The sequence below is a fragment of the Coregonus lavaretus genome, assembly GCF_964263955.1.
Source record: "Coregonus lavaretus genome assembly, chromosome: 17".
Lineage (NCBI taxonomy): Eukaryota > Metazoa > Chordata > Actinopteri > Salmoniformes > Salmonidae > Coregonus > Coregonus lavaretus.
Window position 1 is genome coordinate 49,352,790 of NC_140004.1, and position 144,179 is coordinate 49,496,968.

The following is a 144,179-nucleotide window of genomic DNA, read 5'->3' on the forward strand; positions in this document are numbered from 1 at the left end:
ACACAAAGAGACAGGGCTACGTTCAAGAACACAAAGAAACAGGGCTACGTTCAAGAACACAAAGAAACAGGGCTATGTTCAAGAACACAAAGAGACAGGGCTACGTTCAAGAACACAAAGAAACAGGGCTACGTTCAAGAACACAAAGAGACAGGGCTACGTTCAAGAACACAAAGAGACAGGGCTACGTTCAAGAACACAAAGAAACAGGGCTACGTTCAAGAACACAAAGAAACAGGGCTACGTTCAAGAACACAAAGAAACAGGGCTACGTTCAAGAACACAAAGAAACAGGGCTACGTTCAAGAACACAAAGAGACAGGGCTACGTTCAAGAACACAAAGAAACAGGGCTACGTTCAAGAACACAAAGAAACAGGGCTACGTTCAAGAACACAAAGAGACAGGGCTACGTTCAAGAACACAAAGAGACAGGGCTACGTTCAAGAACACAAAGAAACAGGGCTACGTTCAAGAACACAAAGAGACAGGGCTACGTTCAAGAACACAAAGAAACAGGGCTACGTTCAAGAACACAAAGAAACAGGGCTACGTTCAAGAACACAAAGAAACAGGGCTACGTTCAAGAACACAAAGAAACAGGGCTACGTTCAAGAACACAAAGAAACAGGGCTACGTTCAAGAACACAAAGAAACAGGGCTACGTTCAAGAACACAAAGAGACAGGGCTACGTTCAAGAACACAAAGAAACAGGGCTACGTTCAAGAACACAAAGAAACAGGGCTACGTTCAAGAACACAAAGAGACAGGGCTACGTTCAAGAACACAAAGAGACAGGGCTACGTTCAAGAACACAAAGAAACAGGGCTACGTTCAAGAACACAAAGAGACAGGGCTACGTTCAAGAACACAAAGAGACAGGGCTACGTTCAAGAACACAAAGAAACAGGGCTACGTTCAAGAACACAAAGAGACAGGGCTACGTTCAAGAACACAAAGAAACAGGGCTACGTTCAAGAACACAAAGAAACAGGGCTACGTTCAAGAACACAAAGAAACAGGGCTACGTTCAAGAACACAAAGAAACAGGGCTACGTTCAAGAACACAAAGAAACAGGGCTACGTTCAAGAACACAAAGAAACAGGGCTACGTTCAAGAACACAAAGAAACAGGGCTACGTTCAAGAACACAAAGAAACAGGGCTACGTTCAACAACACAAAGAAACAGGGCTACGTTCAACAACACAAAGAAACAGGGCTACGTTCAAGAACACAAAGAAACAGGGCTACGTTCAAGAACACAAAGAAACAGGGCTACGTTCAAGAACACAAAGAAACAGGGCTACGTTCAAGAACACAAAGAGACAGGGCTACGTTCAAGAACACAAAGAAACAGGGCTACGTTCAAGAACACAAAGAAACAGGGCTACGTTCAAGAACACAAAGAGACAGGGCTACGTTCAAGAACACAAAGAGACAGGGCTACGTTCAAGAACACAAAGAAACAGGGCTCGTTCAAGAACACAAAGAGACAGGGCTACGTTCAAGAACACAAAGAGACAGGGCTACGTTCAAGAACACAAAGAAACAGGGCTACGTTCAAGAACACAAAGAAACAGGGCTACGTTCAAGAACACAAAGAAACAGGGCTACGTTCAAGAACACAAAGAAACAGGGCTACGTTCAAGAACACAAAGAGACAGGGCTACGTTCAAGAACACAAAGAAACAGGGCTACGTTCAAGAACACAAAGAAACAGGGCTACGTTCAAGAACACAAAGAGACAGGGCTACGTTCAAGAACACAAAGAGACAGGGCTACGTTCAAGAACACAAAGAAACAGGGCTACGTTCAAGAACACAAAGAGACAGGGCTACGTTCAAGAACACAAAGAAACAGGGCTACGTTCAAGAACACAAAGAAACAGGGCTACGTTCAAGAACACAAAGAAACAGGGCTACGTTCAAGAACACAAAGAAACAGGGCTACGTTCAAGAACACAAAGAAACAGGGCTACGTTCAAGAACACAAAGAAACAGGGCTACGTTCAAGAACACAAAGAGACAGGGCTACGTTCAAGAACACAAAGAAACAGGGCTACGTTCAAGAACACAAAGAAACAGGGCTACGTTCAAGAACACAAAGAGACAGGGCTACGTTCAAGAACACAAAGAGACAGGGCTACGTTCAAGAACACAAAGAAACAGGGCTACGTTCAAGAACACAAAGAGACAGGGCTACGTTCAAGAACACAAAGAAACAGGGCTACGTTCAAGAACACAAAGAAACAGGGCTACGTTCAAGAACACAAAGAAACAGGGCTACGTTCAAGAACACAAAGAAACAGGGCTACGTTCAAGAACACAAAGAAACAGGGCTACGTTCAAGAACACAAAGAAACAGGGCTACGTTCAAGAACACAAAGAGACAGGGCTACGTTCAAGAAAACAAAGAAACAGGGCTACGTTCAAGAACACAAAGAAACAGGGCTACGTTCAAGAACACAAAGAGACAGGGCTACGTTCAAGAACACAAAGAAACAGGGCTACGTTCAAGAACACAAAGAAACAGGGCTACGTTCAAGAACACAAAGAGACAGGGCTACGTTCAAGAACACAAAGAGACAGGGCTACGTTCAAGAACACAAAGAAACAGGGCTACGTTCAAGAACACAAAGAGACAGGGCTACGTTCAAGAACACAAAGAGACAGGGCTACGTTCAAGAACACAAAGAAACAGGGCTACGTTCAAGAACACAAAGAAACAGGGCTACGTTCAAGAACACAAAGAAACAGGGCTACGTTCAAGAACACAAAGAAACAGGGCTACGTTCAAGAACACAAAGAGACAGGGCTACGTTCAAGAACACAAAGAAACAGGGCTACGTTCAAGAACACAAAGAAACAGGGCTACGTTCAAGAACACAAAGAGACAGGGCTACGTTCAAGAACACAAAGAGACAGGGCTACGTTCAAGAACACAAAGAAACAGGGCTACGTTCAAGAACACAAAGAGACAGGGCTACGTTCAAGAACACAAAGAAACAGGGCTACGTTCAAGAACACAAAGAAACAGGGCTACGTTCAAGAACACAAAGAAACAGGGCTACGTTCAAGAACACAAAGAAACAGGGCTACGTTCAAGAACACAAAGAAACAGGGCTACGTTCAAGAACACAAAGAAACAGGGCTACGTTCAAGAACACAAAGAGACAGGGCTACGTTCAAGAACACAAAGAAACAGGGCTACGTTCAAGAACACAAAGAAACAGGGCTACGTTCAAGAACACAAAGAGACAGGGCTACGTTCAAGAACACAAAGAGACAGGGCTACGTTCAAGAACACAAAGAAACAGGGCTACGTTCAAGAACACAAAGAGACAGGGCTACGTTCAAGAACACAAAGAGACAGGGCTACGTTCAAGAACACAAAGAAACAGGGCTACGTTCAAGAACACAAAGAGACAGGGCTACGTTCAAGAACACAAAGAAACAGGGCTACGTTCAAGAACACAAAGAAACAGGGCTACGTTCAAGAACACAAAGAAACAGGGCTACGTTCAAGAACACAAAGAAACAGGGCTACGTTCAAGAACACAAAGAAACAGGGCTACGTTCAAGAACACAAAGAAACAGGGCTACGTTCAAGAACACAAAGAGACAGGGCTACGTTCAAGAACACAAAGAAACAGGGCTACGTTCAAGAACACAAAGAAACAGGGCTACGTTCAAGAACACAAAGAGACAGGGCTACGTTCAAGAACACAAAGAGACAGGGCTACGTTCAAGAACACAAAGAAACAGGGCTACGTTCAAGAACACAAAGAGACAGGGCTACGTTCAAGAACACAAAGAAACAGGGCTACGTTCAAGAACACAAAGAAACAGGGCTACGTTCAAGAACACAAAGAAACAGGGCTACGTTCAAGAACACAAAGAAACAGGGCTACGTTCAAGAACACAAAGAAACAGGGCTACATTCAAGAACACAAAGAAACAGGGCTACGTTCAAGAACACAAAGAGACAGGGCTACGTTCAAGAACACAAAGAAACAGGGCTACGTTCAAGAACACAAAGAAACAGGGCTACGTTCAAGAACACAAAGAGACAGGGCTACGTTCAAGAACACAAAGAGACAGGGCTACGTTCAAGAACACAAAGAAACAGGGCTACGTTCAAGAACACAAAGAAACAGGGCTACGTTCAAGAACACAAAGAAACAGGGCTACGTTCAAGAACACAAAGAAACAGGGCTACGTTCAAGAACATAAAGAAACAGGGCTACGTTCAAGAACACAAAGAAACAGGGCTACGTTCAAGAACACAAAGAGACAGGGCTACGTTCAAGAACACAAAGAAACAGGGCTACGTTCAAGAACACAAAGAAACAGGGATACGTTCAAGAACACAAAGAAACAGGGCTACGTTCAAGAACACAAAGAAACAGGGATACATTCAAGAACACAAAGAAATAGGGCTACGTTCAAGAACACAAAGAAACAGGGCTACGTTCAAGAACACAAAGAAACAGGGCTACGTTCAAGAACACAAAGAAACAGGGCTACGTTCAAGAACACAAAGAAACAGGGCTACGTTCAAGAACACAAAGAAACAGGGCTACGTTCAAGAACACAAAGAAACAGGGCTACGTTCAACAACACAAAGAAACAGGGCTACGTTCAAGAACACAAAGAAACAGGGATACGTTCAAGAACACAAAGAAACAGGGCTACGTTCAAGAACACAAAGAAACAGGGATACATTCAAGAACACAAAGAAACAGGGCTACGTTCAAGAACACAAAGAAACAGGGCTACGTTCAAGAACACAAAGAAACAGGGCTACGTTCAAGAACACAAAGAAACAGGGATACGTTCAAGAACACAAAGAAACAGGGCTACGTTCAAGAACACAAAGAAACAGGGCTACGTTCAAGAACACAAAGAAACAGGGCTACATTCAAGAACACAAGGATGACTAAGAAAAATAAATACAGAACCTCTCACCATTACAATAACAGGGGAGGTTAGCATTTTGCGGGGGTATGATATTTGTGCGTCTAACTTTCTCACTCATCATTATTCACAATTCATTCAGGACTATCCGTAATCATGGTAGCATCCACATTAATGTAGAAGTGTTTAGAAACATATTATATTCTTATTTACAATAAAAGTGACTCCAAAATGACACATTACATGATTTATCATTCATTACTCATTTATTATTATTATTATATTATTATTTCTATTGGGCACAAAATAATCTGAAACACAACCAAAGCAAACAGCAAATGCATCCAACAAGTTTATAGAGTCACAAGCTGGATGTAATCATTGTGTTATATGAATATGTGTCAGGCTGACGTGTATGCGGTAACGAAGTCAACCGAGCTACTGGCAGACGTACTTTACTACACAGTATAGAAGGTACAAAACCAAAATACCTCCAAACAGGGAGGAAACAATACTGGTTTAACGACCTCACGAAAAACAATCACACACAAACGACTATGAGAGACAGGGGTATTTAAAGGGAATACAATGTAACATAATAGGAAACAGGTGTAAACAATAAAGACCAAACAAGACAAACACCGAAACATAGATCGGCAGCAGCTAGTACTCCAGGGACGACGAACGCCGAAGCCTGCCCGAGTAAGGAGGAGGAGCAGCCTCGGCTGAATCTGTGACAATATGGGACCAAATCAGTGGAGGCTGCTGAGGGGAGGACGGCTCACAATAATGGCTGGAATGGAGTCAGTGGAGTGGTATGAACCATATGGAAACCACTTCGTTGATGTGTTTGATGCCATTCCATTGACTCCATTCCAGCCATTATTATGAGCTGACCTCCCCTCAGCAGCCTTCACTGAAATACTAAACTTTTGACTACTTTAATACACATAAGTGAATTTATCCCAATACTTTTGGTCCCCTAAAATGGGGGGACTTTGTACAAAAAGCGGTCCTCTGTAGCTCAATTGGTAGAGCACGGCGCTTGTAACGCCAGGGTAGTGGGTTCGATCCCTGGGACCACCCATACGTAAAAATGTATGCACACATGACTGTAAGTCGCTTTGGATAAAAGCGTCTGCTAAATGGCATATTATATTATTGTTATTATAAAAGTGCTGTAATTTTCTAAACAGTTCACATGATATGGATGAAAATCCCCTCAAATTAAAGCTGACAGTCTGCACTCTAACCTCATAGTCATTTCAAATCCAAAGTGCTCTAGTACAGAGCCAAAACAACACAACATGTCCCAATACTGTTGGGGCTCACTGTAGTTAGTTAAATAGCAGACTATCTGCATTCCTTCTCTATTTACTCTCTCTCTCTGTTGGGAAGGGCCCGTCAGGAAGCATTGCACTGTTACTCTACACCTGTTGATTACTCTCTCTCTGTTGGGAAGGGCCCGTCAGGAAGCATTTCACTGTTACTCTACACCTGTTGATTACTCTCTCTCTGTTGGGAAGGGCCCGTCAGGAAGCATTTCACTGTTACTCTACACCTGTTGATTACTCTCTCTCTGTTGGGAAGGGCCCGTCAGGAAGCATTTCACTGTTACTCTACACCTGTTGTTTACCAAGCATGTGACAAATAACATTTGATTTGATTTGAAGCCCCTTAATGCGCTGTCTGTTCAGCCATGCATCCCAAAGCCTAGGACCAAGAGGCATGGAGAGGCAGCCTTTAGTTACTGTGGAGTAGCCTGCCAGAGAACCTGAGGGGGGCTGAAACCTATTTGAAATAGATCTTAAAACACCTTTTTAGCTTTTCTTTTCCTCTGGAGGCTCTTTAGTCTTTCAGTTTTTATGGTTATTCTTTTGTTTTTTATCCTCTGATGTTTGTTGTCTAGTAAATATTTCAGTTTTTATTTGTTTTTTCCTGTGAAGCGCATTGTGTTGCATTCCATGTCTGAAATGTGCTGTAGAAATAAAGCTTGATTTGATTTGGTGTTGAACTGTGGACTTGTGATTACAGGAAGCTCCTCCACACAGGTCAGCTCTGAATATCTTTATCACCAGAATACAGGATATGTGGATAGAAATTGATACATTTTACATCAATGTCATCCAGTCATACCATACGGTCGGTCTATGGCCATCCAGTCATACCATACGGTCGGTCTATGGCCATCCAGTCATACCATAGGGTCGGTCTATGGCCATCCAGTCATACCATAGGGTCGGTCTATGGCCATCCAGTCATACCATAGGGTCGGTCTATGGCCATCCAGTCATACCATAGGGTCGGTCTATGGCCATCCAGTCATACCATACGGTCGGTCTATGGCCATCCAGTGAATAGGGTAGTACCAGTGGATGACCACATGATGGCGCTCTCTACTTACAGATCTAGGGCCTGATTCATTCGGCCACATGCGATAATACACTACTGTGATTGTCATTCAATTATTTTTTTATCAACTTAAATTATATACACCACAAAGTTTATGTTTTTAGAAAATTATATCAAGACGAATAATGTGTCAAAAAATGTGTAGCAATGCGTCCTTAAAAAGCTTGTGGGGCGGCAGGTAGCTTAGTGGTTAAGAGTGTTGTGCCAGTAACCGAAAGGTCGCTGGTTCTAATCCCCGAGCCGACTAGGTGAAAAATCTGTCGATGTGCCCTTGAGCAAGGCACTTAACCCTAATTGCTCCTGTAAGTCGCTCTGGATAAGAGCATCTGCTAAATGTTGTGGAATGTAAGGTGAAGCCACACTAAATCAATAATAAGATGCATGTCAAGTTAGTGAACAATATTTTAGATGTAAATTGCAGAATAATTGACTTCCTGTCTGTGGCCAGGGGCCACCCCAACCCTCTATAGCACGGGTATGACAAAACATTTATTTGTACTGTTCTAATTACGTTGGAAACCAGTTTATAATAGCAATAAGGCACCTTGGGGCTTTGTGGTATATGGCCAATATACCACGGCTAAGGGCTGTGTCCAGGTACTCCGCGTTGCGTCGTACTTAAGAACAGCCCTTAGCCGTGGTATATTGCCCATATACCACACCCCCTCAGGCCTTATTGCTTAAATATATGCAACGATTTTTCCACCAACATTTTTCTGTGCCAATGCACCACACAACCAATAAGCAAAGCATATCTGTATACCGATTACCGACTTCGAGTGCTTATCATGGTTTTCGTTTTCAACACCATAATCAAGAAGAGTATGCAGTGGCCATTTTAGCATGTACATCTTGGTGGGGCAACTGGGAACTCGGAGGTCGAATCATGACTTCAGTGATCTTCAGGTCGGAGCTCTAGAAAGAGGCCAGAGTTCCCGACTTGGATTTCCGAGTTGGATGACCGTTTATTTTCCAGGTCGGAGCTAGTTTTTTTCAGAGTTCCCAGTTGTCTTGAACTCACTGAAGTCTGATATTTCCCAGTTCCGAGTTTCCAGCTGTTTTGAACGTGGCAGAAGTCATGCTGGATTGACAGCATCGCCAATGTTGAACGTTTATCTTTTTAAGCTTGGAAAGGAGACCCTTAAACCCAGACTTGGACCACACACCCACTCCACTGAACAGCAGGCTAGTTATTGTTTTGCAACGCTTGCAGTTAGCCACTGATTCCTTCCAAACCACTCATTGTTGAATTTGCGATTTCCAACTTGTTGTGTAATGTTTATGTCCAATGGCCGATGAGCACCGGTACGTTTTATCTATAATTTCTCTTCATATGACAAGGATTGAAAAGGATTTGCCAGTAGATTGTCGACTTGATCCCTGATGATGACTGCTCGTCTAGCTTGCTAGCTAAGATTTTGAAAGTATGATGTTGACATGATCAGTCCAATCAAAGCTACTGTAGATATAACGTGATTTGACGTCATTTTATCTGTGACCAATGACCTTGAGCCTTCTTGGATGGGCACTTCTAATGTAACTCTATGGCAGCACCCAAGGGGCTTGAATTTTCAAGCTCTCCCCGTAGATTTAGCGGTGATGTGGTGTCCCCATGAGTGACAGAACACTGAGCCAATCACGGCGCAACTAGAGAACATTACCAACCCCTACGCTCCGTATTTTCACACACAATACACAATGAGATGGTGTTATAAAGGGAATACAATAAAACATAATAGGAAACAGGTGTAAACAATAAAGACCAAACAAGACAAACACCGAAACATAGATCGGTAGCAGCTAGTACTCCGGTGACGACGAACGCCGAAGCCTGCCCGAGCAAGGAGGAGGAGCAGCCTCGGCTGAATCCGTGACAAACACGAGCAATGGACATTAGACCGGTGGAAATTTGTCCTTTGGTCTTGAGTCCAAATTGAAGATTTTTGGGTTCCAACCGCCGTGTCTTTGTGAGACGCGGTGTGGGTGAATGGATGATCGCCGCATGTGTAGTTCCCACCGTAAAGCATGGAGGAGGAGGTGTTATTGTGTGGGGGTGCTTTGCTGGTGACACTGTCTGTGATTTATTTAGAATTCAAGGCACACTTAACCAGCATGGCTACCACAGCATTCTGCAGCGATACACCATCCCATCTGGTTTGGGCTTAGTGGGACTATCATTTGTTTTTCAACAGGACATTGACCCAACACACCTCCAGGCTGTGTAAGGGCTATTTTACCAAGAAGGAGAGTGATGGAGTGCTGCATCAGATGCCCTGGCCTCCACAATCCCCCGACCTCAACCCAATTGAGATGGTTTGGGATGAGTCGGACGGCAGAGTGAAGGAAAAGCAGCCATCAAGTACTCAGCATATGTGGGAACTCCTTCAAGACTGTTGGAAAAGCATTCCAGGTTGCAAAGGGTGTCTATTTGACGAATCTCAAATATATTTAGATTTGTTTAACACCTTTTTGGTTACAACATGATTCCATATGTGTTATTTCATTTACATTTTAGTCATTTAGCAGACGCTCTTATCCAGAGCAATTTACAGTTAGTGAATACATTATATATTTTTTTTTTATACTGGCCCCCCATGGGAATCAAACCCACAACCCTGGCGTTGCAAACACCATGCTCTATCAACTGAGCTACATCCCTGCCGGCCATTCCCTCCCCTACCCTGGGCCAATTGTGCGCCGCCCATGAGTCTCCCGGTCGCAGCCGGCTGCGACAGAGCCTGGATTCGAACCAGGATCTCTAGTGGCACAGTTAGCACTGCGATGCAGTGCCTTAGACCACTGCGCCACTCAGGAGTATTTCATTGTTCTGATGTCTTCACTATTATTCTACAATGTAGAAAATAGTTTAAAAAAAGAAAAAACCTTGAAAGAGTAGGTGTGTCCAAACCTTTGACTGGTACTGTATATATATATATATTTATTAAGGTAAACAGGTGGGGCTCTCCCTAACTGACGGGTCGCCACTGAGAGTACGTCAATCTCAACTAAATACAGCCCTCCCTCCTCTGCATCCGAATGTCATTAAACCTTTTGGTGTTTTGTAACAGATTCTTTCCAATAATCGAATGGCCATTAGTTTGGATGATGGAGTATTAGAGTGGATGAACATGCAGGTGGCCTACAGGAGACATAAGTAGCCTTAACAGATTAAACATTGTGGCTGGTTGTGTTTATGCCACACATAAAAGGTAGTACATTTTAAAAGTTAAAAGCTTTCCTGAATACCTGCTGGGAGCTTAGGGCAGAGTGATGAATGCAACAGACATCAGTATTAGAAGTAAAGCTGCAGGCAGACTGGTCTGCTAGTGTGCCTTTCTATAGACCCACTGGTCTTTCTATAGACCCACAACTGATCCAAATGGAATGAAACATTGAAATAACAGCGTTTTGCGTCACTATTCGAGTAACATTTTCACTGCAGTTTACAGACAAGAGTAGAATTCTACTCACTTGAAAACAATAATGCAATTATTCATTAGACTGTGGTGGTACTTGTAGACTTGTCTAGGTAGGATAATTAGGCAACACTTCATTTTACGGTGTCCTTATTACAGTGTAATTACACACTGTAACAAGTATTGTAATTCATTGTAATAATGTATAGGTACACTGTAATAACAACATATAACTGCAGTCTATAATTACAGACCAATTGTGTAAAGTACTTAACTAAAAATACATTAAAGTACTACTTATGTAGTTTTTTGGGATATCTGTACTTTACTATTTATATTTTTGACAACATTTACTTTTACTTCACTACATTCCTAAAGAAAATAATGTACTTTTTACTCCATACATTTCCCCTGACACCCAAAAGTACTTGTTACATTTTGAATGCTTAACAGGACAGGAAAATGGTCCAATTCACAGACTTATCAAGAGAACATCCTTGGTCATCCCTACTGCCTCACTAAACACACACGCTTCATTTGTAAATGATGTCTGAGTGATGGAGTGTGCCCCTGGCTATCTGTAAATGATGCCTGGGTGTTGGAGTGTTCCCCTGGCTATCTGTAAATGATGTCTGAGTGATGGAGTATGACCCTGGCTATCTGTAAATGATGTCTGAGTGATGGAGTGTGCCCCTGGCTATCTGTAAATGATGTCTGAGTATTGGAGTGTGACCCTGGCTATCTGTAAATGATGTCTGAGTGATGGAGTGTTCCCCTGGCTATCTGTAAATGATGTCTGAGTATTGGAGTGTGACCCTGGCTATCTGTAAATGATGTCTGAGTGATGGAGTGTTCCCCTGGCTATCTGTAAATGATGTCTGAGTGTTGGAGTGTGCCCCTGGCTATCTGTAAATGATGTCTGAGTGATGGAGTGTGCCCCTGGCTATCTGTAAATGATGTCTGAGTGTTGGAGTGTTCCCCTGGCTATCTGTAAATGATGTCTGAGTGATGGAGTGTGCCCCTGGCTATCTGTAAATGATGTCTGAGTGTTGGAGTGTTCCCCTGGCTATCTGTAAATGATGTCTGAGTGTTGGAGTGTTCCCCTGGCTATCTGTAAATGATGTCTGAGTGATGGAGTGTGCCCCTGGCTATCTGTAAATTATGCCTGAGTGATGGAGTGTTCCCCTGGCTATCTGTAAATGATGCCTGAGTGTTAGAGTGTGCCCCTGGCTATCTGTAAATGATGTCTGAGTGTTGGAGTGTGCCCCTGGCTATCTGTAAATGATGTCTGAATGTTGGAGTGTTCCCCTGGCTATCTGTAAATGATGTCTGAGTATTGGAGTGTGACCCTGGCTATCTGTAAATGATACCTGAGTGTTGGAGTGGGTACCCTGGCTATCTGTAAATGATGTCTGAGTGTTGGAGTGTTCCCCTGGCTATCTGTAAATGATGTCTGAGTGATGGAGTGTCCCCCTGGGTATCTGTAAATGATGTCTGAGTGTTGGAGTGTTCCCCTGGCTATCTGTAAATGATGCCTGAGTGTTGGAGTGTTCCCCTGGCTATCTAATTTGAAATGATTTATACTTTTACTTTTGATACTTAAGTATATTTTAGCAATTGCATTTAATTGTGATGCTTAAGTATATTTTAAACCAAATACTTTTAGACTTTTACTGAAGTAGTATTTTACTGGGTGACTTTCACTTTTACTTGAGTTATTTTCTAGGTATCTTTACTTTTACTCAAGTATGACAATTGGGTACTTTTTCCACCACTGGTAACAACGAATGCTTGTTACCATGCTTGTTACAAATGTTAAAGTTTCTGATAGCATCCCAACTCACCATATTGGTCAGTGCTATCTGGGATCCTAGGGACATCTTTACCCTAACCCTAACCTTAACCCCTACCCTTACCCTAACCTTAACCATAACCCTTACCTAACCCTAACCCTTAACCCTTACCTTAACCACATAGAGTCGATGTCCGTGCCACCAAGGAAATCTAATTAGCATAATAAAAAGATCTCCCAGAAAATCTGCCAGTTTAAGCTGTTTTTTTTGCATTGGCTGCATCTCAAGCCACCGCATCCTATGATGTTGCACTTCTGTATTTGCGGTGAAAGGTGACAGAGCTAGAGAGGTGTTTGTCAGACCATGAGACATCCCATGGTCGTCCAGTACATCTCACAAAATCGTCTGTAGCGTCCGAACAAACTACAAACTAATATGACCCCTTTATGGAAAGACGAGACACTCACGAACACGATGGTCTCTGTTTTGCTCTATGATCCAAACATCTTGGGACTTGTGTGAAGTCGGTACAGCAGATCCTCCAACTTCTCTCAAATAAGGGACAGACAATTCAGAAAAAACCTCCTTGAGATTTTTTTGGGGGGGAATATCTCTTGTTCTATGTAGTACATTTGTTCTTCAATTATTTGTATGGGCTAATAGCAGCATCCCCAAACATTAAAAAAAAAAAGTTTTTTGATACTTCAAGGGGTCTTAAAATTACTAAATAAAATAGCTAAACTAGGTATGACCTTCTTTAAAAAATGCCATAGTAGAACCCCTCCCCCATCTTAGACAGGGCTGTTAACCATTTTAAATTTCAACTTCAATTGGTTGGCCCAGGGATCCTGGATAGCACGTACCACACCATATTTTAGCCACAAACTATGTGATAAGCAATCTTTCCATGCAATCTGTTGAGTTTTTTGGGATTAGGTAGCACGCTAGGTAGCTGGCTAGTTTTATAATCTTGACTAGCTAGCTGGCTACCTAAAGCTGGCAATTATGCTTTGGTCGCTACTCGCTAGCTAACTAGCTAGCTAACGTTAGCTGGGCTTGATGGTCTTATCTTTCCTGAACCTTGTTCTCAGGGTATCGGTACCCCAAGGATATTACGTGAGACACACCCAGCATGTTAACGTTAGCAAGCTAGCTACTTGTGTCAACACACTGAGTAACGTTAGTTCCTTTTCAGTGTAGCTAAACACTAGCTAACTTAACAGTGTTAGCAAGCAGTATTACTGCTAGTGGGATAACACAACAACTAGCTGGGTAGCTAGGTAGGCTACAGAAATCAGGATGAAGATAACTAGGGGTAATAGTGTCTATGCTAAATTGTCATATATTCTTCTTCTCTACCACAGATTCCTACAAGGTCTCAGACTCCAGAATAGGAAAATGCTTTACAAGAAAGAAACCGATAAAAACAGAGACAGTTGTCGATCTCCATTTTGTAATGTTAAAAAGGGAAGAAAAATGCAGTCCTGTTTTTCTAAATGAGCTATCTAGTGTTTCTCAACTCCAGTCCTCCGGTACTGAAGCCCCGGACAAACAAACCTGATTCAGCTAGTCAACTAATCATCAAGCCCTCTATGAGTTGAATTAGGTTTCTTTGTCCAGGGCTACAACAAACATGTGTACTGTTGGGGATACTGGAGGGATACTCCAGGACTGGAGTCGAGAAACGATGATCTAAGCTACTCACCTGTAGGCTACAGATTTACGTTATTGAGTATCTTTATTTAATTAATCAATTTATTAACAATACAAATCCTTATTATTTTATAAGAAATCAAAGGTATTTTTTACATGTTGTAATAAAGTTGACTAAAGTAGAAGCTCATATTTCGTTAGTAGGTATTTTCAATTGGTAATGAGTAATAAGTAATTACATAGAAATACACTTAAGTTTAACTAGCTAAATCCTGTGTAACACCCTGGATGACTGACAGGGGGTGCTGTATCGACACAGCCATCTTGGTATATACAGTTGAAGTCGGAAGTTTACATACACTTAGGTTGGAGTCATTAAAACTTGTTTTTCAACCACTCCACAAATTTCTTGTTAACCAACTGTAGTTTTGGCAAGTCGGTTAGGACATCTACTTTGTGCATGACACAAGTAATTTTTCCAACAATTGTTTACAGACAGATTATTTCACTTAAAATTCACTGTATCACAATTCCAGTGGATCAGAAGTTTACATACACAAAATTGACTGTGCCTTTAAACAGCTTGGAAAATTCCAGAAAATGATGTCATGGCTTTAGAAGCTTCTGATAGGCTAATTGACATCATTTGAGTCAATTGGAGGTGTACCTGTGGATGTATTTCAAGGCCTATCTTCAAACTCAGTGCCTCTTTGCTTGACATCTTGGGAAAATCAAAATCAAAAGAAATCAGCCAAGACCTCAGAAAAAAATGGTAGACCTCTACAAGTCTGGTTGATCCTTGGGAGCAATTTCCAAACGCCTGAAGGTACCACGTTCATCTGTACAAACAATAGTACGCAAGTATAAACACCATGGGACCACGCAGCCATCATACCGCTCAGGAAGGAGACTTGTTCTGTCTCCTAGAGATGAACGTGCAGCAAAGGACCTTGTGAAGATGCTGGAGGAAACAGGTACAAAAGTATCTATAGCCACATTAAAACGAGTCCTATATCGACATAACCTGAAAGGCTGCTCAGCAAGGAAGAAGCCACTGCTCCAAAACCACCATAAAAAAGCCAGACTACGGTTTGCAACTGCACATGGGGACAAAGGTCGTACTATTTGGAGAAATGTCCTCTGGTCTGATGAAACAAAAATATAACTGTTTGGCCATAATGACCATCGTTATGTTTGGAGGAAAAAGGGGGTAGCTTGCAAGCCGAAGAACACCATCACAACCGTGAAGCACAGGGGGTGGCAGCATCATGCTGTGGGGGTGCTTTGCTGCAGGAGGGACTGGTGCACTTCACAAAATAGATGGCATCATGAGGAAGGAAAATTATGTGGATATATTGAAGCAACATCTCAAGACATCAGTCAGGAAGTTAAGGCCTGGTCGCAAATGGGTCTTCCAAATGGACAATGGCCCCAAGCATACTTCCAAAGTTGTGGCAAATTGGCTTAAGGTCAACAAAGTCAAGGTATTGGAGTGGCCATCTCAAAGCCCTGACCTCAATCCTATAGAAAATGTGTGGGCAGAACTGAAAAGGTGTGTGCGAGCAAGGAGGCCTACAAACCTGACTCAGTTACACCAGCTCTGTCAGGAGGAATGGGCCAAAATTCACCCAACTTATTGTGGGAAGCTTGTGGAAGGCTACCCAAAACATTTAACCCAAGTTAAACAATTTAAAGGCAATGCTACCAAATACTAATTGAGTGAATGTAAACTTCTGACCCACTGGGAATGTGATGAAAGAAATAAAAGCTGAAATAAATCATTCTCTCTACTATTATTCTGACATTTCACATTCTTAAAATAAAGTGGTGATCCTAACTGACCTAAGACAGGGAATTTTTACTAGGATTAAATGTCAGGAATTGTGAAAAACTGAGTTTAAATGTATTTGGCTAAGGTGTATGTAAACTTCTGACTTCAACTGTAACAAATGTTTTTTTGACACATTGATTCTATTACAGACACCTTAATGCATTTTAAACTATATTATTTTAAACTATTGTTTAAACTATATAATGTGACTTAAAAATTGAAAAAATATATAAAAACATTTTCCTTATTTTTGTTTTTGAGAGTATTAATGTTACTGTCCCCACTACAACAGAAAATACCTAAATACATGTAATTTTGTCCTTGAAACATGTTATTGAAATACTGTAGAATTCCTATGGAGGGCTGCTCCTACTGGGGAGTGGCAATATGGCCGACCGGTGGCTTCAAAGCCTCTCATTGGCCAATACATAGCATCAGCAATCCAGGGTTTATATACATCAATTTCTTGCCAACCAATAGAATGTTATATATACAGTGCATTCGGAAAGTGTTCAGACCCCTTGACTTTTTCCAATTTCTTTACGTTACAGCCTTATTCTAAAATGGATTACATAGTTTTTTCCCCTCATCAATCTACACACAATACCAAATAATGAAAAAGAAAAAACGTTTTTTTAAAAAAAATGTTTGCACATTTATTCAAAATAAAACACTGAAATATCAAATTTACATAAGTATTCAGACCCTTTACTCAGTACTTTGTTGAAGCACCTTTGACAGCGATTACAGCCTCGAGTCTTCTTGGGTATGATGCTACAATCTTGGCACACCTGTATTTGGGGAGTTTTGTCGTGTATTGGGATTATGTTGTTGTTAAATGTTTTTAAGTGGAACTGAAAGAATGTTGATTTTAGTATCAAGAGGGAATGTTTTAGTGTAACGCCACATACAACAGACAGGAAGAGTGTTGTAGACAGGGGAGACTGGTGATTGGCCAGAAGAGGGAGCCACCCATCTTTTTGCATTGTTTATAAATAGGGGCTAGACACAGAAAGGGCAGAGCAGCCATTAGAATTGGAGGACACTGCTCTCCAGACCTCGCGAGTCTGTAAACTTATGCTGTAAGCTTGTGATAATGAATAAAGACTTCTAATCAAGGTACAGCTTAAGCGGACTTCTTTGTTTGACAGCAATAGCCACCGGCAGCCGACGCGACACGACAGTTTCTCCCATTCTTCTCTGCAGATCCTCTCAAGCTCTGTCAGGTTGGATGGGGAGCGTCGCTGCACAGCTATTTTCAGGTCTCTCCAGAGATGTTAGATTGGGTTCAAGTCCGGGCTCTGGCTGGGCCACTCAAGGACATTCAGAGACTTGTCCCCAAACCACTTCTGCGTTGTCATGGCTGTGTGCTTAGGGTCGTTGTCCTGTTGGAAGTTGAACCTTCGCCCCAGTCTGAGGTCCTGAGCGCTCTGGAGCAGATTTTCATCAAGGATCGCTCTGTACTTTGCTCCGTTCATCTTTCCCTCGATCCTGACTTATCTTCCAGTCCCTGCCGCTGAAAAACATCCCCACAGCGTGATGCTGCCAACACCATGCTTCGCCGTAGGGATGGTACCAGGTTTCCTACAGACGTGACGCTTGGCATTCAGGCCAAAGAGTTCAATCGTGTTTTCATCAGACCAGAGAATCTTGGTTCTCATGGTCTGAGAGTCTTTAGGTGCCTTTTGGCAAACTCCAAGCGGGCTGTCATGTGCCTTTTACTGAGGAGTGGCTTCCGTCTGACCACTCTACCATAAAGGCCTGATTGGTGGAGTGATGCAGAGATGATTGTCCTTCTGGGAGCTTCTCCCATCTCCACAGAGGAACTCTGGAGCTCTGTCAGAGTGACCATCGGGTTCTTGGTCACCTCCCTGACCAAGGCCCATCTCCCCCGATTGCTCAGTATGGTCTGGCGGCCAGCTCTAGGAAGAGTCTTGGTGGTTTCAAACTTCTTCCATTTCAGAATGATGGAGGCCACTGTGTTCTTGGGGACCTTCCATGCTGCAGAAATGTTTTGGTACCCTTCCCCAGATCTGTACCTCGACACAATCCTATCTCGGAGCTCTACGGACAATTCCTTTGACCACATGGTTTGGTTTTTGCTCTGACATGCACTGTCAACTGTGTGACTTTATATAGACACGTGGGTGCCTTTCCAAATCATGTCTAATCAATTGAATTTACCACAGGTGGACTCCAATCAAGTTGGAGAAACATCTCAAGGATGATCAATGGAAACAGGATGCACCTGAGCTCAATTTCGAGTCTCATGGCAAAGGGTCTGAATACTTATTTAAAGAAGGTATTACTGTTTTTTCTTTATTTTTAATACATTTGCAAAAATTTCTACAAACCTGTTTTTGCTTTTTCATTATGGGGTATTGTGTGTAGATTGCTGAGGATTTGTTTTTATTGAATCCATTTTAGAATAAGGCTGTAACGTAACAAAATGTGGAAAAAGTCAAGGGGTCTGAATACTTTCTGAAGGCACTGTATACTTTATCACTTTAATCCGGACACTAATAAGAAATCCCGCTATGCCCTCCGACGAACCATCAAACAGGCAAAGAGTCAATACAGGACTAAGATTGAATCCTCCTACACCGGCTCTGACGCTCGTCGGATGTGGCAGGGCTTGTGGATGTAGCTGCCCGGTGATGTGAGCCTACCAGACGGGCTAAATGCCTTTTATGCTCGCTTCGAGGCAAGTAACACTGAAGCATGCATGAGAGCACCAGCTGTTCCGGACGACTGTATGATCACACTCTCCGTAGCAAGACCATTAAACAGGTCAACATTCACAAGGCCGCGAGGCCAGACAGAGTACCGGGACGTGTACTCAGAGTATGCGCGGATCAACTGGCAAGTGCCTTCATTGACATTTTCAACCTCTCCCTGACCAAGTCTGTAATACTTACATGTTTCAAGCAGAAAACCACAGACAACCATAGTCTCTGTGCCCAAGAAAGCGAAGGTAACCTGCCTAAATGACTACCGCCCCGTAGCACTCACGTCGGTAGCCATGAAGTGCTTTGAAAGGCTGGTCATGGCTCACATCAACACCATCATATCCAGAGCGACTTACAGTTAGTGAGTGCATACATAATTTTTTTATTTTTCATACTGGCCCGCCGTGGGAAATGAACGCACAACCCTGGCGTTGCAAACGACATGCTCTACCAACTGAGCTACATCCCTGCCGGCCATTCCCTCCCCTACCCTGGGCCAATTGTGCGCTGCCCCATGGGTCTCCCGGTCGCGGCCGGCTACGACAGAGCCTGGATTCGAACCAGGATCTCTAGTGGCACAGCTAGCACTGCGATGTAGTGCCTTAGACCAGACCAACAGATCCACAGATGAGGCAAACTCAATCACACTCCACACTGCCCTTTCCCACCTGGACAAAATAAACACCTACGTGAGAATGCTATTCATTGACTACAGCTCAATGAAAGCTAATCACTAAGCTAAGGACCCTGGGACTAAACACCTCCCTCTGCAACTAGATCCTGGCCTTCCTGACGGGCCGCCCCCAGGTGGTAAGGGTAGGTAACAACACATCTGCCACGCTGATCCTCAACACGGGGGCCCCTCAGGGGTGCGTGCTCAGTCCCCTCCTGTACTCCCTGTTTACCCACGACTGCGTGGCCAAGCACGACTCCAACACCATCATTAAGTTTGCTGACGACACAACAGTGGTAGGCCTGATCTCCGACAACGACGAAACAGCCTATAGGGATGAGGTCAGAGACCTGGCAGTGTGGTGCCCGGACAACAACCTCTCCCTCAACGTGAGCAAGACAAAGGAACACGCCCCCATTCTCATCGACGGGGCTGTAGTGGAACAGGTTGAGAGCTTCAAGTTTCTTGGTGTCCATATCACCAACAAACTATCAAGGTCCAAACACACCAAGACAGTCGTGAAGAGGGCACGACAAAGCCTATTCCCCCTCGGAGACTGAAAAGATTTGGCATGGGTCCTCAGATCCTCAAAAAGTTATACTGCTGCACCATCGAGAGCATCCTGACCAGTTGCATCACCGCCTGGTATGGCAACTGCTCTGCATCTGACTGTAAGGCGCTACAGAGAGTGGTGCGTACGGCCCAGTACATCACTGTGGCCAAGCTTCCTGCCATCCAGGACATCTATACTAGGAGTTGTCAGAGGAAGGTCTCCCAGTCACCCTAGTAATAAACTGTTCTCTCTGCTACCGCACGGCAAGCGGTACCAGAGCGCCAAGTCTAGATCCAAAAGGCTCCTTAACAACTTCTACCCCCAAGCCATAAGACTACTGAACAATTAATAAAATGGCAACCTGGACTATTTGCATTGACACTGCTGCTACTCACTGTTTATTATCTATGCATAGTCACTTTACCCCTACATATTACGTCGACTAACCTGTACCCCCCCCCACATATTGAGTCGGTACCGGTAACCCTGTATATAGCCTTGTTATTGTTATTTTATTGTGTTACTTTTTTTCACTTTTTTTTCTCACTTTAGTTTATTCAGTAAATATTTTCTTAACTCTATTTTCTTAAAACTGCATTGTTGGTTAAGGGCTTGTAAGTAAGCATTTCATGGTTGTATTCGGTGCATGTGACAAATACAATTAGATTTGTTTATTATTCATGCATAGTCACTTTACCCCTAATTACCTCACTAACCTATGCCCCTGCACATTGACTCGGTACCGGTACCCCCTGTAAACAGCACTGTCTCCCCCCCTCTACTCCTCCAAACCCCTCCACCAGAGATCTGTATATAATTACGAGATGCCTTCGCCCTAACAATGGAGTCGTTGTCCTAAAGGCGAAAAAGCTTAGGTGCAAAATAAACCCATAGAAACGCATTGGGATTATCTTGGACATATTTTGGCGAGAGTGAAAGCACTCGCTTTGCTTTTTCCTCTCTGCCTCCATCCGGATCCCATGAGGCTTAGCGTTGTCCCGGGCTGCCTCTGCGCATGTGCAGCACGCTGCAGAAGGGCAACTACACAGGAGAGAGATAAGACCGGACCAGACTGCACGGAAAGTGTGCTCACAGACGAAATGTGGTTTTAATTCAACTAAAAGTTATTATTCTTTTCTAGTTGTTATCATGAAATGTGGTGATAAGAAGAGTGTGGTAACACAGTAGATTTGGGATTTAAAATCAAGAAAAGACCTGAAACAAGTAGCCTAGTTTAAAAAAAGGAGTACGTCTGCTTGCGAAACACTTGTGGCTTTTTGGCTTGCACTTGGGAAGCGGTGAGTTATTTAAATAATCAGATATACGTTACTGTAGCTTTTAATAGTATTGTTCGTTTTAGATGTATTTTGGAGCCTAATTAGCCCATTGTTGTTGCCCACTGGGCACAGAAGTGAATTTAATGTCTATTCCACTTTGGTTCAACGTACTTTCATTGAAATGACGTGGAAACAACGTTGATTCAACCAGTTGGTGGGTTGTTGGGTTCTTGCAGCAAAACGTGTTTGCAACTGATTATGTTAGAAATGAAAATGCTCACACGAATAGTAGTTAATTAGATGTGGTTTGCCTGTTCTGCACATCGCTGTTATTTTCACAGTATTGTTAAAGCTACTTTATAAGTCTTTCATCTGTATATATATACTATTTTTTTTTTTTGGGACATGGATACGTAACGTAACACACTTTCTGTGGTGAAGTGGACTTTCATTCCAACGTGGCCCTTTGGTATTATAGACTGCACCAGCCATACATCTGGCATTTATTGAACATTTGTTGAAAATGAACACATTTTGTTGCATCTGATGCAAGTGAAACAATGTGTCAATAAGTCAAACTGGTTGATTGTTTGTATGGAGGCTATGACATGACGTTATATCAGACAGGACAGTATGTGCCATGATCCATTCATGCTGAGCTCCCTTCTCTTATATTGAGGCGGTGTTGAATTTGCTAGCAACAACATGAGTATTCATCAGTCGATTCTTGTAAAAATATAAATTCTGAAAACGCTTACCTGTACCTATGTTTGGCCTGTACCACTGCGGTCCTTCCGCGGGGTGCTGAAATTCATACTTTTAATAAAAACTTTTATCGAATACAACCACTGAAGGACCGCAGTTGTCAGGACAAACATGTGCAGGCAGCTAAGCGTTTTCAGAATGGACATTTCTACAAGAGTCGACTGATGGTGACTCAATGTTGTTGCTAGTAAATCCTGAGCGAGTTAAACAAGGTTCCCTTCAGGAGTTTAACTTTCCAAAAGGGATCTGGTCCAAAGTGCAACTACAGTGGGACTTAACCTGTTGCTTTCTGTCACCCACCCACGGTTCACACTCTACATAACAGTGTAGTTATTCATGTGTCATTATTCCTAACAGTACAGTGTAATAACTAGGCCTAGTACTGTTACTTACAGGGTTTAGGATTAGGCCTACAGTACCGTGTAATACCAATGTTACAGTGAACTCGCAGAAATAATGACCCAGTACCAAGAACACTGGAATGTAAAGTGTTTAATACCCACCCCTGTTAGACAGTCTCTCTTCCAACTCCCGTAGCTTTATGGAACAGCTGCCAATCATACTCAACAAGTTGGACCTTAGTGGGTGGTTATAATGCTACATTTAACATGTTGGACCTTAACCTGGGTGGTTATAATGCTACATTTAACATGTTGGACCTTAAACTGGGTGGTTATAATGTTACATTTAACATGTTGGACTTTAAACTGGGTGGTTATAATGCTACATTTAACATGTTGGACTTTAAACTGGGTGGTTATAATGCTACATTTAACATGTTGGACTTTAAACTGGGTGGTTATAATGCTACATTTAACATGTTGGACTTTAAACTGGGTGGTTATAATGCTACATTTAACATGTTGGACTTTAAACTGGGTGGTTATAATGCTACATTTAACATGTTGGACTTTAAACTGGGTGGTTATAATGCTACATTTAACATGTTGGACTTTGTTTTAGAAACATTACATAGCATGCTCATCAGTGTAATGCTACATTTAACATGTTGGACTTTAAACAGGGTGGTTATAATGCTACATTTAACATGTTGGACTTTAAACTGGGTGGTTATAATGCTACATTTAACATGTTGGACTTTGTTTTAGAAACATTACATAGCATGCTCATCAGTGTAATGCTACATTTAACATGTTGGACTTTAAACAGGGTGGTTATAATGCTACATTTAACATGTTGGACTTTAAACTGGGTGGTTATAATGCTACATTTAACATGTTGGACTTTAAACTGGGTGGTTATAATGCTACATTTAACATGTTGGACTTTAAACTGGGTGGTTATAATGCTACATTTAACATGTTGGACTTTAAACTGGGTGGTTATAATGCTACATTTAACATGTTGGACTTTAAACTGGGTGGTTATAATGCTACATTTAACATGTTGGACTTTAAACTGGGTGGTTATCAGGGCATATCATTTACTTTTTCGTATACCAGCCACTGAGATTTTTTACCAGCCAAAATATTTTTTGGGCACTAAAATGACACCAACAAAACACAAAAACACTGATGAGCATGCTGTGTAATGTTTCTAAAACATTTTTTTTATTACTATTAAGAAGTAATGTGGTATATTGTTTAATTTCATTTTTTGTGACTTGAGTCTTTTAACCCAAATATCACGGAGACAAAAAATTTCACCTGCCTCTTTAAGGGCGGGAGGTTACCGTGGTAACGACACTGGAGTCATGTTTGTGCCTGTGAGATTGAGTCCGATTAGTACAAGCGTTGTTTTCTCTTAACTGGCAGTTGAAACTCAAACATAGAAAAACAAACTAGCCTGTGAACAAAACAATGTAAATAGCCAAGAACGTTTAAAGTAAATTAGATCAACTTTTATGCCTGTGCACAGCCCTTTAAAAATGAATCTTTCACTCAGCTCTTCACATGAGCACAGCCCCCAGCCTGACAGCGTTGCAGCCAGGGTTGCCAGGTCTAGGTAAATTTAAAAAAATAAGATGTAAGCTAAGAAGCTAAATTCGGTTTTCCATTAAAATGATAATTATTGTGAGTTTAAGAATATGTCACAAGAGAAAAGATAAATCGCCCTTATTAAACTCTCCAGATCATTTTCCATCAATGGATGTCGATTTAACTTGTTTTGACTGCTATGAGTAAGCAATAAGGCCCGAGGAGGTGTGGGAGATGGCCAATATACCACGGCTAAGGGCTGTTCTTAAGACATAGCCCTGAGGGGCCTTATTGCTGTTATAAACTGGTTACCAAGTAATTATATCAGTAAAAAGTATGTTTTTGTCATTCCCATGGTACACGTCTGATATACCATGGCTGTCAGCCAATCAGCATTCAGGGTTCAAACCACCCAGTTTATAATTGTAAATAAATCCTGTTTGTGTTTGTGCATAGCTATACAGTGGGGAGAACAAGTATTTTATACACTGCCGATTTTGCAGGTTTTCCTACTTAAAGCATGTAGAGGTCTGTCATTTTTATCATAGGTACACTTCTGTGAGAGACGGAATCTAAAACAAAAATCCAGAAAATCACATTGTATGATTTTTAAGTAATTAATTAGCATTTTATTGCATGACATAAGTATTTGATCACCTACCAACCAGTAAGAATTCTGGCTCTCACAGACCTGTTAGTTTTTCTTTAAGAAATCCTCCTGTTTTCCACTCATTACCTGTATTAACTGCACCTGTTTGAACTCGTTACCTGTATAAAAGACACCTGTCCACACACTCAATCAAACAGACTCCAACCTCTCCACAATGGCCAAGACCAGAGAGCTGTGTAAGGACATCAGGGATAAAATTGTAGACCTGCACAAGGCTGGGATGGGTACAGGACAATAGGCAAGCAGCTTGGTGAGAAGGCAACAACTGTTGGCGCAATTATTAGAAAATGGAAGAAGTTCAAGATGACGGTCAATCACCCTCGGTCTGGAGCTCCATGCAAGATCTCACCTCGTGGGGCATCAATGATCATGAGGAAGGTGAGGGATCAGCCCAGAACTACACGGCAGGACCTGGTCAATGACCTGAAGAGAGCTGGGACCACAGTCTCAAAGAAAACCATTAGTAACACACTACGCCGTCATGGATTAAAATCCTGCAGCGCACGCAAGGTCCCCCTGCTCAAGCCAGCGCATGTCCAGGCCCGTCTGAAGTTTGCAAATGACCATGTGGATGATTCAGAGGAGGAATGGGAGAAGGTCATGTGGTCTGATGAGACAAAAATAGAGCTTTTTGGTCTAAACTCCACTCGCTTTGTTTGGAGGAAGAAGAAGGATGAGTACAACCACAAGAACACCATCGCAACCGTGAAGCATGGAGGTGGAAACATCATTCTTTGGGGATGCTTTTCTGCAATGGGGACAGGACGACTGCACCGTATTGAGGGGAGGATGGATTGGACCATGTATCGCGAGATCTTGGCCAACAACCTCCTTCCCTCAGTAAGAACATTGAAGATGGGTCGTGGCTGGGTCTTCCAACATGACAACGACCCGAAACACACTGCCAGGGCAACTAAGGAGTGGCTCCGTAAGAAGCATCTCAAGGTCCTGGAGTGGCCTAGCCAGTCTCCAGACCTGAACCCAATAGAAAATCTTTGGAGGGAGCTGAAAGTCCATATTGCCCAGCGACAGCCCCGAAACCTGAAGGATCTGGAGAAGGTCTGTATGGAGGAGTGGGCCAAAATCCCTGCTGCAGTGTGTGCAAACCTGGTCAAGACCTTCAGGAAACGTATGATCTCTGTAATTGCAAACAAAGGTTTCTGTACCAAATATTAAGTTCTGCTTTTCTGATGTATCAAATACTTATGTCATGCAATAAAATGCAAATTAATTACTTAAAAATCATACAATGTGATTTTCTGGATTTTTGTTTTAGATTCCGTCTCTCACAGTTGAAGTGTACCTATGATAAAAATTACAGACCTCTACATGCTTTGTAAGTAGGAAAACCTGCAAAATCGGCAGTGTATCAAATACTTGTTCTCCCCACTGTAGATAAATCTGACAGAGTTTGAGTGATGAAAGTTGGACAGAGGATCTCAATCTCTGTGCAAGAAAAACTTGGACGAACTTCAAAAAACGAATGTTGGGCTATTTTCTGGCAATTGTGCCTTTATTATGTTCCAGATGTTAAGACTACAAACCGTTATAAATGAGCTATTTGCGAGATGAACTTGTTATTTCATTAGGCATAGGCTAGTGACTAAAATCTGGGTTTATAATTGCAATTCAACTTTGCCATGGTTTACTGAGCTAGATGCAGGTATCATATATAGCCCCTGATAGGCCTACATCTCATTTCAGGGAAAAGTCCACAATGAAACTGACATTAAGTGTGGAGAATTATACATTTGCGATAGAGCTGTGACCATGATCACAATTGATAACTTCCAATTTAAGTAACTAAACATGGCCATTAATAATTGCATAATAACACAAGGTTATGACAACAAACTGAGTTACAGGCTATTTATTACATTGGTTTGCCAGGGTAGGCTACACAAGTGGCACAAATTGATATTCAATGGCTCCAGTGATATCAGCATTTCAATATATTTATTTTACCAAATGGTAGGCTACAGCCATATAATTGTATTTTAATTTAACCTTTATTTAACTAGGCAAGTCAGCCTACAAAATAGCCTGCTTGATGGCCAACAGATGCAAATGCAGCCTATCATTCTCCACATTTAATGTCAGTTTCATTGTGGACTTTTTCCCATAACACAAGCACACGAGGGAGTCCCATAACTTCCATTTCAAATTTCCACTCACGCAGCGCTGCAGATCCTAGCACTGAGCATGAGTAATACCCTTCGCTTGATATGGTTATCCATAAGAAAAGTCGACATTAGAATGAAGTTTACTTTAAACCACCTCTGAGCGAATTTCCACCTCAGAGCGAATTTATCTAAAGAGCTCTAGTGAGCCTATAGTCGTTTGCCAATGCTTTGTCGCCGTTATATCAGTTATAATGCGTTAATATGTTTTATGGAAATAGGGTGTCTCCATAATGACAATCTAAATAGCCTACCTACAACTGGTAAAAAAGTTGTCACGACGTCTCCGAGACTCTGTTGCAGCGCTCTCTCAACCGGTGCTCTCAACGCACCACACCCCCAGTCCTCCCCCTCTCCACTCACTCAGTAACATCCTCCTCACTGCCTGATAGTCAGCAGCAGCAGGTCACAGTCAAATATATATTTTTAAAGAGAAATGCCATGGCGGCCGCAGTGCAATTTAGAAGTAGCCCAAAAACCCACAACCCGCGACCAATATATATCTTACTCGCCAATGCCAAAATCAACCCGCATTTCGCAGGTGGCTGGTGTTAATTTTAGGCCCTGCTGTTTATAATGCTACATTTAACATGTTGGACCTTAACCTGGGTGGTTATAATGCTACATTTAACATGTTGGACCTAAATTATAATGCTACATTTAACATGTTGGACCTTAACCTGGGTGGTTATAATGCTACATTTAACATGTTGGACCTTAACCTGGGTGGTTATAATGCTACATTTAACATGTTGGACCTTAACCTGGGTGGTTATAATGCTACATTTAACATGTTGGACCTTAACCTGGGTGGTTATAATGCTACATTTAACATGTTGGACCTTAACCTGGGTGGTTATAATGCTACATTTAACATTAGGTGACCATGTTAAATATACAAGTATATTTCCTGAACAGGTTTGTGTATTTGCATGTAGCTTATATTGTATTTCCTGTAGGCTTTCCCAGCCATACCAAGATCACTTGGGACAGTTCTGTACTAGAGGATGAAATGGGACAGTTCTGTACTAGAGGATGAAATGGGACAGTTCTGTACTAGAGGATGAAATGGGACAGGTCTGTACTAGAGGATGAAATGGGACAGGTCTGTACTAGAGGATGAAATGGGACAGTTCTGTACTAGAGGATGAAATGGGACAGGTCTGTACTAGAGGATGAAATGGGACAGTTCTGTACTAGAGGATGAAATGGGACAGGTCTGTACTAGAGGATGAAATGGGACAGTTCTGTACTAGAGGATGAAATGGGACAGGTCTGTACTAGAGGATGAAATGGGACAGTTCTGTACTAGAGGATGAAATGGGACAGGTCTGTACTAGAGGATGAAATGGGACAGGTCTGTACTAGAGGATGAAATGGGACAGTTCTGTACTAAAGGATGAAATGGGACAGTTCTGTACTAGAGGATGAAATGGGACAGTTCTGTACTAGAGGATGAAATGGGACAGTTCTGTACTAGAGGATGAAATGGGACAGTTCTGTACATCGTACCAAGGTCCTGCACTATAGTGGTGGTGTGAGTATGATCGTTGCCCCCCCCCCAGCATGATACAGTGTGAGGCGGACGGCCACAAAGCCTTATTATACTGTGCCGATAGGAATTGTCAGTGACTTGGATCCATAACACACGGAGTAAATGAACACTGTTGATCATATCAGACCTTCTTTATACAGGGCACCACCTTTGGATGCAGCTAAACATTTCAACAAGGAGTCATTTGGAAACCGTCCTTCTCCCACAAATGTTTTCTCTCTTCTGGTTATTACAGCAGTTCTCTGTAACTGAGGCAGACAGCTGTGTGTCTGTATCCATAGTACTACCATACCCCGTTCAAAGGCACTTACATATTTTGTCTTGCCCATTCACTTTCTGAATGGCACACATACACAATCCATGTCTCAATTGTCTCAAGGCTTAAAACTCCTTCTTTAACCTGTCTCCTCCCCTTCATCTACACTGATTGAAGTGGATTTAACAAGTTACGTTGACAAGGGATCATAGCTTTCACCTGGATTCACCTGGTCAATCAGTTATGGAAAAGCAGGTGTTCTTAATGTTTTGTCCAGTCAGTATAGACATGTTGACTGTGATAAAGGCACTGAACAATTAAAATAGGCAGTGGCATGGTGAATATAGCCATAGAAGCACACATACCGTATGCCTCAATGCAGTCATATTCCTGGCTTATTGGGGGTGGCTTTCAGTTAGTTATTTTTGGCCACCCATCCCATGAGAGTGAATGTCATTCCGGTGCACTGCTTGCTATGAGTTCTATCTGATGGTGTTTGCATGTTTAGGTGGAAAGACAAGTGATGTCCCATTTGGAACACTACCTGGCTGGTCTCTATTTATGGATTATGTTAGTGTTTGGACTATACACAGGGTGGAAAGATCTGGAATGGACGGGCGGTGTCTCTGCTCTGTGGACTATACACAGGGTGGAAAGATCTGGAATGGACGGGCGGTGTCTCTGGTCTGTGGACTATACACAGGGTGGAAAGATCTGGAATGGACGGGCGGTGTCTCTGGTCTGTGGACTATACACAGGGTGGAAAGATCTGGAATGGACGGGCGGTGTCTCTGGTCTGTGGACTATACACAGGGTGGAAAGATCTGGAATGGACGGGCGGTGTCTCTGGTCTGTGGACTATACACAGGGTGGAAAGATCTGGAATGGACGGGCGGTGTCTCTGGTCTGTGGACTATACACAGGGTGGAAAGATCTGGAATGGACGGGCGGTGTCTCTGCTCTGTGGACTATACACAGGGTGGAAAGATCTGGAATGGACGGGCGGTGTCTCTGGTCTGTGGACTATACACAGGGTGGAAAGATCTGGAATGGACGGGCGGTGTCTCTGGTCTGTGGACTATACACAGGGTGGAAAGATCTGGAATGGACGGGCGGTGTCTCTGGTCTGTGGACTATACACAGGGTGGAAAGATCTGGAATGGACGGGCGGTGTCTCTGGTCTGTGGACTATACACAGGGTGGAAAGATCTGGAATGGACGGGCGGTGTCTCTGCTCTGTGGACTATACACAGGGTGGAAAGATCTGGAATGGACGGGCGGTGTCTCTGGTCTGTGGACTATACACAGGGTGGAAAGATCTGGAATGGACGGGCGGTGTCTCTGCTCTGTGGACTATACACAGGGTGGAAAGATCTGGAATGGACGGGCGGTGTCTCTGGTCTGTGGACTATACACAGGGTGGAAAGATCTGGAATGGACGGGCGGTGTCTCTGGTCTGTGGACTATACACAGGGTGGAAAGATCTGGAATGGACGGGCGGTGTCTCTGGTCTGTGGACTATACACAGGGTGGAAAGATCTGGAATGGACGGGCGGTGTCTCTGGTCTGTGGACTATACACAGGGTGGAAAGATCTGGAATGGACGGGCGGTGTCTCTGGTCTGTGGACTATACACAGGGTGGAAAGATCTGGAATGGACGGGCGGTGTCTCTGGTCTGTGGACTATACACAGGGTGGAAAGATCTGGAATGGACGGGCGGTGTCTCTGGTCTGTGGACTATACACAGGGTGGAAAGATCTGGAATGGACGGGCGGTGTCTCTGGTCTGTGGACTATACACAGGGTGGAAAGATCTGGAATGGACGGGCGGTGTCTCTGGTCTGTGGACTATACACAGGGTGGAAAGATCTGGAATGGACGGGCGGTGTCTCTGGTCTGTGGACTATACACAGGGTGGAAAGATCTGGAATGGACGGGCGGTGTCTCTGCTCTGTGGACTATACACAGGGTGGAAAGATCTGGAATGGACGGGCGGTGTCTCTGCTCTGTGGACTATACACAGGGTGGAAAGATCTGGAATGGACGGGCGGTGTCTCTGGTCTGTGGACTATACACAGGGTGGAAAGATCTGGAATGGACGGGCGGTGTCTCTGGTCTGTGGACTATACACAGGGTGGAAAGATCTGGAATGGACGGGCGGTGTCTCTGCTCTGTGGACTATACACAGGGTGGAAAGATCTGGAATGGACGGGCGGTGTCTCTGCTCTGTGGACTATACACAGGGTGGAAAGATCTGGAATGGACGGGCGGTGTCTCTGGTCTGTGGACTATACACAGGGTGGAAAGATCTGGAATGGACGGGCGGTGTCTCTGGTCTGTGGACTATACACAGGGTGGAAAGATCTGGAATGGACGGGCGGTGTCTCTGGTCTGTGGACTATACACAGGGTGGAAAGATCTGGAATGGACGGGCGGTGTCTCTGGTCTGTGGACTATACACAGGGTGGAAAGATCTGGAATGGACGGGCGGTGTCTCTGGTCTGTGGACTATACACAGGGTGGAAAGATCTGGAATGGACGGGCGGTGTCTCTGGTCTGTGGACTATACACAGGGTGGAAAGATCTGGAATGGATGGGCGGTGTCTCTGGTCTGTGGACTATACACAGGGTGGAAAGATCTGGAATGGACGGGCGGTGTCTCTGGTCTGTGGACTATACACAGGGTGGAAAGATCTGGAATGGACAGGCGGTGTCTCTGGTCTGTGGACTATACACAGGGTGGAAAGATCTGGAATGGACGGGCGGTGTCTCTGGTCGGTGGACTATACACAGGGTGGAAAGATCTGGAATGGACGGGCGGTGTCTCTGGTCTGTGGACTATACACAGGGTGGAAAGATCTGGAATGGACAGGCGGTGTCTCTGCTCTGTGGACTATACACAGGGTGGAAAGATCTGGAATGGACGGGCGGTGTCTCTGGTCTGTGGACTATACACAGGGTGGAAAGATCTGGAATGGACGGGCGGTGTCTCTGGTCTGTGGACTATACACAGGGTGGAAAGATCTGGAATGGACAGGCGGTGTCTCTGGTCTGTGGACTATACACAGGGTGGAAAGATCTGGAATGGACGGGCGGTGTCTCTGGTCTGTGGACTATACACAGGGTGGAAAGATCTGGAATGGACGGGCGGTGTCTCTGGTCTGTGGACTATACACAGGGTGGAAAGATCTGGAATGGACGGGCGGTGTCTCTGCTCTGTGGACTATACACAGGGTGGAAAGATCTGGAATGGACGGGCGGTGTCTCTGGTCTGTGGACTATACACAGGGTGGAAAGATCTGGAATGGACGGGCGGTGTCTCTGGTCTGTGGACTATACACAGGGTGGAAAGATCTGGAATGGACGGGCGGTGTCTCTGCTCTGTGGACTATACACAGGGTGGAAAGATCTGGAATGGACGGGCGGTGTCTCTGCTCTGTGGACTATACACAGGGTGGAAAGATCTGGAATGGACGGGCGGTGTCTCTGCTCTGTGGACTATACACAGGGTGGAAAGATCTGGAATGGACGGGCGGTGTCTCTGCTCTGTGGACTATACACAGGGTGGAAAGATCTGGAATGGACAGGCGGTGTCTCTGGTCTGTGGACTATACACAGGGTGGAAAGATCTGGAATGGACGGGCGGTGTCTCTGGTCTGTGGACTATACACAGGGTGGAAAGATCTGGAATGGACGGGCGGTGTCTCTGGTCTGTGGACTATACACAGGGTGGAAAGATCTGGAATGGACGGGCGGTGTCTCTGCTCTGTGGACTATACACAGGGTGGAAAGATCTGGAATGGACGGGCGGTGTCTCTGCTCTGTGGACTATACACAGGGTGGAAAGATCTGGAATGGACGGGCGGTGTCTCTGGTCTGTGGACTATACACAGGGTGGAAAGATCTGGAATGGACGGGCGGTGTCTCTGGTCTGTGGACTATACACAGGGTGGAAAGATCTGGAATGGACGGGCGGTGTCTCTGGTCTGTGGACTATACACAGGGTGGAAAGATCTGGAATGGACGGGCGGTGTCTCTGGTCTGTGGACTATACACAGGGTGGAAAGATCTGGAATGGACGGGCGGTGTCTCTGGTCTGTGGACTATACACAGGGTGGAAAGATCTGGAATGGACGGGCGGTGTCTCTGGTCTGTGGACTATACACAGGGTGGAAAGATCTGGAATGGACGGGCGGTGTCTCTGGTCTGTGGACTATACACAGGGTGGAAAGATCTGGAATGGACGGGCGGTGTCTCTGGTCTGTGGACTATACACAGGGTGGAAAGATCTGGAATGGACGGGCGGTGTCTCTGGTCTGTGGACTATACACAGGGTGGAAAGATCTGGAATGGACGGGCGGTGTCTCTGGTCTGTGGACTATACACAGGGTGGAAAGATCTGGAATGGACGGGCGGTGTCTCTGGTCTGTGGACTATACACAGGGTGGAAAGATCTGGAATGGACAGGCGGTGTCTCTGCTCTGTGGACTATACACAGGGTGGAAAGATCTGGAATGGACGGGCGGTGTCTCTGGTCTGTGGACTATACACAGGGTGGAAAGATCTGGAATGGACAGGCGGTGTCTCTGCTCTGTGGACTATACACAGGGTGGAAAGATCTGGAATGGACGGGCGGTGTCTCTGGTCTGTGGACTATACACAGGGTGGAAAGATCTGGAATGGACGGGCGGTGTCTCTGGTCTGTGGACTATACACAGGGTGGAAAGATCTGGAATGGACGGGCGGTGTCTCTGGTCTGTGGACTATACACAGGGTGGAAAGATCTGGAATGGACGGGGCGGTGTCTCTGGTCTGTGGACTATACACAGGGTGGAAAGATCTGGAATGGACGGGCGGTGTCTCTGGTCTGTGGACTATACACAGGGTGGAAAGATCTGGAATGGACGGGCGGTGTCTCTGGTCTGTGGACTATACACAGGGTGGAAAGATCTGGAATGGACGGGCGGTGTCTCTGGTCTGTGGACTATACACAGGGTGGAAAGATCTGGAATGGACGGGCGGTGTCTCTGGTCTGTGGACTATACACAGGGTGGAAAGATCTGGAATGGACGGGCGGTGTCTCTGGTCTGTGGACTATACACAGGGTGGAAAGATCTGGAATGGACGGGCGGTGTCTCTGGTCTGTGGACTATACACAGGGTGGAAAGATCTGGAATGGACAGGCGGTGTCTCTGGTCTGTGGACTATACACAGGGTGGAAAGATCTGGAATGGACGGGCGGTGTCTCTGGTCTGTGGACTATACACAGGGTGGAAAGATCTGGAATGGACGGGCGGTGTCTCTGGTCTGTGGACTATACACAGGGTGGAAAGATCTGGAATGGACAGGCGGTGTCTCTGCTCTGTGGACTATACACAGGGTGGAAAGATCTGGAATGGACGGGCGGTGTCTCTGGTCTGTGGACTATACACAGGGTGGAAAGATCTGGAATGGACAGGCGGTGTCTCTGCTCTGTGGACTATACACAGGGTGGAAAGATCTGGAATGGACGGGCGGTGTCTCTGGTCTGTGGACTATACACAGGGTGGAAAGATCTGGAATGGACGGGCGGTGTCTCTGGTCTGTGGACTATACACAGGGTGGAAAGATCTGGAATGGACGGGCGGTGTCTCTGGTCTGTGGACTATACACAGGGTGGAAAGATCTGGAATGGACGGGCGGTGTCTCTGGTCTGTGGACTATACACAGGGTGGAAAGATCTGGAATGGACGGGCGGTGTCTCTGGTCTGTGGACTATACACAGGGTGGAAAGATCTGGAATGGACGGGCGGTGTCTCTGGTCTGTGGACTATACACAGGGTGGAAAGATCTGGAATGGACGGGCGGTGTCTCTGGTCTGTGGACTATACACAGGGTGGAAAGATCTGGAATGGACAGGCGGTGTCTCTGGTCTGTGGACTATACACAGGGTGGAAAGATCTGGAATGGACGGGCGGTGTCTCTGGTCTGTGGACTATACACAGGGTGGAAAGATCTGGAATGGACGGGCGGTGTCTCTGGTCTGTGGACTATACACAGGGTGGAAAGATCTGGAATGGACAGGCGGTGTCTCTGCTCTGTGGACTATACACAGGGTGGAAAGATCTGGAATGGACGGGCGGTGTCTCTGGTCTGTGGACTATACACAGGGTGGAAAGATCTGGAATGGACAGGCGGTGTCTCTGCTCTGTGGACTATACACAGGGTGGAAAGATCTGGAATGGACGGGCGGTGTCTCTGGTCTGTGGACTATACACAGGGTGGAAAGATCTGGAATGGACGGGCGGTGTCTCTGGTCTGTGGACTATACACAGGGTGGAAAGATCTGGAATGGACGGGCGGTGTCTCTGGTCTGTGGACTATACACAGGGTGGAAAGATCTGGAATGGACGGGCGGTGTCTCTGGTCTGTGGACTATACACAGGGTGGAAAGATCTGGAATGGACGGGCGGTGTCTCTGGTCTGTGGACTATACACAGGGTGGAAAGATCTGGAATGGACGGGCGGTGTCTCTGGTCTGTGGACTATACACAGGGTGGAAAGATCTGGAATGGACGGGCGGTGTCTCTGCTCTGTTTTCTCCTGCCAAGAGGACCAGGCTGGAATTTGGAGATTTTCCCAGTGGTCAAAAAGTAAAGTTCCATGTCTTCATAACATCTCTTCATAACATGGAGCTATTACCTTTGATGCAATGATGAAAAGCTGTAACAAGGAACCAATAGGAGATCCTTGACAGCTATTTATGAAATTCCTGGAGTTCCATTGTTGTGACTTTGGCAGCGTACTGAGATGTCTTCTTCGTCAGTATGGTTTAACTCCTCACAGCGTACTGAGATGTCTTCTTCGTCTTCTTCGTCAGTATGGTTTAACTCCTCACAGTAAAATTGTGGCCCTGAGTGGCCAACCACAGCAAGTTGAACATCATCCTCAGCATCTGATTGGCTCAATAAGCCCATGAGAGCGCTCTGACACAATGGCTGCCTGGTGTCACAGGGTGGGTGGGTGCTAACAGGGTGGGTGGGTGCTAACAGGGTGGGTGGGTGGGTGGGTGCTAACAGGGTGGGTGGGTGCTAACAAGGTGGGTGGGTGCTAACAAGGTGGGTGGGTGCTAACAGGGTGGGTGCTAACAGGGTGGGTGGGTGCTAACAGGGTGGGTGGGTGGGTGCTAACAGGGTGGGTGGGTGCTAACAGGGTGGGAGGGTGCTAACAGGGTGGGTGGGTGGGTGCTAACAGGGTGGGAGGGTGCTAACAGGGTGGGTGGGTGGGTGCTAACAGGGTGGGTGGGTGCTAACAGGGTGGGTGCTAACAGGGTGGGTGGGTGCTAACAGGGTGGGTGGGTGCTAACAGGGTGGGTGCTAACAGAGAGGAGAGAGAAACAGGGAGGCAGTTCACCACTTCACTATTACGCTGTTTGTTTTCAGTCTCATGAGCTGAAATGGTTGGTATGTCTGTATAAATAGTCTGTATGTCTGTAAATGGTTGTGCTCCATTAGTAGTCTGTATGTACCATAACTCCATTAGTAGTCTGTATGTACCATAACTCCATTAGTAATCTGTATGTACCATAACTCCATTAGTAGTCTGTATGTACCATAACTCCATTAGTAGTCTGTATGTACCATAACTCCATTAGTAGTCTGTATGTACCATAACTCCATTAGTAGTCTGTATGTACCATAACTACATTAGTAGTCTGTATGTACCATAACTCCATTAGTAGTCTGTATGTACCATAACTCCATTAGTAGTCTGTATGTACCATAACTCCATTAGTAGTCTGTATGTACCATAACTCCATTAGCAGTCTGTATGTACCATAACTCCATTAGCAGTCTGTATGTACCATAACTCCATTAGTAGTCTGTATGTACCATAACTCCATTAGTAGTCTGTATGTACCATAACTCCATTAGTAGTCTGTATGTACCATAACTCCATTAGTAGTCTGTATGTACCATAACTCCATTAGTAGTCTGTATGTACCATAACTCCATTAGTAGTCTGTATGTACCACAACTCCATTAGTAGTCTGTATGTACCACAACTCCATTAGTAGTCTGTATGTACCACAACTCCATTAGTAGTCTGTATGTACCACAACTCCATTAGTAGTCTGTATGTACCACAACTCCATTAGTAGTCTGTATGTACCACAACTCCATTAGTAGTCTGTATGTACCATAACTCCATTAGTAGTCTGTATGTACCATAACTCCATTAGTAGTCTGTATGTACCATAACTCCATTAGTAGTCTGTATGTACCATAACTCCATTAGTAGTCTGTATGTACCATAACTCCATTAGTAGTCTGTATGTACCACAACTCCATTAGTAGTCTGTATGTACCACAACCCCATTAGTAGTCTGTATGTACCATAACTCCATTAGTAATCTGTATGTACCATAACTCCATTAGTAGTCTGTATGTACCATAACTCCATTAGTAGTCTGTATGTACCATAACACCATTAGTAGTCTGTATGTACCATAACTCCATTAGTAGTCTGTATGTACCATAACTCCATTAGTAATCTGTATGTACCATAACTCCATTAGTAGTCTGTATGTACCACAACTCCATTAGTAGTCTGTATGTACCATAACTCCATTAGTAGTCTGTATGTACCATAACTCCATTAGTAGTCTGGATGTACCATAACTCCATTAGTAGTCTGTATGTACCATAACTCCATTAGTAGTCTGGATGTACCATAACTCCATTAGTAGTCTGTATGTACCATAACTCCATTAGTAGTCTGTATGTACCATAACTCCATCAGTAGTCTGTATGTACCATAACTCCATTAGTAGTCTGGATGTACCATAACTCCATTAGTAGTCTGTATGTACCATAACTCCATTAGTAATCTGTATGTACCATAACTCCATTAGTAATCTGTATGTACCATAACTCCATTAGTAGTCTGTATGTACCATAACTCCATTAGTAGTCTGTATGTACCATAACTAGCTGGTTTAGCCTACTTTACATCTGAACACTAATATTGCCACTCCTATTTGACATATCTTCAATTTAAGCCTACTAGAAAGTGTGTGTCCTCAGGCCTGGAGGGAAGCAAAAGTAATTCCGCTACCTAAGAATAGTAAAGCCCCCTTTACTGGCTCAAACAGCCGACCAATCAGCCTGTTACCAACCCTTAGTAAACTATTGGAAAGAATGGTGTTTGACCAGATACAATGCTATTTTACAGTAAACAAATTGAAAACAGACATTCAGCACGCTTATAGGGAAGGACATTCAACAAGCACAGCACTTACACAAATGACTGATGATTGGCTAAAATAAATTGATAAGAAGCTTGTGGGAGCTGTTTTGTTAGACTTCAGTGCAGCTTTTGACATTATTGATCATAATCTGCTGCTGGAAAAACATACAGTGAGGGAAAAAGTATTTGATCCCCTGCTGATTTTGTACGTTTGCCCACTGACAAAGACATGATCAGTCTATAATTTTAATGGTAGGTTTATTTGAACAGTGAGAGACAGAATAACAACAACAAAATCCAGAAAAACGCATATAAAAAATGTTATAAATTGATTTGCATTTTAATGAGGGAAATAAGTATTTGACCCCTCTGCAAAACATGACTTAGTACTTGGTGGCAAAACCCTTGTTGGCAATCACAGAGGTCAGACGTTTCTTGTAGTTGGCCACCAGGTTTGCACACATCTCAGGAGGGATTTTGTTCCACTCCTCTTTGCAGATCTTCTCCAAGTCATTAAGGTTTCGAGGCTGATGTTTGGCAACTCGAACCTTCAGCTCCCTCCACAGATTTTCTATGGGATTAAGGTCTGGAGACTGGCTAGGCCACTCCAGGACCTTAATGTGCTTCTTCTTGAGCCACTCCTCTGTTGCCTTGGCCGTGTGTTTTGGGTCACTGTCATGCTGGAATACCCATCCATGACCCATTTTCAATGCCCTGGCTTAGGGAAGGAGGTTCTCACCCAAGATTTGACGGTACATGGCCCCGTCCATCGTACCTTTTATGCGGTAAAGTTGTCCTGTCCCCTTAGCAGAAAAACACACCCATAGCATAATGTTTCAACCACCATGTTTGACGGTGGGGATGTTGTTCTTGGGGTCATAGGCAGCATTCCTCCTCCTCCAAACACGGCGAGTTGAGTTGATGCCAAAGAGCTCCATTTTGGTCTCATCTGACCACAACACTTTCACCCAGTTCTCCTCTGAATCATTCAGATGTTCATTGGCAAACTTCAGACGGCCCTGTATATGTGCTTTCTTGAGCAGGGGGATATTGCGGGCGCTGCAGGATTTCAGTCCTTCACAGCGTAGTGTGTTACCAATTGTTTTCTTGGTGACTATGGTCCCAGCTGCCTTGAGATCATTGACAAGATCCTCCCGTGTAGTTCTGGGCTGATTCCTCACCGTTCTCATGATCATTGCAACTCCATGAGGTGAGATCTTGCATGGAGCCCCATGCCGAGGGAGATTGACAGGTCTTTTGTGTTTCTTCCATTTGCGAATAATCGCACCAACTGTTGTCACCTTCTCACCAAGCTGCTTGGCGATGGTCTTGTAGCCCATTCCAGCCTTGTGTAGGTCTACAATCTTGTCCCTGACATCCTTGGAGAGCTCTTTGGTCTTGGCCATGGTGGAGAGTTTGGAATCTGATTGATTGATTGCTTCTGTGGACAGGTGTCTTTTATACAGGTAACAAGCTGAGATTAGGAGCACTCCCTTTAAGAGTGTGCTCCTAATCTCAGCTCATTACCTGTATAAAAGACACCTGGGAGCCAGAAATCTTTGTGATTAAGAGGGGGTCAAATACTTATTTCCCTCATTAAAATGCAAATCAATTTATAACATTTTTGACATGCGTTTTTCTGGATTTTTTTGTTTGTTATTCTGTCTCTCACTGTTTAAATAAACCTACCATTAAAATTATAGACTGATCATTTCTTTGTCAGTGTGCAAACGTACAAAATCAGCAGGGGATCAAATACTTTTTTCCCTCACTGTATATGTTATGGCTTTACTCCACCTGCTATATTGTGGATAAAGAGTTACCTGTCTAACAGAACACAGAGGTTGTCTTTAATGGAAGCCTCTCTAACATAATCCAGGTAGAATCAGGAATTCCCCAGGGCAGCTGTCTAACAACATGCCACTGGCTTTGAGTAAAGCCAGAGTGTCTCTGTATGCGGATGACTCAACACTGTACACGTCAGCTACCACTGTCATGGTCAAAACATATTGATGCAATGGTAGCTAAGATGGGTAGAGGTTTGTCCGTAAAAAAGTGTTGCTCTGCTTTCTTGACATCGCTATCAACAAAACAAGTCCTACAGCCCCTAGTTTTGTCCAGTCATATGGTCAAGTGCCACAAAGAGGGACATAGACCCATTCCAGTTGGCCCAGAACAGGGCAGCACGGCTGGCCCTTAAATGTACACAGACAGCTTACATCAATAACATGCATGTCAATCTCTCCTGGCTCCAAGTAGATGAGTGATTGACTGCATCACTTGTTTTTGTGAGAAGTAATTGTAAAATGTTGTTGTTGTTGTTGTATGTATTTTACCCCCTTTTTCTCCCCAATTTTGTGATATCCAATTGTGATCCAATTACGATCTTGTCTCATCGCTGCAACTCCTCAACGGGCTCAGGAGAGGCGAAGGTCGAGTCACTCGAAACATAACCCGGAAGCCAGCCGCACCAATGTGTTGGAGGAAACACCGTCCAACTGATGACCGAAGTCAGCCTGCAGGCGCCCGGCCCGCCACAAGGAGTCGCTAGAGCGCGATGAGCGAAGTAAAGCCCCCCCCCCCCCCCCCCCCCGGCAACATCTGCACTGAGCTAAAGGGTAGTACTGCCGCTTTCAAGGAGTGGGACTCTCTGTCAGACTGGGGGGATGTGTATGCGGCGGTGAAGTCAGGCGCAGGACACAGAGGATCAGGATGACTACTTTAATTCCAGTAAACACGCACAAAACAAAAGGTCTCCACAACACTGGAGGAGTAACACGCACTGTGCGTTATAGGCGAACTAGAAATGCCGAACATCAGGACAAAATGACAATAACACACAAAGGCCAAACGTAAAACAAGGGAACTTATATGTCACATAATCAACACAAAATAAGTAACAGGTGTACAAACTAGACAACACAAGACAAACACTGACACATCGATCGGCAGTAGCTAGTACTCCGGGGACGACGAACGCCGAAGCCTGCCCGAGCAAGGAGGAGGAGCAGCCTCGGCGGAATCCGTGACACTCTAACCCGGAAGCTTATAAGAAATCCCACTATGCCCTCCGACGAACCATCAAACAGGCAAAGAGTCAATACAGGACTAAGATTGAATCCTACTACACCGGCTCTGACGCTCGTCGGATGTGGCAGGGCTGGAAAACTATTACAGACTACAAAGGGAAGCACAGCCGCGAGCTGCCCAGTGACACAAGCCTACCAGACGAGCTAAATTACTTCTATGCTTCGCTTCGAGGCAAGTAACACTGAAACATGCATGAGAGCATCAGCTGTTCCGGACGACTGTGTGATCACGCTCTCCGTAGCCGATGTGAGTAAGGCCTTTAAACAGGTCAACATTCACAAGGCCGCATACCGCCCCAACAGATCCACAGATGATGCAATCTCTATTGCGCTCCACAATGCTCTTTCACACCTGGACAAAAGGAACACCTATGTGAGAATGCTATTCATTGATTATAGCTCAGCGTTCCCTCAAAGCTCATCACTAAGCTAAGGACCCTGGGACTAAACACCTCCCTCTGCAAATGGATCCTGGACTTCCTGACGGGCCGCCCCCAGGTGGTAAGGGTAGGTAACAACACATCCGCCACGCTGATCCTCAACATGGGGGCCCCTCAGGGGTGCGTGCTCAGTCCCCTCCTGTACTCCCTGTTCACTCATGACTGCATGGCCAGGCACGACTCCAACACCATCATTAAGTTTGCCGACGACACGACAGTGGTAGGCCTGATCACCGACAACGACTAGACAGCCTATAGGGAGGAGGTCAGAGACTTGGCCGTGTGGTGCCCGGACAACAACCTCTCCCTCAATGTGATCAAGACAAAGGAGATGATTGTGGACTACAGGAAAAAGAAGAGGACCGAGCACGCCCCCATTCTCATCGACGGGGCTGTAGTGGAGCAGGTTGAGAGCTTCGTGTTCCTTGGTGTCCACATCACCAACAAACTATCATGGTCCAAACACACCAAGACAGTCGTGAAAAGGGCACGACAAAGCCTATTCCCCCTAAGGAGACTGAAAAGATTTGGCATGGGATCCTCAAAAGGTTGTACAGCTGCACCATCGAGAGCATCCTGACTGGTTGCATCACTGCCTGGTATAGCAACTGCTCAGCCTCCGACCGCAAGGCACTAAAGAGGGTAGTGCGTACGGCCCAGTACATCACTGGGGCCAAGCTTCCTGCCATCCAGGACCTCTATACCAGGCGGTGTCAGAGGAAGGCCCTCAAAATTGTCAAAGACTCCAGCCACCCTAGTCATAGACTGTTCTCTCTGCTACCGCACGGCAAGCGGTACCGGAGCGCCAAGTCTAGGTCCAAAAGGCTTCTCAACAGCTTCTACCCCCAAGCCATAAGACTCCTGAACATCTAATCAAATGGCTACCCAGACTATTTGCATTGCCCCCCTCTTTTACGCTGAATCTACTCTCTGTTTATTATCTATAAATAGTCACTTTAATAACTCTACCTACATGTACATATTACCTCAATTACCTCGACTAACCGGTGCCCCCCACATTGACTCTGTACCGGTACCCCCTGTATATAGCCTCGCTACTGTTATTTTACTGCTGCTCTTTAATTATTTGTTACTTTTATTTCGTATTATTTTATATTGTATTTTGTGTGATTTATTTTGGTATTCTTTCTTAAAACTGCATTGTTGGTTAAGGGCTTGTAAGTAAGCATTTCACTGTAAGGTCTATACTTGTTGTATTTGGCGCATGTGAGTTATTTGGCGCAAGTTATTTATTTTGGAGATCAAAGGCCTGGCAGCATGTTAAGCACCTTGTTAAATCTCCACTGGCTGGATTAACCAGATCTACAGGGTCTGGGGTGGATTCAACAACTGATGTTGTTATCGTTGGGCGTTGTGTATAATGGATACTACTACTGTATTACCAAAATGAACCATAAAAGATTACCATAAAAGAGTTCAATCTTGATTTCATCAGACCAGAGAATCTTGTTTCTCATGGTCTGAGAGTCTTTAGGCAAACTCCAAGCGGGCTGTCATGTGCCTTTTACTGAGGAGTGGCTTCCGTCTGGCCACTCTACCATAAAGGCCTGATTGGTGGAGGGCTGCAGAGCTCTGTCAGAGTGACCATCGGGTTCTTGGTCACCTCCCTGACCAAGGCCCTTCTTCCTCGATTGCTCAGTTTGGCCGGTCGGCCAGCTCTAGGAAGAGTCTTGCTGGTTCCATTTAAGAATGATGGAGGCCACTGTGTTCTTGGGGACCTTCAATGCTGCAGACATTTGTTGGTACCCTTCCCCAGATCTGTGCCTCGACACAATCCTGTCTCGGAGCTCTACGGACAATTCCTTCGACCTCATGGCTTGGTTTTTGCTCTGACATGCATTGTCAACTGTGGGACCTTATATAGACACGTGTGTGCCTTTCCAAATCATGTCCAATCAATTGAATTTACGACAGGTGGACTGCAATCAAGTTGTAGAAACATCTCAATGATGATCAATGGAAACAGGATGCACCTGAGCTCAATTTAGAGTCTCATAGCAACGGCTCTGAATACTTAAATTAAATAAGGTTAAATGTTTTTGCAAAAATGTCTAAAAGCATGTTTTTGCTTTGTCATTATGCTATAACATAACAAAATGTGAAAAATGTAAGGGGTGTGAATACTTTCCGAATGCACTGTAATTGTATGTGTGGGATACAGAGATGAGGTAGTCATTCAAAACTAATTTTAAACACTATTATTGCACACAGAGTGAGTCCATGCAACTTATTAAGTGACTTGTTAAGCACATTTTTACTCCTGAACTTATTTAGGCTTGCCATAACAAAGGGGTTGAATACTTATTGATTCAAGACATTTCAGCTTTTCATTTTTAATTAATTACTAAAAATGTTGAAAAACATTGTTTGTAGGCCAGTGATTTCTCAATTAAGGGGTGTGAAGGCACTGGGATGATAGATCAACCAGTACATTTTCTTTTTTTTTTAAGCAATGAGGCTGATGCAACAGATCAAAATGTTTAGCTTAAAATGTTGATAAACGATTATTTCTTCACATTAAAAGCGCAGCAATACACACACTGCAGTAGGCGCGAATGTTCCAATTAGTGGAAAACACCGTCAAAAGGGCACTGCACATGCTAGCGGTTTCATGAGACAGAGATTAGAACCAGCGACCTTTCGGTTACTGGCACAATGCTCTTAACCACTAAGCTACACATGCGGTTTCATGAGACAGAGATGAACCCGTTAGAAATGTAGTAAAATGGGAGATCTAAAGCTGTAACAGCTAGCATTACATTTTACATTTTAGTCATTTAGCAGACGCTCTTATCCAGAGCGACTTACAGGAGCAATTAGGGTTAAGTGCCTTTCTCAAGGGCACATTTACGTCATTTAGCAGACGCTCTTATCCAGAGCGACTCACCAATTGGTGCGTTCACCCTATAGCCAGTTGGATAACCACTTTACAAATTTTTTTTGGGGGGGGGGGGGGAGAAGGATAACTTTATCCTATCCCAGGTATTCCTTAAAGAGGTGGGGTTTCAAATGTCTCCGGAAGGTGGTGAGTGACTCCGCTGTCCTGGCGTCGTGAGGGAGCTTGTTCCACCATTGGGGTGCCAGAGCAGCGAACAGTTTTGACTGGGCTGAACGGGAACTATGCTTCCGCAGAGGAAGGGGAGCCAGCAGGCCAGAGGTGGATGAACGCAGTGCCCTCGTTTGGGTGTAGGGACTGATCAGAGCCCGAAGGTACAGAGGTGCCGTTCCCCTCACTGCTCCATAGGCAAGCACCATGGTCTTGTAGCGGATGCGAGCTTCAACTGGAAGCCAGTGGAGTGTGCGGAGGAGGGGGGTGACGTGAGAGAACTTGGGAAGGTTGAACACCAGACGGGCTGCGGCATTCTGGATGAGTTGTAGGGGTTTAATGGCACAGGCAGGGAGGCCAGCCAACAGCGAGTTGCAGTAGTCCAGACGGGAGATGACAAGTGCCTGGATTAGGACCTGTGCCGCTTCCTGTGTAAGGCAGGGTCGTACTCTCCGAATGTTGTAGAGCATGAACCTGCAGGAGCGGGTCACCGCCTTGATGTTGGCGGAGAACGACAGGGTGTTGTCCAGGGTCACGCCTAGGCTCTTCGCACTCTGGGAGGAGGACACAGCGGAGTTGTCAACCGTGATGGCGAGATCATGGAACGGGCAGTCCTTCCCCGGGAGGAAGAGCAGCTCCGTCTTGCCAGGGTTCAGCTTGAGGTGGTGATCCGTCATCCATACTGATATGTCTGCCAGACATGCAGAGATGCGATTCGCCACCTGGTTATCAGAAGGGGGAAAGGAGAAGATTAGTTGTGTATCGTCAGCGTAGCAATGATAGGAGAGGCCATGTGAGGATATGACAGAGCCAAGTGACTTGGTGTATAGGGAGAAAAGGAGAGGGCCTAGAACTGAGCCCTGGGGGACACCAGTGGTGAGAGCACGTGGTGCGGAGACAGCTTCTCGCCACGCCACTTGGTAGGAGCGACCGGTCAGGTAGGACGCAATCCAGGAGTGAGCCGCGCCGGAGATGCCCAGCTCGGAGAGGGTGGAGAGGAGGATCTGATGGTTCACAGTATCAAAGGCAGCAGACAGGTCTAGAAGGACAAGAGCAGAGGAGAGAGAGTTAGCTTTAGCAGTGCGGAGAGCCTCCGTGACACAGAGAAGAGCAGTCTCAGTTGAATGACCAGTCCTGAAACCTGACTGGTTTGGATCAAGAAGGTCATTCTGAGAGAGATAGCAAGAGAGTTGGCTAAAGACGGCACGCTCAATAGTTTTGGAAAGAAAAGAAAGAAGGGATACTGGTCTGTAGTTGTTGACATCAGTGGGATCGAGTGTTGGTTTCTTGAGAAGGGGAGCAACTCTCGCTCTCTTGAAGACGGAAGGGACATGGCCAGCGGTCAAGGATGAGTTGATCAGCGAGGTGAGGTAGGGGAGAAGGTCACCGGAGATGGTCTGGAGAAGAGAGGAGGGGATGGGGTCAAGCGGGCAGGTTGTTGGGCGGCCTGCAGTCACAAGTCGCAGGATTTTATCTGGAGAGAGAGGGGAGAAAGAAGTCAAAGCATAGGGTAGGGCAGTGTGAGTAGGACCAGCAGTGTCATTAGACTTAACAAACGATGATCGAATGTCGTCAACCTTCTTTTCAAAGCATAGATTGCTAATATGACTGGGACTGTGCCTTTGGCTACTGGAGAATTAAAGAAAGTTCATTTGAAAACCAATTGAGAGAAAGGCTAATGTTTTCAACGGCATTGAAATTTGATTTCGGCTAGCCTACTTTAAAGCAAGGAAGATTATTATTATATATTTTTTATGTAAAAAAAGAAAATGTCATTTAGCAGACGCTCTTATCCAGAGCGACTTACAGTTAGTGAGTGGATACATTTTTCATACATTTTCAGACATGCCTCATAATATGAAGTAAAACATTCAGGTTTCACACAATTAACTACATGTTTTCAAAATGCCTCCAGCTCACACTGGGATGGTGAATGGGATGTGTGCTTCAATTACCAGTTGAACATTTTAAATAGTAGCCTAGCTCTTTTTAATCAAAACTGTTTTAAACAAGCAATTTCATTTAGAAATGTTGCCCAATGATTGGGCTTCTAAAAGCACGTATCAACAGGAGCAGCAGCACTCTGACTGATTTTCAGCTCAAACTACAGTCGTGGTCAAACGTTTTGAGAATGACACAAGTATTGGTCTTCACAAAGTTTGCTGCTTCAGCGTTATGAGATATTTTTGTCAGATGTTACTATGGTATACTGAAGTATAATTACAAGCATTCCATAAGTGTCAAAGGCTTTTATTGGCAATTACATTAAGTTTATGCAAAGAGTCAATATTTGCAGTGTTGACCCTACTTTTTCAAGAGCTCTGCAATCCGCCTTGGCATGCTGTCAATTAACTTCTGGGCCACATCCTGACTGATGGCAGCCCATTCTTGCATAATCAATGCTTGGAGTTTGTCAGAATTTGGGTTTTTTTGTTTGTCCACCCGCCTCTTGAGGATTGACCACAAGTTCTCAATGGGATTAAGGTCTGGGGAGTTTCCTGGCCATGGACCCAACATTTCAATGTTTTGTTCCCCGAGCCACTTAGTTATCACTTTTGCCTTATGGCAAGGTGCTCCATCATGCTGGAAAAGGCATTGGTCGTCACCAAACTGTTCTTGGATGGTTGGGAGAAGTTGCTCTCGTAGGATGTGTTGGTACCATTCTTTATTCATGGCTGTGTTCTTAGGCAAAATTGTGAGTGAGCCCACATTGTGAGCAACCCCACACATGAATGGCCTCAGGATGCTTTACTGTTGGCATGACACAGGACTGATGGCAGCGCTCACCTTGTCTTCTCCGGACAAGCTTTTTTCTGGATGCCCCAAACAATCGGAAAGGGGATTAATCAGAGAAAATGACTTTACCCCAGTCCTCAGCAGTCCAATCCCGGTACCTTTTGCAGAATATCAGTCTGTCCCTGATGTTTTTTCTGGAGAGAAGTGGCTTCATCGCTGCCCTTCTTGACACCAGGCCATCCTCCAAAAGTCTTCGCCTCACTGTGCGTGCAGATGCACTCACACCTGCCTGCTGCCATTCCTGAGCAAGTTCTGCACTGGTGGTGCCCCGATCCCGCAGCTGAATCAACTTTAGGAGACGGTCCTGGCGCTTGCTGGACTTTCTTGGGTGCCCTGATACCTTCTTCACAACAATTGAACCTCTCTCCTTGAAGTTCTTGATGATCCGATAAATGGTTGATTTAGGTGCAATCTTACTAGCAGCAATATCCTTGCCTGTGAAGCCCTTCTTGTGCAAAGCAATGATGACGGCACGTGTTTCCTTGCAGGTAACCATGGTTAACAGAGGAAGAACAATGATTTCAAGCACCACTCTCCTTTTAAAGCTTCCAGTCTGTTATTCTAACTCAATCAGCATGACAGAGTGATCTCCAGCCTTGTCCTCGTCAACACTCTCACCTGTGTTAAGATAATCACTGACATGATATCAGCTGGTCCTTTTGTGGCAGGGCTGAAATGCAGTGGAAAAGTTTTTTGGGATTAAGTTCATTTTCATGGCAAAGAGGGACTTTGCAATTAATTGCAATTCATCTGATCACTCTTCATGACATTCTGGAGTACCGTATTGGTCCGAATATAAGACGGCCTTTTTTCCCCTCGAAATAGGTCCAAAAAAGTCGGGTCGTCTTATATTCGGGGTCTAGTATTCAGAGCGCAGTTTCTCTTCTTCGGCGCTCCCTTTAAATGTCAATACACATTCGCGGGCACAGATGGCGCCAAAAATTCGTTCCGGACGGAGGGAAGAGGCGTCCTTAACAACCAGCCCGTTACCGGTGTTTAAAGATGGAAAGACAGGCTGACCATTTAGAGACAAGTGGCTCAAAAGTGGGCCAGGTCAATAAACAACAGCGGAGGAGCTATGATGCCAATTTCAAAATAATGGTTGTCAATAAGGCAGAGTCATCTAACAACTGCCAAGCTGCCAAGACATTCGGGGTCACTGAGTGTAATGTAAGAAGATGGCGAGCAGAAAAACAACGTCTAAAAGATGCTAACAGTCAGCGAAAATCCTTCCGTGGTCCTCAAAGTGGTCGTTTCATTGAGGTTGACCGGAGGGTTTTTGAATATGTCAGGGAAAAAAGAAGTGAGGGAATGCCCATTACCAGAGCTGTCATCCAGGTTAAGGCCCTGGAAATCGCCAGAGAGCTCAACATCACTGGATTTAAAGCCAGCCTCGGCTGGTGTCGTAGGATGATGCGGCGTAATGGACTGTCACTTAGACGGAGAACGAGTTTGGCCCAACGCCTGCCGTCAGACTTCGGAGAGAAGCTGCTTTCGTTTCAGCGCTTTGTTATCAACCTGAGGAAGAAGCACTCCTACCCGCTGGATCAGATCGGCAATGCTGATCAGACACCCGTTTATTTCGACATGCCAACATCGGTGACTGTCAATAGAAAGGGAGAAAAGTCTGTGTTGGTGAAATCAACGGGCAACGAGAAGAGCCGCGTCACTGTCATGTTGACATGTCTCGCTGGTGGCAGCAAACTCCCCCCGTATGTCATTCTTAAGCGTAAGACTGTGCCAAAGGACCCAATGCCAGCTGGCATTATTGTGCGCGCCCAGGAGAAGGGCTGGATGGAGTCGGGGCTTGTAGTGGACTGGCTAAAGGTTGTGTGGGGCGCACGCTACGGGGGACTGAGGAAGAGGAGGAACATGCTCGTTCTGGATGCGTTCCGCGGACATCTGACTGAGCCCGTGAAAAGTCAGGTGCGAGCAATGAACGGGGATCTTGTGATCATACCAGGGGGAATGACAAGCCAGCTACAGGTGTTGGACGTAGTTGTGAACAAGCCTTTCAAGGATAACCTGCGAAAAAAATACACAGAGTGGCTCCTGTCTGGCAACCACGCACTCACACCGACCGGGAAAATACAGAAGCCGTCAGTCCGTCTACTGTGTGAATGGATCCTGCATGCATGGGATGCTATTCCCTCACAGAGCATCATCGATGGCTTTAAAAAATGTTGCATCTCAAATGCATTGGACGGCAGCGAGGACGACGTGCTTTGGGAGGAGCCGGTGGAAGCGGAGCAGCTGGGGAGCGATGACAGCGAGAGCGAACACAGCGGGGCAGAGGACGTGTGTGAGGGATAGAGAGACATCGGAGGAGAAGTTTGGCGAATTTTTGTTAAGTTTAGTTAAATGTGTGGCCTGTATTTTCTCTGTTATTTAAAAATGTTGCTTTATTATTGCTTGATATTAATTTTGAATCATACTGTACATAGTTTGCCTTTGTGTTTAATTCACTGTGTTTTTAATATTGTTATTTTAAAATAAAATGAAGTTCTTTGTTCGGCAAATCTAGTCTGCAAATCTGTTTTTCTAAATGTTTGTGTTGAAAAACGGGGGGTCGTCTTATAATCAGGGTCGTCTTATATTCGGACCAATACGGTATATGCAAATTGCCATCATCAAAACTGCGGCAGCAGACTTTGTGAAAATTAATATTTGTGTCATTCTCAAAACTTTTGATCACGACTGTAGGCTCTGTATCTGTATGCTGTGGGCGTGTGATAAAAAATAATCATAACAACTAACGCTCTTATCCAGAGAGTCTTACAATTAGTGCATTCATCTTAAGAGAGCTAGGTGAGACAACAATACATCACAATCGTATCAAGTACATTCTCACTCAAGAAAGTATTTATCAGCTAAGTCAGTCAGTGGGAAAATAGCCTTTTTTGCTTTATTTGTAAGATTTTTTTTTAGGGGTTGTCGGGGGCATCGTTAATTAAGATACTCTTCAAAGAGGTTTTCAGACGTTTTTGAAAGATTGGCCGGGACTCTGCTGTCCTGACTTTAGTGGGAAGCTTGTTCCTCCATAAGGGTGCCAGGACAGAGAAGAGCTTTGACTGGGCTGAGTGGGAGCTGCCCTCCCATTGGGGTGCCAGGACAGAGAAGAGCTTGGACTGGGCTGAGTGGGAGCTGCCCTCCTGTAGGGGTGAGGGGGAGCTGACCTCCTGTAGGGCTGAGTGGGAGCTGCCCTCCTGTAGGGCTGAGCGGGAGCTGACCTCCTGTAGGGCTGAGTGGGAGCTGACCTCCTGTAGGGCTGAGTGGGAGCTGACCTCCTGTAGGGGTTGGAGGGAGCTGACCTCCTGTAGGGCTGAGTGGGAGCTGACCTCCTGTAGGGCTGAGTGGGAGCTGACCTCCTGTAGGGCTGAGCGGGAGCTGACCTCCTGTAGGGCTGAGCGGGAGCTGACCTCCTGTAGGGCTGAGTGGGAGCTGACCTCCTGTAGGGCTGAGTGGGAGCTGACCTCCTGTAGGGCTGAGTGGGAGCTGACCTCCTGTAGGGCTGAGTGGGAGCTGACCTCCTGTAGGGCTGAGTGGGAGCTGACCTCCTGTAGGGGTTGGAGGGAGCTGACCTCCTGTAGGGCTGAGTGGGAGCTGACCTCCTGTAGGGCTGAGTGGGAGCTGACCTCCTGTAGGGCTGAGTGGGAGCTGACCTCCTGTAGGGCTGAGCGGGAGCTGACCTCCTGTAGGGCTGAGTGGGAGCTGACCTCCTGTAGGGGTTGGAGGGAGCTGACCTCCTGTAGGGATGAGTGGGAGCTGACCTCCTGTAGGGGTGAGTGGGAGCTGACCTCCTGTAGGGCTGAGCGGGAGCTGACCTCCTGTACGGCTGAGTGGGAGCTGACCTCCTGTAGGGCTGAGCGGGAGCTGCCCTCCTGTAGGGGTGCGAGGGCCAAGAGACCAGAGGTGGTGGAACAGAGTACTCAGGTTGGGATGTAGGGTTTGAGCATAGCCTGAAGGTAGGGAGGGGCAGTTCCCCTCGCTGCTCCGCTGGCAAGCATCAGGGTCTTGATGTGAACTTCGACTTGAAGTGGAGTGTGCGGAGGAGTGGGGTGACATGGGAGAACTTAAGAAGGTTGAACACCAGGCGGTAATTTAATTCCACAACATTATGCAAATTAACCCATAGACCGATAAGCATGACAGGTCAAACGTATTTACGTCGACTGGTATTTCCATAAATTAAAAGGCTGAAAATCATTATTTATTATTCCCCTGGACAACTGACCTTATCGCCTTTAAAAAAATATATATTGGCTTAAAGCCGGCTATTACCAGCTAATGGAAATCCTGGTCTCCATATCCTTGCCTCTCACTGCCTTCGCTCCCTGGAGCGTCTGGGCTCTAAACCTCAATACCGCCTGGTGTACAGCCTGTGGTTCAGGGAACATGCATGCTAAAGCCTGGACGTCTCAGGTTTCTGCTTCCACACACGGCAGGGCGGGGCGCGTCACCTAGGGAACGGGTGCCTGTCCCCTCAAACGCCCTGTCATGTCCTGATCCCTGGTGATCCAGTGTAGAGCATGGTGGTGGATCATGTGATCCCTGGTGACCCAGTGTAGAGCATGGTGGTGGATCATGTGATCCCTGGTGACCCAGTGTAGAGCATGGTGGTGGATCATGTGATCCCTGGTGACCCAGTGTAGAGCATGGTGGTGGATCATGTGATCCCTGGTGACCCAGTGTAGAGCATGGTGGTGGATCATGTGATCCCTGGTGACCCAGTGTAGAGCATGGTGGTGGATCATGTGATCCCTGGTGACCCAGTGTAGATCATGGTGGTGGATCATGTGATCCCTGGTGACCCAGTGTAGAGCATGGTGGTGGATCATGTGATCTCTGGGAAAGCTCTTCACAAGGCTATCCCAGAGAGAGGACGCCACCAGACCAGTTTGAGCCCAGGGCTAGGGCAGGATGAGCAGACCCATATCTTTGGCCAGGAAAAGCTTTGTGAAATCAGCCTGCTTTGTTTAGTCAAGGTAGTGGACCAACTGTCTTCATTTTGCCTTCATGCAAATAAGGAGGTACGTACAATTACATTTACATTTACGTCATTTAGCAGACGCTCTTATCCAGAGCGACTTACAAATAGGTGCACAATGGGGGCATTTTCTATTTCAAGGTCTCTGCAGCAACTCATTTCCAGTTATATCATATTCACTTCTATCTCTTACTCCTGGTCTGTATCCCCAATGGTACCCTATTCCCTATAGGGCCCTGGTCAAAAGTAGTGCACTACATAGTGCATAGGGTACCATTTGGGATATAACCCTGAAGCCTATCTTGTTGGGAGTGTGCTGCTTGGCTTGTCTCTGTCCCCCAGGGTCAGGGCCCCCAGATCCTGAAGGTTAGAGGTCAGAGAGGGTTAGCTTCTCTCTATAGCAAACACAAAAGTCCCCTGCCCTCTCAGGGATCCTAGAGGTCAGAGAGGTGGGCCAGCTAGGTATCCTAGATGTCAGAGAGGTGGGCCAGCTAGGTATCCTAGATGTCAGAGAGGTGGGCCAGCTAGGTATCCTAGAGGTTAGAGAGGTGGGCCAGCTAGGTATCCTAGATGTCAGAGAGGTGGGCCAGCTAGGTATCCTAGAGGTTAGAGAGGTGGGCCAGCTAGGTATCCTAGAGGTTAGAGAGGTGGGCCAGCTAGGTATCCTAGAGGTTAGAGAGGTGGGCCAGCTAGGTATCCTAGAGGTTAGAGAGGTGGGCCAGCTAGGTATCCTAGAGGTCAGAGAGGTGGGCCAGCTAGGTATCCTAGAGGTTAGAGAGGTGGGCCAGCTAGGTATCCTAGAGGTCAGAGAGGTGGGCCAGCTAGGTATCCTAGAGGTTAGAGAGGTGGGCCAGCTAGGTATCCTAGAGGTCAGAGAGGTGGGCCAGCAGCGAGGTATCCTAGAGGTTAGAGAGGTGGGCCAGCTAGGTATCCTAGAGGTTAGAGAGGTGGGCCAGCAGCTATGTATCCTAGAGGTCAGAGAGGTGGGCCAGCTAGGTATCCTAGAGGTTAGAGAGGTGGGCCAGCTAGGTATCCTAGAGGTTAGAGAGGTGGGCCAGCAGCGAGGTATCCTAGAGGTCAGAGAGGTGGGCCAGCTAGGTATCCTAGAGGTTAGAGAGGTGGGCCAGCAGCTATGTATCCTAGAGGTTAGAGAGGTGGGCCAGCTAGGTATCCTAGAGGTTAGAGAGAGGGCCAGCTAGGTATCCTAGAGGTTAGAGAGGTGGGCCAGCTAGGTATCCTAGAGGTTAGAGAGGTGGGCCAGCTAGGTATCCTAGAGGTTAGAGAGGGGGGCCAGCTAGGTATCCTAGAGGTCAGAGAGGTGGGCCAGCTAGGTATCCTAGAGGTTAGAGAGGTGGGCCAGCTAGGTATCCTAGAGGTTAGAGAGGTGGGCCAGCTAGGTATCCTAGAGGTTAGAGAGGTGGGCCAGCTAGATATCCTAGAGGTCAGAGAGGTGGGCCAGCAGCGAGGTATCCTAGAGGTTAGAGAGGTGGGCCAGCTAGGTATCCTAGAGGTTAGAGAGGTGGGCCAGCAGCGAGGTATCCTAGAGGTTAGAGAGGTGGGCCAGCTAGGTATCCTAGAGGTTAGAGAGGGGGGCCAGCTAGGTATCCTAGAGGTTAGAGAGGTGGGCCAGCTAGGTATCCTAGAGGTTAGAGAGGTGGGCCAGCTAGGTATCCTAGAGGTTAGAGAGGTGGGCCAGCACCTAGGTATCCTAGAGGTCAGAGAGGTGGGCCAGCTTGGTATCCTAGAGGTTAGAGAGGGGGGCCAGCTAGGTATCCTAGAGGTTAGAGAGGTGGGCCAGCTAGGTATCCTAGAGGTTAGAGAGGTGGGCCAGCTTGGTATCCTAGAGGTTAGAGAGGTGGGCCAGCAGCGAGGTATCCTAGAGGTTAGAGAGGTGGGCCAGTAGCGAGGTATCCTAGAGGTTAGAGAGGTGGGCCAGCTAGGGATCCTAGAGGTTAGAGAGGTGGGCCAGCTAGGTATCCTAGAGGTCAGAGAGGGGGGCCAGCTAGGTATCCTAGAGGTTAGAGAGGTGGGCCAGCAGCGAGGTATCCTATAGGTTAGAGAGAGGGCCAGCGAGGTACGCGCCTCTCGCTCTCCCTCTCCTCTCTCTCTCTCTCCCTCTCCTCTCTCTCTCTCGCTCTCCCTCTCCTCTCTCTCGCTCTCCCTCTCCTCTCTCTCTCTCTCGCTCTCGCTCTCGCTCTCGCTCTCGCTCTCCTCTCTCTCTCTCTCTCTCTCTCTCTCTCTCTCTCTCTCTCTCTCTCTCTCTCCTTTCCTCTCTCAAAACAAAGTGATGTGTTGTGCTGTTGAGGGGAAGGCATGTTAGTGTTGCTGTAATTCCGTCAGAAAAACAATAGTCCAAACCCCATGTCTCTACCATATATGGTTGAAAAGTTACAGATGATTTAGCATGATTAGAGTGAATCAAAAAGTGATCACTGCTCAGTAGAACTCTGTGGAACAGCTGCGCGGCAGAACGGCGCTAACTTCCAATGTCAACTGACAAGCTAACTAGTGGCTGCAGGTTCGTGAGTGAAAACATGGGCTTTTTCTAAATGAAATCCGCTGAATACAAAACTAAATAGGGACTAAATATATATTTATTTACAAAGCTAACAGACTGAATTTCAATTTCCAGCCTCTGCGAAGACAATCTGTTCCTGTTTTCATTGTGTATTTCTGAGTCTTTCCCTTTAAATCGCGCCTCTCAACGTAGATCGCCAGGATCTGGAGGTGAAAAGTACGACGGTATCAAGTTGATTTTGATTGGTCCAACCAGCGGAAACACCTCCAAATGGTACCACCTCACAACACCAAATATGGAAGAGATACAACCAAGAGCGGTGCAGTCTGAACTAGCAACGGTCACAGCAAATTAACGTTCTTATTTCATCAACATTGTCAATTACAAGTATATTAAAGTTATAATATTGTAGAGAACAATCTAATGATTCATTCTATATCATTTATAATGACATAGGGCAAATAAAACTACGTTTTGACATTCATTTTGTAGCACCCTCTTGAATTGCCCTGTTTTTCTGTACAGCAGTGAGTTCCGCCCATACTGAGAAAGCAGCCAACGTGATTGGTCATCCTCTTCTGAGTGGCTTTGTCAAGGTCCCTCCCCCTCTCTGTAGGACCTCTCACCAACGCGGAACTAACCAAGACCCAGACCCCACTGTGTGAATGGAAGACAGAATGACAACATCCCCTCTTTCTTGTCTTCTTGTCTTCAGCAGCGTTGACCTCTGACCTCCTGGGCTTCTGCCTCTGCTTGAACTCCTAGAGCTGACCCCAGGTAACAACCCCACACACACACACACACACACACACACACACCCACACACACACACACACACACACACACACACACACAGCCACAGACACACACACATACACACACCCACCCACACACACACACACCACACACACACACACACACACACACACACACACACACACACACACACACACACACACACACACACCCCACACCACACACACACACACACACACACACCCCACACACCACACACACACCCCACATGCACACACACACACACACCCACACCCCACACAAACACACACACCCACACACACACACCCACACCCAAATATTTGAGGTGTGTCCTTAAAAACGTATACTTTCTGGATGATTTAAATATTGACTGGCTTTCATCAGGCTGCCCAATCAAGAGAAAGCTTCAAACTGTAACTAGTGCCTGCAACCTGGTTCAGGTTATCAGTCAACCTACCAGGGTAGTTACAAACAGCACAGGAATTAAATCATCAACATATATATTACATTTTAGTCATTTAGCAGACGCTCTTATCCAGAGCGACTTACAGTTAGTGAATACATATATATATATTTTTTATACTGGCCCCCCGTGGGAATCGAACCCACAACCCTGGCGTTGCAAACGCCATGCTCTATCAACTGAGCTACATCCCTGCCGGCCATTCCCTCCCCTACCCTGGACGACGCTGGGCCAATTGTGCGCCGCCCATGAGTCTCCCGGTCGCGGCCGGCTGCGACAGAGCCTGGATTCGAACCAGGATCTCTAGTGGCACAGTTAGCATTGCGATGCGGCGCCTTAGACCACTGCGCCACTATCTTAACTAAAGCTGCAGAAATTTGTTTGAAAGCAGTATCCAAATCCATCGAATGTAGTGATCACAATATAGTAGCCATATCTAGGAAAACCAAAGTTTGGGCCTAATATAGTGTATAAGAGGTCATACAATAAGTTTTGTAGTGATTCCGATGTTGTTGATGTGAAGAATATATGTTGGTCCGTGGTGTGTAATGAGGAGCTACCAGACGCTGCACTTGACACATTTATGAAATTGCTTATTCCAGTTACTAATAAGCATGCACTCATTAAGAAAATGACTGTAAAAACAGTTAAATCCCAGTGGATTGATGAGGAATAGAAAATTGTATGGTTGAGAGGGATGAGGCAAAAGAGATGGCAAATACGTCTGGCTGCACGACCGATTGGCAAACGTACTGCAAATTGAGAAATCATGTGACTAAACTGAATAAAAAGAAGAAACTACACTATGAAACAAAGATATATTACATAAAGAATTATAGTAAAAAGCTTTGGAGCACCTTCAATGACATTTAGGGTAAAAAGGCAAACTCAGCTCCATCATTCATTGAATCAGATGGCTCATTCATCACAAAACTCACTGATATTGCCAACTACTTTAATGATTTTTTCATTGGCAAGATTAGCAAACTTAGGCATGACATGCCAGCAACAAACACTGACACTACACGTCCAAGTATATCTGACCAAATTATGAAAGACAAGCGTTGCAATTTTGAATTCCGTAAAGTAAGTGTGGAAGAGGTGAAAAAATTATTGTTGTCTATCAACAATGACAAGCCACCGGGGTCTGATAACTTGGATGGAAAATTACTGAGGATAATAGCGGACGATATTGCCACTCCTATTTGCCATATCTTCAATTTAAGCCTAAGGCTTTACACCCCCTGCTATATTGTGGATAAAGAGTTACTTGTCTAACAGAACACAGAGGGTGTTCTTTAATGGAAGCCTCTCAAACATAATCCAGGTAGAATCAGGAAGCTTCAAGTTCCTTGGCGTACACATCACTGACAAACTGAAATGGTCCACCCACGCAGACAGTGTGGTGAAGAAGGCGCAACAGAACCTCTTCAACCTCAGGAGGCTGAAGAAATGTGGCTTGGCACCTAAAACCCTCACAAACTTTTACAGATGCACAATTGAGAGCATCCTGTCGGGCTGTATCACCACCTGGTACGGCAACTGCACCGCCCGCAACCGCAGGGCTCTCCAGAGGGTGGTGCAGTCTACCAAACGCATTATCGGGGTAAAACTACCTGCCCTCCAAGACACCTACAGCACCCGATGTCCAGAACAGACACATACAGCTCCCGAAGTCCAGAACAGACTATGGGAGGCGCACAGTACTACATAGAGCCATGACTACATGGAACTCTATTCCAGATCAAGTAACTGATTCAAGAAGTAGAATCAGATTTTAAAAAGCAGATACACCTTATGGAACAGCGGGGACTGTGAAGGAACACAAACATAGGCACAGACACATGCATACACACACACGATAACATACGCACTATACACACGTACACATGGATTTTGTGTTGTAGACACAGTGATGGAAAAAAGTATTTCATCCCCTGCTGATTTTGTACGTTTGCCCACTGACAAAGAAATTATCAGTCTATAATTTTTAATGGTAGGTTTATTTGAACAACAAAAATCCAGAAAAACGCATGTCAAAAATGTTATAAATTGATTTGCATTTTAATGAGGGAAATAAGTATTTGACCCCTCTGCAAAACATTACTTAGGACTTGGTGGCAAAACCCTTGTTGGCAATCACAGAGGTCAGACGTTTCTTGTAGTTGGCCACCAGGTTTGCACACATCTCAGGAGGGATTTTGTCCCACTCCTCTTTGCAGATCTTCTCCAAGTCATTAAGGTTTCGAGGCTGACGTTTGGCAACTCGAACCTTCAGCTCCCTCCACATATTTTCTATGGGATAAAGGTCTGGAGACTGGCTAGGCCACTCCAGGACCTTAATGTGCTTCTTCTTGAGCCACTCCTTTGTTGCCTTGGCCGTGTGTTTTGGGTCATTGTCATGCTGGAATACCCATCCATGACCCATTTTCAATACCCTGGCTGAGGGAAGGAGGTTCTCACCCAAGATTTGACGGTACATGGCCCCCTCCATCGTCCCTTTGATGTGGTGATGTTGTCCTGTCCCCTTAGCAGAAAAACACCCCCAAAGCATAATGTTTCCACCTCCATGTTTGACAGTGGGGATGGTGTTCTTGGGGTCATAGGCAGCATTCTTTTTCCTCCAAACACGGCGAGTTGAGTTGATGCCAAAGAGCTCCATTTTGGTCTCATCTGACCACAACACTTTCACCCAGTTCTCCTCGGAATCATTCAGATGTTCATTGGCAAACTTCAGACGGGCATGTATATGTGCTTTCTTAAGCAGGGGGACCTTGCGGGCGCTGCAAGATTTCAGTCCTACCAATTGTTTTCTTGGTGACTATGGTCACAGCTGCCTTGAGATAATTGACAAGATCCTCCCGTGTAGTTCTGGGCTGATTCCTCACTGTTCTCATGATCATTGCAACTCCACGAGGTGAGATCTTGCATGGAGCCCCAGGCCGAGGGAGATTGACAGTTCTTTTGTGTTTCTTCCATTTACGAATAATCGCACCAACTGTTGTCACCTTCTCACCAAGCTGCTTGGCGATGGTCTTGTAGCCCATTCCAGCCTTGTGTAGGTCTACAATCTTGTCCCTGACATCCTTGGAGAGCTCTTTGGTCTTGGCCATGGTGGAGAGTTTGGAATCTGATTGATTGATTGCTTCTGTGGACAGGTGTCTTTTATACAGGTAACAAGCTGAGATTAGGAGCACTCCCTTTAAGAGTGTGCTCCTAATCTCAGCTCGTTACCTGTATAAAAGACACCTGGGAGCCAGAAATCTTTCTGATTGAGAGGGGGTCAAATACTTATTTCCCTCATTAAAATGCAAATCAATTTATAACATTTTCGACATGCGTTTTTCTGGATTTTTTGTTGTTATTCTGTCTCTTACTGTTCAAAGAAACCTACCATTCAAATTATAGACTGATAATTTATTTGTCAGTGGGCAAACGTACAAAATCAGCAGGGGATCAAATACTTTTTTCCTTCACTGTAGAAAGGTGTGTGCATTTCCAAATCATGTCCAATCAATTGAATTTACCACAGGTGGACTCCAATGAAGTTGTAGAAACATTTCAATGATGATCAATGGAAATAGGATACACCTGAGCTCAATTTCGAGTCTCATAGCAAAGGGTCTGAATACTTATGTAAATAAGGTATTTCAGTTTTCTTTTTATACATTCGCAAGCATTTCTAAAAACCTGTTTTTGCTTTGTCATTATGGGGTATTGTGTGTAGATTGATGAGGATGTTTTTTATTTAATACATTTTAGAATAAGGCTGTAACGTAACAAAATGTGGAAAAAGGGAAGGGGTCTGATCCTGTTTGAACAAATACTACACAAATGACTCAAGAGGGAGCCAGAGATCAAGATAACCCGAAGAGAAAAACCTGATCATCAAGTTGCCGGTAATAGGCCACACGAGGAGTCGGCAACCTTTCTCATATTGAATGCCAATTTATCTTACCACTTCTACCGATCTGTGTGCCAGTTATGGTTTTCATATGCACATTTTCGTGAAACAGTTTCATTTAATTTATAATAGCGTCTTCATATCTCAAAATCATTGTCATGTGGTTCATCAAAATTATATCCAAATCTAAATGAAAATGATACAAACCTAAAAAGTAACTTCTATTGCCATTGCCAACTATGTAAAAATAGCCTACATAAAACCAACAAATAAAAATATTGCAGCCTGCAGGTAGAAAATATCCTGATAAAAATAAATATCCTATGAATCACATTGGCTTCGCATGGCCTGTCTGCAACAAACTTGAAACATTGTATCAACTATCTAGCTATTTTTTTTTATTTTGGGATAAGAGCTCATCAGGTACAGTGGCTTGCGAAAGTATTCACCCCTCTTGGCATTTTTCCTATTTTGTTGCCTTACAACCTGGAATTAAAATGGATTTTTTTGGGGTTTGTATCATTTGATTTACACAACATGCCTACCACTTTGAAGATGCAAAATATTTTTTATTATGAAACAAACAAGAAATAAGACAAAACAACTGAAAACTTGAGCATGCATAACTATCCCCCCCCCCCAAGTGAATACTTTGTAGAGCCACCTTTTGCAGCAATTACAGCTGCAAGTCTCTTGGGATATGTCTCTATAAGCTTGGCACATCTAGCCACTGGGATTTTTGCCCATTCTTCAAGGCAAATATGCACCAGCTCCTTCAAGTTGGATGGGTTCCGCTGGTGTACAGCAATCTTTAAGTCATACCACAGATTCTATATTGGATTGAGGTCTGGGCTTTGACTAGACCATTCCAATACATTTAAATGTTTCCCCTTAAACCACTCAAGTGTTGCTTTAGCAATATGCTTAGGGTCATTGTCCTGCTGGAAAGTGAACCTCCGTCCCAGTCTCAAATCTCTGGAAGACTGAAACAGGTTTCCCTCAAGAATTTCCCTGTATTTAGCGCCATTCATCATTCCTTCAATTCTGACCAGTTTCCCAGTCCCTGCCGATGAAAAACATCCCCACAGCATGATGCTGCCACCACCATGCTTCATTCTGAGGATGGTGTTCTCAGGGTGATGAGAGGTGTTGGGTTTGTGCCAGACATTTTATTTGATGGCCAAAAAAGCTCAATTTTTGTCTCATCTGACCTCATCTGACGTGTTTGCTTATTTTTTTCTTTAAGCAATGGCTTTTTTCTGGCCACTCTTCCGTAAAGCCCAGCTCTGTGTAGTGTTCGGCTTAAAGTGGTCCTATGGACAGATACTCCAATCTCCGCTGTAGAGCTTTGTAGCTCCTTCAGGGTTATCTTTGGTCTCTTTGTTGCCTCTCTGATTAATGCCCTCCTTCCCTGGTCCATGATTTTTAGTGGGCGGCCCTTTCTTGGCAGGTTTGTTGTGGTGCCATATTCTTTCCATGTTTTAATAATGGAATTAATGGTGGTCTGTGGGATGTTCAAATTTTCAGATATTTTTTTATAACCCAACCCTGATCTGTACTTTACATTTACATTTTAGATTTTTGTCATTTAGCAGACGCTCTTATCCAGAGCGACTTACAAATTGGTGCATTCACCTTATGATAGCCAGTGGGACAACCACTTTACAATATGTTTTTTTTTTTTTTGGGTGGGGTAAGGGGGGGTAGAATGATTACTTTATCCTATCCCAGGTATTCCTTAAAGAGGTGGGGTTTCAAGTGTCTCCGGAAGGTGGTGAGTGACTCCGCTGTCCTGGCGTCATGAGGGAGCTTGTTCCACCATTGGGGTGCCAGAGCAGCGAACGGTTTTGACTGGGTTGAGCGGGAACTGTGCTTCCACAGAGGTAGGGGGGCCAGCAGGCCAGAGGTGGATGAACGCAATGCCCTCGTTTGGGTGTAGGGACTGATCAGAGCCTGAAGGTGCGGAGGTGCCGTTCCCCTCACAGCTCCATAGGCAAGCACCATGGTCTTGTAGCAGATGCAAGCTTCAACTGGAAGCCAGTGGAGTGTGCGGAGGAGTGGGGTGACGTGAGAGAACTTGGGAAGGTTGAACACCAGACGGGCTGCGGCGTTCTGGATGAGTTGTAGGGGTTTAATGGCACAGGCAGGGAGCCCAGCCAACAGTGAGTTGCAGTAATCCAGACGGGAGATGACAAGTGCCTGGATTAGGACCTGTGCCGCTTCCTGTGTAATGCAGGGTCGTACTCTGCGAATGTTGTAGAGCATGAACCTACAGGATCGGGTCACCGCCTTGATGTTAGCAGAGAACGACAGGGTGTTGTCCAGGGTCACGCCAAGGCTCTTTGCACTCTGGGAGGAGGACACAACGGAGTTGTCAACCGTGATGGCGAGATCATGGAACGGGCAGTCCTTCCCCGGGAGGATGAGCAGCTCCGTCTTGCCGAGGTTCAGCTTGAGGTGTGTATATATACTGAGATCATGTGACAGATCATGTGACACTTAGATTGCACACAGGTGGACTTTATTTAACTAATTATGTGACCTCTGAAGGTAATTGGTTGCACCAGATCTTATTTAGGGGCTTCATAGGAAAGGGGGTGAATACATATGCACGCACCACTTTTCAGTTATTTATTTTTCATAATTTTTTTAAACAAGTTATTTTTTTCATTTCACTTCACCAATTTGGACTATTTTGTGTATGTCCATTACATGAAATCCAAATAAAAATCAATTTTAATTACAGGTTGTAATGCAACAAAATAGGAAAAACGTCAAGGGGGATGAATACTTTTGCAAAGCACTGTAAGCCTATTTTATGACGTTTCCACTGGATCAGTCCCCGTCATAGGATGCCACCTTTCCAACAAGTCAGTTCATTGAATTTCTGCTCTGCTAGAGCTGCCCCGGTCAACTGTAAGTGCTGTTATTGTGAAGTGGAAACGTCTAGAAGCAACAACGACTCAGCCGCGAATTGGTTGGCCACACAAGCTCACAGAACGGGACTGCCAAGTGATGAAGCGCGTAGTGTGTAATAATCGTCTGTCCTCGGTTGCAACACTCACTACTGAGTTCCAAACTGCCTCTGGAAGCAACGTCAGCACAATAACTGTTCGTCGGGAGCTTCATGAACTGGGTTTCCATGGCCGAGCAGCGGCACACAAGCCTGAGATCACCATGCGCAATGCCAAGCGTCGGCTGGAGTGGTGTAAAGCTCGCCGCCATTGGACTCTGGAGCAGTGGAAACGCAATCTCTGGAGCGATGAATCACGCTTCACCATCTGGCAGTCCAACGGATGAATCTGGGTTTAACGGATGCCAGGAGAACGCTACCTGCCCCAATGCATTGTGCCAACTGGTAGTCCCCTGTAGCTCAGTTGGTAGAGCATGGTGCTTGCAACGCCAGGGTTGTTGGTTAGTTTTCCACGGAGGGCCAGTATGAAAAATGTATGCACTCACTAACTGTAAGTCGCTCTGCATAAGAGCGTCTGCTAAATGACTAAAAATGTAAATGTAATTATTTAATTTTTTTAATCAGAGCATGATATTTTTCCCTTTCACGCTGAGTGGTTATTGAAAGGGACAAAGCTGGAAAGATTTTTCAAATACATTGAGGAACTATTGTCGTTATCAATGGATGTAAAAACAGACTTAATTTCCTTGCTGTTTGAGGTGAAGAAAACATTACTTTGAGAAACTGGTGGTGCATTAAGCCAATCAGAAATACTATCAGATTCCCAAACGGGCACATTTGTATGCCTCCATTAGCGCGCAGGCCAGGTAGCCTATAGGACTACTTCAATGCATGCGTGTCCTTACTCAACATTACCAGCAGCGCTCCAAACAAAATAATAACAATGCCTAAATTGACAAAACTGGTAAATGGAATGAAATAAACCAAGACAAAGTGTAGCCTAGGTTGTACACTCTGCAAACAAAGTAATTTTGGACTGACAAATGTAGTTGATAGTTTCAAATACATGCAACTTATAAGTTACATATCACAAAATTGAAATATTTTGCACATCAGAGCAACCTTGAGGAATTCCTGTTTGAGTCAGAAAAAGATATTCATATGATAGGTGAGATATATAAACCCTTGCAGAGAGCCGATCCAACTGACAATCTCTTAGAATTTTGTAAAAACTATTGGAACAAAGACTTAAAAAGAACTGATGTGTCACGCCCTGGCTCTGGCGACTCTAGTATGTTGAGCCAGAGTGTGAGTTTTCATTTGTTTTTCGTTTCTAGTTGTTGCATTTCTATGTTGGCCAGAATGGTTCTCAATCAGAGGCAACGAGTGTCAGCTGTTGCTGGTTGTCTCTGATTGGGAACCATATTTAGACAGCCTGTTTTCCCACAGTGGTTGTGGGATCTTGTTCCAGTGTGGTTTGTGTTAGACCGAGGACGTCACGTTATCGTTTGTTGTTTTGTTCGTGTTATCATCATTATTTAATAAATATGTTCACTTTTCACGCTGCGCCTTGGTCATCTGTACCCGACGATCGTGACATGATGTTGGCACAAGATGGAGGGAATGTTAGAGCATAAGTAACAAAATTACAGTCATCAAAAATGTACGCTTAATCCAGTATAAACTAATGTATAGAATGTATTATACAAGAGACAAAATTCACAAATTCTACAGCACAACGGCAGAGTCATGTCTCAAGTGTAAAACTAACAATGATTCAATAATTTATGCCTTCTGGGAATGTTATGAAATCCAAAAGTTATGAAATATGAAAGCGGAGATAGAAAATTGGCTGTCAGAAGTATTACAATGTAAACTTACTTTTAATCCATCTGTTTGCATATTTCAAGACATGACATATGGAGGTGTAGTGAGGTAAATGTAAAATGTTAGCAGGGTGGAGGTTAGGGTTAGACAGGGTGGAGGTTAGGGTTAGACAGGGTGGAGGTTAGACAGGGTGGAGGTTAGGGTTAGACAGGGTGGAGGTTAGGGTTAGACAGGGTGGAGGTTAGGGTTAGACAGGGTGGAGGTTAGGGTTAGACAGGGTGGAGGTTAGACAGGGTGGAGGTTAGACAGGGTGGAGGTTAGTGTTAGACAGGGTGGAGGTTAGGGTTAGACAGGGTGGAGGTTAGGGTTAGACAGGGTGGAGGTTAGGGTTAGACAGGGTGGAGGTTAGGGTTAGACAGGGTGGAGGTTAGTGTTAGACAGGGTGGAGGTTAGGGTTAGACAGGGTGGAGGTTAGTGTTAGCAGGGTGGAGGTTAGGGTTAGACAGGGTGGAGGTTAGGGTTAGACAGGGTGGAGGTTAGGGTTAGACAGGGTGGAGGTTAGTGTTAGACAGGGTGGAGGTTAGGGTTAGACAGGGTGGAGGTTAGGGTTAAACAGGGTGGAGGTTAGGGTTAGACAGGGTGGAGGTTAGGGTTAGACAGGGTGGAGGTTAGGGTTAGACAGGGTGGAGGTTAGGGTTAGACAGGGTGGAGGTTAGGGTTAGACAGGGTGGAGGTTAGGGTTAGACAGGGTGGAGGTTAGGGTTAGACAGGGTGGAGGTTAGGGTTAGACAGGGTGGAGGTTAGGGTTAGACAGGGTGGAGGTTAGGGTTAGACAGGGTGGAGGTTAGGGTTAGACAGGGTGGAGGTTAGACAGGGTGGAGGTTAGGGTTAGACAGGGTGGAGGTTAGGGTTAGACAGGGTGGAGGTTAGGGTTAGACAGGGTGGAGGTTAGTGTTAGACAGGGTGGAGGTTAGGGTTAGACAGGGTGGAGGTTAGGGTTAGACAGGGTGGAGGTTAGGGTTAGACAGGGTGGAGGTTAGGGTTAGACAGGGTGGAGGTTAGGGTTAGACAGGGTGGAGGTTAGACAGGGTGGAGGTTAGGGTTAGACAGGGTGGAGGTTAGGGTTAGACAGGGTGGAGGTTAGGGTTAGACAGGGTGGAGGTTAGTGTTAGACAGGGTGGAGGTTAGGGTTAGACAGGGTGGAGGTTAGTGTTAGACAGGGTGGAGGTTAGTGTTAGACAGGGTGGAGGTTAGGGTTAGACAGGGTGGAGGTTAGGGTTAGACAGGGTGGAGGTTAGACAGGGTGGAGGTTAGGGTTAGACAGGGTGGAGGTTAGGGTTAGACAGGGTGGAGGTTAGGGTTAGACAGGGTGGAGGTTAGGGTTAGACAGGGTGGAGGTTAGGGTTAGACAGGGTGGAGGTTAGACAGGGTGGAGGTTAGGGTTAGACAGGGTGGAGGTTAGACAGGGTGGAGGTTAGACAGGGTGGAGGTTAGGGTTAGACAGGGTGGAGGTTAGTGTTAGACAGGGTGGAGGTTAGGGTTAGACAGGGTGGAGGTTAGACAGGGTGGAGGTTAGACAGGGTGGAGGTTAGTGTTAGCAGGGTGGAGGTTAGGGTTAGACAGGGTGGAGGTTAGACAGGGTGGAGGTTAGGGTTAGACAGGGTGGAGGTTAGACAGGGTGGAGGTTAGGGTTAGACAGGGTGGAGGTTAGGGTTAAACAGGGTGGAGGTTAGACAGGGTGGAGGTTAGGGTTAGACAGGGTGGAGGTTAGTGTTAGACAGGGTGGAGGTTAGGGTTAGACAGGGTGGAGGTTAGGGTTAGACAGGGTGGAGGTTAGACAGGGTGGAGGTTAGTGTTAGACAGGGTGGAGGTTAGTGTTAGACAGGGTGGAGGTTAGACAGGGTGGAGGTTAGGGTTAGACAGGGTGGAGGTTAGGGTTAGACAGGGTGGAGGTTAGGGTTAGACAGGGTGGAGGTTAGACAGGGTGGAGGTTAGGGTTAGACAGGGTGGAGGTTAGACAGGGTGGAGGTTAGTGTTAGACAGGGTGGAGGTTAGGGTTAGACAGGGTGGAGGTTAGACAGGGTGGAGGTTAGGGTTAGACAGGGTGGAGGTTAGGGTTAGACAGGGTGGAGGTTAGGGTTAGACAGGGTGGAGGTTAGACAGGGTGGAGGTTAGTGTTAGACAGGGTGGAGGTTAGTATTAGACAGGGTGGAGGTTAGGGTTAGACAGGGTGGAGGTTAGTGTTAGACAGGGTGGAGGTTAGGGTTAGACAGGGTGGAGGTTAGTGTTAGACAGGGTGGAGGTTAGGGTTAGACAGGGTGGAGGTTAGTGTTAGACAGGGTGGAGGTTAGGGTTAGACAGGGTGGAGGTTAGGGTTAGACAGGGTGGAGGTTAGGGTTAGACAGGGTGGAGGTTAGGGTTAGACAGGGTGGAGGTTAGGGTTAGACAGGGTGGAGGTTAGGGTTAGACAGGGTGGAGGTTAGGGTTAGACAGGGTGGAGGTTAGGGTTAGACAGGGTGGAGGTTAGTGTTAGACAGGGTGGAGGTTAGGGTTAGACAGGGTGGAGGTTAGACAGGGTGGAGGTTAGACAGGGTGGAGGTTAGTGTTAGACAGGGTGGAGGTTAGGGTTAGACAGGGTGGAGGTTAGGGTTAGACAGGGTGGAGGTTAGACAGGGTGGAGGTTAGTGTTAGACAGGGTGGAGGTTAGGGTTAGACAGGGTGGAGGTTAGGGTTAGACAGGGTGGAGGTTAGACAGGGTGGAGGTTAGGGTTAGACAGGGTGGAGGTTAGGGTTAGACAGGGTGGAGGTTAGGGTTAGACAGGGTGGAGGTTAGACAGGGTGGAGGTTAGGGTTAGACAGGGTGGAGGTTAGTATTAGACAGGGTGGAGGTTAGGGTTAGACAGGGTGGAGGTTAGGGTTAGACAGGGTGGAGGTTAGTGTTAGACAGGGTGGAGGTTAGGGTTAGACAGGGTGGAGGTTAGTGTTAGACAGGGTGGAGGTTAGACAGGGTGGAGGTTAGACAGGGTGGAGGTTAGACAGGGTGGAGGTTAGACAGGGTGGAGGTTAGGGTTAGACAGGGTGGAGGTTAGTATTAGACAGGGTGGAGGTTAGGGTTAGACAGGGTGGAGGTTAGTGTTAGACAGGGTGGAGGTTAGGGTTAGACAGGGTGGAGGTTAGTGTTAGACAGGGTGGAGGTTAGACGGGGTGGAGGTTAGACAGGGTGGAGGTTAGACAGGGTGGAGGTTAGACAGGGTGGAGGTTAGGGTTAGACAGGGTGGAGGTTAGTATTAGACAGGGTGGAGGTTAGGGTTAGACAGGGTGGAGGTTAGACAGGGTGGAGGTTAGACAGGGTGGAGGTTAGGGTTAGACAGGGTGGAGGTTAGGGTTAGACAGGGTGGAGGTTAGACAGGGTGGAGGTTAGACAGGGTGGAGGTTAGGGTTAGACAGGGTGGAGGTTAGTATTAGACAGGGTGGAGGTTAGGGTTAGACAGGGTGGAGGTTAGGGTTAGACAGGGTGGAGGTTAGGGTTAGACAGGGTGGAGGTTAGACAGGGTGGAGGTTAGGGTTAGACAGGGTGGAGGTTAGGGTTAGACAGGGTGGAGGTTAGGGTTAGACAGGGTGGAGGTTAGGGTTAGACAGGGTGGAGGTTAGACAGGGTGGAGGTTAGGGTTAGACAGGGTGGAGGTTAGGGTTAGACAGGGTGGAGGTTAGGGTTAGACAGGGTGGAGGTTAGGGTTAGACAGGGTGGAGGTTAGACAGGGTGGAGGTTAGGGTTAGACAGGGTGGAGGTTAGGGTTAGACAGGGTGGAGGTTAGGGTTAGACAGGGTGGAGGTTAGACAGGGTGGAGGTTAGGGTTAGACAGGGTGGAGGTTAGGGTTAGACAGGGTGGAGGTTAGGGTTAGACAGGGTGGAGGTTAGGGTTAGACAGGGTGGAGGTTAGGGTTAGACAGGGTGGAGGTTAGACAGGGTGGAGGTTAGGGTTAGACAGGGTGGAGGTTAGGGTTAGACAGGGTGGAGGTTAGGGTTAGACAGGGTGGAGGTTAGACAGGGTGGAGGTTAGGGTTAGACAGGGTGGAGGTTAGACAGGGTGGAGGTTAGGGTTAGACAGGGTGGAGGTTAGGGTTAGACAGGGTGGAGGTTAGGGTTAGACAGGGTGGAGGTTAGGGTTAGACAGGGTGGAGGTTAGGGTTAGATAGGGTGGAGGTTAGGGTTAGACAGGGTGGAGGTTAGACAGGGTGGAGGTTAGGGTTAGACAGGGTGGAGGTTAGGGTTAGACAGGGTGGAGGTTAGGGTTAGACAGGGTGGAGGTTAGGGTTAGACAGGGTGGAGGTTAGGGTTAGACAGGGTGGAGGTTAGGGTTAGACAGGGTGGAGGTTAGGGTTAGACAGGCTGGAGGTTAGGGTTAGACAGGGTGGAGGTTAGGGTTTGACAGGGTGGAGGTTAGACAGGGTGGAGGTTAGTGTTAGACAGGGTGGAGGTTAGGGTTTGACAGGGTGGAGGTTAGACAGGGTGGAGGTTAGGGTTAGACAGGGTGGAGGTTAGTGTTAGCAGGGTGGAGGTTAGGGTTAGACAGGGTGGAGGTTAGGGTTAGACAGGGTGGAGGTTAGGGTTAGACAGGGTGGAGGTTAGGGTTAGACAGGGTGGAGGTTAGTGTTAGACAGGGTGGAGGTTAGGGTTAGACAGGGTGGAGGTTAGTGTTAGACAGGGTGGAGGTTAGGGTTAGACAGGGTGGAGGTTAGTGTTAGACAGGGTGGAGGTTAGGGTTAGACAGGGTGGAGGTTAGGGTTAGACAGGGTGGAGGTTAGGGTTAGACAGGGTGGAGGTTAGACAGGGTGGAGGTTAGTGTTAGCAGGGTGGAGGTTAGGGTTAGACAGGGTGGAGGTTAGGGTTAGACAGGGTGGAGGTTAGGGTTAGACAGGGTTAGACAGGGTGGAGGTTAGACAGGGTGGAGGTTAGGGTTAGACAGGGTGGAGGTTAGGGTTAGACAGGGTGGAGGTTAGGGTTAGACAGGGTGGAGGTTAGGGTTAGACAGGGTGGAGGTTAGACAGGGTGGAGGTTAGACAGGGTGGAGGTTAGGGTTAGACAGGGTGGAGGTTAGGGTTAGACAGGGTGGAGGTTAGACAGGGTGGAGGTTAGGGTTAGACAGGGTGGAGGTTAGTGTTAGACAGGGTGGAGGTTAGGGTTAGACAGGGTGGAGGTTAGACAGGGTGGAGGTTAGACAGGGTGGAGGTTAGGGTTAGACAGGGTGGAGGTTAGGGTTAGACAGGGTGGAGGTTAGGGTTAGACAGGGTGGAGGTTAGACAGGGTGGAGGTTAGGGTTAGACAGGGTGGAGGTTAGGGTTAGACAGGGTGGAGGTTAGACAGGGTGGAGGTTAGGGTTAGACAGGGTGGAGGTTAGGGTTAGACAGGGTGGAGGTTAGGGTTAGACAGGGTGGAGGTTAGGGTGGAGGTTAGGGTTAGACAGGGTGGAGGTTAGGGTTAGACAGGGTGGAGGTTAGGGTTAGACAGGGTGGAGGTTAGGGTTAGACAGGGTGGAGGTTAGACAGGGTGGAGGTTAGGGTTAGACAGGGTGGAGGTTAGGGTTAGACAGGGTGGAGGTTAGACAGGGTGGAGGTTAGACAGGGTGGAGGTTAGGGTTAGACAGGGTGGAGGTTAGGGTTAGACAGGGTGGAGGTTAGGGTTTGACAGGGTGGAGGTTAGACAGGGTGGAGGTTAGGGTTAGACAGGGTGGAGGTTAGACAGGGTGGAGGTTAGTGTTAGACAGGGTGGAGGTTAGACAGGGTGGAGGTTAGGGTTTGACAGGGTGGAGGTTAGACAGGGTGGATGTTAGGGTTAGACCGGGTGGAGGTTAGGGTTAGACAGGGTGGAGGTTAGACAAGGTGGAGGTTAGGGTTAGACAGGGTGGAGGTTAGGGTTACACAGGGTGGAGGTTAGTGTTAGCAGGGTGGAGGTTAGTGTTAGACAGGGTGGAGGTTAGTGTTAGACAGGGTGGAGGTTAGGGTTAGACAGGGTGGAGGTTAGGGTTAGACAGGGTGGAGGTTAGGGTTAGACAGGGTGGAGGTTAGACAGGGTCGAGGTTAGGGTTAGACAGGGTGGAGGTTAGGGTTAGACAGGGTGGAGGTTAGGGTTAGACAGGGTGGAGGTTAGTGTTAGACATGGTGGAGGTTAGGGTTAGACAGGGTGGAGGTTAGGGTTAGACAGGGTGGAGGTTAGGGTTAGACAGGGTGGAGGTTAGGGTTAGACAGGGTGGAGGTTAGTGTTAGACAGGGTGGAGGTTAGGGTTAGACAGGGTGGAGGTTAGGGTTAGACAGGGTGGAGGTTAGGGTTAGACAGGGTGGAGGTTAGGGTTAGACAGGGTGGAGGTTAGGGTTAGACAGGGTGGAGGTTAGTGTTAGACAGGGTGGAGGTTAGACAGGGTGGAGGTTAGACAGGGTGGAGGTTAGGGTTAGACAGGGTGGAGGTTAGGGTTAGACAGGGTGGAGGTTAGGGTTAGACAGGGTGGAGGTTAGGGTTAGACAGGGTGGAGGTTAGACAGGGTGGAGGTTAGGGTTAGACAGGGTGGAGGTTAGGGTTAGACAGGGTGGAGGTTAGGGTTAGACAGGGTGGAGGTTAGGGTTAGACAGGGTGGAGGTTAGTGTTAGACAGGGTGGAGGTTAGGGTTAGACAGGGTGGAGGTTAGGGTTAGACAGGGTGGAGGTTAGGGTTAGACAGGGTGGAGGTTAGGGTTAGACAGGGTGGAGGTTAGGGTTAGACAGGGTGGAGGTTAGGGTTAGACAGGGTGGAGGTTAGGGTTAGACAGGGTGGAGGTTAGACAGGGTGGAGGTTAGGGTTAGACAGGGTGGAGGTTAGGGTTAGACAGGGTGGAGGTTAGTGTTAAACAGGGTGGAGGTTAGGGTTAGACAGGGTGGAGGTTAGGGTTAGACAGGGTGGAGGTTAGGGTTAGACAGGGTGGAGGTTAGGGTTAGACAGGGTGGAGGTTAGGGTTAGACAGGGTGGAGGTTAGGGTTAGACAGGGTGGAGGTTAGGGTTAGACAGGGTGGAGGTTAGGGTTAGACAGGGTGGAGGTTAGGGTTAGACAGGGTGGAGGTTAGGGTTAGACAGGGTGGAGGTTAGACAGGGTGGAGGTTAGGGTTAGACAGGGTGGAGGTTAGGGTTAGACAGGGTGGAGGTTAGGGTTAGACAGGGTGGAGGTTAGGGTTAGACAGGGTGGAGGTTAGGGTTAGACAGGGTGGAGGTTAGGGTTAGACAGGGTGGAGGTTAGGGTTAGACAGGGTGGAGGTTAGGGTTAGACAGGGTGGAGGTTAGACAGGGTGGAGGTTAGGGTTAGACAGGGTGGAGGTTAGACAGGGTGGAGGTTAGGGTTAGACAGGGTGGAGGTTAGGGTTAGACAGGGTGGAGGTTAGGGTTAGACAGGGTGGAGGTTAGTGTTAGACAGGGTGGAGGTTAGGGTTAGACAGGGTGGAGGTTAGGGTTAGACAGGGTGGAGGTTAGGGTTAGACAGGGTGGAGGTTAGACAGGGTGGAGGTTAGGGTTAGACAGGGTGGAGGTTAGACAGGGTGGAGGTTAGGGTTAGACAGGGTGGAGGTTAGGGTTAGACAGGGTGGAGGTTAGACAGGGTGGAGGTTAGACAGGGTGGAGGTTAGTGTTAGACAGGGTGGAGGTTAGGGTTAGACAGGGTGGAGGTTAGACAGGGTGGAGGTTAGTGTTAGACAGGGTGGAGGTTAGGGTTAGACAGGGTGGAGGTTAGGGTTAGACAGGGTGGAGGTTAGGGTTAGACAGGGTGGAGGTTAGTGTTAGACAGGGTGGAGGTTAGGGTTAGACAGGGTGGAGGTTAGGGTTAGACAGGGTGGAGGTTAGGGTTAGACAGGGTGGAGGTTAGGGTTAGACAGGGTGGAGGTTAGGGTTAGACAGGGTGGAGGTTAGGGTTAGACAGGGTGGAGGTTAGTGTTAGACAGGGTGGAGGTTAGTGTTAGACAGGGTGGAGGTTAGGGTTAGACAGGGTGGAGGTTAGGGTTAGACAGGGTGGAGGTTAGGGTTAGACAGGGTGGAGGTTAGGGTTAGACAGGGTGGAGGTTAGGGTTAGACAGGGTGGAGGTTAGGGTTAGACAGGGTGGAGGTTAGGGTTAGACAGGGTGGAGGTTAGGGTTAGACAGGGTGGAGGTTAGGGTTAGACAGGGTGGAGGTTAGTGTTAGACAGGGTGGAGGTTAGTGTTAGACAGCAGAGCCTGGTCAGCCAATCAGCTTGATAGATCTCAGTCAAAAGCAGAGTTGTGTCTTAAAGCAAATCCTCTCACCCGTCAGGACGCGGTCGACCCCAGCCCCCACACCCCTCCTAACCCCCCCCCTCCCTTCCTTCCACCCGTCAGGACGCGGTCGTGGTAATATATCTGGTCAGTGGTAATATAGCTGGTCAGTGGTACTATAGCTGGTCAGTGGTAATATAGCTGGTCAGTGGTAATATAGCTGGTCAGTGGTAATATAGCTGGTCAGTGGTAATATAGCTGGTCAGTGGTAATCTAGCTGGTTAGTGGTAATATAGCTGGTCAGTTGTAATATAGCTGGTCAGTGGTAATATAGCTGGTCAGTGGTAATATATCTGGTCAGTGGTAATATATCTGGTCAGTGGTAATATAGCTGGTCAGTGGTAATATCGCTGGGCTGGACAATATAATTAGTTAAAATTCACCTAAGGCTGATAAACGTCCAAAGAACAGTGTCTGAGCTCGAACACTAGAGCGACGCCGTAGCAAATGAATTGAAACGAGCCTCTTCTGACTGGAAGGAAGCTTAGAATTCAATTTTCCCTTAATGGCACAAATGTATTGCTACAATCTGTTCTTTTAGAATGTTCCTATAGGAAACAAGCCTCAGATTTCCGATAGTAACGTGTAATTTCTGACATTTTAAGAACTCTCTGCCTTACATCATTACAAAGAGGAGATTCTCCTGATTAAAATGGTTTCTGACTTGAACAAATCAAAAGATACACATTTTGAAATATTTGGCGAAATAGACAGACACACCCCTGGTTCCCCTATGGGAATCAGTGGCAGAACCTCAGATTTCCCTGAGGAAAAATTTACTTTTTTGACGTTTTAACTACCAGCAATTGCCTAAACTTACATCATTAGCAAGAAACGACCGGTGAACAGGTCAGGGTTCCATAGCCGCAGGCAGAACAGTGGAAACTGGAGCAGCAGCACGACCAGGTGGACTGGGGACAGCCAGGAGTCATCAGGCCAGGTAGTCCTGAGGCATGGTCCTCCGGGATGGGAGAGAGGGAGAGAGAGAGAGAGAGGGAATTAGAGGGAGCATATTTAAGATCACACAGGACACCAGAGAGAGGGGAGCCGGCCAGGCAGAGACAGCAAGGGTGGTTCGTCGCTCCAGTGCCTTTCCGTTCACCTTCACACTCCTGGGCCAGACTACACTCAATCATAGGACCTACTGAAGAGAGGAGTCTTCAGTAAATACGTAAAGGTCGAGACCGAGTCTGCGTCTCTCACATGGACAGGCAGACCATTCCATAAAAATGGAGCTCTATAGGAGAAAGCCCTGCCTCCAGCTGTTTGCTTAGAAATTCTAGGGACAATAAGGAGGCCTGCGTCTTGTGACCGTAGCGTACGTGTAGGTACGTACGGCAGAACCAAATCGGAGAGGTGGGTAGGAGCAAGCCCATGTAATGCTTTGTAGGTCAGCAGTAAAACCTTGAAATCAGCCCTAGCCTTAACAGGAAGCCAGTAGAGAGGCTAGCACTGGAGTAATATGATCAAATGTGTTGGTTCTAGTCAAGATTCTAGCAGCCGTGAGGTCTGTGAAAGGTGACTCTTTGTTAAACTTGAATGCCAGTTTATAACTTTAGTGATTTGATTTGCTCTCCCGAACCCAAAACAAACGCTCTTCAAAGAGCCAACACCCACCGTCCCGTCCCCCTGATCATACTCGGTTTTATATTCATATTGTACTTAATTCCAACACATGCTAATCAAACTCTCTTTCCAGGACTGGATGTATTTGTATACAGTGTATATATTATGTTTATATGACTTCTTTATGTATTGTTTTGAATGTCTGCCTCTCAATATTTCTAGTGGGGGCTTAAAATGCACCACAAACTTTGTTGTTCTTGTGATTTACATTCACTAGAAACATACTTTTCTTTGACAAAAACCAAATCATGAGTAATGAAGGGCTCATTTCCATTGTATGTGTCTGTGGGTTACATTTGAGATATTACACAGCTACAGAAATATAGTGTTTAAAAAAGTATTTGAACAGATTACTGTGAATGAATATATTTTTATTTAACCTTTATTTAACCAGGTAAGCCAGTTGAGAACAAGTTCTCATTTACAACTGCGACCTGGCCAAGATAAAGCAAAGCAGTGTGATTTTAAAAACAACAACACAGAGTTACATATGGGGTAAACAAAACATAAAGTCAAAAATACAACAGAAAATATATATATACAGTGTGTGCGAATGTAGTAAATTATGGAGGTAAGGCAATAAATAGGCCATAGTGCAAAATAATTACAATTTCGTATTAACACTGGAATGATAGATGTGCAAATAAAGATACTGGGGTGCAAATTATAATGATATAATGATGATTCATGTTTATTGTTAACTGTTTTTTATGCTCATGTTTTGAAATTGTACTTGATTACTATTTCAATAACAATTATCAATAATCCTGAACATTAATTCAGTCACCTAGTTGATACATTCATTGTCAAATTCATAAACCAGGTCCTGCAATTCTCAATTATACCATAAGGTGGCAGCACAATCACAAATTACATTTTCTGAGGTTTCCTTGAGATTGACTTTGTGTCTGTGCTATCTAGTGGAAATCAGATTTCAGACGCTTGCTACTGACAATAGAGTGCTGATTAGGCTTGGGCACTATACCGTGTAAACCGTATACGGGAGTATTTGGAAAAAGCCACTGGATGGACTTTCAATACCGTCAATACCGTTGAAACTATTTATATGCAGGTCCTTTCATACATTTGAATATTTGTAGCTACTTTTTAAGTAAATAGTGAACTTGTGCAATGCGTTAGGAGATGAAGAACGCAATGTTCTTTATTTCATCTGTCACATTATTATGAAGCTTGTGGTAGTCCCCAGTCACGTGGTGTTTGTTTACAACGACGACGAGAGTCTGTGACTATATGAGCCCTGTGAGTCACTCACTGTTGTGCAGCATGCGCCAGGTGATCTAATTACATTTACATTTACGTCATTTAGCATAATTACAGGATGGAATTCACAACTAAATGTTTGTCAGCTAGATATTCTAAAACTATTAAGTTAACTGTCTAAAATGTGCCAAATGCTCTGCAGTTGTGCATTTGTTTTTCTAATTTAGTAGCTAGTTAGCCATCTAGCTGAGTGTATAGCTTCTAACCAAAATCAAGCATTCGCTTGGTAACAGCAGAGAATCCTCTCCTGGATCAACAGCCTTGCTGTCTAATATTTGTTTTGTGCGTGCAGCAAACTGTGAGTAGCATTTTTAGTTACTTGTATAGTTTAGGTCAGAAACTGTACAAAATGTTCGCAATGCGCTCGTTAGCATTTAGTTAGCATTCTCTATGGAATTTTACATGTACTTGTTAACATTGCTAACCTTCGGATTACAGGAGTATCAGTGGGGTTTGAAAACAGCGGCCCTTGTGTTCAGAGCCGGTATTACCGAATATCTCGGTATGAAGCTATGATGATCTGGGTACCGCCCAAGCCTAGTGCTGACCTATCTCATTGACATATTTCACTAGATATATCAAGAACATTCTAATGGCATGTCATTGCCTGAAAAATCGAATGCAAAAGGCTTAAAAAATGAAAAAGCAAGCTTAATGCATGCAAGACTCAAACTTGTGAAGTAAGTATCACGATGTGTGAGCAAATCCTCTACGCTACTATATTATCTCTGCATTAATGTGCAGGTGACTCATATTATTGACACTTTCATAGGGCATTGTTAGCCGCTCTGCCTTCTCGCGCAAGTAGCCAACTCAACAAGCCCCGCGAGCACTCTTGCCTTCTAGCGCAAGTGAAGGGCTTGTTGAAGTAATTTGCTAGCCGCAAGGGTTGCATGATGTAATCTGTTGGCGGGCTGTGGAATATGATGAATATCTCTTGAGTCTTTTCTACTTCCCTATTCTGAGGCTCTGGCATATGAGATATTGAGATGCTTCAAAATGCACACTATAAAAATTCCTTGCGCCTGGGTTAATTTACATACTAATTTATTTTTGGGTTGAGATTAGCACATCTGAACAGTAATTATTCTGCCGGGGTTCATTACCTGCTATAGCAAAAGCAACACAGGCCTAATATGGTATATACAGTCGTGGTCAAAAGTTTTGAGAATGACACACATATTAATTTTCACAAAGTCTGCTGCCTCAGTTTTTATGATGGCAATTTGCATACACTCCAGAATGTCATGAAGAGTGATCAGATGAATTGCAATTAATTGCAAAGTCCCTCTTTGCCATGAAAATGACCTTAATCCCAAAACAACATTTCCACTGCATTTCAGCCCTGCCACAAAAGGACCAGCTGACATCATGTCAGTGATTCTCTCGTTAACACAGGTGAGAGTGTTGACAAGGACAAGGCTGGAGATCACTCTGTCATGCTGATTGAGTTAGAATAACAGACTGGAAGCTTTAAAAGGAGGGTGGTGCTTGAAACCATTGTTCTTCCTCTGTTAACCATGGTTACCTGCAAGGAAACACGTGCCGTCATCATTGCTTTGCACAAAAAGGGCCTCACAGGCAAGGATATTGCTGCTAGTAAGATGCACCTAAATCAACCATTTATCGGATCATCAAGAACTTCAAGGAGAGAGGTTCAATTGTTGTGAAGAAGGCTTCAGTGCGCCCAAGAAAGTCCAGCAAGCGCCAGGACCGGGGCACCACCAGTGCAGAGCTTGCTCAGGAATGGCAGCAGGCAGGTGTGAGTGCATCTGCACGCACAGTGAGGCGAAGACTTTTGGAGGATGGCCTGGTGTCAAGAAGGGCAGCGAGGAAGCCACTTCTCTCCAGGAAAAACATCAGGGACAGACTGATATTCTGCAAAAGGTACAGGGATTGCACTGCTGAGGACGGGTAAAGTCATTTTCTCTGATGAATCCCCTTTCCGATTGTTTGGGGCATCCGGAAAAAAACTTGTCCAGAGAAGACAAGGTGAGCGCTACCATCAGTCCTGTGTCATGCCAACAGTAAAGCATCCTGAGACCATTCATGTGTGGGGTTGCTTCTCAGCCAAGGGAGTGGGCTCACTCACAATTTTGCCTAAGAACACAGCCATGGATAAAGAATGGTACCAACACATCCTCCGAGAGCAACTTCTCCCAACCATCCAAGAACAGTTTGGTGACGACCAATGCCTTTTCCAGCATGATGGAGCACCTTGCCATAAGGCAAAAGTGATAACTAAGTGGCTCGGGGAACAAAACATCAAAATGTTGGGTCCATGGCCAGGAAACTCCCCAGACCTTAATCCCATTGAGAACTTGTGGTCAATCCTCAAGAGGCGGGTGAACAAACAAAAACCCACAAATTCTGACAAACTCCAAACATTGATTATGCAGGAATGGGGTGCCAACAGTCAGGATGTGGCCCAGAAGTTAATTGACAGCATGCCAGGGCAGATTGCAGAGGTCTTGAAAAAGAAGGGTCAACACTGCAAATATTGACTCTTTGCATAAACTTAATGTAGTTGTCAATAAAAGCCTTTGACACTTATGGAATGCTTGTAATTATACTTCAGTATACCATAGTAACATCTGACAAAAATATCTAAAAACACTGAAGCAGCAAACTTTGTGAAGACCAATACTTGTGTCATTCTCAAAACTTTTGGAAAGTAATGACAAAGCAAAAACTGGTTTTTAGAAATTGTTGCAATTTTATTTATTTTGAAACACGGAAATATCACATTTACATAAGTATTCAGACCCGTTACTCAGTACTTTGTTGAAGGACCTTTAGCAGCGATTACAGCCTCGAGTCTTCTTGGGTATGACGCTACAAGGTTGGCACACCTGTATTTGGGGAGTTTCTCCCATTCTTCTCTGCAGATCCTCTCAAGCTTTCTCAGGTTGAATGGGGAGCGTTGCTGCACAGCTATTTTCAGGTCTCTCCAGAGATGTTCGATCGCGTTCAAGTCCGGGGTCTGGCTGGGCCACTCAAGGACATTCAGAGACTTGTCCCGAAGCCACTCCTGCGTTGTCTTGGCTGTGTGCTTACGGTCGTTGTCCTGTTGGAAGGTGAAACTTTGCCCCAGTCTGAGGTCCTGAGCGCTCTGGAGCAGGTTTTCATCAAGGATGTCTCTGTACTTTGCTCTGTTCATCTTTCCCTCGATCCTGACTAGTCTCCCAGTCCCTGCCGATGGAAAAACATCACCACAGCATGATGCTGCCACCACCGTAGGGATGGTGCCAGGTTTCCTCCAGACGTGACGCTTGGCATTCAGGCAAAAGAGTTCAATATTGGTTTCATCAGACCAGAGAATCTTGTTTCTCATAGTCTGGGAGTCCTTTAAGTGCCTTTAGGCAAACTCCAAGCGGGCTGTCATGTGCCTTTTACTGAGGAGTGGCTTCTGTCTGGCCACTCTACCATAAAGGCCTGATTGGTGGAGTGCTGCAGAGATGGTTGTCCCATCTCCACAGAGGAACTCTGGAGTTCTGTCAGAGTGACCATTGGGTTCTTGGTTACCTCCCTGACCAAGGCCCTTCTCCCCCGATTGCTCAGTTTGGCCGGGCAGCCAGCTTTAGGAAGAGTCTTGGTGGTTCCAAACTTCTTCCATTTAAGAATGATGGAGGTCACTGTGTTCTTGGGGACCTTCAATGCTGCAGAAATGTTTTGGTACCCTTCCCCAGATCTGTACCTCGACACAATCCTGTCTCGGTGCTTTACGGACAATTCCTTTGACCTCATGGCATGGTTTTTGCTCTGACATACACTATTGGTCAAAAGTTTTAGAACACCTACTCATTCAAGGGCTTTTCTTTATTTTTACTATTTTCTACATTGTAGAATAATTTTGAAGACACATATATAAGAAATAACACATATGGAATCATGTAGTAACGAAAAAAGTGTTAAACAAATCAAAATATATTTTATATTTGAGATTCTTCAAAGTAGCCACCCTTTGCCTTGATGACAACTTTGCACACACTTAACATTCTCTCAACCAGCTTCACCTGGAATGCTTTTCCAACAGTCTTGAAGGAGTTCCCACATATGCCGAGCACTTGTTGGCTGCTTTTCCTTCACTCTGCGGTCCGACTCATCCCAAACCATCTCAATTGGTTTGAGGTCGGGGGATTGTGGAGGCCAGGTCATCTGATGCAGCACTTCATCACTCTCCTTCTTGGTCAAATAGCCCTTACACAGCCTGGAGGTGTGTTGGGCCATTGTCCTGTTGAAAAACAAATGATAGTCCCACTAAGCCCAAACCAGATGGGATGGCGAATCGCTGCAGAATGCTGTGGTAGCCATGCTGGTTAAGTGTGCCTTGAATTCTAAATAAATCACAGACAGTGTCTCCAGCAAAGCACCCCCACACCATAACACCTCCTCCTCCGTGCTTTACGGTGGGAAATACACATGTGGAGATCATTCGACCACACCGGGTTCCACTCCTATCAGCTAAACACAAGAAGAAGCGGCTCCAGTGGGAACGCGACCACCAACACCGGACAATTGAAGAGTGGAGAAACATCGCCTGGTCCAAAGAATCCCAGTTCCAGTTGCGTCATGCTGATGGCAGAGTCAGGATCTGGTTTAAGCTGCATAAATCCATGGCCCCATCCTGTCTGGTGTCAACGGTACAGGCTGGTGGCGGTGGTGTAATGGTGTGGGGAATGTTTTCCTGGCACACGTTAGGTCCCTTGATACCAGTTGAGCAACTCCGTGCCCCGAAGAATTGAGCCTGTTCGGGAGGCAAAGGGGCGTCCGACCCGGGAGTACCTAATAAACTGTTGCGTGCTATTTTGTGTCAAAGCTGCTTGTAGCCTGTAACTGAAAGCTAATCTTTTGAAATTGCTCATGCTTCGTGGTTTTATGCTGCCATCGATTGGAAATATTTAGCATTTGCAGTACGTTGTACCTTTTTTAAACAATGTGTTGATCATATGTAACATTTACATTGTTTACAAACATTGGTGGTAATATAGCTGGTCAGTGGTAATATAGCTGGTCAGTGGTAATATAGCTGGTCAGTGGTAATATAGCTGGTCAGTGGTAATATAGCTGGTCAGTGGTAATATAGCTGGTCAGTGGTAATAGAGCTGGTCAGTTGTAATATAGCTGGTCAGTGGTAATATAGCTGGTCAGTGGTAATATAGCTGGTCAGTGGTAATATAGCTGGTCAGTGGTAATCTAGCTGGTCAGTGGTAATATAGCTGGTCAGTTGTAATATAGCTGGTCAGTGGTAATATAGCTGGTCAGTGGTAATATAGCTGGTCAGTGGTAATATAGCTGGTCATTGGTAATCTAGCTGGTCAGTGGTAATATAGCTGGTCAGTTGTAATATAGCTGGTCAGTGGTAATATAGCTGGTCAGTGGTAATATAGCTGGTGGTAATATAGCTGGTCAGTGGTAATATAGCTGGTCAGTGGTAATATAGCTGGTCAGTGGTAATATAGGTGGTGGTAATATATCTGGTCAGTGGTAATATAGCTGGTCAGTGGTAATATAGCTGGTCAGTGGTAATCTAGCTGGTCAGTGGTAATATAGCTGGTCAGTTGTAATATAGCTGGTCAGTGGTAATATAGCTGGTGGTAATATAGCTGGTCAGTGGTAATATAGCTGGTCAGTGGTAATATAGCTGGTGGTAATATAGCTGGTCAGTGGTAATATAGCTGGTCAGTGGTAATATAGCTGGTCAGTGGTAATATAGCTGGTCAGTGGTAATATAGCTGGTCAGTGGTAATATAGCTGGTCAGTGGTAATATAGGTGGTGGTAATATATCTGGTCAGTGGTAATATAGCTGGTCAGTGGTAATATAGCTGGTCAGTGGTAATATTGCTGGTCAGTTGTAATATAGCTGGTGGTAATATATCTGGTCAGTGGTAATATAGCTGGTCAGTGGTAATATTGCTGGTCAGTGGTAATATAGCTGGTCAGTGGTAATATAGCTGGTCAGTGGTAATATAGCTGGTGGTAATATAGCTGGTCAGTGGTAATATAGCTGGTCAGTGGTAATATAGCTGGTCAGTGGTAATATAGCTGGTCAGTTGTAATATAGCTGGTGGTAATATAGCTGGTGGTAATATAGCTGGTCAGTTGTAATATAGCTGGTGGTAATATAACTGGTGGTAATATAGCTGGTCAGTGGTAATATAGCTGGTGGTAATATAGCTGGTCAGTGGTAATATAGCTGGTCAGTGGTAATATAGCTGGTTAGTGGTAATATAGCTGGTCAGTGGTAATATAGCTGGTGGTAATATAGCTGGTCAGTGGTAATATAGCTGGTGGTAATATAGCTGGTCAGTGGTAATATATCTGGTCAGTGGTAATATAGCTGGTCAGTGGTAATATAGCTGGTGGTAATATAGCTGGTCAGTGGTAATATAGCTGGTTAGTGGTAATATATCTGGTCAGTGGTAATATAGCTGGTCAGTGGTAATATATCTGGTCAGTGGTAATATAGCTGGTCAGTGGTAATATAGCTGGTCAGTGGTAATATTGCTGGTCAGTGGTAATATCGCTGGTAAGTGGTAATATCGCTGGTCAGTGGTAATATAGCTGGTCAGTGGTAATATAGCTGGTCAGTGGTAATATAGCTGGTCAGTGGTAATATAGCTGGTCAGTGGTAATATAGCTGTGGGTAATATAGCTGGTCAGTGGTAATATAGCTGGTCAGTGGTAATATAGCTGGTCAGTGGTAATATCGCTGGTCAGTGGTAATATAGCTGGTCAGTTGTAATATAGCTGGTCAGTGGTAATATAGCTTGTCAGTGGTAATATAGTTGGTCAGTGTTAATATAGCTGGTCAGTGGTAATATAGCTGGTCAGTGGTAATATAGCTGGTCAGTGGTAATATAGCTGGTGGTAATATAGCTGGTCAGTGGTAATATAGCTGGTCAGTGGTAATGTTGCTGGTCAGTTGTAATACAGCTGGTGGTAATATATCTGGTCAGTGGTAATATAGCTGGTCAGTGGTAATATAGCTGGTCAGTGGTAATATCTGGTCAGTGGTAATATAGCTGGTCAGTGGTAATATAGCTGGTCAGTGGTATTATAGCTGGTCAGTTGTAATATAGCTGGTCAGTTGTAATATAGGTGGTCAGTGGTAATATAGCTGGTCAGTGGTAATATAGCTGGTCAGTGGTAATATAGCTGGTGGTAATATACATTTACATTTACATTTTAGTCATTTAGCAGACGCTCTTATCCAGAGCGACTTACAGGAGCAATTAGGGTTAAGTGCCTTGCTCAAGGGCACATTTACGTCATTTAGCAGACGCTCTTATCCAGAGCGTCTACAAATTGGTGCATTCACCCTATAGCCAGTGGGATAACCACTTTACAATTATACTTTTTTTTTTTTTTGGGGGGGGGGTAGAAGGATTACTTTATCCTATCCCAGGTGTTCCTTAAAGAGGTGGGGTTTCAAATGTCTCCGGAAGGTGGTGAGTGACTCCGCTGTCCTGGCGTCGTGAGGGAGCTTGTTCCACCATTGGGGTGCCAGAGCAGCGAACAGCTTTGACTGGGCTGAGCGGGAACTGTGCTTCCGCAGAGGAAGGGGAGCCAGCAGGCCAGAGGTGGATGAACGCAATGCCCTCGCCTGGGTGTAGGGACTGATCAGAGCCTGAAGGTACGGAGGTGCCGTTCCCCTCACTGCTCCATAGGCAAGCACCATGGTCTTGTAACGGATGCGAGCTTCAACTGGAAGCCAGTGGAGTGTGCGGAGGAGGGGGGTGACGTGAGAGAACTTGGGAAGGTTGAACACCAGACGGGCTGCGGCATTCTGGATGAGTTGTAGGGGTTTAATGGCACAGGCAGGGAGCCCAGCCAACAGCGAGTTGCAGTAATCCAGACGGGAGATGACAAGTGCCTGGATTAGGACCTGTGCCGCTTCCTGTGTAAGGCAGGGTCGTACTCTCCGAATGTTGTAGAGGATGAACCTGCAGGATCGGGTCACCGCCTTGATGTTGGCGGAGAACGACAGGGTGTTGTCCAGGGTCACGCCAAGGCTCTTCGCACTCTGGGAGGAGGACACAACGGAGTTGTCAACCGTGATGGCGAGATCATGGAACGGGCAGTCCTTCCCCGGGAGGAAGAGCAGCTCCGTCTTGCCAGGGTTCAGCTTGAGGTGGTGATCCGTCATCCATACTGATATGTCGGCCAGACATGCAGAGATGCGATTCGCCACCTGGTTATCAGAAGGGGGAAAGGAGAAGATTAGTTGTGTATCGTCAGCGTAGCAATGATAGGAGAGGCCATGTGAGGATATGACAGAGCCAAGTTACTTGGTGTATAGGGAGAAAAGGAGAGGGCCTAGAACTGAGCCCTGGGGGACACCAGTGGTGAGAGCACGTGGTGCGGAGACAGCTTCTCGCCACGCCACTTGGTAGGAGCGACCGGTCAGGTAGGACGCAATCCAGGAGTGAGCCGCGCCGGAGATGCCCAGCTCGGAGAGGGTGGAGAGGAGGATCTGATGGTTCACTGTATCAAAGGCAGCAGACAGGTCTAGAAGGACAAGAGCAGAGGAGAGAGAGTTAGCTTTAGCAGTGCGGAGAGCCTCCGTGACACAGAGAAGAGCAGTCTCAGTTGAATGACCAGTCCTGAAACCTGACTGGTTTGGATCAAGAAGGTCATTCTGAGAGAGATAGCAAGAGAGTTGACTAAAGACGGCACGCTCAATAGTTTTGGAAAGAAAAGAAAGAAGGGTTACTGGTCTGTAGTTGTTGACATCAGTGGGATCGAGTGTTGGTTTTTTGAGAAGGGGTGCAACTCTCGCTCTCTTGAAGACGGAAGGGACATGGCCAGCGGTCAAGGATGAGTTGATCAGCGAGGTGAGGTAGGGGAGAAGGTCACCGGAGATGGTCTGGAGAAGAGAGGAGGGGATGGGGTCAAGCGGGCAGGTTGTTGGGCGGCCTGCAGTCACTAGTCGCAAGATTTTATCTGGAGAGAGAGGGGAGAAAGAAGTCAAAGCATAGGGTAGGGCAGTGTGAGCAGGACCAGCAGTGTCATTAGACTTAACAAACGAGGATCGGATGTCGTCAACCTTCTTTTCAAAGTGGTTGACAAAGTCATCCACAGAGAGGGGGGGGGGATTTAGCAGTGAGGAGAATGTGGCAAAGAGCTTCCTAGGGTTAGAGGCAGATGCTTGGAATTTAGAGTGGTAGAAAGTGGCCTTAGCAGCAGAAACAGATGAAGAAAATGTAGAGAGGAGGGAGTGAAAAGATGCCAGGTCGGCAGGGAGTTTAGTTTTCTTCCATTTCCGCTCAGCTGCCCGGAGCTCTGTTCTGTGAGCTCGCAATGAGTCATCAAGCCACAGAGCTGGAGGGGAGGACCGAGCCGGCCGGGAGGATAGGGGACACAGGGAGTCAAAGGATGCAGAAAGGGAGGAGAGGAGGGTTGAGGAGGCAGAATCAGGAGATTGGAGGGAGAAGGATTGAGCAGAGGGAAGAGATGATAGGATGGAAGAGGAGAGAGTAGTGGGAGAGAGAGAGCGAAGGTTGCGGCGGCGCGTTACCATCTGTGTAGGGGCAGAGTGAGTAGTGTTGGAGGAGAGCGAGAGAGAAAAGGATACAAAGTAGTGGTCGGAGACATGGAGGGGAGTTGCAGTGAGATTAGTAGAAGATTAACATCTAGTAAAGATGAAGTCAAGCGTATTGCCTGCCTTGTGAGTGGGGGGGGATGGTGAGAGGGTGAGGTCAAAAGAGGAGAGGAGTGGAAAGAAGGAGGCAGAGAGAAATGAGTCAAATGTAGACGCGGGGAGGTTGAAATCCCCCAAAACTGTGAAGGGTGAGCCATCCTCAGGAAAGGAACTTATCAAGGCGTCAAGCTCATTGATGAACTCTCCAAGGGAACCTGGAGGGCGATAGATGACAAGGATATTAAGCTTAAATGGGCTAGTGACTGTGACAGCGTGGAATTCAAATGAGGAGATAGACAGATGGGTTAGGGGAAAAATTGAGAATGACCACTTGGGAGAGATGAGGATTCCTGTGCCACCACCCCTCTGACCAGATGCTCTCGGGGTATGCGAGAACACATGGTCAGACGAGGAGAGAGCAGTAGGAGTAGCAGTGTTTTCAGTGGTAATCCATGTTTCCGTCAGTGCCAGGAAGTCGAGGGACTGGAGGGTAGCATAGGCTGGGATGAAGTCAGCCTTGTTGGCGGCAGAACGGCAGTTCCAGAGGCTGCCTGAGACCTGGAACTCCAGGTGTGTGGTGCGTGCAGGGACCACCAGGTTAGAGAGGCAGCAGCCACGCGGTGTGGTGCGTTTGTGTAGCCTGTGCGGAGAGGAGAGAACAGGGATAGGCAGAGGCATAGTTGACAGGCTGCAGCAGATGGCTACAATAATGCAGAGGAGATCGGGATGAAATGAACTAAACATCAGGGAAAGGAGAGAGCAGGCCTCCCTCACCAAAAAAAAAATATATATATATATATAACTCTCCCAACTTCCACCTCAGAAACTATAAGTGTTTCACTGAACCACCCGAGTAAAACTCTCCCAACTTCCACTTTAGAAATTAGAATTGTTGTAAACTACAGCAGACTGTTATCAGTAGCTGTAATTAAGTACAGCAGCTACCAACCACCTAACGTTAATTTCTCGGATGAGGATAGAAAAACAGCTGAATGGTAGCAGCTAGCTGGCTCAATCACAGGTACTCTTAAGCATGAAATAACATTGGAAACAATTAACCACAGTTGCTAAAAGTTACCAGTAGCTACCCGCTAGCTAGCTAGCTTTGTTGGTCCAAGTAGTGGGTAGGCTAGCCTCGTGCTTTGCCGGAGTCCGCCGAATACAGTCCTTACCTACAATAATTACCTACAATAACCTACAATAACTACCTGAGTAAGCTACCTATAATACCAAACTACAATACCTACCTACAATCTAAATACATGGTTTAAGCTTTACTCAACACCATATAAGAAGCCAAGCTTACCTCCTGCTAGAGAAAACACAACCTCTCCCGTCAGCATCCCCCTCAGCATAAGTGATATAGCTGGTCAGTGGTAATATAGCTGGTCAGTGGTAATATAGCTGGTCAGTGGTAATATAGCTGGTCAGTGGTAATATAGCTGGTCAGTGGTAATATAGCTGGTCAGTTGTAATATAGCTGGTCAGTTGTAATATAGCTGGTCAGTGGTAATATAGCTGGTCAGTGGTAATATAGCTGGTCAGTGGTAATATAGCTGGTCAGTGGTAATATAGCTGGTGGTAATATAGCTGGTCAGTGGTATATATAGCTGGTCATTGGTATATATAGCTGGTCAGTGGTAATGTAGCTGGTCAGTGGTAATGTAGCTGGTGGTAATATAGCTGGTCAGTGGTAATATAGCTGGTCAGTGGTAATATAGCTGGTCAGTGGTAATATAGCTGGTCAGTGGTAATATAGCTGGTCAGTGGTAATATAGCTGGTCAGTGGGAATATAGTTGGTCAGTGGCAATAGAGCTGGTCAGTGGTAATATAGCTGGTGCTGGTCAGTGGGAATATAGTTGGTCAGTGGTAATATAGCTGGTCAGTGGTAATATAGCTGGTCAGTGGTAATATAGCTGGTCAGTGGTAATATAGCTGGTCAGTGGTAATATAGCTGGTCAGTGGTAATATTGCTGGTCAGTGGTAATATAGTTGGTCAGTGGTAATAGAGCTGGTCAGTGGTAATATAGCTGGTGGTAATATAGCTGGTGGTAATATAGCTGGTCAGTGGTAATATATCTGGTCAGTGGTAATATTGCTGGTCAGTTGTAATTTGGCTGGTGGTAATATTTGTATTTGTATTTATTATGGATCCACATTAGTTCCTGCCAAGGCAGCAGCTACTCTTCCTGGGGGTCCAGCAAAATTAAGGCAGTTCATACAATTTTACAAACATTACAATACATTCACAGATTTCACAACACACTGTGAGCCCTCAGGCCCCTCCTCCACCTCTACCACATATCTACAACACTAAATCCATGTGTACGTGTGTGTATAGTGCGTATGTTACCGCTGTTCCATAAGGTATATTTTATCAGTTTTTTAAATCTAATTCTACTGCTTGCATCAGTTACTTGATGTGGAATAGAGTTCCATGTAGTCATGGCTCTATGGAGTACTGTGCGCCTCCCATAGTCTGTTCTGGACTTGGGGACTATGAAGAGACCTCTGGTGGCATGTCTTGTGGGGTATGCATGGGTGTCTGAGCTGTGTGCCAGTAGTTTAAACAGACAGCTCGGTGCATTCAACATGTCAATACCTCTCATAAATACAAGTAGTGATGAAGTCAATCTCTCCTCCACTTTGAGCCAGGAGAGATTGACATGCATATTATTAATGTTAGCTCTCTGTGTTCATTCATAACAGATTTCACAACACATTAAGTGTGTTCCCTCAGGCCTCTACTCTACTACCACATATCTATAACACAAAATCCATGTGTGTATTGTCACAGGCCGGCTCATAGCCTGTGGCAAAAATGAGGGGACATGAACAACAGGTATAGGCCAATCAAAAGGTTCTTTATTGTAAACCAAAAACTATTAACTTTAAACAAAGAAAAAGGAATGAGGTGTGGAAATGTCATAATGTAGGTTGTAGGTAAGGTGCATGGATGCATGAATCTGTGTGTGTGTGAACATGACTGAGTGGAAACTAAGTAAACCTACAAAGGAACAAACAAACAAGGATCATACCTGGAGGAGCAGAGAGAGAGACAGAGAGACAGAGAGAGACAGAGACAGAGAGAGAGAGAAAGACAGAGACAGACAGAGACAGAGAGACAGAGAGAGACAGAGACAGAGAGACAGACAGAGAGAGAGACAGAGAGACAGAGACAGAGAGACAGAGAGAGACAGAGACAGAGACAGAGACAGAGAGACAGACAGAGACAGAGAGACAGAGAGACAGAGAGACAGAGAGAGACAGAGACAGAGACAGAGACAGAGAGACAGAGAGATTAGTGAAGCAGTTTTAAATACCCTGAGCCCAGGTGGCTCCAATCACACCAACTCCAATCACTAACGACCCTCCTCTGTCTGCAGGAGGAACCGCCCCTGCACTGCAGAGGGGCCGTGACAGTATAGTGTGGATGTTGTCGTGTGTTTGTGTTGCTTCACAGTCCCCGCTGTTCCATAAGGTGTTATTTTATGTGCGCCTCCCATAGTCTGTTCTGGACTTGGGAACTGTGAAGAGACCTCTGGTGGCATGTCTTGTGGGGAATGCATGGGTGTCCGAGCTGTGTGCTAGTAGTTCAAACAGACAGCTGGTGGTAATATAGCTGGTCAGTGGTAATATAGCTGGTTAGTGGTAATATAGCTGGTCAGTGGTAATATAGCTGGTCAGTGGTAATATAATATAGATTGGGAGGCTTGGCTAGGGGCCTGGTGAGGGATCGGGAGGCTTGGCTAGGGGCCTGGTGAGGGGTCGGGAGGCTTGGCTAGGGGCCTGGTGAGGGATCGGGAGGCTTGGCCAGGAGCCTGGTGAGGGGTCGGGAGGCTTGGCTAGGGGCCTGGTGAGGCGTCGGGAGGCTTGGCTAGGGGCCTGGTGAGGGGTCGGGAGGCTTGGCTAGGGGCCTGGTGAGGGGTCGGGAGGCTTGGCTAGGGGTCTGGTGAGGGGTCGGGAGGCTTGGCTAGGGGCCTGGTGAGGGGTCGGGAGGCTTGGCTAGGGGCCTGGTGAGGGGTCGGGAGGCTTGGCTAGGGGCCTGGTGAGGGGTCGGGAGGCTTGGCTAGGAGCCTGGTGAGGCGTCGGGAGGATTTGGCTAGGGGCCTGGTGAGGGATCGGGAGGCTTGGCTAGGGGCCTGGTGAGGGGTCGGGAGGCTTGGCCAGGGGCCTGGTGAGGCGTCGGGAGGATTTGGCTAGGGGCCTGGTGAGGGGTCGGGAGGCTTGGCTAGGGGCCTGGTGAGGGGTCGGGAGGCTTGGCTAGGGGCCTGGTGAGGGGTCGGGAGGCTTGGCTAGGGGCCTGGTGAGGGGTCGGGAGGCTTGGCTAGGGGCCTGGTGAGGGGTCGGGAGGCTTGGCTAGGGGCCTGGTGAGGCGTTGGGAGGCTTGGCTAGGGGCCTGGTGAGGGGTCGGGAGGCTTGGCTAGGGGCCTGGTGAGGCGTTGGGAGGCTTGGCTAGGGGCCTGGTGAGGGGTCGGGAGGCTTGGCTAGGGGCCTGGTGAGGGGTCGGGAGGCTTGGCTAGGGGTCTGGTGAGGGGTCGGGAGGCTTGGCTAGGGGCCTGGTGAGGGGTCGGGAGGCTTGGCTAGGGGCCTGGTGAGGCGTCGGGAGGCTTGGCTAGGGGCCTGGTGAGGGGTCGGGAGGCTTGGCTAGGGGCCTGGTGAGGGGTCGGGAGGCTTGGCTAAGGGCCTGGTGAGGGGTCGGGAGGCTTGGCTAGGGGCCTGGTGAGGGGTCGGGAGGCTTGGCTAGGGGCCTGGTGAGGCGTCGGGAGGCTTGGCTAGGGGCCTGGTGAGGGGTCGGGAGGCTTGGCTAGGGGCCTGGTGAGGGGTCGGGAGGCTTGGCTAGGGGCCTGGTGAGGGGTCGGGAGGCTTGGCTAGGGGCCTGGTGAGGGGTCGGGAGGCTTGGCTAGGGGCCTGGTGAGGGGTTGGGAGGCTTGGCTAGGGCTCAGGGGTCACCGGCTAAAGGCTGTTTCCTCTAATAGGAAGAGAGCTGTCATCTAAGGAAGTAGCTGTCTAATCTTAGCTGTAACCCAGCCAGGCGCATAGGCATACTGCTACAGCTGCTACCTGCATGCTGTCTGTCTGTGGGAAGGAGAGAGGTAGAATGAGACTGGCAGGTAGGAGCTCAGCGTTCAGTTAGAAACATAACATTTGATAAAGAGTATGTATTGTTTTGATGGTTGACTGACCCTGTTATGTTTGTTAGTAATGTGCAACATATTATTTTGTGAATGTAGTTAGGAGAAGGTAAATAAAGACTATTAGAGATCTGTCTGTTGGTTCGTTGAACGTGAAAGTGAAAACATCTTCACCCAGCTAGTACATGGCGTTTACATGTTCAATTAATGACTAAACTTCATTTTTAAGCCCAGCTTTTATCATAATTATTTATAAAACATATCTGTCAGCGGTATTTTGCGGAGGGGGCACACTGACTGGACCAGGCAAAGAGTACCCACCTATTCTCCTTACCCAGCTAGCACATAACGTTCTGAGAACCATATGATTCTTACAGCTTGGTGAGAGTGGGGTTGTCCTACTCCCAGCTAGCACATAACGTTCTGAGAACCATATGATTCTTACAGCTTGGTGAGAGTGTGGTTGTCCTACTCCCAGCTAGCACATAACGTTCTGAGAACCATATGATTCTTACAGCTTGGTGAGAGTGTGGTTGTCCTACTCCCAGCTAGCACCTAACGTTCTGAGAACCATATGATTCTTACAGCTTGGTGAGAGTGTGGTTGTCCTACTCCCAGCTAGCACCTAACGTTCTGAGAACCATATGATTCTTACAGCTTGGTGAGAGTGTGGTTGTCCTACTCCCAGCTAGCACCTAACGTTCTGAGAACCATATGTGTCTTACAGCTTGGTGAGAGCCTGGTTGTCCTGTGGTTATTCTGCCCACAACTTCCTGGGAATGGTGCAGGGTAGTTGCTTGGCTTTGAAACATTCTCAGCACATTTAAGGAACTTGACAAAGAAATGTTATTTTCTTGGAATTTCATTACTTTAACAGAACGTTTCCTAAAAGTTCAAACATGGTTACATTTAATTTTACATTTGGTAATGTTCTAGGAACGTTCTCCAACTGATTTGACATTGGGAATGATCTCAAATAGTTCAGAGAACGTTAAGAAACAACGTTCTTCTGTGGGAATTTCAGTACATCAGCAAAAGTTTCCTACAGGTATCCTCGTGGTTCTATTTAAAGTCATGTTCTCAGAACGTTCCGAGAACGTTAAGAAAACTTTCCATAAAAAACACAAGAAAATGTTTGTAACGTTCTAAGAATGTTCTAGAGAACATATACATTCCGTTCTCAGCATCAACAAAACTCTCTCTATCCTCTATCTTGTTAAGTCTGTTCAGGTGTGTTGGCCGCGCCCACACTTGATCTTAATGAGTGCTTGTTTCGTTTGAAATGGGGTCTGTTTGAGTAGACTAAAATGAACAGCTTTATATGAGTAAAAAAACATGGCATGCTAGCTCCATCCTGGTGGCGCAGTGGACTATTTCCATGGATAGAGAACAGAATATTATAGGTTTGAATCTCACTGATGTCGTGTCATAGTAGAAAATAAATGTGTTTGCATGATTAATGCCTAAGGAAATTAATTTCCATGTGTCCTATCTGTGCTTTGAGTTAACTTTTTTTTTAAACCCAAAATAAGCTAGCAGTGTTATTAAAAGTGTTATTGAAACATTCAGGGAAGTTTTAAGGAAGTTATTCAAAAACCTCCAAATAACTTATAATTTCTATCTCAGAGCGTTAATAAAAACCTCCCAGAGTAAAACATTCTCAGAACCTCCCTGCAACCTTAAAATAAACGTTCCCAGAAAAGGCCAAATGTTCACTTCTGTTCTCAGAACGTTTAAAAAACATTGGCTTCGTTCCCACAACCAATAGAGTATCACAGTATGAGTCATAATACCCATAAAACCTAGCGGTCAAACAGAGAAATGGTTCCAATAGTTTTTCCACCATACATTTTTCCCATAGGGGATTTTAGAAACACTTAAAATAAGAGCTGTGTTTCATGTAGGCTTATCCTGCCGTGATGTTTTGATAATCGTGTAAATCTCTCTAGGACAAGGTGACTATCAATATATTTACCTGTATTTACCCCCCCCCCCCCCCCCCTAAAAAAAATTATGAAATGCTAATTAGATGCTAATGTGGCTATCGTAAAGAACTACAAATGCCATGATGATCTGGACAAGACTGCCGAATCGAGACAAAGGTAAGAATCTCTGGGTTAACAATCTAATGTTAGCTAAATGTAGTAATGAATAAATTGGCTTCATTTTTTAAAATTGTAATTCTGTGAACTGTCTTGTGTAAGTTTGAAATTGACACAATACCTGCTAGCAAAGGTGTCAGCTAGAGATGACGTGCAGGAGCTTGCTGGGATTTGTAGTTTTGCATGACGTCTACTTTGATGCTAATTTGCATTCTCGAATCTGAGCCTAACTAGAGACGAATATATTGATCAAAGTCACCTTGTCCGAGAGATTTACATGGTTGCAGGGTAAGCCTACACGAAACACAGCCCTTATTTTAAGTGTTAAAATCTCCAATGGGAAAAATGAATGGTGGAAAAACTAATGGAACCATTTCCCTGTTTAACCGCTAGGTTTTATGGGTATTATGACACCTCCACTGTGGGGATCTATGTGAAACAAAAAACATACAGTGAGGGAAAAAAGTATTTGATCCCCTGCTGATTTTGTACGTTTGCCCACTGACAAAAACATGATCAGTCTATAATTTTAATGGTAGGTTTATTTGAACAGTGAGAGACAGAATAACAACAAAAAAATCCAGAGAAACGCATGTCAAAAATGTTATCAATTGATTTGCATTTTAATGAGGGAAATAAGTATTTGACCCCTCTGCAAAACATGACTTAGTACTTGGTGGCAAAACCCTTGTTGGCAATCACAGAGGTCAGACGTTTCTTGTAGTTGGCCACCAGGTTTGCACACATCTCAGGAGGGATTTTGTCCCACTCCTCTTTGCAGATCTTCTCCAAGTCATTAAGGTTTCGAGGCTGACGTTTGGCAACTCGAACCTTCAGCTCCCTCCACAGAATTTCTATGGGATTAAGGTCTGGAGACTGGCTAGGCCACTCCAGGACCTTAATGTGCTTCTTCTTGAGCCACTCCTTTGTTGCCTTGGCCGTGTGTTTTGGGTCAGTGTCATGATGGAATACCCATCCAAGACCCATTTTCAATGCCCTGGCTGAGGGAAGGAGGTTCTCACCCAAGGTTTGACGGTACATGGCCCCGTCCATCGTCCCTTTGATGCGGTGAAGTTGTCCTGTCCCCTTAGCAGAAAAACACCCCCAAAGCATAATGTTTCCACCTCCATGTTTGACGGTGGGGATGGTGTTCTTGGGGTCATAGGCAGCATTCCTCCTCCTCCAAACACGGCGACAACAACACTTTCACCCAGTTCTCCTCTGAATCATTCAGATGTTCATTGGCAAACTTCAGACGGGCCTGTATATGTGCTTTCTTGAGCAGGGGGACCTTGCGAGCACTGCAGGATTTCAGTCCTTCACGGCGTAGTGTGTTACCAATTGTTTTCTTGGTGACTATGGTCCCAGCTGCCTTGAGATCATTGACAAGATCCTCCCGTGTTTTTCTGGGCTGATTCCTCACCGTTCTCCTGGTCATTGCAACTCCACGAGGTGAGATCTTGCATGGAGCCCCAGGCCGAGGGAGATTGACAGTTCTTTTGTGTTTCTTCCATTTGCGAATAATCGCACCAACTGTTGTCACCTTCTCACCAAGCTGCTTGGCGATGGTCTTGTAGCCCATTCCAGCCTTGTGTAGGTCTACAATCTTGTCCCTGACATCCTTGGAGAGCTCTTTGGTCTTGGCCATGGTGGAGAGTTTGGAATCTGATTGATTGATTGCTTCTGTGGACAGGTGTCTTTTATACAGGTAACAAGCTGAGATTAGGAGCACTCTTGTTACCTGTATAAAAGACACCTGGGAGCCAGAAATCTTTCTGATTGAGAGGGGTTCAAATACTTATTTCCCTCATTAAAATGCAAATCAATTTATAACATTTTTGACATGCATTTTTTCTGTATTTTTTTGTTGTTATTTTGTCTCTCACTGTTCAAATAAACCTACCATTAAAATTATAGACTGATCATGTTTTTGTCAGTGGGCAAACGTACAAAATCAGCAGGGGATCAAATACTTTTTTCCCCTCACTGTATGTTCCCACAACTTCCAAGGAACCTAATGTGCTAGCTGGGTAGTTTACGCAGTTCCCTTTTTCTAAAACAATAATCCAGTTCATATGACTTGTTCTAGAACATAGCATAGTGCAACTGAAAGCTCCATATGACTTGTTCTAGAACATAGCATAGTGCAACTGAAAGCTCCATATGACTTGTTCTAGAACATAGCATAGTGCAACTGAAAGCTCCATATGACTTGTTCTAGAACATAGCATAGTGCAACTGAAAGCTCCATATGACTTGTTCTAGAACATAGCATAGTGCAACTGAAAGCTCCATATGACTTGTTCTAGAACATAGCATAGTGCAACTGAAAGCTCCATATGACTTGTTCTGGAACATAGCATAGTGCAACTGAAAGCTCCATATGACTTGTTCTAGAACATAGCATAGTGCAACTGAAAGCTCCATATGACTTGTTCTAGAACATAGCATAGTGCAACTGAAAGCTCCATATTACTTGTTCTAGAACATAGCTTAGTGCAACTGAAAGCTCCGTATGACTTGTTCTAGAACATAGCATAGTGCAACTGAAAGCTCCATATGACTTGTTCTAGAACATAGCATAGTGCAACTGAAAGCCCCATATGACTTGTTCTAGAACATAGCATAGTGTAACTGAAAGCTCCATATGACTTGTTCTAGAACATAGCATAGTGCAACTGAAATCTCCATATGACTTGTTCTAGAACATAGCATAGTGCAACTGAAAGCTCCATATGACTTGTTCTAGAACATAGCATAGTGCAACTGAAAGCTCCATATGACTTGTTCTAGAACATAGCATAGTGCAACTGAAAGCTCCATATGACTTGTTCTAGAACATAGCATAGTGCAACTGAAAGCTCCATATGACTTGTTCTAGAACATAGCATAGTGCAACTGAAAGCTCCATATGACTTGTTCTAGAACATAGCATAGTGCAACTGAAAGCTCCATATGACTTGTTCTGGAACATAGCATAGTGCAACTGAAAGCTCCATATGACTTGTTCTAGAACATAGCATAGTGCAACTGAAAGCTCCTCCATCTTTGAAATATTATAATTAGCGCTGAAATGTGACCTACCCTGCTGGTATGTTTAACCAGGACTCTTAGTTGGAGTCTATTTTGAAGTTGGAGTAAATTTGGACCGAGGCTACATTCATGCTGTAGGCTTAAATATTGGCTAAAATTAATTCAGCTACAGTTGATTACTTTGCTCTATTTACCATTAAATTATGCAACAGGGTTGAAACTGTTGGCTTAGACAATGTCTAGAAATGTCCCCGATCAGCTGGTCTAGTTCACCGATGCTGTTGTGGCTACGTACGGTTGAACGTTTTAGTGGCAAGTCACTTCAAAATGGCCGCTTTATTATGACTCGGTCAGCCATATATTGTTTTGCTGATAAGATGGCAGTTACCATCTGCCATGTTAGTCTTTCCCCATACTTCACCTGCTAGCTGATAAATAATGAACTTTCTTGGGCCCTTTTTAGCCCATATCCCCAGATTAACTAGTCAGGGGACTCGGTATGCAGGTGTGTCTTCTGACGTTGACGACGTACCTGGTTATATATTCGATTCAGAAATAGTTTATTTAAGACAATGAATGTGAGACCTATTTTAAGGTTCTCCTCCCTCCTCTACAGGTGTATACGAACAACCCATGGAGCAGGAAACCTTGGAAACCTTGGAGATTATTGGTCAGTCGTGCGTGTGCGTGCGTGCCTGTGTCTGCATGAAGCTCAGTGTGTGTCTGGGGGGGGTGTAATGTTCTGGGGACATCTGTCTGTCAGTAGCTCTGGGGGGGGTGTAATGTTCTGGGGACATCTGTCTGTCAGTAGCTCTGGGGGGGGTGTAATGTTCTGGGGACATCTGTCTGTCAGTAGCTCTGGGGGGGGTATAATGTTCTGGGGACATCTGTCTGTCAGTAGCTCTGGGGGGGGTATAATGTTCTGGGGACATCTGTCTGTCAGTAGCTCTGGGGGGGGGGGTATAATGTTCTGGGGACATCTGTCTGTCAGTAGCTCTGGGGGGGGTATAATGTTCTGGGGACATCTGTCTGTCAGTAGCTCTGGGGGGGGTATAATGTTCTGGGGACATCTGTCTGTCAGTAGCTCTGGGGGGGGGGGGGTGTAATGTTCTGGGGACATCTGTCTGTCAGTAGCTCTGGGGGGGGTATAATGTTCTGGGGACATCTGTCTGTCAGTAGCTCTGGGGGGGGGTATAATGTTCTGGGGACATCTGTCTGTCAGTAGCTCTGGGGGGGGGGGTATAATGTTATGGGGACATCTGTCTGTCAGTAGCTTTGGGGGGGGGGTATAATGGGGGGGGTGTAATGTTCTGGGGACATCTGTCTGTCAGTAGCTCTGGGGGGGGGGGGGGTATAATGTTCTGGGGACATCTGTCTGTCAGTAGCTCTGGGGGGGGGGTATAATGTTCTGGGGACATCTGTCTGTCAGTAGCTCTGGGGGGGGGGGTATAATGTTATGGGGACATCTGTCTGTCAGTAGCTTTGGGGGGGGGGTATAATGGGGGGGGTGTAATGTTCTGGGGACATCTGTCTGTCAGTAGCTCTGGGGGGGGTATAATGTTCTGGGGACATCTGTCTGTCAGTAGCTCTGGGGGGGGGGGTATAATGTTCTGGGGACATCTGTCTGTCAGTAGCTCTGGGGGGGGTATAATGTTCTGGGGACATCTGTCTGTCAGTAGCTCTGGGGGGGGTGTAATGTTCTGGGGACATCTGTCTGTCAGTAGCTCTGGGCGGGGGGGGGTATAATGTTCTGGGGACATCTGTCTGTCAGTAGCTCTGGGGGGGTATAATGTTCTGGGGACATCTGTCTGTCAGTAGCTCTGGGCGGGGGGGGGGTATAATGTTCTGGGGACATCTGTCTGTCAGTAGCTCTGGGGGGGGTATAATGTTCTGGGGACATCTGTCTGTCAGTAGCTCTGGGGGGGGTATAATGTTCTGGGGACATCTGTCTGTCAGTAGCTCCTCTCCTAGGAGGTCTCTCCTCAGGTTATATAGCTTTATGATTCAGTTGGTTTTGTTACAGTCCAATGATATGGAAATGCTTGAGTTGAAAGTACTAGTCACCTGGTCATTTTCCACAGTCACTGGTCATTTTCCACAGTCACTGGTCATTTTCCACAGTCACTGGTCATTTTCCACAGTCACTGGTCATTTTCTACAGTCACTGGTCATTTTCCACAGTCACTGGTCATTTTCCACAGTCACTGGTCATTTTCCACAGTCACTGGTCATTTTCCACAGTCACTGGTCATTTTCTACAGTCACTGGTCATTTTCCACAGTCACTGGTCATTTTCCACAGTCACTGGTCATTTTCCACAGTCACTGGTCATTTTCCACAGTCACTGGTCATTTTCCATAGTTGTCCAGTAACCTCTTTGTACAAAGGAGTGACTTGTGATTGGTCCTTATTTCTGGGCCCTAAACGACAGCCAGGTTGAATTCTTGTGCTGTCTGTTTAGGCTCTAAAGATCTGATCACGCCTATCTTAGACACTCTGAAGAACTGGTTAGAATCTGTGCTTGTTTGTACAACGCTTTAAGGGAGTAGAGCTAATTACCCCATATCTCTTTAGTAAGCTTGCCTCCCCCTAGCAGTTGTAAACAGCTCTTTGTGTAGGTTGAGTATATAAAGACTGTGTGATTGTAAAATCTTTAAGTTTTGCTCTCTGGTTTCATCCGGAGGGTAAGCTTCCTTGCAATTGCTTGAATAAACCTCTTATAAGCTGGAAAATGAGCTCTGCCTGATCCTTGGAAAAAGGTTTGCCTCAACAATGAGCTAAAACAGCTCTGAACAGGTCTGAACAATGAGCTAGAACAGGTTAGAAACACCTTTGGCAGTGATTACAGCTGTGAGTCTTCTTGGCTTAGTCTCTAAGAGCTTTCCACACCTGGAATGTAAAATATTTGCCCATTATTCTTTTCAAAATTCTTCAAGCTCTGTCAAGGTGTTGGGGGTCATGGCTACACAGCAATTTTCAAGTCTTGTCATAGGTTTTAAAGCAGATTTAAAGTCAGAAACTGTAACTTTGCCACTAACAAGCATCTCCATTGTAGATGTGGCCTTGTGTTGTAGGTTATTGTCCTGCTGAAAGGTGAATTCCTCTCCCAGTATCTGGTGTAAAGCAGACTGAAGCAGTTTTCCTCTAGGATTTTGTCTGTTCTTTTCTCCATTCCTTTTTATCCTGAAAAACTCCTCAGTATTTGTTGATGTCAAGCATACCCATAACATGGTGCAGCCACCACCATGCTTTACAATAAAGAGGCACTCAGTGATGTGTTGTGTTGGATTTGCCCCAAACATAACAATTTGCATTTAGACCAAAATGTTTGTTCCTTTTCCGTGTTTGCTTGCAGTATAACTTTAGTTGCAAACAGGATGCATGTTTTGGAATATGTTTATTCTGTTCACTTGACCGTGAAATGCTGACTTACGAGCCCGTTCCCAACAATGCAGTTAAAAAGTAAGAAAAAAATGCAGTTAAAAAGATTAGCTAAATATAAAAGGAAATAGTAACACAATAAAATAACAATAGCGAGGTTATATACAAGGAGTATCGGGACCGAGTCGACGTGCAGGAGTACGAGGCAATTGAGGTAATTGAGGTAATATGTACATGTGGGTAAAAGTGACTAGACAATCAGGATAGATAATAAACAGAGTAGAAGCAGTGTGTGTGAAAGACTGTGAAAGTGTGTCAGTGTGTGTGTGTGTGTGTGGCGTCAATATGTGTGTGTGTGTTTTCCCAGCGTATGTAGTGTGTGTGTTGGAGTGTCAGTGTAGCATGTGTGGGTAGAGTCCAGGGAGTGTGTGGGTAGAGTCCAGTGAGTGTGTGGGTAGATTCCAGTGAGTGTGTGGATAGAGTCCAGTGAGTGTGTGGGTAGAGTCCAGTGAGTGTGTGGGTAGATTCCAGTGAGTGTGTGGGTAGAGTCCAGTGAGTGTGTGGGTAGAGTCCAGTGAGTGTGTGGGTAGAGTCCAGTGAGTGTGTGGGTAGAGTCCAGGGAGTGTGTGGGTAGAGTCCAGTGAGTGTGTGGGTAGATTCCAGTGAGTGTGTGGGTAGAGTCCAGTGAGTGTGTGGGTAGAGTCCAGTGAGTGTGAGGGTAGAGTCCAGTGAGTGTGTGGGTAGAGTCCAGTGAGTGTGTGGGTAGAGTCCAGTAAGTGTGTGGGTAGAGTCCAGTGAAATAAAAAGGGGGTCAATACCAATAGTCTGGGTGGCCATTTCATTAACTGTTCAGCAGTCTTAAGGCTTGGGGGTAGAAGCTGTTAAGGAGCCTTTTGGACCCAGACTTGGCGCTCTGGTACCGCTTGCCATGCGGTAGCAGAGAGAACAGTCTATAACAGTCTATGACTAGGGGGGGTTGGAGTCTCTGACCATTTTTAGGGCCTTCCTTTGACACCGCCTGGTATAGAGGTCCTGGATGGCAGGAAGTTTGGCCCCAGTGATGTACTGGGCCGTACGCACTACCCTCTGTAGCGCCTTGCTGTCCGATGCCAAGGAGTTGCCATACCAATCAGTGATTCAACCGGCCCTCCATTTCCTGTAGTCCACGATCAGGTCCTTTGTCTTGCTTACTTTGAGGGAGAGGTTGTTGTCCTGGCACCACACTGCCAGGTCACTGACCTCCTCCCTATAGGCTGTCTCATCGTCGTTGGTGATCAGGCCTACCACCGTTGTGTCATCAGCAAACTTAATGATGGTGTTGGAGTCGTGCTTGGCCACGCAGTCATGGGTGAAAAGGGAGTACAGGAGGGGACTGAGCACGCACCCCTGAGGGGCCCCCGTGTTGAGGGTCAGCATGGCGGATGTGTTGTTGCCTACCCTCACCAACTGAGGGCAGCCCAGGATCCAGTCGCAGAGGGAGGTGTTTAGTCCCAGGGTCCTTAGCTTAGTGATGAGCTTGGAGGGGACTATGGTGTTGAACGCTGAGCTGTAGTCAATGAACAGCATTCTCACATGTTTTTCTTGTCTAGTTGGCAGAGGGCAGTGTGGAGTGCAATTGAGATTGCGTCATCTGTGGATCTGTTGGGTCGGTATGCGAATTGGAGTGGGTCCAGGTTGTCTGGGATGATGGTGTTGATGTGAGCCATGAACAGCCTTTCAAAGCATTTCATGGCTACAGTGGAAGACACTTGCCAGCTGGTCAGCGCATGCTCTGAGTATGCGTCCTGGTAATCTGTCTAGCCCAGCGACCTTGTGAATATGAACCTGTTTAAAGGTTAATACTCACATTGGCTACGGAGAGCGTAATCACGCAGTCGTCCGGAACAGCTGGTGCTCTCATGTACGGTTCAGTGTTGCTTGTCTCGAAGCGAGAATGGAAGGCATTTAGCTCGTCTGGCAGGCTCGTGTCACTGGGCAGCTCGCGGCCGGGTTTCCCTTTGTAATCAGTGATAGTTTGCAAGCCATGCCCTATCCGTCGAGCATCAGAGCTGGTGTAGTAGGATTCAATCTTAGTCCTTTTGTCATGAGGTGAGGTGTATGTGGTGTGGAAGTCAGGCGCAGGACACCGAGGCTCAGTCCAACAGAGTTTACTCAAAAGTCCAACAAGGAAACGGTAAACAAACTACCTCGAAACAATCAGAGGCGAGCATTTACGCACCATGCGTAAAACACTAAAACAACAAACAAGAAACAAAACACGCAGCACAACGACAGGCGAACAACAACACACAATCTAACTAACACAAAACAGGGAACTTATAGGACACGTAATTAGGACACAAACAGACACAGGTGTACCAGACAGACTAAAGCAATCAATACACGAAACATACAACGGTGGCAGCTAGTATTCCGGGGACGACGAACGCCGAAGCCTGCCCGAACCAGGAGGAGGAGCAGCCTCGGCCGAAACCGTGACAGTACCCCTCCCTTGACGCGCGGCTCCAGCCGTGCGCCGACCCCGGTCTCGGGGACGGCCAGGAGGACGCGGACCCGGGCGCGTGGGATGCCCACGGTGGAACTCTGTCAGGAGGGATGGGTCGAGAATGTCCCTCCTAGGCACCCAGCACCGTTCCTCCGGACCGTACCCCTCCCACTCCACGAGATACTGGAGACCACTCCTCCGGCGCCTCGAGTCCAATATAGTCCGGACCCTGTACGCCGGTGCCCCCTCGATGTCCAAAGGGGGTGGAGGGGTCTCTCCTATCTCCTCCTCTTGGAGTGGACCAGCTACCACCGGCCTGAGAAGAGACACATGGAACGAGGGGTTAATATTTTTGTACTCAATAGGTAGTTGTAATCTGTAACACACCTCGTTCAATCTTCTCAGGACTTTGAAGGGCCCCACAAACCGCCGACCCAGCTTCCGGCAGGGCAGGCGGAGGGGCAGGTTTCGAGTCGAGAGCCAGACTCGATCTCCCGGTGCGTACACTGGCCCCTCACTGCGGTGGCGATCGGCGCTCGCCTTTTGTTGACGGATGGCACGCTGCAGATGGACATGGGCAGCGTCCCACGTCTCCTCCGAGCGCCGAATCCACTCGTCCACCGCAGGGGCCTCGGTCTGGCTCTCGTGCCACGGTGCCAGGACCGGCTGATACCCTAAAATACACTGGAAAGGTGTTAATCCGGTGGAGGAGTGGCGGAGAGAGTTCTGGGCCATCTCTGCCCAGGGGATATACCTCGACCACTCCTCCGGCCGGTCCCGGCAATAGGACCTCAAAAACCTACCCACATCCTGGTTCACACGTTCAACCTGCCCATTGCTCTCTGGGTGGTACCCCGAGGTAAGGCTAACCGAGACCCCCAGGCGTTCCATGAAAGCCCCCTAGACTCTGGAGGTGAACTGGGGACCTCGGTCGGACACAATATCCTCGGGGACCCCATAGTGCCGGAACACGTGGGTAAAGAGGGCCTCGGCGGTCTGTAGGGCAGTAGGGAGAACCGGCAGTGGGAGGAGACGACAGGCCTTAGAAAACCGATCCACAACGACCAAAATGGTGGTATTACCCTGGGAAGGAGGTAGATCGGTCACAAAATCTACCGAGAGGTGGGACCATGGTCGTTGTGGAACGGGCAGAGGATGTAACTTACCTCTGGGCAAATGTCTAGGTGCCTTACACTGGGCACATACCGAGCAGGAGGAGACATAAACCCTCACATCCCTGGCTAACGTTGGCCACCAGTATTTCACGCTAAGGCAGTGCACCGTCCGACCAATACCAGGATGTCCAGAGGAGGGGGATGTATGAGCCCAAGAAATAAGCCGATCACGAACCTCGAGCGGAACGTACGTCCGCCCCACAGGACACTCGGGGGGAGTAGGGTCGGTACGCAGCGCCCGCTCGATTTCCGCATCGACCTCCCACACTACCGGAGCCACCAGACAAGACTCCGGCAGTATGGAAGTAGGCTCAATGGACCTCTCCTCTGTGTCATACTGCCGGGACAGGGCGTCTGCCTTACCGTTCTGGGACCCAGGGATGTATGTGATCTTAAAAACAAACCGGGTCAGGAACATGTTCCACCTAGCCTGACGAGGGTTCAATCTCCTAGCTGCCCGGATGTACTCCAGGTTACGGTGATCAGTCAGAATGAGGAAAGGGTGTTGAGCCCCCTCAAGCCAATGCCTCCACACCTTTAGGGCCTGGACTACAGCTAACAGCTCCCTGTCCCCAACGTCATAATTGCGCTCCGCCGAGCTGAGCTTCTTGGAGTAGAACGCACAGGGGCAGAGCTTAGGTGGCGTGCCGGACCGTTGTGACAGGACTGCCCCAATACCGGTCTCGGACGCGTCCACCTCTACTTGGAAAGGCAAAGAGGGATCCGGATGCGCCAGCACTGGGGCCGAGGCGAACATGTTCTTCAGCTTGACAAATGCCCTGTCCGCCTCAGCTAACCACTGCAAGCGCACCGGACCCCCCTTTAGCAGGGACGTAATGGGAGCTGCAACCTGTCCAAAGCCCCGGATAAACCTCCGGTAGTAATTAGCAAAACCCAAGAACCGCTGCACCTCTTTTACGGTGGTTGGAGTTTGCCAATTACGCACAGCCGATACCCGATCTACCTCTATCTCCACGCCAGACGCGGACAACCGATAACCCAAAAAGGAGACGGACACCTGGAAGAACAGGCATTTCTCTGCCTTGACATACAAGTCATGCTCCAACAGTCATCTCAATACTCGGCGCACCTGGGCTACATGCTCGGCTCGTGTAGAAGAGTACACTAGAATGTCGTCAATGTACACCACTACACCCTGCCCATGCATGTCCCGGAAAATCTCATCAACAAAGGATTGGAAGACTGAAGGAGCATTCATTAACCCGTACGGCATGACGAGATACTCGTAATGACCCGAGGTGGTGCTAAATGCTGTTTTCCATTCATCCCCCTCCCTAATGCGCACCAAATTGTACGCGCTCCTGAGATACAACTTTGTGAAGAACCGCGCTCCGCGTAATGACTCCGTCATCTTCGCAATCAGTGGAAGTGGGTAACTGTATTTTACTGTGATCTGATTGAGACTACGATAATCAATACACGGGCGCAATCCCCCGTCCTTCTTCTTCACAAAGAAGAAACTCGAGGAGACCGGAGAAGTAGAGGGCCGTATGTATCCCTGTGCCAAGGACTCGGCTATGTAAGTCTCCATAGCCGCAGTCTCCTCTTGAGACAGGGGATACACACGACTCCTGGGAAGAGCTGCTTCAGTCTGGATATTTATCGCACAGTCCCCCTGTCTATGAGGAGGTAGCCGTGCTGCCCTCAATTTACTAAACACTAGTGCTAAATCCTCATACTCGGGGGGAATGCGCAGTGCGGGCACTTGGTTCGGACTCTCTACCGAGGTCGCCCCTATGGAAACACCTAGACATCTCCCTACACACTGGGCAGACCACTCCATAAGAGCCCTCTGTTGCCACGCTATGGTAGGATCGTGGGTGCTTAACCAGGGAAGCCCCAACACCACTGGGTACGCAGGAGAGTCAATCAGATAGAACTGAATGATTTCCTCATGACCCCCCTGCGTAGTCATCGTCAGCGGTGCTGTGACATCCCTGATCAGACCCGACCCCAACGGCCGGCTGTCTAATGCATGGACAGGGAATGGAACTTCTACCGGCCGAAGGGGAATTCCTAACCTAGCACAAAATGATCAATAAAGTTCCCAGCTGTGCCTGAATCTACTAGCGCCTTATGCTGGGAATGAGGTGCCACCTGTGGAAAACGCACAGGAATACTCATGTGACCAACAGAGAGCTCTGGGTAAGTGGGGCGCCTACTCACCTGAAATGACTCCCCAGTGCGTGACCTGTTGTCCCCTCTCTCAGAAGACCCTCCCCAGCACCTGGCCGCGGTGTGTCCTCCACGGCCACAGTTGGTGCAGGGGGTGGCCCTCCTCGGGTTCTCCCTCCTCCTCTCTCTAGCGCCAGCACCCCCGAGCTCCATAGGAATAGGCCCGGAGGTGCTGGAGGATGGAATGGACGACCCCCACTCGGGACGTCCGCGGGTAGCCAGCAGGGTGTCTAGACTGATGGAGATGTCCACCAGCTGGTCGAACGACAGGTTGGTGTCCCTGCAGGCCATCTCACGACGAACGTCCTCTCGTAGGCTACACCGATAGTGGTCAATGAGGGCCCTCTCATTCCATCCCGCATCCGCTGCTAATGTCCGGAACTCCAGTGCGAACTCCTGTGCGCTCCTCTTCCCCTGTCGGAGGTGGAATAGACGCTCTCCCGCCGCTTTCCCCTCAGGTGGATGATCGAAGACAGTCCTGAAGCGGCGGGAAAACTCTGCGTAGGTGATGGTGGCGGCGTCTATTCCCCTCCATTCGGCGTTGGCCCACTCCAACGCCTTTCCGGAGAGACAGGAGATGAGGGCGGAGACGCTCTCGTATCCCGAGGGCGCCGGGTGTATAGTGGCAAGGTAAAGTTCTACCTGTAGGAGGAAGCCCTGACACCCGGCTGCAGAACCGTCATATGCCCTCGGGAGCGAGAGCCGAATGCCACTGGGTTCCGGTGCTGAGAGAGGAGGACTGGCCGTTGGTGCTGGGATGGTGTGAGAAGGCGTGGGCACCTCCCGATTCATCAAACGGCGCAGTCTGTTGGACACCTCGTCCATGGCGGCCCCGAGTTGCCGGATCATGGCGTCCTGGGAATTAATCCGGTATTCCAGAGAATCGGGTGCCGCCGCTGTTCCTGCTGACTCCATGGAGATGGTGTGTTGTTCTGTCATGAGGTGAGGTGTATGTGGTGTGGAAGTCAGGCGCAGGACACCGAGGCTCAGTCCAACAGAGTTTACTCAAAAGTCCAACAAGGAAACGGTAAACAAACTACCTCGAAACAATCAGAGGCGAGCATTTACGCACCATGCGTAAAACACTAAAACAACAAACAAGAAACAAAACACGCAGCACAACGACAGGCGAACAACAACACACAATCTAACTAACACAAAACAGGGAACTTATAGGACACGTAATTAGGACACAAACAGACACAGGTGTACCAGACAGACTAAAGCAATCAATACACGAAACATACAACGGTGGCAGCTAGTATTCCAGGGACGACGAACGCCGAAGCCTGCCCGAACCAGGAGGAGGAGCAGCCTCGGCCGAAACCGTGACACCTTTATTGACGCTTTGCCTGTTTGAAGGTTCTTCAGAGGGTCCAGATTAGTGTCCCACTCCTTGAAAGCGGCAGCTCTAGTCTTTAGATCAGTGCGGATGTTGCCTGTAATCCATGGCTTCTGGTTGGGATATCCACGTACGGTCACTGTGGGGTCGACATCATCGATGCACTTATTAATGAAGCCGGTGACTGATGTGGTAAACTCCTCAAGGTTTCAGATGAATCCCAGAACATATTCCAGTCTGTGGTAGTGAAACAGTCCTGTAGCTTAGCATCCGCTTCATCTGACCACCTCCATGTTAAGCGTGTCACTGGTACTTCCTGTTTGAGTTTTTGCTTGTAAGCAGTAATCAGGAGGATAGAGTTATGGCCCGATTTGCCAAATGGAGGGAGAGGGAGAGCTTTGTACGTGTCTCTGTGTGGGGAGTAAAGGTGGTCTAGAGTTTTATATGTGTCTCTGTGTGTGGAGTAAAGGTGGTCTAGAGTTTTATATGTGTCTCTGTGTGTGGAGTAAAGGTGATCTAGAGTTTTGTATGTGTCTCTGTGTGTGGAGTAAAGGTGGTCTAGAGTTTTGTAAGTGTTTCTGTGTGTGGAGTAAAGGTGATCTAGAGTTTTTTCGCCTCTAGTTGCACAGCTGGTAGAAATTACATTAAACGGATCAGTTTTCCTGCATAAAATCACCGGCCACTAGGAGCGCCGCCTCTGGGTGAGCATTTTATTTTGTGCTTTATACAGAATTTGGGCAGAATTGCCTTCTGGAACGTGAACTTTCATGTGCCTTAATAACAAACTTGTATTCCATTTGTAAATACGAATAAAATGGTTAAATTACGAGCCTAGTTGGTTTAGCCATGGAAAAAGACAGCAACCTTCCCGCTAGCCATGATTGGCTGAGATAATGAGTGGGCTGGACATGCCGAGAGATGAGTTCGGATTGGTCTGCCATGTAGCACGGTTCTGTCTATAATATGAGCTGGTCAGTATGTGTAGGTAATCCCTTCTAACGTGGCTTTTTTGAAAGATATCATTTACATTTTAGTCATTTAGCAGACGCTCTTATCCAGAGCGACTTACAGTTAGTGAGTGCATAATTTATTTATTTTTCATACTGGCCCCACGTGGGAATCGAACCCACAACCCTGGCGTTGCAAGCGCCATGCCAACTACCAACTGAGCTACACATAGTAGAACTGCATAAGTGTTGCACTCCACTTTCTGGAGGACCGAATTTTGAAATCAATGAAATTAGAGTATGATATTTAAGGAGATGGAGAAAATTATGGCATTTGATTGCAAATATGCAGATGGAGTCGAAAAAAGAACACACAGAAGGCTGTTGTATAAAACACCTGTCTCTGGATTACATCTTCAAACTAAGGGCAACCATGGCATCCGTGACAGAGAGGGAGAAGCGTCCATCCATGTATACGGGTAAGATAGTCTAGCTAGCTACATTTTCAGATATTACACGTTTCTCATTTTGTCAGAAAGTCATTTTCATTTCAAGTTAAAGTGTACTGTTAGCTATCTAGCTAAAGTTAGCTGGCTGGCTCGCTAGCTAACGTTACGTGTATGATCTGTGTAGTAATATTATTCGTATCTCAGAGCCATTTGCATTGCTAGTTATAGCCTAATGTTAGCTAGCTAACATTGAATCTGGTTGGTTAGCTACCTGTAGATTCATGCAGGGTAGTAACGATATGAGTTGGGATTATGGTTCATTGTTTAGCTAGCTAGCTACATGTCTAAACAAAAGAATCCACTATGCAAGTAACTATTTCAATAGAATGTTCATGATGTCACTGCGACAACTGTCGATAGACGTAGCTGGTAAATTTGCTCTGGCTATCTACTCTGATTTCAGAGCACTCTCGTCTGAATGTGCCAGAGCGCAGAATAACTTATGAATTTACCAACACTTAACACCCATTGAATATGGCGGTGTCAGTAAACGTAGGCAAAAAAGCGTAATTAAATTGTTGCCAGCAGCACAGTTAGTCACCAATGCTCTGGATAACATAAAAACAGCCTAACCAGCTCTGCTAGGGCGAGTAAAATGGTCAGTGAGCTGTTCTCTCATTTGTGTCTGGAAGTAGCTAGCAAGCTAGCCAACGTTATCCAGTTAGCTTGGGTGCTTTACTGCTGTTGTGAGGCCAGAACGCTCGGATCAACCCTACTCCTCGGGCCAGAGCGTCCAGTGTGCGCTCATATTACTTCAACAACCTCAACTAGCCGGTGCCCCCGCACATTGACTCTGCACCGGTACCCCCCTGTATATAGCCTCCCTACTGTTATTTTAATTTACTTCTGCTCTTTTTTTCTCAATTTTTGTTTTTTTTAATTCTACTTTTTTATTAAAAATAAATGCACTGTTGGTTAAGGGCTGTAAGTAAGCATTTCACTGTAATGTCTGCACCTGTTGTATTCGGCGCATGTGGCCAATAAAATGTGATTTGATTTGAACGCTCCGAGAGTGAAACACTCTGTATTTAAGAACTGACAATCTGATAACACTCTGAGTTTATGAACGCCCAGAGCGCACTCAGAGCACACTCTGGCACTCCAGATTACATTTATGAACACACCCGTAGTATAAACCAGCTTTTAGTCTTGAAATCTTTGGTTGTTTAGTACACTACTCACTCTGTTTAGCACATGGCCTCACATGTGAATCCTTAAAGAGATGGGCGGGGCTATAGTTTAAGAGGGTGTGAACGATGCTGAATGGGTGTAGACAAAGAAGAGCTCTCCAGTAGGTGTCCCGAAACATTCAAGGGCCATTTTCTCAAAAGTGGGGTTACAAGTTTATCAACTTTCAAACCAGAGTTACTTTCCCATTGTTCCTCAACTGTAGTGTATGATATACCATTTTCTAGCTCTGAGTCTCTACTTTTATCCAATGTAAAAAACACACATTTTGCTACATAAGACCAAATCGAGCCGGTCGGTCACATGTAGTATGATGAGGTATTCTAACTGTATGGTCTACAGCTCATCATGAGGTATTCTAACTGGATGGTCTACAGCTCATCATGAGGTATTCTAACTGGATGGTCTACAGCTCATCATGAGGTATTCTAACTGTATGGTCTACAGCTCATCATGAGGTATTCTAACTGTATGGTCCACAGCTCATCATGAGGTATTCTAACTGTATGGTCTACAGCTCATCATGAGGTATTCTAACTGGATGGTCTACAGCTCATCATGAGGTATTCTAACTGTATGGTCTACAGCTCATCATGAGGTATTCTAACTGAGTAAAACCTCCAGACTTCCTTAACATTAGAGGTCATGCACCAGTTGTATTTATAATATATATATAATATAATATAATAAATATAATAACAGAGAGTTGTGTTATTATATTTAACAGAGAGACACATACCACCCCCCTGAGTTTGCCCTACGCTGCCGTTCTGTCCTGCCGATGTATAGAAAAACAGCTAAATCTATATTTTCCATGTCCTTGTTCAGCCACGTCTCGGAGAAACATAGAATATTACAGTTCTTCAGAATTCATATTTTTTTATAACCCAACCCTGATCTGTACTTCTCCACAACTTTGTCCCTGACCTGTTTGGAGTGCTCCTTGGTATTCATGGTGCCCCTTGCTTAGTGGTGTTGCAAAGTCTGGGGCCTTTCAGAACAGGTGTATATATAAACTGAGATCATGTGACAGATCATGTGACACTTAGATTGCACACAGGTAGACTTTATTTAACTAATTATGTGACTTCTGAAGGTAATTGGTTGCACCAGATCGTATTTAGGGGCTTCATAGCAAAGGGTGTGATACATATGCACGCACCACTTTTCCGTGATTTATTTGTTCGAATTTTTTGAAACAAGTTATTTTTTTCCATTTCACTTCACCAATTTGGACTATTTTGTGTATGTCCATTACATGAAATCCGTTAACAGCAACCTTGGGAAAAACCCTCTGCATTATCATTAACCTCAGTGAAAACAATGTACTGAGCAAATGTCAAATTGGCTTTTTACCAAATTACCATACAACAGACCACGTATTCACCCTGCACACCCTAATGGACAAAGAGACAAACTAAAACAAAGGCAAAGTCTTCTCATGCTTTGTTGATTTTTTAAAAAGCTTTTGACTCAATTTGGCATGAAGGTCTGCTATACAAATTGATGGAAAGTGGGGTTGGGGGAAAAACATACAACATAATAAAATCTATGTACACAAACAACAAGTGTGCAGTTAAAATTGGCAAAAAACACACACATTTCTTTCCTCAGGGCCGTGGGGTGAGACAGGGATGCAGCTTAAGCCCCACCCTCTTCAACATATATATCAACTAATTGGCGAGGGCACTAGAACAGTCTGCAGCACCCGGCCTCACCAAACTAGAATCTGAAGTTAAAGATAACCAAGGCTGACCAAGCTAACAGTGTTGACAATAGGGTGACCGAGCTAACAGTGTTGACAGTAGGGTGACCAAGCTAACAGTGTTGACAGTAGGGTGACCGAGCTAACAGTGTTGACCAAGCTAACAGTGTTGATATAGTCTTGATATACATTCTGCCAACACTGTTAGCTTAGTCAATCTACTGTCAACACTGTTAGCTTGGTCACCCAACTGTCAACACTATTCGTTTGGTTACCCTACTGTCAACACTGTTAGCTTGGTCACCCTACTGTCAACACTGTTAGCTTGGTCAGCCTTGGTTAGCTTGGTCAACACTGTTAGCTTGGTCAGCCTTGGTTAGCTTGGTCAGCGCGCTACCTCTCTTGACGTATGGACCTCTCTCTCTGTGGTTCTGAATCTGAGCCTTGTCCCGGTGTTACTTCCAGGACAGAATGGCTCCTTTGTGGTTATAAGTTTATAATGTGTCCATTGATAGGAGTAGCGCAGACACACGCACACACACACGCACACACACACACGCACACACACACACACACGCGCACGCACGCACACACGCACACGCACGCACGCGCGCACGCGCAAGCACACGCACACGCACGCGCGCACACACACACAGCACCTCTGTTCATAATGTCATATGTATGCTGCACACCTGTGAAGAACCATACTCTGAACTGATCACGTTAAGTGGGGCTAACCTTTATACGAAGTGTTCAGACCTCAGTACCAAAAGCTTTTGTGTAGTATAGCGGTTTGTGAATGAGGTTGAGGAGCATATTATAATATATAATATAATATGCCATTTAGCAGACGCTTTTATCCAAAGCGACTTACAGTCATATATTGGGCCAGAACCAAAACATATGGCATTTTTGGACTTTCTGGACATGTATTTTAATGTTTAATGTTTTGGTCACTCTCTCAGGATCTGTCAAGTGTTTTCACACATATTTCCCTCCAGACAATGTTCTATATAAAGCCACTCGTGATACATATTATCATACCCTACATATTATCATACCCTACATATTATCATACCCTATATATTATCATACCCTACATATTATCATACCCTATATATTATCATACCCTATATATTATCATACCCTACATATGATGCCATATTGCATGTCTGTCTGTCTGTCTGTCTGTCTGTCTGTCTGTCTGTCTGTCTGTCTGTCTGTCTGTCTGTCTGTCTGTCTGTCTGTGTCTCTTATAATAGCTTATGACTGGTATAACTGTGTGTCCCAGGCTGTAGGTTACATGGTAAGCAGACAGACTTGATGCATGGTGTTTGCATGACTCCCATCTGTCTTGCTGTGGGATTGAGAGCGAGGGGCTCGGCTGACACCAACCAATCATGGCTCAGACCACCATGCATGTTGTCAACGGCAACACCCAAGGTAACCTCCCCCCACCCCGCTCCGCCCCTCGTTCTCTATCTGTATGCTAAACATTGTGTTGATCCCTCAAAATTAAATATTCACTTTAGTAAACTTAAATATCCCACTCTCTGTCTGTCTGTCTTGAACCCAGAAGTGATATACTGTTGTCCTGACGAAGATGAGAGATGATGATGATGCTGATAATGAAGGTGTAAATAGGGCTGAGACAGGGTGGAAACATGATAATGAAGGTGTAATTAGGGCTGAGACAGGGTGGAAACATGGTAATGAAGGTGTAATTAGGGCTGAGACAGGGTGGAAACATGGTAATGAAGGTGTAATTAGGGCTGAGACAGGGTGGAAACATGGTAATGAAGGTGTAATTAGGGCTGAGACAGGGTGGAAACATGATAATGAAGGTGTAAATAGGGCTGAGACAGGGTGGAAACATGATAATGAAGGTGTAAATAGGGCTGAGACAGGGTGGAAACATGATAATGAAGGTGTAATTAGGGCTGAGACAGGGTGGAAACATGGTAATGAAGGTGTAAATTGGGCTGAGATAGGGTGGAAACATGATAATGAAGGTGTAAATAGGGCTGATACAGGGTGGAAACATGATAATGAAGGTGTAAATAGGGCTGAGACAGGATGGAAACATGATGATGAAGGTGTAATTAGGGCTGAGACAGGGTGGAAACATGGTAATGAAGGTGTAATTAGGGCTGCGACAGGGTGGAAACATGATAATGAAGGTGTAAATAGGGCTGAGACAGGGTGGAAACATGGTAATGAAGGTGTAATTAGGGCTGATACAGGGTGGAAACATGGTGATGAAGGTGTAAATAGGGCTGAGACGGTGGAAACATGGTAATGAAGGTGTAATTAGGGCTGAGACAGGGTGGAAACATGGTAATGAAGGTGTAATTAGGGCTGAGACAGGGTGGAAACATGGTAATGAAGGTGTAATTAGGGCTGCGACAGGGTGGAAACATGGTAATGAAGGTGTAATTAGGGCTGAGACAGGGTGGAAACATGGTAATGAAGGTGTAATTGGGGCTGAGACAGGGTGGAAACATGATAATGAAGGTGTAATTAGGGCTGAGACAGGGTAGAAACATGATAATGAAGGTGTAAATAGGGCTGAGACAGGGTGTAAACATGATAATGAAGGTGTAATTAGGGCTGTGACAGGGTGGAAACATGATAATGAAGGTGTAATTAGGGCTGAGACAGGGTGGAAACATGGTAATGAAGGTGTAATTGGGGCTGAGACAGGGTGGAAACATGATAATGAAGGTGTAAATAGGGCTGAGACAGGGTGGAAACATGATAATGAAGGTGTAAATAGGGCTGAGACAGGATGGAAACATGGTAATGAAGGTGTAAATAGGGCTGAGACAGGGTGGAAACATGATAATGAAGGTGTAATTAGGGCTGAGACAGGGTGGAAACATGGTAATGAAGGTGTAAATTGGGCTGCGATAGGGTGGAAACATGATAATGAAGGTGTAATTAGGGCTGATACAGGGTGGAAACATGATAATGAAGGTGTAAATAGGGCTGAGACAGGATGGAAACATGATGATGAAGGTGTAATTAGGGCTGAGACAGGGTGGAAACATGGTAATGAAGGTGTAATTAGGGCTGCGACAGGGTGGAAACATGATAATGAAGGTGTAAATAGGGCTGAGACAGGGTGGAGACATGGTAATGAAGGTGTAATTAGGGCTGATACAGGGTGGAAACATGGTGATGAAGGTGTAAATAGGGCTGAGACGGTGGAAACATGGTAATGAAGGTGTAATTAGGGCTGAGACAGGGTGGAAACATGGTAATGAAGGTGTAAATTGGTCTGAAACAGGGTGGAAACATGATAATGAAGGTGTAAATAGGGCTGAGACAGGATGGAAACATGATAATGAAGGTGTAATTAGGGCTGCGACAGGGTGGAAACATGATAATGAAGGTGTAATTAGGGCTGCGACAGGGTGGAAACATGGTCATGAAGGTGTAATTAGGGCTGAGACAGGGTGGAAACATGGTAATGAAGGTGTAATTAGGGCTGAGACAGGGTGGAAACATGGTAATGAAGGTGTAAATTGGTCTGAAACAGGGTGGAAACATGATAATGAAGGTGTAAATAAGGCTGAGACAGGATGTACCTGAGCTCAATTTCCAGTCTCATAGCAAAGGGTCTGAATACTTATGTAAATGAGGTATTTCTAAAACCTGTTTTCGCTTTGTCATTATGGGGTATTGTGTGTAGACTGATTGATTTAATCCATTTTAGAATAAGTCTGTAACGCAGGGGTGTCAAACTCATTTTAGCTCAGGGGCCACATGGAGGAAAATCTATTCCCAAGTGGGCCGGACCGGAAAAATCATGGTATATATAACTTCAAAACAACAACTTCAGATTGTTTTCTTTGTTTTAATACGATCAACATACAACATAAAGCTGGAGCCTGAGGACAGTGTGTCCAAAATAGTACAAGCACAACATCACTATTAATCATAAAACACGTCAAGTTTATTTGAAAATTCTAAAGAAAAAGAACACAAACACACAATGCCTCAGTGATTAACAGAACTGTTTCACAGATCACAGAACTATATCAGGGTGTCATTTCTCAGGCAGAAATGTAGATAAAAATAATGAAATCCTGTTCCCCAAACAAGTGCAAGAACCACAGAGTCAAGAATAGGTTAAATATACAAATAAAATAAAATCAATTAAAAACAATAGCACATCAACATAAAAATATGAACATAAATCTGAAAGCGTTGCTCAAACTCCCGTAACAGTCCCGTTATTTTATCTTTGAACCGCTTCATGTCTGCCACATGTTGGGTCGCGCACACATTTTTCAGACAGGGGAAGTGAGCTGCATCACCACCGGCAAGTTGCGTCTCTCACAATGACAGCTTCAACTTGAAAGAACGTATGCTGTCATAATACTGCGTGACAACTTTGTTGCGCCCTTGCAGCTGTTTGTTCAAGTTATTCAGGTGCTTTGTAACATCCACCATAAATGCAAGGTCCGGCATCCATTCTGCGGAATGAAATTCTAACACTGGTTTGCCCTTTTCTTCCATGAACTGTTCAATTTCTTCTCGTAAATCAAAGAAACGCCTCAGCACAGCACCTCGGCTTAACCATCTTACCTCAGTGTGGTATGGCAGGCCATAGATGTGGTCTTTCTCTCTGAGAAGGCTGTCAAACTGACGGTGATTCAGGCTTCTGGATCGGATGAAATTAACAGTTTGGATGACCACCTTCATGACGTTATCCATCTTTAATGACTTGCAACACAAAGCCTCCTGGTGCAAAATACAGTGAAAAGTCAAAAAATCACGTCCTCCATTTGCAGATTTCACTTTCTCTCTGAACTTTGTCATAACGCCTGCTTTTTTCCCGATCATTGAGGGCGCACCATCTGTAGCCAGGCTAACAGCGCGGGACCAGTCTACTCCGACCCTGTCCAGCGCGCCGACGAGTGCGGTAAAAATATCAGCTGCTGTCGTTGTATCTGTCATCGGCACCAACTCCACAAACTCCTCGGTGACGGTCAATGTGTCATCAACTCCGCGGATGAAAATGGCCAGTTGTGCAACATCTGTAATGTCCGTGCTTTCATCAATTGCAACCGAAAACGCAATAAATGACTTTACTTTTTGCTTCAACTGCCTGTCCAAATCCACTGAAAGATCGGAAATCCTGTCTGCAACTGTGTTTCTTGTCAGGCTGATATTTGCAAAAGCCTGCCGCTTTTCAGGGCACACAATCTCCGCTGCCTTCATCATGCATGTTTTTACAAATTCACCCTCACTAAATGGTTTTGAAGCCACTGCGATTTCATTAGCAATGAGGTAGCTAGCTTTCACTGCAGCGTCACTGATGTCTCGGCTGTGAGTAAACACAGACTGCTGTTTCTTCAGACCCACCAACAGTTCATTCACCTTCTCTCATCTCCGCTGTCCTTGAAAGTTGTCATATTGGTCGGCATGAAGACTCACATAGTGGCGACAAAGGTTATATTCTTTCAGCATAAATAGGATGACCATTTTTCTTGGAACACTCTGCACTCTGCGTCCACTTTTCTATTTTTTGACAGAGACATATTGGGGCAATGAGGGTGCCAAAGCACATAATGTTAAAAGTAGAAGCCGTAATAAATATCGCGGGCAAAACAAAGTAGCTCATTGGCTGCACGTGCTTGTCCTACTTGCTCTGCCCCGGTATAAACAGTTTGCTTGCTTAACACAATTGCTATTGCGCCATCCAGTGGACGCAATTGGAACAGCAGTTTATTTTATTGAAAAATTGCAGCGCATTTTTATACTTTACAAAATTATTATACTTTTTTTTTTTTTTATTTTTTTTAATCATCTCGCGGGCCGGATTAAACCCGTTTGCGGGCCTGATCCGGCCCGCGGGCCGGACGTTTGACACCCCTGGTCTAGTGAGTGTGTATATAGTCTAGTGAGTGTGTACATAGTGTGTATATATAGTCTAGTGAGTGTGTATATTGTTAGGTTGGGTGGGGGACTCAGGTGCAGAGACGGACACACGGACAAAGAGAGTAAAATTAGGATGTAGTTTATTCAACGTGTATTGGCAGAGGTAAGTAGTCAGGGTGGAATAGCTTCAGGCTGGGGTAGGAGCTGAGTGGAGTGGAGAGCCAGTAGTCCTGAGAGCTGGATAACGAGGATATCAGGCAACAGAGGAGCAGGTAGCGGCGTGGGAATGGCAGGCAGGCAGGCAGGCAAGCAGGCAGCAGGAACAGACGAGATCTGGTCGAAGGAGAGACAGGTTACAAAACGTGGCAGGAACAACAATAATACTGAGAGAGTACAACTACACTGAGAGTGCTGTACGGGCCAAGTTACCACTGGAAGTGTAGGAACGAACTGGCGCTGGAGAGGTGTCCAGCCCGGGTAGATATCTGCTGCTTGATTGGTGCCAATGAGCTGCAGCTTGATGTAACTGCTCTGGTGATAGAATGGCCACGCCCGCTGACCTAGAACCTCTGACTGCACAGCAGGGGGAGACAGACACAAACAACACACACAGGGGAGAAAAGGGAAAGGAACACCAACAGGAACAGGACCAACAGAGCCGAACCGTAACAGTACCCCCCCCTCAACGGGCGCCACCCGGCGACCCACCCGGCTTGTCAGGGTGGTCCCTATGGAAGTCATTCACTAGCTGAGGATCCAGAATAAAACGTCTGGGAATCCAGGACCTCTCCTCGGGACCGTATCCCTCCCAGTCCACCAGGTACTGAAACCCTCTAACACGCCTCCGGACGTCCAGCAGTCTCCGAACCGTGTAGGCTGGATGGTCGTCAATAATGCGCGGTAGCGGAGGGGGATCCGCCGGCGGACACAAAGGACTGGAGGAGACCATCTTCAGCTGGGACACGTGAAATGTAGGATGGACTCTCATGGCCTGGGGAAGCTTCAACCGAACAGCCGAAGGGTTGATGATGGATTCGACCTCAAAAGGACCCAAATATCGGGGCGACAGCTTACGGGAGTCAGTGCGCAGGGGAATGTTGCTGGAGGAGAGCCAGACTCGCTGACCAGGCTGGAACTGTGGAGCGACTACCCTGTGCCTGTCCGCCACCCTCTTATTACTCTCTGCTGTCCGTAGAAGGGCCTCACGGGTGTCCACCCACACCTTGCGGCAGCGACGAAGGTTATCCTGAACTGACGGGACGGTTAACTCCTTTTCCTGAGACGGGAACAATGGCGGTTGGTACCCCAAAGCCGCCTCAAATGGTGAAAGGCCGGTGGCAGATGAGGTGAGGGAATTGTGGGCATATTCGACCCACGGGAGGTGTTTGGCCCAGGTGGACGGGTTCTGGGATGTCACACAGCGTAGAGCAGCCTCCAGGTCCTGATTGGTCCTCTCAGTCTGGCCATTGGACTGGGGATGGAACCCTGATGAGAGACTGACAGAGGCACCCAGAGCAGAACAAAACTCCTTCCATACCCGAGAAATGAACTGTGGACCTCTATCGGACACTATGTCCACAGGTATTCCATGGGGACGGAATACATGTAGGACAAAGAGGTCGGCCGTCTCACTGGCAGACGGTAATTTTGGTAATGCAACAAAATGGGCAGATTTAGAGAATCTGTCCACGATGGTGAGTATGGTGTCATTACCCTCAGACATAGGAAGTCCAGTGACGAAGTCCAAGGCCACGTGAGACCAAGGACGACTCGGGACTGGGAGAGGCCGCAGCAGGCCCGAAGGAGCCCGGTGGGAAGCCTTATTTTGGGCACAGATGGAGCAGGCCGCCACGTACTCCCGGACGTCAGTCTCGACGGATGGCCACCAAAAGTGCCTCTTCAGTAGCGACAGTGTACGGTTCATACCAGGGTGGCAGGAGAAGCGTGAGGTGTGGATCCAGTTGAGCACTTGCGGCCGCACTGCTGCGGGAACATAGAGAAGGTCGGGGGGGCCATCGGCCGGTCCAGGTTCCGACTCTTGTGCCGATCGGACGAGGGACTCGATTTCCCAGTGAACCGCCGCCACCAAACAGGAAGCGGGCAGAACAGGTTCAGGATTGCTGGAGTCTTCATTGTCTGTAAACTCAGCCAGGTCCAAGTACTCCTCAGGGACTGAAGAGAGGTCTGGGGTTTTGACAGGGGAAGCAGGGGAACCTACCGAGGGCGGAATAGCCGACCCAAGGCAAGCAGAATGGCAGTGAGTGCTCCAACTGTGTATCTTGTGGTTTTGCCAGTCAATATGGGGGTTGTGAAGGCTAAGCCAAGGGAAACCGAGGATAAGGGGGGAGGCCGAGGAGGAGACTACTTTAAACTGGATGGTTTCTTTGTGATTGCCGGACAGCATGAGAGAAACGGGGACAGTTTGGTGGGTGATGTTGGCAAACTGACGGCCGTCTATAGCGGTTACTGTTATAGGCTTAGGCAGGGGCTTAACAGGGATCTCAGCCTGAGTGACCAGGTTAACGTCAACAAAATTATCCTCAGCACCAGAGTCAATGAGAGCAGCTAATGGGAGAGACAGATTCCTGAACTGGACTGTAGCTGGGATAACTAGACGGGGTGCTGTGGGCATTGAGTCAGGTGTAGCACTCGCAAGTACGCCCACTTTTACCTGCGAGCTTTGTCTTTTTGGGCGAACCGGACAGTTAATCAGGAAATGAGTGCGGTCCCCACAGTACATGCACTCACCAACCCGCATGCGCCGTTCCTTTTCGGCAGGGGACAGACGAGCACGGCCCAGCTGCATGGGCTCGTCTAGTTCCATGGAGGGATCCGCTGAGGTGTGTGGGCGGTGTCCGAGTGGTGATGTTGCTCGGGTAGCAGAAAGCGAGGGAGCCCCGTTAGAGGTGTGGACCCGACCGCCCCTCTCCTGTCTCCTCTCCCGTAGCCTGTTGTCTATTCGTGTAGCAAGGGAAACGAGAACATGAAGGTTAGCAGGCTCATCACGAACAGCTAGTTCATTCTTAATTGTGTCACTTAGACCGTTAACAAACGCTCCCCGAAGAGCTTCGTCGTTCCACTTGGAATCGGCTGCCAAGGTCCAAAAATCAATGGCGTATTCAGCCACGCTACCCGTGCCCTGTCGTAGCTTCAATAGTCTCTTTGTGGCGGTTCCGGCATAGTCCGGGTGATCAAACACAACTTTCAATTGAGAGGAAAAATCGTCAAACGACAGGCTGGTAATCTGCTGAGTAGAACAAGCCGCTTCTGCCCACATCAAAGCTTTGCCCCTCATTAACCCCAGTGCGTAATGTACCTTTGAGGATTCCGTGGCGAAAGACAGGGGCTTCTGTTGGAACACCAAGCGGCACTGAAGCAGGAACCCACGGCATTTGTTCAAATCCCCGGTGAAAGGTTCGGGTGCAGTTGTAGGGGGTTCCCGAAGGACAGGAGCGGAAGCCGAGCCTGGAGCCACTGTAGGAGGAACAGGCGGAGGAGAAGCAGAGGGAGAAAGGGTAGTGAGTGTTACCAGGTTAGTTACCTGAGAGGTGAGATGAGATACTAGATCCAACAACTGCTGGTTGTTATCCAATAGAGTCCGGATGAGTTGGTCGTGTTGTCCCAATAGTACTCCTTGTGAATGGAGGGCGTGTTGTACGCCATCACCCGTTGTTTCATGTGGCATCTCTGCTGAGTCCATGTTTGGCCAGTTCGTTCTGTTAGGTTGGGTGGGGGACTCAGGTGCAGAGACGGACACACGGACAAAGAGAGTAAAATTAGGATGTAGTTTATTCAACGTGTATTGGCAGAGGTAAGTAGTCAGGGTGGAATAGCTTCAGGCTGGGGTAGGAGCTGAGTGGAGTGGAGAGCCAGTAGTCCTGAGAGCTGGATAACGAGGATATCAGGCAACAGAGGAGCAGGTAGCGGCGTGGGAATGGCAGGCAGGCAGGCAGGCAAGCAGGCAGCAGGAACAGACGAGATCTGGTCGAAGGAGAGACAGGTTACAAAACGTGGCAGGAACAACAATAATACTGAGAGAGTACAACTACACTGAGAGTGCTGTACGGGCCAAGTTACCACTGGAAGTGTAGGAACGAACTGGCGCTGGAGAGGTGTCCAGCCCGGGTAGATATCTGCTGCTTGATTGGTGCCAATGAGCTGCAGCTTGATGTAACTGCTCTGGTGATAGAATGGCCACGCCCGCTGACCTAGAACCTCTGACTGCACAGCAGGGGGAGACAGACACAAACAACACACACAGGGGAGAAAAGGGAAAGGAACACCAACAGGAACAGGACCAACAGAGCCGAACCGTAACATATATAGTGTGTATATATAGTCTAGTGAGTGTGTATATAGTGTGTATATATAGTATAGTGAGTGTGTATATAGTGTGTATATATAGTCTAGTGAGTGTGTATATAGTGTGTATATATAGTCTAGTGAGTGTGTATATAGTGTGTATATATAGTCTAGTGAGTGTGTATATAGTGTGAATATATAGTCTAGTGTGTGTGTACAGAGCCTTTGGAAAGTATTCAGACCCCTCAACCTTTTCCACGTGTTGTTACGTTACAGCCTTATTCTAAAATGGATTAATTCGTTTTTTTTCCTCATCCTTCAACAGTCTATGGCTTGGGGGGCTGGAGTCTTTGGCAATTTTTCGTGTCTTCTTCTGACACTGCCTGGCATAGAGGTCCTGGATGGCAGGGAGCTCTGGTATAGAGGTCCTGGATGGCAGGGAGCTTGGCCCCAGTGATGTCTTGGGCTGTCTGCATCACCCTCTGTAGCGCTTTGCGGTCGAGGGCGGTGCATTTGCCGTACCAAGTGGTGATGCAGCCAGTCAGATGCTCTCAATGGTGCAGCTGTAGAACTTTTTGAGGATCCGAGTGCCCTTGCCAAGTATTTTCAGCCTCCAGAGGGGGAAGAGGCGCTGCCGTGCCCTCTTCACGTCGGTGCGGTGTGTGTGGACCCTGTTAGGTCCTTAGTGCTTAGTTGTGTGTCATGTAGGTGTGATTGTCAGAGCGAAACGCCTTAATGTGTTTTCCATCACACAGCAGTAGGAGTAGTGTGTGTCTGTGTTCAGTCCGGGTCGCTGTCTGTTAGAGAACGACCGATATGGGTTTTTAAGGGCCGATACTGAGTTTTAGGGGTCAAGGAGGCAATGGACAATATTTTATGCCAAGACTGAATATGATACAATTTCAGCATTTTGATGAGACATTTTCCCAGTCAGCCATGTGTGCATTAACAAATCAATTATACAACCATACAATCAATTTGACTTTGTTTTTTTATCAATCTAACTCCATAACAAGATAAAGGTAATAGTTTTATTTGAATGGTTAATCTCTTGATAAACTTGGCAGAGGCCTACTCACAATATAGGTGAATTCATATGCTATAGGACTGTGTGCATGCATTGAGTTATGGAGCTAATTTCACATGAGAGGCAGACGTAGCTGCTCTGTCCTGCCGATGCACAGAAAACCCAGCCAACTGTATGTTATCCATGTCGTCGTTCAGCCACGACTCAGTGAAACACAAGATATTACAGTTTTTAATGTCCCGTTGGTATTATAGTCTTAATCGCTGTCCTGATGTCCAGAAGCTCTTTTCGGTCATAAGACACGGTAGCTGCAACATTATGTACAAACAAGTTACAAAAGAAGTTACAAACAACGTGAATAAACAAACAATATAGCACGGTTGGTTAGGAGCCCGTAAAACGGCAGCCATCCCCTCCGGTGCCATTATCAGGAGTAAAAATGAGCTTAACAAGTCACATAATAAGTTGCATGGACTCACTCTGTGTGCAATAATAGTGTTTAACATGATTTTTAAATGACTACCTCATCTCTGTACCCCACACAATACATAATACAATACATAATACACAACATAATACAATACATAACACTACATAATACCTGCCACAGTGGTCTAAGGCACTGCATCGCTGTGCCACTAGAGATCCTGGTTCGAATCCAGGCTCTGTCGTAGCAGGCCGTGACCGGGAGACCCATGGGGCGGCGCACAATTGGCCCAGCGTCGTCCAGGGTAGGGGAGGGAACGGCCGGCAGGGATGTAGCTCAGTTGGTAGAGCATGGCGTTTGCAACGCCAGGGTTGTGGGTTCGATTCCCACGGGGGGGCCAGTATGAGGGGGAAAAAAATAAAAAATGTATGCACTCACGTCTGGATAAGAGCGTCTGCTAAATGACTAAAATGTAATGGTTAGGGAAAAGGGTTAAATGACTAAAATGTAAATGTAAATAATACAATATATCATAAAATACATAATACTACAAAACAATACATAATACAATACATAACAGTACATAACACAATACACTACATAATACAATACATAATACAGTACATAACACAATACACTACACTACATAATACAATACACAATACAATACATAATACAATACATAATACTTCCCGAGTGGCGCAGTGGTGTAAGGCACAGTGCCACTAGAGATCCTGGTTCGAATCCAGGCTCTGTCGTAGCCGGCCGCGACCGGGAGACCCATGGGGCGGCGCACAATTGACCCAGGGTAGGCGAGGGAATGGCCGGCAGGGGATGTTGGTAGAGCATGGCGTTTGCAACGCCAGGGTTGTGGGTTTGATTCCCACGGGGGGGGGGGGGGCAGTATGAAAAAATATAAAAATATGATGTATGCACTCACTAACTGTAAGTCGCTCTGGATAAGAGCGTCTGCTAAATGACTTAAATGTAAATGTAAATAATACAGTACATAATACAATACACTACATATTACAATACATAACACTACATAATTGTCACGCCCTGATCGAGATAATTCTTGTTGGTTGGGTCAGGGTGTGAGTTTCTGTTGTATTCTATGTTATTGTATTTCTAGTTTGTATATCTAGTTGAGATTTCTATGTTTGGTCAGGTGTGATTCCCATCCTTGGAGCCCGGGGGGCGGTTGTTGTTGGGCGTAACTGCCTTGCTCAGAACAACATATTTTTACCTTGTTGGCTGGGGGATTCGATTCAGCAACCCTTCGGTTACTGGCCCAGCACTCCTACCCGCCAGAGACTTACCCAGAAAGACTCACAGCTGGAATCACTGCCAAAGGTGATTCTAGCATGTATTGACTCAGGGGGTTGAATACTTATCTAATCAAAATATATTAGTGTTTTATTTTAAAATTAATGTTTTCCACTTTGACATTACAAAGTATTTTGTGTAGATCGTTGACAAAAAAATGACAATTAAATCTATTTTAATCCCACTTTGTAACACAACAAAGTGTGGAAAAAGTCAAGGGGTGTGAATACTTTCTGAAGGCCCTGCTCTACTGGCTTCTGTTCTCGCCCTCTGAAGACAGGAATCTGGATCATCCAAACCTTTTTAATTGCTCAGGAAATAAAGTTGCTGTAACTGTTCACCAGTCATTTGTTGTGAGCTGGTCTGGTTAGTTGTTGGCAGGAGGGTCTAGCGCTGTCTGTCTGTCATCCTGATAGGTGGAAGAATGTATCAGCTCTGTCGCTCTCTCTCTCACTCTTTTCTCAGTTATTCCCTCGTTACTGGACAATGGCCGTGGAATGTCCAGTGTTCTTTAGGAATGTCCGGTGTTCTTTAGGAATGTCCAGTAATCTTTCGGAATGTCCAGTGTTCTTTAAGAATGTCCGGTGTTCTTTAGGAATGTCCAGTGTTCTTTTGGAATGTGTTTTGTTCTGATTGTTGTGTTGTGCTTCTTATAGTTGTAATGAGGAGGATGTTGAGCTGAAGGCTGAGGCAGGCATGGTGGAGAGGAGGGTTTTAGCTGAATGTTAGCAGGCTGACGTGACGAGGCTCCGCCGGGCCTGGCAGGGCCAGGAAATACCAGGCCAGTGTGACGGAAAAGGAGCCTCTGTTTGGAGGTGGGTGTGTTGCTGTGTGTGTCTACTTCAGAGCAGAGTCTCTTAAGTATTCAAACCCCTGTCAACACAGGTTACAATCCCCTTTGGCAGCAATTACAGCTGTGAGTCTTTCTGGGTAAGTCTCTAAGAGCTTTCCACACCTGGATTGTGCAACATTTACCCATTTATTATTTTGAAAATTCTTCAAACTCTTGGCATAGATTTTCAAGCAGATTTAAGTCAAAACTGTAACTAGGCCACTCAGGAACATTCAATGTCTCTTGGTAAGCAACTCCAGTTTAGATTTGGCCTTGTGTTTTAGGTTATTGTCCTGCTGAAAGGTGAATTCATCTCCCAGTGTTTGGTGGAAAGCAGACTGAACCAGGTTTTCCTCCAGGATTTTGCCTGTGCTTAGCTCCATTCCGTTTCTTTTACATCCTGAAAAACTCCTCAGTCCTTAACGATTACAAGCATACCCATAACATGATGCAGCTACCACTATGCTTGAAAATATGGAGAGTGGTACTCAGTAATGTGTTGTATTGGATTTGCCCCAAACATAACACTTTGTGTTGAGGACAAAAAGTTAATTGCTTTGCCACATGTTTTGCAGTATTAATTTAGTGCCTTGTTACAAACAGGATGCATGTTTTGGAATATTTGTATTCTGTACAGGCTTCCTTCTTTTCTCTCTGTCATTTAGGTTAGTATTGTGGAGTAACTACAATGTTGTTGATCCATCCTCAGTTTTCTCCTATCACAGACATTAAACTCTCTAACTGTTTTAAAGTCCCCATTGGTCTCATGGTGAAATCCCTGAGCAGTTTCTGTCCTCTCCGGCAACTGAGTTAAGAAGAAGGCTTGTATCTTTGTAGTAACTGGGTGTATTGATACACCATCCAAAGTGTAATTAATAACTTCACCGTGCTCAAAGGGATATTCAATGTCTGCTTTTAATTTGTACCCATCTACCAATAGGTGCCCTTCTTTGTGAGGCATTGGAAAACCTCCCTGGTCTTTATGGTTGAATCTGTGTTTGAAATTCACTGTTTGACTGAGGGACCTTACAGATAATTGAATGTGTGGGGTACAGAGATGAGGTAGTCATTCTAAAATCATGTTAAACACTATTATTGCACACAGAGTGAGTCCATGCAACTTATTAAGTGACTTGTTAAGCACATTTTTACTCCTGAACTTATTTAGGCTTGCCATAACAAAAGGGTTGAATACTTATTGACTCAAGACATTTCAGCTTTTAATTGTTTATTAATTTGTAAACATTTTTGGAAACGTAATTCCACTTTGACATTATGGGGTATTGTGTGTAGGCCAGTGACAAAATGTGGAAAACGTCAAGGGGTGTGAATACTTTCTGAAGGCACTGTATATGTGTATTAAAGTAGTCAAAAGTTGAGTATTTAGTCCCATATTGCACGCAATGATTACATCAAGCTTGGGACTGTACAAAGTTGTTGGATGCATTTGTTGTTTGCTTTGGTTGTGTTTCAGATTATTTTGTGCCCAATAGAATGTAATGGTAAATAATGTATTGTGTCATTTTGGAGTCACTTCTATTGTAAATAAGAATATAATATGTTTCTAAACACTTCTACATTAATGTGGATGCTACCATGGTTACGGATAGTCCTGAAAGAATCGTGAATAATGATGAGTGAGAAAGTTAGACGCACAAATATCATGCATTTATAAAATGAATTTACCCCAATACTTTTGGTCCCCTAAAATTGGGGGACTATGTACAAAACCTGCTGTAATTTCTAAACGGTTCACCCGATATGGATGAAGATCCCCCAAAATTATAGCTGACAGTCTGCACTTTAACCTCATAGTCATTTCAAATCCAAAGTGCTAGAGTACAGAGCCAAAACAACACAACATGTCCCAATACTGTTGGGGCTCACTGTGTATATGTATAGAGGTGGTTTGTCTCAGTTGAACTGTCATTAGCCTGTGGAAAGATAAAGAGAGATGTTTCTCTAATATGTTGTTGTTGTCCTGAAACACTGCTTTTCTGTTCTCCGTTATGTCTGACTTCTGTAACAGTGTTTATCTGTGTGTCAGCTGAACAGGGTCTGTGTGTGTAGCACAAGGGTCATTTCTCCAACAACCCGTGCCACACTCCTTATCTCACTGATAAAGTTGTCGTCTGAAGAGAGAGCAGAGCATGAGAGATGGAGAGAGCGAGTGAGAGAGAGAGAGCACAGAGAGAGAGATCGAGAGAGAGAGATAGCTAAACTATTAAAGACTACCAGAACCCACTGGATTCTCCAATTACATTGAATGAACTACAGGACAAAATACAAACCCTCCAACCCAAAAAGGCCTGTGGTGTTGATGGTATCCTCAATGAAATGATAAAATATACAGACCACAAATTTCAAATAGGCTATACTTAAACTCTTTAACATCATCCTTAGCTCTGGCATCTTCCCCAATATTTGGAACCAAGGACTGATCACCCCAATCCACAAAAGTGGAGACAAATTTGACCCCAATAACTACCATGGGATATGCGTCAACAGCAACCTTGGGAAAAACCTCTGCATTATCATTAACAGCAGACTTGTACATTTCCTCAGTGAAAACAATGTACTGAGCAAATGTCAAATTGGCTTTTTACCAAATTACCGTACGACAGACCACGTATTCACCCTGCACACCTTAATTGACAAACAAACCAAAACAAAGGCAAAGTCTTCTCATGCTTTGTTGATTTCATAAAAGCTTTTGACTCAATTTGGCATGAAGGTCTGCTATACAAATTGATGGAAAGTGGTGTTGGGGGGAAAACATACAACATTATAAAATACATGTAAACTCAGTTTTTCACAATTCCTGACATTTAATCCTAGTAAAAAGTCCCTGTTTTAGGTCAGTTAGGATCACCACTTTATTTTAAGAATGTGAAATGTCAGAATAATAGTAGAGAGAATGATTTATTTCAGCTTTTATTTATTTCATCACATTCCCAGTGGGTCAGAAGTTTACATACACTCAATTAGTATTTGGTAGTATTGCCTTTAAATTGTTTAACTTGGGTGAAACGTTTCGGGTAGCCTTCCACAAGCTTCCCACAATAAGTTGGGTGAATTTTGGCCCATTCCTCCTGACAGAGCTGGTGTAACTGAGTCAGGTTTGTATTCCTGATTCTACCTGGATTATGTTTGTGAGGCTTCCATTAAAGAACACCCTCTGTGTTCTGTTAGACAAGTAACTCTTTATCCACAATATAGCAGGGGGTGTAAAGCCATAACACATACGCTTTACCAGCAGCAGACTAGGATAGATAATGTCAAAGCCGCCTGAAGTCTAACAAAACAGCCCCAACAATCGTTTTATCATCAATGTCTCTCAGCCAATCATCAGTAATTTGTGTAAGTGCTGTGCTTGTTGAACGTCCTTCTCTATAAGCCTGCTGAAAGTCTGCATTGTATCTGGTCAAACACAATTTTTCCCAGTAGTTTACTAAGGGTTGGTAACAGGCTGATTGGTTGGCTATTTGAGCCAGTAAAGGGGGCTTTACTATTTTTGGGTAGCGGAATGACTTTTGCTTCCCTCCAGGCCTGAGGGCACACACTTTCTAGTAGGCTTAAATTGAAGATATGTCAAATAGGAGTGGCAATATCGTCCACTATTATCCTCAGTAATTTTCCATCCAAGTTATCAGACCCCGGTGGCTTGTCATTGTTGATAGACAACACATTTTCACCTCTTCCACACTTACTTTACGGATTTTGGTCAGATATATTTGGATGTGTAGTGTCAGCGTTTGTTGCTGGCATGTCATGCCTAAGTTTGCTAATCTTGCCAATGAAAAAATAATCAAAGTAGTTGGCAATATCAGTGGGTTTTGTGATGAATGAGCCATCTGATTCAATGAATGATGGAGCAGAGTTTGCCTTTTTGCCCAAACTTTTATTTAAGGTGCTCCAAAGCATTTTACTATCATTCTTTATGTCATTTATCTTTGTTTCATAGTGTAGTTTCTTCTTCTTTTTATTCAGTTTAGTCACATGATTTCTCAATTTGCAATACGTTGGCCAATCGGTTGTGCAGCCAGACTTATTTGCCATTCCTTTTGCCTCATCCCTCTCAACCATACAATGTTTCAATTCCTCATTAATCCACAGGGATTTAACAGTTTTTACAGTCACTTTCTTTATGGTTGCATGCTTATTAGTAACTGGGATAAGCAATTTCATAAATGTGTCAAGTGCAGTGTCTGTTTGCTCCTCATTACACACCACGGACCAACACATATTTTTCACATCAACAACATAGAAATCACTACAAAACCTATTGTATGACCTCTTATACACTATATTAGGCCCAGCCTTTGGAACTTTGGTTTTCCTAGATATGGCTACTATATTGTGATCATTACATCCGATGGATTTGGATACTGCTTTCAAGCACATTTCTGCAGCATTAGTAAAGATATGATCAATACATGTTGATTTCATTACTGTACTGTTTGTAACTACCCTGGTAGGTTGATTGATAACCTGAACCAGGTTGCAGGCACTAGTTACAGTTTAAAGCTTTCTCTTGAGTGGGCAGCCTGATGAAAGCCAGTCAATATTTAAATCACCCAGAAAGTATACCTCTCTATTAATATCACATTCATTATCAAGCATTTCACACGTTATCCACCAGAATGGGCTTTAGGTGAGGCAGATGAACCTGTAGCCATATTACTTCAACAGTATTTAACATCAGATCCTCTCTAAGTTTTACAGGAATGTGGTTCTGAATATAAACAGCCACACCTCCACCTTTGGCATTTCTGTCTATTCTGTAGATCTTATAACCATGTATTGCTACCACTGTATCATCAAAGGTATTATCTAAGTGAGTTTCAGAGATTATGAATATCATCTGTTCCTAGCAAATTATTTATTTCATGAACCTCGTTTCTTAAGCTACATATGTTAACTTGGGCAATTTCTCACACTTTTCTGGGATGCTTGATTGTTTTTCTTGCTTTACTGGGAAGCTTAGCAGAGGTAGACATGCTCAAGTTATTTTTATTAGTGCAGGGTGAGCTGCACACAGTGGACTTCCTACTAGGGCACACCACCTCAGTGCTAACAGTATTACTCTGGTTCATATGCATATGATTACTGCATACAATAGATGTAGGATCAACAGAGGCATTCAGGGCAGTAAGAGGGACAAAAATTATGTTACTTACATGGTGTCTTCCAACGCCCCTAGGATAATGTACATTTGCTGAAGCATTATGACAACTCAGCGACACATTGGTAGGGATTGAATGAGCTAGGGCTCTGCTCAAAAGTAGTGCACTATATAAGGAATAGGGTGCCATTTGGGATGCACACATAGACTGGCTGAGGAGTTGGATTGATGTAGCAGAGACCAGTTAAAAATTGCCCCATAAAACATCCTGCGATAACACATGAAATGCACAGGATGTGCAAAAGGAGAACAAAACAGAATACCATATTTTTTTACCCAGGGAAAAATAGGAGAGAAGGGCCGAGCAGTGCCTCAGTGTTAAAGACAACATCACTGTGTGGGCTCGGGTATTTAAACCTTTCGGTTACTGGCTACCTGCCGCCATTATGTATAGAAAAGGAGATGTACAGTAAAGAACCACAGAGGAAATGACCTCAGCAGACCTGTAGGAAATGACAATACATACAATATGATTGTAAAGGTTGGGTTTGAATGAATTACAGCTCTCGTGAATCAGTTGTATCTAGAGTTGTAGAACAACAGATCTGTTTAGAGTGAAGAGACTAAGGACTGGTTTCCCGGACACAGATGAAGCCTAGTCCTAGACTAAAAAGCATGCTCAATGGAGAATGTCTGTTGAAAGTGATTTTTTGTTCAGGCTTAATCTATGTCTGGGAAACCAGCCCTTACATACAGCATCCTGCCTGCCTGGGTTCTGCACATGCTCAGTAGAGAGGTTGACACAGAAGTGAAAATTCTGTCTCATCTTGTTCTGTCAATTTTTTACCTGTACTGTCTTGACCTCGCAACAGTTCTATAACCCCAGAACTTTCCTGTCCCTTCCCGATAAAAAACCCTCCCATCCGGCCAGTGCTAATGTTTACGTGAATAAATATGTAGGCTATGGTAGGCTATTGTGTTTGAAAATTATTTCAGTAATGCAATATGCAACTTTGATATGTGGTTGACTTACCTATCTTAGTTAAATTCACTGATTGTAAGTCGCTCTGGACAAGAGCGTCTTCTTAAATGACCTAAAATGTAGATGGATTAAGGCTGGAGGATGAGGACAGAGACCCCAGTAGGATGGTCTGCTCACCAGCCCAGCAGGATGGTCTGCTCAGCACATCACCACCCCAGCAGGATGGTCTGCTCAGCACATCACCACCCCAGCAGGATGGTCTGCTCAGCACATCACCACCCCAGCAGGATGGTCTGCTCAGCACATCACCACCCCAGCAGGATGGTCTGCTCAGCACATCACCACCCCAGCAGGATGGTCTGCTCAGCACATCACCACCCCAGCAGGATGGTCTGCTCAGCACATCACCACCCCAGCAGGATGGTCTGCTCAGCACATCACCACCCCAGCAGGATGGTCTGCTCAGCACATCACCACCCCAGCAGGATGGTCTGCTCAGCACATCACCAGCCCAGCAGGATGGTCTGCTCAGCACATCACCACCCCAGACCCCAGTAGGATGGTCTGCTCACCACATCACCACCCCAGACCCCAGCAGGATGGTCTGCTCAGCACATCACCACCCCAGCAGGATGGTCTGCTCAGCACATCACCACCCCAGCAGGATGGTCTGCTCAGCACATCACCACCCCAGCAGGATGGTCTGCTCAGCATATCACCACCATACAACTGTAGCCTACATCTGAGCACTGTCCACATATGAAGCTTTACAACACATGAACATTCACAACAAAAAAATCCTGAGCAGCAGTACTGCATCGGTCAATCTATTTTTATTTTTATTTCACTCTTCACCTCAGAAGGTTTAGCCGAGTGGCGCAGTGGTCTAAGGCACTGCAACGCAGTGCTAGCTGTGCCACTAGAGATCCTGGTTCGAATCCAGGCTCTGCTGTAGCCGGCCGCAACCGGGAGACCAATGGGGCGGCGCACAATTGGCCCAGCGTCGTCCAGGGTAGGGGAGGGAATGGCCGGCAGGGAGGTAGCTCAGTTGGTAGAGCATGGCGTTTGCAACGCCAGGGTTGTGGGTTTGAATCCCACGGGGGGCCAGTATGAAAACAAAAAAGAATAATGTATGCACTAACTGTAAGTCGCTCTGGATAAGAGCGTCTGCTAAATGACGTAAATGTAAATGTTAAATACGTGAACAATGACCTTGACCGGCTCTGCTGCTTCAGGCCGCTCTCCTATTTGATTAAACACAGCATTTTTTGCAAGCTGTGTAGCCTACTCGGTTCCTTCGTTGTCAAAGACAATTCTATCAAATGTAGCTAAAATATCGCTCTTTCCTCTAATGTTAATGATGGTTCCTTGGCTACATGGCGCCATTCCTCTCTTGAAGGCTTCGTCATTCACTGACGTCTGAGGCTACAACTGTAACGAGGCACGAGAATGAGCCAGGGGGAGGGGGGAGGGGGGAAATGACCATTAAAATATATATATACTGCTCAAAAAAATAAAGGGAACACTTAAACAACACAATGTAACTCCAAGTCAATCACACTTCTGTGAAATCAAACTGTCCACTTAGGAAGCAACACTGATTGACAATAAATTTCACATGCTGTTGTGCAAATGGAAAAGACAACAGGTGGAAATTATAGGCAATTAACAAGACACCCCCAATAAAGGACTGGTTTTGCAGGTGGTGACCACAGACCACTTCTCAGTTCCTATGCTTCCTGGCTGATGTTTTGGTCACTTTTGAATGCTGGCGGTGCTTTCACTCTAGTGGTAGCATGAGACGGAGTCTACAACCCACACAAGTGGCTCAGGTAGTGCAGCTCATCCAGGATGGTACATAATAATAATAATAATTGGTCATTTAGCAGACGCTCTTATCCAGAGCGACTTACAGGAGCAATTAGGGTTAAGTGCCTTGCTCAAGGGCACATCGACAGATTTTTCACCTAGTCGGCTCAGGGATTAGAACCAGCGACCTTTCGGTTACTGGCACAACGCTCTTAACCACTAAGCTACCTGCCGCCCTATCATCAATGCGAGCTGTGGCAAGAAGGTTTGCTGTGTCTGTCAGCGTAGTGTCCAGAGCATGGAGGCGCTACCAGGAGACAGGCCAGTACATCAGGAGACGTGGAGGAGGCCGTAGGAGGGCAACAACCCAGCAGCAGGACTGCTACCTCCGCCTTTGTGCAAGGAGGAGCAGGAGGAGCACTGCCAGAGCCCTGCAAAATGACCTCCAGCAGGCCACAAATGTGCATGTGTCTGCTCAAACTGTCAGAAACAGACTCCATGAGGGTGGTATGAGGGCCCGACGTCCACAGGTGGGGGTTGTGCTTAGAGCCCAACACCGTGCAGGACGTTTGGCATTTGCCAGAGAACACCAAGATTGGCAAATTCGCCACTGGCGCCCTGTGCTCTTCACAGATGAAAGCAGGTTCACACTGAGCACGTGACAGACGTGACAGAGTCTGGAGACGCCGTGGAGAACGTTCTGCTGCCTGCAACATCCTCCAGCATGACCACTTTGGCGGTGGGTCAGTCATGGTGTGGGGTGGCATTTCTTTGGGGGGCCGCACAGCCCTCCATGTACTCGCCAGAGGTAGCCTGACTGCCATTAGGTACCGAGATGAGATCCTCAGACCCCTTGTGAGACCATATGCTGGTGCGGTTGGCCCTGGGTTCCTCCTAATGCAAGACAATGCTAGACCTCATGTGGCTGGAGTGTGTCAGCAGTTCCTGCAAGAGGAAGGCATTGATGCTATGGACTGGCCCGCCCGTTCCCCAGACCTGAATCCAATTGAGCACATCTGGGACATCATGTCTCGCTCCATCCACCTACGCCACGTTGCACCACAGACTGTCCAGGAGTTGGCGGATGCTTTAGTCCAGGACTGGGAGGAGATCCCTCAGGAGACCATCCGCCACCTCATCAGGAGCATGCCCAGGCGTTGTATGGAGGTCATACAGGCACGTGGAGGCCACACACACTACTGAGCCTCATTTTGACTTGTTTTAAGGACATTACATCAAAGTTGGATCAGCCTGTAGTGTGGTTTTCCACTTTAATTTTAAGGGTGACTCCAAATCCAGACCTCCATGGGTTGATAATTTTGATTTCCATTGATAATTTTTGTGTGATTTTGTTGTCAGCACATTCAACTATGTAAAGAAGAAAGTATTTAATAAGATTATTTCATTCATTCAGATCTAGGATGTGTTATTTTAGTGTTCCCTGAATTTTTTTGAGCAGTGTATATTAAGTAAACTACATTATATATAAAAAAGTATGTGGACACCCCTTCAAATTAGTGGATTCTGCTTTTTCAGCCTCAACCGTTGATGACAGGTGTATAAAACCGAGCACACAGCCATGCAATATCCATGGACAAACATTGGAAGTAGAATGGCCTTACTGAAGAGCTCAGTGACTTTCAACATGGCATCGTCATAGGATGCCACTTTTCCAACAAGTCAGTTCGTCACATTTCAGCCCTGCTAGAGCTGCCCCGGTCAACTGTAAGTGCTGTTATTGTGAAGTGGAAACTTCTAGGAGCAACAACGGCTCAGCCGCGAAGTGGTAGGCCACACAAGCTCAAAGAAACGGGACCGCCGAGTGCTGAAGCGTGTAGCGCGTAAAAATCTTCTGTCCTCGGTTGCAACACTCACTACCGAGTTCAAAAACTGGCTCATGAAGCAACTCACAAGAACTGTTCATCGGGAAATGGGTTTCCATGGCCGAGCAGCCGCACACAAGCCTAAGATCACCATGCGCAATGCCAAGCGTCGGCTGGAGTGCTGTAAAGCTCGCTGCCATTGGACTCTGGAGCAGTGGAAACGCGTTCATTGGAGTGATGATCACGATGGACGAATCTGGGTTTGGCGGATGCAAGGAGAACGCTACCTGCCCCAATGCATAGTGCCAACTGTAAAGTTTGTTGGAGGAGGAATAATGGTTTGGGGCTGTTTTTCATGGTTCAATCTAGGCCACTTAGTTCCAGTGAAGGGAAATCTTAACGCTACAGCATACAATTACATTCTAAACGATTATGTGCTTCCAACTTTGTGGCAACAGTTTGGGGAAGGCCCTTTCCTGTTTCACCATGACAATGCCCCCATACACAAAGCGAGGTCCGTACAGAAATTGTTTGTTGAGATCGGTGTGGAAGAACTTGACTGGCCTGCATAGAGCCCTGACCTTAACCTCATCGAACACCTTTGAGATTAATTGGAACGCCGACTGCGAGTCAGGCCTAATTGCCCAACATCAGTGCCCGACCTCACTAATGCTCTTGTGGCTGAATGGAAGCAAGTCCCCGCAGCAATGTTCCAACATCTAGTGGAAAGCCTTCCCAGAAGAGTGGAGGCTGTTATAGCAGCAAAGGGGGGGACCAACTCCATATTAATGCCCATGATTTTGGAATGAGATGTTGGACGAGCAGGTGTCCACATACTTTTGGTCATGTAGTGTATATTAGGTCTACACACATTATATATTTCTACCCCCCCCCCTCCCCCCCCCCCCAATAACTCAGTGTATAACTTTTCCTGTACTGCCCGTTCCTGTACTGCCCGTTCCTGTACTGCCCGTTCCTGTACTGCCCGTTCCTGTACTGCCCGTTCCTCTACTGCCCGTTCCTGTACTGCCCGTTCCTGTACTGCCCGTTCCTGTACTGCCCGTTCCTCTACTGCCCGTTCCTCTACTGCCCGTTCCTGTCCCATCCTGTCCCAAACTTGACTCCAAAACTTCTCTCCCATTCCTGCATGAGTCCTGTTCCTGAGTAAACATCTACTACTCAGTGTGCTTTGAGAGACCAGAGGGGATGGAATGCTGGCCTCCAGGCAATCTAACTGGGTTTCTGACATAACACTGACAACGTTATATTTGGTTGGCTGTTTAAGTCTCCCCCCACTACAACACAGACCACAGATAATAAATAGCCAATAGATGATAAGCAACTTTCTGCAAAGGATTCAGTTCACTATTGATCCTGGTAGATTGTAAAGCTAACCTTCATTTTCTCTTGTCTGTTAGACCACGGCACTGAAGAGTAAAGCTAACGTTGAGTTTCTCTTGTCTGTTAGACCACGGCACTGGCCCAGTATTTGTAACACAAATGGTGCGTTTCTCCAAGTGGCTCTGGTCTGGTCGGTAGGGTAATCTAATCACACTGTCCCCTCATCCTTGATGACATAACTGGAGAGCCCTCACTAGCCAGTGCCAAGCGAGTCGTCACCTCAGTGCAGACAGACAGCATGGTATTGTGGTGATGACAAGACAGACTGACAGACAGACAGCATGGTATTGTGGTGATGACAAGACAGACTGACAGACAGGATAATAACCTGGTCAGCGCTGTACTGGACCTACTGGACCAACACTACCTCATGATGAGCTGTAGACCATACCAGACTCCGACTCAGAGCTAGAAAATGGTATATCAAACACTACAGTTGAGGAACAATGGGAAAGTAATTCTGCTTTGAAAGTTGATAAACTTGTAACCCCACTTTTGAGAAAATGGCCCTTGAATGTTTTGGTACACCTACTGGAGAGCTCTTCTTTGTCTACATCCATTCAGCATCGTTCACACCCTCTTAAATGCTTTAGCCCCACCCATCTCTTTAAGGATTCACATGTGAGGCCATGTGCTAAACAGCGTGAGTAGTGTACTAATCAACCAAAGATTTCAAGACTAAAGGCTGGTTTATACTACGGGTGTGTTCGTAAATTTAATCTGGAGTGCCAGAGTGTGCTCTGGGCGTTCGTAAACTCAGTGTTGTCAGATTGTCAGTTTGTAATATTCAGAGCGTTTCGCTCTCGGAGTTTTCAGAGCGCACACTGAATGATCTGGACGAAAAGTAGGGTTGATCCGAGCGTTCTGGCCTCACAACAGCAGTCAAGCACCCAAGCTAACTGGCTAACGCTGGCTAGCTTGCTAGCTACTTCCAGACACAAATGAGAGAACAGCTCACTGACCATTTTACTCGCCCTAGCAGAGCTGGTTAGGCTGTTTTAATGTTATCCAGAGTGTTGTGCTGCTGGCAACAATTTAATTACGCTTTTTTGCCAATGTTTACTGACACCGGCCGTATTCAACGGGTGTTGAGCGTTCGTAAATTCGTCAGTTATTCTGCTCTGAAATCGGAGTACAGTGCCTTGCAAAAGTATTAATCTCCCTATTTTGTTGCATTACAACCTGTAATTTAAATTGATTTTTATTTGGATTTCATGTGATGGACATACACAAAATAGTTCAAATTGGTGAAGTGAAATGAAAAAAATAACTTGTTTCAAGAAATTCTAAAAAATAAATAACGGAAAAGTGGTGCGTGCATATGTATTCACCCCCTTTGCTATGAAGCCCCTAAATAAGATCTGGTGCAACCAACTACCTTCTGAAGTCACATAATTAGTTAAATAAGTCCCCCTGTGTGCAATCTAAGTGTCACATGATCTGTCACATGATCCCAGGATATATAATCACCTGTTCTGAAAGGCCCCAGTGTCTGCAACACCACTAAGCAAGCGGCACCATGAAGACCAAGGAGCGCTCCAAACAGGTCAGGGACAAAGTTGTGGAGAAGTATAGATCAGGGTTGGGTTATAAAAAAATATCTGAAACTTTGAACATCCCACGGAGCACCATTAAAGCCATTATTAAAAAATGGAAAGAATATGGCACCACAACAAACCTGCCAAGAGAGGGCCGCCCACCAAATCTCACGGACCAGGCAAGGAGGGCATTAATCAGAGGCAACAAAGAGACCAAAGATAACCCTGAAGGAGCTGCAAAGCTCCACAGCGGAGATTGGAATATCTGTCCATAGGACCACTTTAAGCCACTTTTGGGCTTTACGGAAGAGTGGCCAGAAAAAAGCCATTGCTTAAAGAAAGAAATAAGCAAACACATTTGGTGTTCGGCAAAAGGCATGTGGGCGACTCCCCAAACATATGGAAGAAGGTACTCTGGTCAGATGAGACTAAAATTGAGCTTTTTGGCCATCAAGGAAAATGCTATGTCTGGTGAAAACACAACACCTCTCATCACCCCGAGAACACCACCCCCTCAGTGAAGCATGGTGGTGGCAGCATCATGCTGTGGGGAAGTTTTTCATCGGCAGGGACTGGGAAACTGGTCAGAATTGAAGGAATGATGGATGGCTCTAAATACAGGGAAATTCTTGAGGGAAACCTGTTTCAGTCTTCCAGAGATTTGAGACTGGGACGGAGGTTCACCTTCCAGCAGGACAATGACCCTAAGCATACTGCTAAAGAAACACTTGAGTGGTTTAAGGGGAAACATAGTTGAATAGTTATGCACTCTCAAGTTTTCTGTTTTTTTGTCTTATTTCTTGTTTGTTTCACAATAAAACATATTTTTGCACCTTCAAAGTGGTAGGCATTTTGTGTAAATCAAATGATACAAACCCCCAAAAACATCCATTTTAATTCCAGGTTGTAAGGCAACAAAATAGGAAAAATGCCAAGGGGGGTGAATACTTTCGCAAGCAACTGTATGTGTTTTATATTCAATTAGTATGTATATTATATTATATTAATATGTGTATTATATTTCAGGTGAGTCTGATTCTAAAGTGGTTCTTATAGACACCTTCCGTATGGATTTGGCAAGCAACTGTAGATAGCCAGAGCAAATGTACCAGCTACGTCTATCGACAGTTGTCGCAGTGACATCATAAACATTCTATTGAAATAGTTACTTGCATAGTGGAGTCTTTTGTTTAGACATGTAGCTAGCTAGCTAAACAATGAACCATAATCCCAACTCATATCGTTACTACCCTGCATCAATCTGCAGTTAGCTAACCAACCAGATTCAATGTTAGCTAGCTAACATTAAGCTATAACTGTTAGGTTGGGTGGTGGACTCAGGTGCAGAGACGGACACACGGACAAAGAGAGTAAAATTAGGATGTAGATTATTCAACGTGTATTGGCAGAGGTAAGTAGTCAGGGTGGAATAGCTTCAGGCTGGGGTAGGAGCTGAGTGGAGTGGAGAGCCAGTAGTCCTGAGAGCTGGATAACGAGGATATCAGGCAACAGAGGAGCAGGTAGCGACGTGGGAATGGCAGGCAGGCAGGCAGGCAAGCAGGCAGCAGGAACAGACGAGATCACTGGAAGTGTAGGAACGAACTGGCGCTGGAGAGGTGTCCAGCCCGGGTAGATATCTGCTGCTTGATTGGTGCCAATGAGCTGCAGCTTGATGTAACTGATCTGATGATAGAATGGCCACGCCCGCTGACCTAGAACCTCTGACTGCACAGCAGGGGGAGACAGACACAAACAACACACACAGGGGAGAAAAGGGAAAGGAACACCAACAGGAACAGGACCAACAGAGCCGGACCGTAACAGTACCCCCCCCTCAACGGGCGCCACCCGGCGACCCACCCGGCTTGTCAGGGTGGTCCCTATGGAAGTCATTCACTAGCTGAGGATCCAGAATAAAACGTCTGGGAATCCAGGACCTCTCCTCGGGACCGTATCCCTCCCAGTCCACCAGGTACTGAAGCCCTCTACCACGCCTTCGGACGTCCAGCAGTCTCCGAACCGTGTAGGCTGGATGGTCGTCAATAATGCGCGGTGGCGGAGGGGGATCCACCGGCGGACACAAAGGACTGGAGGAGACCATCTTCAGCTGGGACACGTGAAATGTAGGATGGACTCTCATGGCCTGGGGAAGCCTCAACCGAACAGCCGAAGGGTTGATGATGGATTCGACCTCAAAAGGACCCAAATATCGGGGCGACAGCTTACGGGAGTCAGTGCGCAGGGGAATGTTGCTGGAGGAGAGCCAGACTCGCTGACCAGGCTGGAACTGTGGAGCGACTACCCTGTGCCTGTCCGCCACCCTCTTATTACTCTCTGCTGTCCGTAGAAGGGCCTCACGGGTGTCCACCCACACCTTGCGGCAGCGACGAAGGTTATCCTGAACAGACGGAACGGCTAACTCCCTTTCCTGAGACGGGAACAATGGCGGTTGGTACCCCACAGCCGCCACCAAACAGGAAGTGGGCAGAACAGATTCAGGATTGCTGGAGTCTTCAGTGTCTGTAAACTGGCGAGAGAGAGCATCAGGCTTGACATTACGTGTGCCAGGACGATATGTCAAAATAAACTTGAACCTGCTGAAGAACAGAGCCCATCTGGCCTGACGGGAGTTCAGCCTCTTGGACGACTGGATGTAAGCCAGGTTCTTGTGGTCAGTCCAGACTATGAAGGGTTGCTCTGCTCCGTCTAGCCAGTGCCTCCATTCCTCCAACGCCAACTTGACAGCAAGCAACTCCCGATTACCCACGTCGTAGTTCTTCTCAGCAGGGGTCAATCTCTTGGAGAAAAAAGCCACCGGATGGAGCTTCTGGTCCGTGGGGGAACGTTGTGACAGGACAGCCCCCACCCCCGAATCTGAGGCGTCCACTTCCACAACAAACTGCAAACTAGTGTCAGGATGAATCAGAACAGGTGAGGTAGTGAACAGTTTCTTCAATGTACTCACGGCTGACTCGGCCTCAGGCGTCCACAGGAAAGGCACCTTAGGGGAGGTGAGCTTGGTCAGGGGGGCAACCACTCGGCTGAAACCCCTGATGAAGCGGCGGTAGAAGTTGGCGAAGCCCAGGAAGCGTTGTAGCTGCTTCCGAGACGTGGGTGTGGGCCACTCCACAACCGCTCTGATTTTGTCAGGGTCTGGTGACACTTGTCCCCGCTCAATGATAAAGCCCAAAAAGGGGACGGACTGCCGGTGGAACTCACATTTTTCTGCCTTCACATACAGTTTGTTTTCCATGAGGCGTTGGAGAACCAGACGGACGTGGGAGACGTGTTCATCCTGTGACTTAGAGAATATCAGAATGTCATCCAAATAGACAAACACAAAACGGTGTAGAAAATCCCTCAACACATCGTTCACCATGGCCTGAAACACTGCTGGGGCGTTAGTGAGACCGAATGGCATGACTAGGTATTCAAAATGTCCGAGAGGGGTATTAAACCCAGTCTTCCATTCGTCTCCCTGCTTGATCCTAACGAGGTGGTAAGCGTTCCGTAGGTCGAGTTTGGTAAACACAGTGGCACCATGAAGGGAGTCAAATGCTGAGTTGATGAGAGGCAGGGGGTATGTATTTCTGACTGTGATGTTATTAAGTCCTCTGTAGTCAATGCATGGGCGTAATGTTTTGTCCTTCTTCTCAACAAAAAAGAACCCAGCACCAACAGCGGACGATGAGGGACGAATGATGCCAGAGGTTAGGGAGTCGCCTATGTAGGTTTCCATAGCTTCCCTCTCAGGACGGGACAGCTTGAAAAGCCGACTGGACGGCAAAGGCGCTCCAGGCAGTAACTCAATAGCGCAATCGTATGGCCTATGAGGTGGTAATGAAAGTGCCTTGGACTTGCTGAATACCTCGGCCAGGTCCAGGTACTCCTCCGGGACTGAAGAGAGGTCTGGGGTTTTGACAGGGGACGCAGGGGAGCCGACCGAGGGCGGAGTAGCCGACCCAAGGCAAACAGAATGGCAGTGAGTAGTCCAACTGTGTATTTTGTGGTTTTGCCAATCAATATGGGGGTTGTGAAGGCTAAGCCAGGGAAAACCGAGGATAAGGGGGGAGGCCGAGGAGGAGACTACTTTAAACTGGATGGTTTCTTTGTGATTGCCGGACAGCATGAGAGAAACGGGGACAGTTTGGTGGGTGATGTTGGCAAACTGATGGCCGTCAATAGTGGTTACTGTTATAGGCTTAGGCAGGGGCTGAACAGGGATCTCAGCCTGAGTAACCAGGCTAGCGTCAATAAAACTATCCTCAGCACCAGAGTCGATGAGAGCAGCTAGTGGGAGAGATAGCTTCCTGAACTGGACTGTAACTGGGATCACTAGACGGGGTGCTGTGGGCATTGAGTCTGGTATAACACTCGCAAGTACGCCCACTTTTACTTGCGAGCTTGGTCTTTTGGGCGAATCGGACAGTTAACCAGAAAATGAGTGCGGTCCCCACAGTACATGCACTCACCAGCCCGTATGCGCCGTTCCCTTTCGACATGGGACAGACGAGCACGGCCCAGCTGCATAGGCTCGTCTAGTTCCGTGGAGGAATCCGCTGAGGTGTGTGATCGGTGTCCGAGTGGTGGTGTAGCTTGGACTGCAGAAAGCGAGGGAGCCCCGTTAGAGGTGTGGACCCGACCGCCCCTCTCCTGTCTCCTCTCCCGTAGCCTGTTGTCTATTCGTGTAGCAAGGGAAACGAGAACATGAAGGTTAGCAGGCTCATCACGAACAGCTAGTTCATTCTTAATTGTGTCACTTAGACCGTTAACAAACGCTCCCTGAAGAGCTTCGTCGTTCCACTTGGACTCGGCTGCCAAGGTCCAAAAATCAATGGCGTACTCAGCCACGCTACCCGTGCCCTGTCGTAGCTTCAATAGTCTCTTTGTGGCGGTTCCGGCATAGTCTGGGTGATCAAACACAACTTTCAATTGAGAGGAAAAATCGTCAAACGACAGACTGGTAATCTGCTGAGTAGAACAAGCCGCTTCTGCCCACATCAAAGCTTTGCCCCTCATTAACCCCAGTGCGTAATGTACCTTTGAGGATTCCGTGGAGAAAGACAGGGGCTTCTGTTGGAACACCAAGCGGCACTGAAGCAGGAAACCACGGCATTTGTTCAGATCCCCGGTGAAAGGTTCGGGTGCGGTTGTAGGGGGTTCCCGAAGGGCAGGAGCGGAAGCCGAGCCTGGAGCCACTGTAGGAGGAACAGGCGGAGGAGAAGCAGAGGAAGAAAGGGTAGTGAGTGTTACCAGGTTAACTACCTGAGAGGTGAGATGAGATACTTGATCCAACAACTGCTGGTTGTTATCCAATAGAGTCCGGATGAGTTGGTCGTGTTGTCCCAATAGTACTCCTTGTAAATGGAGGGCGTGTTGTACGCCATCCTCCGTTGTTTCATGTGGCATCTCTGCTGAGTCCATGTTTGGCCAGTTCGTTCTGTTAGGTTGGGTGGTGGACTCAGGTGCAGAGACGGACACACGGACAAAGAGAGTAAAATTAGGATGTAGATTATTCAACGTGTATTGGCAGAGGTAAGTAGTCAGGGTGGAATAGCTTCAGGCTGGGGTAGGAGCTGAGTGGAGTGGAGAGCCAGTAGTCCTGAGAGCTGGATAACGAGGATATCAGGCAACAGAGGAGCAGGTAGCGACGTGGGAATGGCAGGCAGGCAGGCAGGCAAGCAGGCAGCAGGAACAGACGAGATCACTGGAAGTGTAGGAACGAACTGGCGCTGGAGAGGTGTCCAGCCCGGGTAGATATCTGCTGCTTGATTGGTGCCAATGAGCTGCAGCTTGATGTAACTGATCTGATGATAGAATGGCCACGCCCGCTGACCTAGAACCTCTGACTGCACAGCAGGGGGAGACAGACACAAACAACACACACAGGGGAGAAAAGGGAAAGGAACACCAACAGGAACAGGACCAACAGAGCCGGACCGTAACAATAACTAGCAATGCAAATGGCTCTGAGATACGAATAATATTACTACACAGATCATACACGTAATGTTAGCTAGGTAGCCAGCCAGCTAACTTTAGCTAGCTAGCTAACAGTACACTTTAACTTAAAAAAAAAAAAAAGGCTTTCGGACAAAATGAGAAACGTGTAATATCTGAAAATGTAGCTAGCTAGACTATCTTACCCGTATACATGGATGGACGCTTCTCCCTCTCTGTCACGGATGCCATGGTTGCCCTTAGTTTGAAGATGTAATCCAGAGACAGGTGTTTTATACAACAGCCTTCTGTGTGTTCTTTTTTCGACTCCATCTGCATATTTGCAATCAAACGCCAGAATATTCTCCATCTCCTTAGCTATCATACTCTAATTCCACTGATTTCAAAACTCGGTCCTCCAGAAAGTTGAGAGCAACACTTATGCAGTTATACTACGTGAGATCTTTCAAAAAAAGCTGCGTTAGAAAGGATTACCTACACATACTGACCAGCTCATGTTATAGACAGAAGGATGCTACATGGCAGACCAATCCGAACTCATCTCTCAGCATGTCCAGCCCACTCATTACCTCAGCCAATCATGGCTAGCGGGAAGGTTTCTGTCTTTTTCCGTGGCTAATGCAACAATTGTATTTGTATTTACAGATGGCATACAAGTTTGTTATTAAGGCACATGAAAGTTCACATGTTTCAGAAGGCATTTCTGCCAAAAAACGCATTTTGATTTTAAAAGAAAGTTTAAGTTCAAATGGCTCTCCTGTGAAGTAGTGACACGCGACATACGCCTAGTTTCCTGAAACGAGTCACACATATCTGTTGTGTAGCTGGAAAACTGACTGACTGGAAAAACACTACTACATATCTGTTGTGTAGCTGGAAAAACGCTACTACATATCTGTTGTGTAGCTGGAAAACTGGAACGCTGTACAAGCGGTACAGTGTGTCTTTGTCATCGTAGCAGAGAGTGGAGCTACAGGAGTCTGAATAAGGGCCTCCTGTTTTGGGTGGGGAACAGGGAGAGACATTGTTCTGTGATTGGTCGATCCCGTCAGC

The 144,179-nt window shown here is 46.2% G+C and overlaps 1 protein-coding gene and 2 long non-coding RNA genes across 4 annotated transcripts; 2 read left to right on the forward strand and 1 right to left on the reverse strand.

The window, feature by feature from the left end:
• Positions 1-20,838: 20,838 nt before the first annotated feature.
• On the forward strand, positions 20,839-112,118 carry LOC311144220. The gene is made up of 3 exons (XR_014614490.1): positions 20,839-21,275; positions 55,458-55,519; positions 111,973-112,118. It is a non-coding gene; the product is annotated as an uncharacterized lncRNA (long non-coding RNA).
• Positions 52,728-53,523, forward strand: LOC311144715. Of its 2 annotated transcripts, none has more exons than XR_014614528.1 (3): positions 52,728-52,772; positions 52,806-53,171; positions 53,208-53,523. It is a non-coding gene; the product is annotated as an uncharacterized lncRNA (long non-coding RNA). The 2 variants fall into 2 exon arrangements; XR_014614529.1 differs by lacking the exon at positions 52,728-52,772 and having other exon boundaries at positions 53,017-53,082; positions 53,119-53,171.
• Positions 112,119-116,695: 4,577 nt separating the features above from the next.
• Positions 116,696-120,124, reverse strand: LOC311144529 (uncharacterized protein). Its single transcript, XM_084180554.1, has 2 exons — positions 117,000-120,124; positions 116,696-116,903 (listed from the first exon to the last, which is right to left on the reverse strand). The coding sequence occupies exon 1, from the start codon at positions 119,863-119,865 to the stop codon at positions 117,253-117,255; it is 2,613 nt and encodes an 870-aa protein (XP_084036680.1). The 5' UTR covers positions 119,866-120,124; the 3' UTR covers positions 116,696-116,903; positions 117,000-117,252.
• Positions 120,125-144,179: the final 24,055 nt, after the last annotated feature.

Bases quoted from the DNA above. Each gene is read 5' to 3' on its own strand.
- LOC311144529 (XM_084180554.1), bottom strand. From the start codon at position 119,865: ATGAGGGGCAAAGCTTTGATGTGGGCAGAAGCGGCTTGTTCTACTCAG.